This window comes from Scleropages formosus, chromosome 5 (assembly GCF_900964775.1).
Source record: "Scleropages formosus chromosome 5, fSclFor1.1, whole genome shotgun sequence".
Lineage (NCBI taxonomy): Eukaryota > Metazoa > Chordata > Actinopteri > Osteoglossiformes > Osteoglossidae > Scleropages > Scleropages formosus.
This window is the reverse complement of record NC_041810.1, coordinates 24,166,917-24,307,992: the sequence shown is the minus strand read 5'-3', so window position 1 is coordinate 24,307,992 and position 141,076 is coordinate 24,166,917. Positions and strand designations below refer to the sequence as shown.

At 49.9% G+C, this 141,076-nt stretch overlaps 6 protein-coding genes and 2 non-coding genes across 12 annotated transcripts; 4 read left to right on the top strand and 4 right to left on the bottom strand.

The window, feature by feature from the left end:
* Window positions 1-56,081: 56,081 nt before the first annotated feature.
* On the top strand, window positions 56,082-61,267 carry LOC108942244 (uncharacterized). 4 transcript variants are annotated; one of them, XM_018765419.2, is made up of 6 exons: window positions 56,082-56,144; window positions 58,113-58,192; window positions 59,374-59,687; window positions 60,042-60,154; window positions 60,246-60,347; window positions 60,515-61,267. In XM_018765419.2, the coding sequence occupies exons 4-6, from the start codon at window positions 60,054-60,056 to the stop codon at window positions 60,732-60,734; spliced, it is 423 nt and encodes a 140-aa protein (XP_018620935.1). In that variant the 5' UTR covers window positions 56,082-56,144; window positions 58,113-58,192; window positions 59,374-59,687; window positions 60,042-60,053; the 3' UTR covers window positions 60,735-61,267. The 4 variants fall into 4 exon arrangements, with proteins under 4 accessions (XP_018620935.1, XP_018620936.1, XP_018620934.1 ...); XM_018765420.2 differs by having other exon boundaries at window positions 56,088-56,144; window positions 59,427-59,687; XM_018765418.2 differs by lacking the exon at window positions 56,082-56,144 and having other exon boundaries at window positions 57,958-58,192; window positions 59,427-59,687.
* Window positions 61,268-64,471: 3,204 nt separating this feature from the next.
* On the top strand, window positions 64,472-75,847 carry LOC108942444 (AMP deaminase 3-like). Its single transcript, XM_018765839.2, has 15 exons — window positions 64,472-64,800; window positions 67,225-67,417; window positions 67,502-67,673; window positions 67,879-68,044; window positions 68,235-68,454; window positions 68,732-68,861; window positions 69,116-69,310; window positions 69,837-69,968; window positions 70,775-70,938; window positions 71,118-71,244; window positions 71,487-71,650; window positions 71,732-71,852; window positions 72,061-72,234; window positions 72,309-72,419; window positions 73,143-75,847. The coding sequence occupies exons 1-15, from the start codon at window positions 64,743-64,745 to the stop codon at window positions 73,317-73,319; spliced, it is 2,304 nt and encodes a 767-aa protein (XP_018621355.1). The 5' UTR covers window positions 64,472-64,742; the 3' UTR covers window positions 73,320-75,847.
* A 428-nt stretch (window positions 75,848-76,275) lies between these two features.
* lyve1a (lymphatic vessel endothelial hyaluronic receptor 1a) lies at window positions 76,276-80,413 on the bottom strand. The gene is made up of 6 exons (XM_018765330.2): window positions 80,191-80,413; window positions 78,909-79,077; window positions 78,654-78,793; window positions 78,263-78,421; window positions 78,040-78,145; window positions 76,276-77,213 (listed from the first exon to the last, which is right to left on the bottom strand). Exons 1-6 carry the CDS (start codon window positions 80,270-80,272, stop codon window positions 77,051-77,053), a joined length of 819 nt encoding a protein of 272 aa, XP_018620846.2. The 5' UTR covers window positions 80,273-80,413; the 3' UTR covers window positions 76,276-77,050.
* Window positions 80,414-83,032: 2,619 nt separating this feature from the next.
* LOC108942186 (protein MRVI1-like) lies at window positions 83,033-94,981 on the bottom strand (the record flags this gene model as incomplete). Its single annotated transcript, XM_018765331.2, has 19 exons — window positions 94,953-94,981; window positions 89,672-89,807; window positions 88,911-89,008; window positions 88,413-88,480; window positions 88,162-88,335; window positions 87,973-88,074; window positions 87,785-87,849; window positions 86,189-86,626; window positions 85,944-86,022; window positions 85,672-85,780; window positions 85,501-85,531; window positions 85,028-85,168; window positions 84,816-84,947; window positions 84,357-84,507; window positions 84,201-84,250; window positions 83,984-84,130; window positions 83,830-83,897; window positions 83,265-83,390; window positions 83,033-83,159 (listed from the first exon to the last, which is right to left on the bottom strand). Coding segments are annotated over exons 1-19 (2,247 nt in total), but the record flags the coding sequence as incomplete, so codon positions are not given.
* Window positions 94,982-96,829: 1,848 nt separating this feature from the next.
* Window positions 96,830-96,911, top strand: trnal-uag (transfer RNA leucine (anticodon UAG)). The gene has a single exon. It is a non-coding gene; the product is annotated as a tRNA-Leu (tRNA).
* A 994-nt stretch (window positions 96,912-97,905) lies between these two features.
* On the top strand, window positions 97,906-106,416 carry ctr9 (CTR9 homolog, Paf1/RNA polymerase II complex component). Of its 2 annotated transcripts, XM_029252509.1 has the most exons (24): window positions 97,906-98,019; window positions 99,051-99,149; window positions 99,311-99,550; window positions 99,686-99,803; window positions 99,916-100,005; window positions 100,092-100,348; window positions 100,596-100,703; window positions 100,820-101,056; window positions 101,186-101,275; window positions 101,374-101,502; window positions 101,682-101,865; window positions 101,957-102,045; window positions 102,146-102,331; window positions 102,418-102,505; window positions 102,652-102,800; window positions 102,873-102,989; window positions 104,065-104,210; window positions 104,326-104,397; window positions 104,474-104,609; window positions 104,719-104,862; window positions 104,948-105,105; window positions 105,197-105,293; window positions 105,380-105,492; window positions 105,580-106,416. In XM_029252509.1, the coding sequence occupies exons 1-24, from the start codon at window positions 97,975-97,977 to the stop codon at window positions 105,965-105,967; spliced, it is 3,480 nt and encodes a 1,159-aa protein (XP_029108342.1). In that variant the 5' UTR covers window positions 97,906-97,974; the 3' UTR covers window positions 105,968-106,416. The 2 variants fall into 2 exon arrangements, with proteins under 2 accessions (XP_029108342.1, XP_029108343.1); XM_029252510.1 differs by lacking the exon at window positions 101,374-101,502.
* Window positions 106,417-111,740: 5,324 nt separating this feature from the next.
* LOC108942187 (eukaryotic translation initiation factor 4 gamma 2-like) lies at window positions 111,741-122,053 on the bottom strand. Its single transcript, XM_018765332.2, has 22 exons — window positions 121,983-122,053; window positions 121,740-121,887; window positions 119,707-119,816; window positions 118,878-118,943; window positions 118,319-118,444; window positions 117,986-118,088; window positions 117,658-117,789; window positions 117,369-117,435; window positions 117,135-117,286; window positions 116,887-116,997; window positions 116,552-116,734; window positions 116,304-116,445; window positions 116,047-116,210; window positions 115,573-115,680; window positions 115,157-115,285; window positions 114,946-115,050; window positions 114,624-114,839; window positions 114,246-114,504; window positions 113,823-114,027; window positions 113,534-113,742; window positions 113,323-113,444; window positions 111,741-112,492 (listed from the first exon to the last, which is right to left on the bottom strand). The coding sequence occupies exons 1-22, from the start codon at window positions 122,051-122,053 to the stop codon at window positions 112,427-112,429; spliced, it is 2,994 nt and encodes a 997-aa protein (XP_018620848.1). The 3' UTR covers window positions 111,741-112,426.
* LOC114910615 (small nucleolar RNA SNORD97) lies at window positions 115,358-115,531 on the bottom strand. Its single transcript, XR_003797731.1, has one exon. It is a non-coding gene; the product is annotated as a small nucleolar RNA SNORD97 (small nucleolar RNA).
* Window positions 122,054-141,076: the final 19,023 nt, after the last annotated feature.

The window sequence follows — 141,076 nt, the reverse complement described above, 5'->3', positions numbered from 1 at the left end:
ACCTTCTTAGGCTCGACAGCAATGACTTCTAAGCTTTAGTGGCGACTGGTAGCGCAACAGTCCCAGCTGTCGCTTTTGGCTCTCAAGGTTGCTGGCTTGAGCCGACCATACTGCTGTAGTAGCCTAAAGCAAGGTACTTACCTGAATGGGTAAATCGGTGTAAGTCGACGAAGAGCGTAAGTCACTGTAGAGGAATGTGTCCAATGAATGAATGAATGAATGAACAAATACGTGTTGAATGTGACTTACGATTTACAGGACATGGAGCCACATGACCTTCCAGCCACTCGATGAAAATGCTCACATGTTGATCCACCGTGCTCCGGGTGGCCCTGGGCTTTTTCAGGAAAAGCCCCCACCTGTTCGAACAAAGAGAGGATTTGCGGGGATGTGCAGCCAGAGTTGGGCCGCAGGGTACGAAGGTGTGGGAGCGACAGTCAGACAGCCAGCCGGGAGGGGCGCCGATCCAACTGTGGGTGGGAGGCAGGGCTTCGCTCAGCTTCCTGAGCCGCGGGGGGGAGGCGCTCCGTACCGAGCGTTCCCCTTTTTTCCGATCCGCAGACGCTGAGCCGCGTCTCGCATCGGCGTCTGTTTGCGTTTGAAAGCTGCCTTCCTCCCGAAACGTGGGCGGTGGACGGCAACGGGGGATTTAGCCCTTTTAAGGCCAAGTTGCAGAAGTGTGAAGTGCTGCAAAAGTCGCGAGTTTTTGTACTTTAGCGGTTGTGTGCTTTTTAAATCAATATGTTGTATTTAAAGTATGAGTTTAGCACGACTCTGCCTTCAGCTGCCCATCAACCGTCAGCGGCTCATTAGACAAGTGGCTCCAGTAAATTGTGAAGTGTTTGCTGTGGGACACGGAGACGTTCTCCTCCTACACGAAGCCACATTCAAAGGTCACGGTGTGTGTCGGCGCCGCCCGTGCCCTAGAAAGACGCTTCTGGAGAACTGAGCGTACGCGGCCTCCTCGGTGTCCCAACATGCACACTGTCTCTTGTTTGGACTGTTTATTGATTTCTGAGGATGACGTTTGGGAAATGTGGAGCGTTTTGAGGTTATTAGATTGTGTTTATCGTTAACCTTCCTATTGTTGTGTGTGTGTGTGTGTGTGTGTGTGGAAGTGAGGCTCGTGCTGCTATCGACCGTGGAAGATAGACTCCTGCTTCACAGTCGTTCTCACACACACACACACACACACACACACTTGTGCAGCACCCACCTCCATCAGTGAGCTCACAATCAAGGTTTGGCCCTCGGTCTGGTGTTGGAGCAAGCGGCTGCACTTGCAGAATCGCGTGGGCGTGTGTGTCGTGCCTTTTTGAAGAAAAGCGTCTGCCGAGCGAGCGAGCGAGCGGACGAACATAAATGCAAATGAACGGTTTTGCTCGAGGGCCACAGCGATGAAGAACGGCGCGAAGCGGCCCGGCGAGCAGGCCCTGCGGAGCTCTTTGTGACGCCGCGTCTCCCGGAGATCGGCGAGCGCGGAGCTGCCCGTCCGCTCTGTTTGCACGAGGCCCCCTGCGAGGAGCTCTGTGAGGTCCTAATCCATGCCTCGGGACTCGTGCTCCACAGGTGTTTGCTATGGTATAGAGAGAAAGGCGACACCTTGACGCTGCCAGATGAGGAGGCATCTCAGTGCGCACAATTTCATGGGTTTCATGCGTCTCCAGTGCAGATCTGGCCGAGTTAGCGTAGGGATCCCAGAGTGATTCTCTTATTTTCAGTGTCTTCTAAACTGATTTATTCTTTAACCGTTTCAGACGGAGACAAGAGAAAGAAGCAAGGAACCATGAACCAAAGTGGCTGCATCCCGAACATGAATGAGACTCCTGTGGAAATTATGTAAACATGAGAGAGGTGTTATTTTATAGTTATCATTTCAGGATCTGACTGCAGATGAAAATCATTCCTTATCTCTTTCCGTCTCTCTGTCTCTCCGTCTCTCTGTCTGTCTCATCATGTCTCTGTCTGTCTCATCGTCTCTGTCTTTCCCTCCGTCTCTCTGTCTGTCTCATCATCTCTCTGTCTCATCGTCTCTGTCTGTCTCTTTGTGTATCCGTCTGTCTCATTGTCTCTCTGTCTAGTCTCTCTGTCTGTCTCTTCGTCTCTGTCTGTCTCTTCATCTCTTTGTCTGTCTCGTCTCACCGTCTCTCTGTCTGTTTCGTCTCTGTCTCTTCATCTCTCTTTCTGTCTCATTGTCTCTCTGTCTGTCTCTTTGTCTCAGTTTGTCTTATCGTCTCTCTGTCTCATCGTCTCTCTGCCTGTCTCTTCGTGTCTCTGTCTGTCTCATCGTCTCCGTCTGTCTCTTCGTCTCTCTGTCTCATCGTCTCTGTCTGTCTCTTCATCTCTCTGTCTGTCTCTTTGTCTCTCTCTCCATCTCATCGTCTCTCTGTCTGTCTGCCTCTTGACCGAAACCCCCAATGGAAAGGGCTGCCCAGTGGAGGCAATGCTGTTTACTGCCTGCACCCGTTGACTGTTACATTTACATTAACATTAATCCTTTACACCTATTGGCTATTCTTTACAGAGAGCTGACCAAGGTGACCAATGAGGTGTGCAGCAGGACTAGCTCTCTATACCCATTGGCCGCGGCCTGTACAGTGAATGAGCCAATTAGAAGGATGCTGCGTTCATTTGGCTGTCCCCTCTAGAGAGATCACCGGATCATATTAATATGAGTGACTATCACTCTTACTTTATCTGTTTTATCTTCTTATGTACAACTGTATTTAATTTCTTTTTGTTTATTTACTGTTTTTTGGTGGACACGTTTACCTTCCAATGGTGGATCATTGTCCTTTCGGTCATGCCTTATAGCATTTTGATTCGGCGGATTGGAGTCAAAGGCTTCAGTGTCTCCAGGAGTTTTGTCAGTACATTTGTTTCCCCCCTTCTATTTGTAAAATGCATGAAATGTTCTTTCCTTTGGTCACTACTGGTCTGCTGTGGCAAAAGACACAAATGCCTACAGGGCTCCGGGGACGAGACAAGCGGGCTGCAAATGGGCAGGCGGCATATTGAGAGCCCACGAGAGCGGAGGAGGCACAGCGACATCTGGAGGACGAGGAGGAGGACGAGGAGGATGCTGCTGATGCTGCCGCCGCACACGGCCGAGACGCGCGCGGTCAAACGTCGGCGCGTCTTTCCTTTCATGTCGACGACACAAATTCTTGGCACAGCGGCATCGTACGTACGTCAGGGAAAATCTCAGTGGGATCAAATGATTCAGCCTGCGCAGAACAGCATGAATATTCTCTATTGGAGGGTTTCTTAAGCCTTAAATCTTTGAAGCGATGATTGACTTTTCCGGAGGATTAAAATGATTTATAATTATCAGATAGATTAGAAAAGTCAATGATTGGCTTTGAGAGCAAGTTCTCTGCCAACGATGTCGGAACGTGCGGCAAACTCGAACAGGTGTTTCCGTGAAGGCCTTCGGGATGAGCTTCAGTGTTGCACTTGCCATATATATATATATATGGTAATTTAGTGCCTGTGTCATGTTTCCAGTGCGCTAATTGACCCGCGACTGCAGTTTTCAGTGTCACAACTGCGGTTTCGTTTGTGGGATGAAGTGCTGAGTGTTGAGAAGGAAGCGTCATGGAGCTGTAGGTGTTAGGACAGCTTCTGTTCAAGTACGGGGAGGGCAAGAAACGTGTGCTGGGCAGCAGGGTGCACAGCGCTTAGACCTGTGAGGCTGCCCCGTAGAGAGTCAGGTTCGAATCCCACCTCCTGCTGCGGCGCCCCGGGTCGAGCCGTTTTCCCTGCTTATCCCGAGCTGATAAACATTACCTTTGAGTATAAACGACAACGATCGCGAACGAAGGGGTGATGCAAAAACACGCTCGGTCAAGTTCTCAGGGACACAGCGATGCTAAGCTGACGGGCTGCATGAGCAGTGCGGCGAGCCCATGATGTGCCGGTGCGGTGACGCGTCTCAGACACGAGACGAGCAGGACTCCGTTGCTGGGTTTGGAGCTCGAGGTTAATTAGCGGTGCTTTGCGCTGCCAATGAAGCTGTCCCTTCCCTGACAACGCGCTCGCTCGCGGGAGACGGCGGCCTCTCTCTCAAGCTCTTAGCCGCCGTCTGACAGGGAACCTGCTTCTATGGCAACAGCGGGGCTCGTTCCGCTTGACGGATCCCCACCCGCTCTCCACACCGACGTGCTGCAGATCTACTGTGAAAGGCAGCCTCTGGAGTTGCTCAGAGGGGACTCTGGAAATGGGCGCAGTCTTTCATGAATCCGTGGCAGGGTCTCCACGGAGGCCCCGGCGGCCGTCGCCGAAACGTGGCTTTTTGCCGGGCGATAGAGGCATGAAAGAGGCGAGTGACCCTCCACGCCTCACAGCACACGTATGGCCCGGGCTCTTTGTCGTTCCCGTTCACCGGCAGCGCTCGCGTTGGCCGTTTGGGTGTCAACGTTGACCTCGGTGCGAATGAAATGGCGGCGGCACCATCCCGTCCCGTTCATGGACATATCGCTCGGGGTGGGATGGTGCCCACTGGCACTGGTTTTCATGGCCGTTGTGTCATCGAAACGTTGCTTCCTTTCAGAGCTTCTCTCAACAAAACGCCGTTTCAGGTGCAAGTCGGAGCTCGTTCGGGCTGTCGGACACGGTCGGGATGTCCTTGGACGACCTTGAAGGCATTCGGCAAAAAGGAAGTACAGCGTAAGGCTATAAGGATTTGTTGGAGCGTGTTTGCAGCGGCGGGAGAGACAGATGTGGAGTCGCACGAAAACACCAGAGAGCCGTCAATAACGGTGACGTTTTAGCGACGGCAACACAGCGGCGCCGTTTCTCACGTTTTCCTGAGGGCGTTAATGTAATCTCTTGTGTGTCCTGAGGAATCGGGTGCGAGCGCAGCTCCGGCTCCTTGATTCATCAAATTAACAGGATATGATGTCAACATTTTCTCAAGTCCCCCCGCTCCCCACAAAATGCAGTATTGCTGCGAGAAAGCGCTGTCGAGCTGCCGTGGCAGTTAAAGGATGGAAGGATGAAGAAACGTCTTGCTCGTCATCCTGTAGCCGTGGCAGAACAGAAATGCACTAATTTCCCTGCCATTCTTCAGCTTGTTGCTGTCAGGAGAAAACAGAGGTGTGTGTTTTTCCCTCTGTGTGTGTGTGTGCGAGACACCGGTAAGACCAGCGTGTGAGCAGTGAAGCAGGGTTCTCCAACACTGGGCCCTTTAATATTTCATCAGACAGAATGGCTGAGCAGCACCTTGAGCTCGCACAACGGCGACGAGGAAGACGCACGAAGAGGCGTCGCTGCGCTCTGTTCATCCCCTGTAAAACAGCGGCATCGTTTTGAATCATTTATTCACAGCAAAGCTGCTTTTTCTCACTCCATCCGGCATTTGCACGTGACGCAAATTTGCTTTCGCACCGACGTGGCTCGAGAAGCTGCGTGCGGCCGGAAGGGGAGCGGCGCGGCTGGACCGCAGGCGAGGCCCGTGCTTCCCCGCGGGACGCCCAGGGGCGCCGCATCCTTCCGCGAAGGCGGAGGAGGAGGATGCAGGCGCTCGCAAGACAAGAAGAAAGGCAAGAAGAAAGACGGAGAGCGTTTGGAGGCCCAGGAAGAGCAGCGGCCCAGAAAGAAAACTCCTTTATTCGCGGCGCCGGCGGCGGCGCCATCCGCGTTTCGGTCTTCTCTCCGAAAATGTAATTAGCAACTTCTTTTCATGTCTTCACCGTTGTTCTGCGTCCTACCTCATTAGAGCTGCTTCAGAGGAAACCATGGTAACGGAGGGAGCCGTACATGGCTGCGATGCATGGCTGAGATTGATGCGCTGCTTCCGCAGGCAGGGGATGAGTGTGGGGGGGTCGAGGTTCTTGGAGCTCGCGGAGCACCGTGTCACCCGTGGCACAGGCGTGGCGGCGAGCGTCGCCTGTCAGCGCTCAGCTTCGCGTCGTCCACCACTTCAGTGTTCGGCCACTTTCTCCGCAGCAGGACAAACGCAGCATGCAAATATAATGCATAAGTGTGACGACGTTGCGCGTTTCATGGAGATTATTGCCCTTTCGCATGTGATTCCTCCCATGGCGCACGTAGTCATACTGAACCGAGTCTGTAATGGAGCCGGCTTTACCGATATTACAGTAGCGCCTAGCTGTACCTCCATGAAATGCCACATTTCCGCCACGGGAGGACGTGCTCTGCGAGCGGAGCGGATCGGCGATGGTGCCTCCAGTAGTCCATCCGGACTGGGCTGGGCTGGGCTGGGCTGCTGTCCCACAGGCGCCCTGCTCTTGACACCCGGCTCAGAGCGGCTAAGAGGCCCCGACTTTACGGGCCCACCCCCCGCGTCGCAGGTCATCGTCTCGGAAAAGCAAGTGGACAGCAGGTCCCCGTTCAAAGGCGGTACGTTGCAGAGGAACGTGCGGAAGAGGAATTCGAGCACACCTGAAAGACCCGCCATGGTGGGGCTCACGTGCAACACACCTGTTATGCTGCAGATGTACCGCGGTGCACAGGGGTGAAGTTACAGGACAAGAGAACAGAAACGAAAGCGGGGACAGAGCCCGGACAAGCTGAGTTCCATGTAAATTCATACATGTAACGATGGTGATTATACGCGTTCCATTATTATTCCAATATCCATTATTCACAGGTTTAGTTAAGCTGAAACTTCTCTCCTGCTCTAACATGGACATCTTTCTAACAAGCAACTTTTGCTCTCTTTCTCTTTAAGTGCCGTGCGAGAGCTGAGCGTGACATTTTGCAATTGCACCCGAGGCCACAGAAGCCCTGGAGACCCAGGGTTCCGCTCTTCTGCACAGAGGCTCTGCTGGACGGAATGGAGCTCCATGTGGACGTTTCCTCCTCCTTTGCATCCAGGTTTTGTTTGCGGTTCTATGCGGGGACAGTGAAAGCGCTAGTAGGGCCGAGAAGTGGCGTCGGGCTCCGAACCACCGCCTCCTATACGAAGGGACAGGTTCCAGTCCCGGCTCCTGCTGCAGTACCCGCGAACAAGGTACTTGCCCCGAATCGCTGCAGCAGGGTAAAAGCGTAGATTATTGTAAGTCGTGTTGGTGAGAAGCACGGATGAAACACGTGAAGGTGAGCTGTAAGCAGTCCCAGGTTCGAGGGGGGTCGCTGGGTGGAGCGGACGTGTCGACGGCAGGCTGCGGCTCAACGCTTTGTCTCGCTAATAACGCTTGTTCTCCAGCGGGGAGCCGCTCACGAATGGAGGCTGATATGACAGGAAACATCAGGAGGTTGTGGATCCACCTCCCCCCACACCCCTCAAAGTGACAGAAAGGTCTCCAGCTAATCCAAGGCTGTCCGCCCACGGGGCGTGGCGCCTTCTCTTCTCAGGAGAAATGAAGATGGTGGTGAAAGGTACAAATTTAGCAGAGAACTGAATGGGGCCAGAGGTTCACGCTGAGCGCGGGGAAGCTCCGAGAGCTTCGGAGATCCTCAGGCGCCCTGTCTGGGTGCTCTTTCGCTCCAATGAAGGTAACGGGGAGAAATGAAGATGTCGGGTGAATTCTTTTAAAATTCCTTTCCCCCCTCCCCCGTACAACCGGAGGAGCGGATGAGACGTGGCAGCTGACGGGCCGCGGGAAGCGGAGGGTCTCGGTTTCCCGCACACACACGTCCGCTGCTGGCGCCCTCCTGGGGGGCCAGTGATGTTAACGTACAGCTCACGCTGGCTGGCGCACGCAGGGGGGCGCGTTGCGGAGACCGGGGACTCGCCGGGCTCACGGCTCACTTGGCTGCCGTCGTCCCAAGCTGTGAGCTTGGCGTACGGAAGCTTCTCGCACCAACGTTAGGGTAGAAGGACAGGCGAGACCATGAGCAGCACGGCTGTTTGCGGCTCCGCGTTCCCTCTGCGCAGCCAGACATGGACATTTATTTATTTGTCTGTCGCTTTTCTCCAAAGAGACTTAGTTATTTCCCCGTTTGAGTAGCTGCGCAATTTTACCGGAGCAATTTATGGTAAGTACCTTGCTAGAAGGGTACGACATGTGGAGGTGGCATTTCGAGCGGCAGCCTTCACATGTGAAAGCAGAGGCTCTAACCATGGTACTTTTATGTCCACTGAGGTCAGATGTCTTCCAGTCCTCAGAATGACTTTGGTTAAACAGTGAGAAGACGATGAGAAATCGCAATAATTAACTGATTCGGTGTTATTAACGCAGTCGGTCACAATTTTGCCAGCATTCACTGGCGAGTGCATTAATTTTGACAATGTCCTGGAGGACACTATGATTTGTGTAAGTATGGGCTGTCGAAATGTTAACATTTATTGTATCATTTATCGGTGTTTGGAAAATGAAACGCTTGAGATTGTCTACTTTGCATGTAAGCGTTAAGGATGCACCAACTGCTGGCTCTAGCATGCAATCGGTCGCTTCGTTCGTTCGTTCGGAGGCACAGCGGTGGTTCGGATTACGTACGGAGAGCACGCGGCACCCCGGGAACATCCTCGGCCTGTCTCGCCGCTCGGGCCACGACGAGCAAACCCTCATTCGGAGTTGGAGCCGACGTGCCTCCTCTTGACTTTCTGTCCAACTGGCGCAGAGCTCATTCCTCTTGCTGTTTAGTTAGAGGCCGCAGAGCCACGTGCGTCTGCACCGCCCAACCCTCACCGGTCTAATTGCGCTTGATCGCATGGCGCATATTTATTGAGCTTCACGAGTATGTGAGAAGCGTGCTGGGCTCTGCGCCCCGTGCTTTTCGCGCTCATCACTGACGGAGGACTACTGAGGAGACAGGCCGGCTGCTTCTGCTGCGGTCTTCTACTTGGATTGCAGGTGCCTGCTGCACATTGCGGTTTAAAGCCATAAGTTGGACGCGGAAAATAAGCGGAAACACGCAACGACTGCCCCGTTTAACGCACCGATGGACGCCGAAAGCGCGCTGTGTATCTACAGGCTCGGCCACACATGCGACGCGAATGTTAAGATGTGGATTTTGGTCGTGGCCGGCGCTTGGAGTGCGCAGGGGGTTCGCACCTGCTCCCGAGCGAGGTGGAGAGCAGGTGGACGGTCGATGTCGGGGGAATATAGGGGTCATTGGCTTTATACTCGCAAGGGGCTCCTTTAACACTTCTCCAGAAAACGTTCCATTTGTGCAAAACTCACACTTTGCAGCTGCGATCACCAGTGGACGGTGATGGTGTTTTCGATCAAATCCACAGCGTTCTCCAACGCTACAGTTCCACAGGGTAAATGCAAAGCAAGTGTTCCCCATCCCGTGACTGTGCGCTTTCACACTGTGGTGGATACAGTCTTCAGCATCAGCTGTTAAGACTAAGATGTTTTTAAGAAGTGTTTTGTGTAACAAAAGAAAAGAAAAAAAATCTCTGAAGTTCACGCTCATTGCTTCTGAGCCGTACGCTATACATTTGACCACAGGCGATTGAATAAAGGGGGTTTCGAAGAGGCTGGGTGGGCTGCGATCCCGCCTGCACTCATGAGGCAGCTGACGGGCATCACTGATGTCGCCTCCTGATTTATGAAGACACCGCGCACTCGTAATCATATCCAACGAGGCACACGTAGAGTCCGGGCCAAGTGTCTTTTCGATTCTTTTTATTGTTCTTGGCAGGGGAGCCCTTGTTTCTGTCCGTGAGAAACGCGTGACCCCAGCCGGGCCTTTCGCACACAGCCATCGATTGTAATTCCCGCAGCCATGACACAATTATCTGTCGAAGTGCCCGCAGGAGCCGTACGCAGCCTCTTGTCCGAGTTACCGCGGAGCATGCGAGGCTCCCAAACTCCCAAGTGTCTGTTAGAGTGGCTCCCGGCGAACAAAGTAACGTGTCCCGAGTCGAGCCGTAAACACCATTCTAAAGGAGCGAAAGCAGCTCGGAAATATCTAGAAACGCCCCCGACTGGTAGCGATCGCTCGCTGGCCTCCCCAGCACCTTCATGCATGCGTGCGTGGCGAGCGCGAACACGGAAATGAAACACGCAACCCTGAGCTGGGCTCGAACCCCACGCCCGCCGGCTTTATCCGCTGTGCCACAGCATCCTAAAAAGCTGCCTGAGTGCCTTTGAAATACTGAAGTACGAAAGTAAAGTGAAACATTTAGGACGGCAGTATGTCCTTCCTGGAGAGAACTGCAGTTTTTGCAAATGCTGTATCGTTACGGGGAGATTCGAAGAGCTCCTTTTCTGAGCTGCTCCTCACTGCGGCACGACTGCCTCCGGCTGGCAACGGGATCACCCGGCGCCGCTGCCGGAAATCAATGGACAGGGCCAATCTTGGGGCGAAATTGAAATTGTGAACGGCTTCAGATCAATTGCCGGTGCCCTCAGAAGTCACACGGGTCCTGGATCGCTGTCGAATGACCTGTCAGCGAATCGCATCCAGCCAGCCTCTCTTGACATTATTGTCGTGACAGCGAGAAAATAGTCGCTATCAAAGCGCCGGGTGTGTGCATGAGATCTTTTTGAGAGCGATGAGGGAGCCCTGACAGTTTGAGGACACCTGGAGAAATGTCGAGGATATAGGGAGAATATAGGCTAACGTGTGCTGCGATGCTCTCGTGCGACGCCGTCTTGCACGCCTCTGAGAAAAGGGGAGTGCGGCTCTGTTGCAGCGCCCTACTTATTGTTGCAGTTGAGCGAACGCATGCAACGGAAACGTTCTGATAAGGACTCAAAAGTTGTGAGACTCTTGATGAGAAGTAAAAATGGGGGAGCAGTACTGTAGTAGGCCGAGCTACACGGTAGTGGCCGTCTCCCAGTTTACAGCACGGATGGTACCGCGGTCAACATACAGCAGCCTCTCTGCAGGGTCGAGGACCACGCTCGTGGGCCGCGCACGTCGACATGGCGCCACGCCAAGCCGCACGTGGCCTTATTCAGGGGAACGAGGGCAAAAAGGCTGGGTGCAGGTTCAAGGACGTGGGCGGCGTAAGGAGCTGTCCGGATACCAGAGGCAACTGGTCGTCCGCAGCAATAGCAGTGAGAGACGGGACAGTTCGCGGCCACATGGCTGCCTACAGTCGGCCAAAGAAGCGAAAACGACTGGAGAAGAAAAGGAACGTGAAGGAGAGCGAGAGAAGACGTGAGACACAACCTCAAGGGGCAGCAGAGAGGGAAGAGGCCACACTTGAGAAGACGCCCAGCCAGCCTGGGGTGCGGAACGTTAGAAGCAGCGCGAGAAGCCCTCACGTTCCGTACCAGATGCGATGTCTCTAGAATGATCCTTTCTCTCCGTGGAAAAGAAAAAGTCACTTTTCCGCCGTGTTTTGGCAAGAAAATAAAAGTCCGCTCAAAGACATGTCCCTCCAACACATGACTGAGGAGCACAAGAGTGCGGAACGTAGCACGGTTTCAGCCGTTCCCAGTCGACTTGTGCAGCGGAGACCTTTGGCTTGTGGCCTTCGGTCCGTTAAAACGTGCCTGTGCTGAGAAGTTTGCGTAAAAATGCAAGAGTACAAGTGTGCTGTATTTTGTCATCCAGAGAGAGCAGATGTAGTAAAGGGGACCCTGCGGCTTACGTATCACCATTGTACCGTGGTGCTTTGTGATCTTGGACCCCCGTCACCCCTGATGGGCCTCGTGATGCTATCGGACCCGTTCTCCTCGGGTGCGCAAGTGGACAAAGTGCCCATGTTTTCCCTCAAAATTATTTCAGACACGGAAACAATTCTGCAACCGTTTCTGAACCGAGTGACTCGCTTGAACAGCACTTGAGTAAAGGAGGTAATGAATATTTATGAGCGCTGACCACTGACTGATTGTTAGTGTGATATGAAAACACTGGAGGAGGACATTGTCCACGACAGGGTCCACTGCAGCAGGTCCCATTGCGTAGGGATCGAAGGCGCCCTACACGCTCGGCCGGGGTTGCGCGGCTCCTCGGAGCTCCAGACAAAAGCCCGTCGGGACACAAAAAGGCCACGTGTCCCCGGCAGGGACGAATGCAAACCCCCGGCTTCGCATCTGAGGCGTCGCGTCTCGAGGGGCAGCTCCCGAGAACGGTCCGATGGGACAGACGGGAAGGCGAGCAAATGTCGGGTCGCAGCTCAAGCATTGAGCATTTCCACGGCCCCAACGGAGGGCGATGGGAAGAGTGACTCGGCTCGGCGCAGTGCTGAGTGAGGGAGTGAGTAGGATGCCGCCACCGCCACACACTCCTAGAGCGTGTGCGCAGTTCTCGGAGGGGCCCCGTGAATGGCGGCAGGTGCCCGTGGCCAAGAACTTGATGCTTTTGGGAAACCGTGACGTGACAATTAGGAGCCTCAGTTGAGCTCAAAGTCTTATGGTAACTTATTGATGTAAATGCATAAAACAAGAGGTTTTTGTAACTTTTTTGCATTGTCATGTCTTTATTGGGAGTGTAAATGATGGTGCTGGAATCAAATGACGTGGATAGCTTGGGCCTCCCTTTGTGCCCCCGATTTCCCCTCTGGGCTGCTCATGGCTCTGGTACGAACGCCGATTCTGTACTGTCTATGTATGCTGGAGATATGCGGTTTAGAGTGAATTGTGATTCCTACTCATGTTCGTAATCCACGGGGTTACGGTCACTCTTTATTCTTCTCTCATTTTATACACCGAGCGCCTTGTTTGAAACACACTCGTTATTTGCGGCACCTGATGAGGCCGAGGCCCAGGCCCATAGCCGCATATCTCGGCGAGCGTTTGCAATTTCCCCAGTAATTGTTAGTGTAAAAATGTAAAGTCTGCCTCATTCTACGATGAATGGGCTTTAATTATGTGTATAATTAATGTTGTAGACATGAGTCGTTAGTGATCCGAGGTGTTAGAAATTCAATTAGTTGAAGGTGTTTTACTGTTTCTCGCTCAGAGGTTGGTGCAGAGTGTGTGTGTGTCAGTACACAGTGCTTGCCTTTCCGAAAAAGAGTGGGTGGTGATCACATGCCACCATCATTTGCTCACGTCCAAAATGACCACCCCCCCCTTCCTATTTCCATACGGGAACCTGAGCACCGGCGGCGATATTCACTTGTTCTCCACAGTGGCCGCAGCTGAAAGTGGAACATAATGAGCCAGAGTAGCAAGGATTGTGGTAAAACCTTGATCCAGATGCACTTTGGGTGTCTACAGGGAGAGGCAGTAAAAATGATGCAGACTGGAATACGGTCACATTTGAAGACTGCGCTGAGGAGCACTTTGCAGAAGAAAAGAAAGGTTTTTGTCTTGCTCCATATTTCCTGCAGCCCTAGAACAAAGTACGCAGAACAGGTGTGTGTGTGCGTGTGTGGTGGGCTCTGGTTGCGCCTGTCCTCTCTGGTCCCTCTCAGCACTCAGTCTGGTGTTCACAGGTCGCAGATGTTTGCCTCAGTGTGGATGTGATGTGTGCTCTCCACGCTGGAATGGGATGCACACTTGATTTTGGAGGTGCGCAAGGTGGTGGGTGGATTACACTCGGTGCACGTGTGTGTGTGTGTGTGTGCCTGACTGAGAGCGAGTTGAAGTCTTTGTGTCCATTGGTGATATGCGCGAGGGGAGACGATGCCGATGAACACGGTGCATTTTCCAGCACCGTGTTACGTTCCACGTTGCTTCCTTCCTTTTCTTGGCCCTCGTGCTCTTTGGCTTGAGCTCTGCACAACTGAGATACTGCTGAACAGCAGGCCTGCAAAGTACAGCCGCCCCAGTGCTGCTCTTATGGTGTTTGGTGTGTTGCGGTGTTGGAGCTCGGTGTTGGAGGTGGCTCCTTCTCCTTTTTTTCCTGCTCTCGTTGCTCGGAAGTGTGCGAGACCATCCTGCTCACGCTGCTCTCAGGGGCCCTTTGGGACGGTGAGAGGTGAGGCCCACTGGCAGTTTTCAGCCGCTTCTCAATGTTTGCCAAGAAGGCGACTGGTAGGTATGGAAGGGAGACAACAAAGACAACAAACGTTTGAGCTCTCGCACCGCACTGCGTGACTGACAGCTACTGCTGTACCTCAGTCCACCAAGGTCAGTCGGAGCCGTTTGGCTCCGCTTTCACGCTGCAACAGTAGCCCGAAGCTCCAGCTGACACGGTGACCTTGATGCCCAGTGCATCCATGCAGCTCCTCTCAGCAGCGATGGCATCTCCTTCCCGTCACGGTCCAGTAGCCTCGCGCTGCACCGCACCGTCACGTTGTGTTCCCTGTGAATCAGAACCTGGGAGCTATTGCTTCTTGGGCTCTTTGCTGTGAAAGTAGGTTATGGGCAAAGTGTGCTTAAAAGTGGAAATTGCGCTCCTTTCCAGCATCGCCGTTCTACTTGTTTCCCCTGTAGATGGTCACCCTGCTCCGAGCAGCCCGGTGCCGTGCCTCTTCACCCGTATCGGCACATGAACGGTGTCGAAGGCAGTGCACTGATCTTTATAAATCAGGCAGTTGTTCACTCATTGCTTGTTATGAATTTGTCACCGAACTGGAATTGACAGGTGAACAGCACCTCCCCATGGCCAACATGTAGGAAACATCGTTCTCTCCCCGAGCAGCAGCACACGGGTTCCCAACACTGGTACCTACAGGGTCCCACTTCCAGCAGAAGTGCTACTGAGCTTCAGAGCTTCAAACACTTCTCCTGCCCAGACCTTGCTGCAGCACTGGATCCACTGGGCATCAGACACAAAGAGCTTCTACATTTGCTTTGTGGTCTTCACATGACCGACAGACACCAGGAACACGGCACTCTGTTCCAGGCGCTCGCGTCCAAGAAGGCCACACCGCTCCTACGGTTGGGTGCCCTGATGGTGGGCAGGACCAGCAGGACAGGCTCCACCTCCACTAGGTCAATGTACCCCTTGCAGGCTGTGTCCTCATGTGAGGTGGAGTACATGAGCCGCTCACACAGCAGCAGCTTACCTGGTGTTTCGTAACATCCAACGCAAACCATCACCATTTCCAAGCTCTCAGTAAAGCACCTTGGTTGAAATGAACAGTTTGGTGTGTGTACACGATGGGCGCAAGAGCTCATCTAATGCAGGCTCGCGGTGCTAAGGAGCCTATTGTGGAAGCAAAGGGCATAACCCAGCAACGGACTAGGGGCCCTGCCTCATCTACTTCAATTACACAAATTTCAGGGTTTGCGAGCAATGTGCTTTTAAAACTTGCATCCTTCACCTCACCGAAACCATCATATTGGACACGCAAGCGTGTTCATGCACCGCATTTGACATTTATGCCTTTCTCTATAATAAAGCAGTGATCATGTCCACTTTCAAAGGTTTTGCTGAGTGACTGCAGAGGGTCAGCAGTTGCAATGCAATGCGCACAGGCTACACTTTACACTCACAGATGCTTAGGTCTGCTGGGGACTGAGACCGGGAGCACGCCTGGCGTAGTGACCGGGCGCTTGCACCCCTGCAGGAGCAACGTGAGCCCCTTTAGCCCCACAAAGAGCCCCGCCGCACGGACACTGAACACTCCAGCCTAGGGCCTGCATTCCACTACAATTATGTAGTGGATGTACAGCCCAAAGCTTCTGACCTTTTGGACACCGCTCACTTTGCCAACACTTAAGCTGCATTTTGTACTCGTGTTCGAGACAACTATTGCGAAAAGGGTCATTCCAGCCAAGTTCCACAACCACATGGAAGTAATCGGCGTTCGGCACAAAACATCCATGCAGAGTAAAGGAACACAGGAACATGCAAACAGCTTAGTCAATGTTATTTGTAGCAGGAGGTAGCCGATGATGTAGCGGTTAGCGCTGCCACCTTTGGAACCGACAAGCTGCGGATGCAACCTCACCCACTGCCCCTGCAGCCTTGAGCAAGGTACTTACTGTAAAATTAGGCACGTGTGTAAATGGGTACGAAGAACTGCCGATCGCTTAACAAGTCGCCCTGGAGAGAAGCGTGAGTTAAAGGAACGAATCTGAAATGTAGAGCAAGGACACACTTGCAGGGGCATTGCCAGGAGTCTGCCAGTAAGAAACATTTAATGGAAACACTGGTGGCAAGAATGACGACGGGCTCGTGCCAATTGAGTGAATAAAACTTGTCTACGCTGACATTATGTTCTTCATCCACAAAAGTGGGACAAGAGCAGATGGACACCTCATAAATGCAACTGACTACAGCCTATAACAAAGTGCCGCAAGCTGAGCTGCTGCTCGCTCTCACCCTGCACCCACACCTCGCCATCACCGGGGACCGAACCCACACTCACCGAGCTCCAGGGTCAGGCCCAGCGTGCCCTCCAGCCAGTCCACTTCCTAAAAGCGGCGGCACAGGCCAAGAGTGGGCACCACAGCTCGGCACCATGCACTGTGGAGTACGGGGAGCTATGCCACCACAGCGGCTCTTCGGCAAGCGGTTAGCCGACAGCCATCAGCCCCTGGGGGAAATGGCTCGTGAGCCCTACTGCTTAACGGAGGAAGGTACTCACAGCTAGCAGGCGTGTGATGGCATCCGGCTGGGCTTGGGCTACGTGGCAGTAGCAGGGTGAGCCAATCCTCTGCCGCAGGGCACGCCGTTCGCAGCCTAACGTTCCCCCTCCCTGGCTGCCACCATCCTCCGGTCATAGGATGGACCCGTGGAGAGCATCTTGCGCGTGAAGTTGTCCCACGTGCGCATGCTGGAGATTCCCACGCGGGGCCTGAGCACCGGCTGTGGGGGACAGTGGAACAGGTGTGGGCCAGAGTGTGTTGAGCACTACTCCTCTGTTCCCCTTTCCAAGGGCTGCAAACTTTGGCCCTTGAGAAGTCAGCCGGTGGCAATCGATCACTCCCACAGCTCCTGGAGTATGGCTGCTGGCAGCACCCTCCCCGTATAGGAAACAAGCTAGACCCCTGACCTCTGGAAGGAACATACCTCCCCCCCGAAGCAGAACTCTCTGCTCCTAGGCTCCATGTGACCTGCTACATGTTTTCTGGTTCTGTCTGCAGCAGTCAACATATCTTTTGTCAGGTGAGGCAGTGAACCCAGCTAACCCTAACCCTGCCATCGTAGGGTCCCGCTCTCAAACAGGTGACTCGAGGGCCACCGGTGCTCTGCGAGCAACTGATTGCATCTGGCGTGTAAAAAATAGTGCACTTGTAAGTCCTGGCAGGTAGCCGTTTGGTCCATGTGCACCGAAGAGCACCGGGCCTTGAGGGTACATACCTCAGCTTCAGTGGGACTGTACAGGTGGATGAAGAACTGCAGGGATCTCCTGTGTATCCTCGCTATGCAGTCGCAAATGCACGTGCCCCTCCTGCCATGCTTCTCCCCCTTTGTCAAACATTCTTTTGAGACGAGAGGACATTGGAACTCAATGAGCCGAACGAGGACTCCCGGTTCCCTACGAGTCCCAGCGTGGAGCCGTCGCTGGCAGCGAAGGATATGGATCTGAGACAAAGGGCTGAGAAGGGCTTTCGAGCTACAGGGAACTCATTTGTATCTCTTCAACCTCTGAAGCCGATGAGCCAAAGGTGTCCCCGAACCTGAGGAGCGGCCCCGCTCCAGGCACTCGTGATCCGAGTCCAAGAGGAAGTTCTTGAATCGGCTTGAAATTCGGTGGAATGCCAAGAACTTCAGGTACTCCTGACTGAACTCAACTCCCAGGGATACAGCTTGTGATCTGCAACGAGGGATCGCATGAGACGGGGCTGTCGGTGCAGTGGATGTGGCAGCAGAGCGAGTCACTAAGTTAGAGCTACGAGTGAACCGAATGGCCAGGTTCTGACATCATTACTCTAAAAATACACCCAGAAGACTTGTTCAATTTACCATCTGGATTTCCTGGCAAAAACAGCTGCTCTAAGATAAAGTGTGTATTTTTTCACCATTATTTTCATTTCTCACACCGGGCGGGTCGGAATGGGTCACGGGCCAGTTTCCAGAAGACTGCAGAAAACTAAAAAAAAAAAGGCTCGTTGCCCCGTGCAGAAAAAATCCAGTCCGTGGTGAAATAAATTTGTAAATTTGTGTAAGTGCAATTCATCGAGTGCTATGGGAGGGCAGCGGGTGGCACAGTGGTTACAGCTCCCCAGGTTCACATCCCCCTCCTGCAGTGGTACCCTTGAGCGAGATGTTTACCTCGGGCCGATGGAGTGAAAGTGAATTTTTGCCCCACTTTCACCGCCACGCCACCTGCTGCCCGCTCTCTACGTGCGGGAGGGCAACTAAGTGCCGTTAACATGCCGTGATGAAATCGCTTTCGGATTGGGAGAGGAAGACTCAGCCCTGGTTCAGGAGTTCACCGGCTTCAAACAGGAGGCACATACAGTATGTTCATGCCACTACTCCAATGCTTGAGTGTTTGAGCGAGGAAATGGTGAAAATGCAGCACATCCCACATTGTGCTACATGAACTACATATAAAACAATTTCCAGCTAACAAGGTTCATCCAATGGGGAGAAACCGCTGCTACAGTCTGAGGACGCAATGAAAGTGGATGAATGCCGGAGATGTTTGTCACCGACTTACAGGCCTGTTCCTCATTAATGAGCCCACACGGGGGAGCAAAATGACAGAACGAGAGCTGCGACTTCCACTCACAACGTGCACCGGATTAGGACTCCTCGCTGCAGCAGGAATGCAGCGATACCCTAGACCCCCCTCCCGCCCCATGGGGAGCCGCGTGCTCCTAGAGGTGTGCAGCTCGTCTGGTGGACGCAGTCCAGGAACTGAAGGAAGGTGGATGTGAAGCCGCCCCCCCTGCACGTCTGAGGCTAGGTTGCTGCGCTGGCTGAACTTGTGTCCAACGGAGAACCGCTCCTTCTCCGCGAGTACCTGGATGCCCTCCAGGGTGCGGTAGAATGAGTCGCTCAGCAGCTGCATGTGGGACAGCACCTGGCAAATGGGAGCGACGCATTACGGGCGCCTTCGTCAGTGGCACGTGCTGAGATCGCCGATCTGCTGAACTGTCGCCAAGTTGGCGGCGTCGATGCCGGCCTCCTCAAAGCCGCTCTCGGCCGCGCTGCTCGCAATGCTGTAAGGGGCTAAGGAAAGGGGTAACATCTGCAGGAGAGCCTGGAGTTCCGTGGGCTGCATTTACTCCTGGTCGGTAGAACCGAGAGCGAACCGCTCCCCCCGTCGAACCCGGCCCCACCTCTACTGTGGAGCTTAGCGAACTGGCTCAGTGCGGGAAAATCTACTGGCAAAACAAAAGAAGATGAGCCGACAATGTCCAGCAACGAACCGGGAAAAGCTCCATTTCAAAATGCATTGTCGCATGCATAACGGAACACACGTACAAAATGTGTGTGAAATGAAGTACAAAATGTTAAAACGCTTCCTGGCCAAAAGGGTTAGAGGTTACACATCCAGAGGTCGGGTCCCTCCAGGCCACAGATAAGCCATGTTGTAAAGGAAATAGAGAAGAAACCCCTCCTATGCATTATTTCTTACAATAGAACTTTGACCATTTCAGCTGTGTCTTTTTTAGAAGAAACTCTCCTCCACTTGCAATAAATATCTGTTGAACTTGTGTTAGTTCAAAAGGAAGATGGGAACAATACTCAGAGAGAGGAGCCAACAGGAAGCATGTGGACGATAAGAGCCAGGAGAAAGACAAAGTCCTCCCAACACAGCAAAAATTCCCAGGAAGTGCAAACGTCCTTCTCCGGGCACCTAATTTCACATTCCCTCTGTGGCCCCGGCGTTGGACCGTCAGACCCTCACCGGCAGCGCAGCGCTCCGCTCCTCTACGGGCACTTGCCTGCCGGCGATATCGCTGTTGCGGCGGCGGGCGCCAAGCGCACCAATTTGGACTTGCCGGCGTCCAGGGGCACCAGCAGGTACACCATGAGGCTGGAAAAGTGGGTAGCCTGGCTGAAGACTGCTCTCCTCATTCACCAGCTCCTCCTGCCTCCCTAAGGCTGGGCCAAACATGCAGCTGCTCTGCTGCCACATCCATTGCTGTGCGCTCTGAGCCAGGGGCCGCAGGGGGTGCCGAAGAGCTCTGTATAGGTGGGGTGGTGTGGTTTTGGAGGTGGTTTGGTTTTGAGCTTACAGCGTACAGATGTTACCCGTCGAGACGCTCCAAAGAGATCAAAACCACAAACCAAGTCTTCACAGCAAGTGTGGCTGCAGCAGGCCGTTTCTCCGTGGATGTGTTCGTATAAAGACCTCTGATCTGGACTTCGCTGTAGGTCGCTTCCCAGAACTGCAGGCTGCTCTGTATGGGATGCTCCTGTACGCAGGTGTACGCAAACCGGGAGAGAAGGGGCAAGACGTCATACCGACCTAATCACTTTCGTGTCTAATCCAGTAAAAGCAGCACAAGTTTCCGTCGTACAGCGTAACAAAATAGCACCGTTTACAAACCATCCGTTTCGATGTCAACTGAATCAAGAATTTTCAAAAATATATTGGAGAGAAAACCTACCGTTCCGGTATTCAATACTTAACTGCAGCAATTGTACGAACTATAATTGCATGATGTGGGTGATACAAACCCCTTGGAGAAACAAGGGCACTATGCATCTGACGTCCGAGCCTGAGAGCACAAATGATGTAGACCCACGAGGAAAAAAGTCCAAGGTTGACCATTGCAGGATGTTCTCGGGTAACTCACGTTGGGATATTTTCAGTAAATACAGAAATGGCAGGCTGGGACCCAAAGTCAACAAGTGTAACGTGGATTGTTGTGTCAGTGGCACATGTCCAGCATCCAGTTCTCGCACCCAACACTGCACTAAAGGAATGCAGACTCCTTCGAGCGACTCGCACACTACCTTTGGCAGAAAGCCCTCTGGGCGCTACGGTACATTTATTCCGCGGCGGAGGGGCCGAGTAAACGGAGCCCATAACACTTTTGGAACTGGCGACACGGCGCTCAAGCCCCATTAAAGCTCATTGTGGCCTTTCCACAGTTTTGCAATCAAACTGAGATAAGTTTGAAAATCCCCTTTGGCAAAAGAACACAAATACACTCCTTGAATAGTTAAGGATTAAAGGGTGTGAAAAAGCAGTGCGAGTCCTGCAGCACAGCGCCCCCTGTTGGCAACAGGAGCCTGAAGGCACGAGACACAATGGGGCCACTTTGCTCTGCGGTGACACTTGAGGAGAGCAGCATGTTCCCAAAAAACGCAAGTTGAGCTTTTCCAAAACCCCTCCAACTGTGTGTGTGACTGCTTTGCATGGCAGTGTGCTGCTTTTCAAAAACGCAGTGGCACACGAGAAAAGAGCAGTCGTGCTACATTCATGCAGGATTCTTACAGTGCAAAAGCAATAGTGACAAAGCTATGAGCGCAATTCTCAGCGATGGTGCCGGAAAAGGGGTGGATCGCGACCGAACACTAAGGGGCTTCCAGGTGACGCACTGAGGCTCTGGGACGCAGGTGGACACTGTTCCACGGAGCGTTGCGGGGCGGGAGCTTGTGGTCAGCTGCTAAACAAGTCTCCTTCCTACCCTTCCCGACACAGCCGTGTCCAAGCAGCGAGACTTTATTCCAGCTTGACATGTTCCACCTGGGAAGCCTGAGCAGAGGTCAAGTGCTATAACCTCTACCTACTCGAACAATGAACCTCAGTGCAGCAAGTGGTAGGGAACAAACTAGGTTTGCTTGAGACTTTCATGTCTGCAGCTATGTCTCCCTCTCTTAATGTAATGCATAAATTGTACTTTTGCTGAGATGTACGTCACTTCGGACAAAAGCGTCTGCTAAATGAATAAATGTAAATGTAAACTGTTGCATCGCTTCCCACACCAGCACTTTCCTCCTGACACTCCAAACACAACACGGCACGTTTCTGTTTCACTTTGGGTCGCTCCGCCGTCTTCAGCAACTGCAGCGGGAGCCCAAGTGTTCGGCCCGCCCGACAGAAGATCCAGCGGCCCTGGGTGAGTGCAGCAAAAACTTGGCTCACGCTTCCCCTTGCGGACAGGAACGAGGCTGCTTCCTGCTGAGCTGTGGTGCTCCAATAACCGCCTTACTCTGCTACCGATGGGAAGATGCCGTTACATTGATTTCACTGGGACCGCATGGCTGCAGAAATGTCAATCTCTGCTAGTCTGGCACCATAACATTTAACCAAGGCACATTTAAGGTAAGCAAAGCCGTTCCCCCCCATGCAAATGTCTTGAGACTTGATTTGGCAAAAGTGTGTAGCACATGTTTAAACCACTGGAGGAATTACCATGGGTTTACTGTGCTTGTTGCACGAACCTTTGAAAACATCTGAAGTGCACCATTCTCAGCGCCTTACTCCTTGTTTTCTAAGAGCATGGCACACTGGACAATTGCACATCTTGTTATTGTTCCCAGCAGCACATTTCTGGAAAAGCAGGATACTGTGTCTGCAGAGAGCCCAGGGAAGTGCGGCTCACTGCTTTCGATCACAACTCATGAAACACTTGCCTGTGGAGAACCCGAGGCCCCGGGGGCCATTCAGAAACTCTAGGAATGATAGTTTGGTGGTTGGGGGTTGGGGGTTGGCAGTTGGCAGTTCCTTGCAAGCCATCTACAGCTGAAAGCCACCAGAAGCAAAGCTCTCAAACCCAGTGAGAACCTGTTGCTCACACTGGTTGCTCCTCCACCGAGAAGCCTACATGCAATAAAGGAGATGCAGATGCCAACTTCTACGTGAGTCTATTGTGGAATCGTCACTTTTCCAGTCACGTTTGAGCAACTTCCTTACCTAATTCTTAAAGGTGGTAAAAAAAAGCTCAAAGGTGGAGAGCCAGCCAGGAGAACTACATGTTGCGTTCGACTGCAGAGCTACCAACAGTACAGAAAACTAGTGGTGCCACCACCACCACCATCATCCTGCCAGCTCTGCTTTGAGCTCCACAATAGAACTGCGTCTTCTGAAATACGTTGAGCCCTCACATAGCTTGATCCTGTACGTCATTAAAACACAGCACATTTACATCTATTCATTTCATTCACACTGCTCCCCCAGGCAACTTGGTGTTCATGCAGCATTACGCTACTTACACTGACTCACCCCTTTGTACAAGTTATTTTTACAGTATCTACATTTACATTTATTTAGCAAACACTTTTCCAAAGGGACGTCCAATGAACGATGTAGTGTCATCAGCAGTCATGCTTTTGGATACATCAGGTCTTGTTCGTAACATCACTTAGTGTCTGACGTCGTGAAACGCTGAAACGGCATTCCTTTCTGGATTAAGCAGCAAAAAAGTTATGAAAAGTATTGCTACATGTTTACCTACTAAATGAAGACCCCAGTGACCCTGGGAAGCAGTACAAAGTATTTGTAACAGTAACTGAAGTGAGTGGACACTGAATGGGAAGTTCTATCAAAATACTGTTCTATTGCTGCCCCTCGGTCACATGAAGGAGCCCAGGAAAGATGCAAATACACGACGCAGAACACAGATGTACCACCGACGTGTAGATATGTCGCCTGTTACACATGAAGCGCTGCAGCGTTGGCTTTGCTCTGAGAGCAACTGGCGGATCCTCGCTATTCGGCCATTGTTGGCACACGTTTCAAGTAAGAGTGTAACGTCCCCAATGAGCCAGACATTACCTCCTGCAAGATCACAAAGCCAGGGATGTTGGTGGAAGGCAGCAAAAAGGAATTAAAAAAAAAAAACAGGAGCGATATATAGAATTGCACATTAGGTGTGGTAACTGGACCGAAGAGCTGAGTGACAAACACAGCCCAGAAGGAATGAGAGATCCTCTGTTAGAGACAAACCCAAACCCCGAGTGCGATGAGTGTGCGAAGTAGCCAGGGTGAGTGATGTGCCGAACAGTCGGGTGCAGGTGACCGTGCACTCTAACCGGTCAGCAGGGCGTTCATCACGACCATTTCGCCTGCCTGCCTCCTTCCTTCGCTCACAATCAGCGGAATGTCACAAGTCGAACGCCTCGGCAAAAAGTAAGCCTCCCCCACGGACGGCACAACGTTCTGGCCTCACTTTCAGATGTTTGAGCTCCGCTGAACTGCTGCTGAACTTGGACGACACCCAACGCCTTGCTTACTCGCACCATTTGGGGCGAGTCCTGGCAGAGCGCCCCAGCCAAAGTGTTACCGAGGCACATCCTCACCCAGGTGAAAGGCTGTGCGCTGCACGTGCTGTTTATTGCTCATCGTTGGCGCTCTTCGTGTTCCGCTGGACTTGTCAGGCTGACATTCTCCACATTTAATGCCACGGTAAGAACACGGTGCCGAGTCTCCCATGGTCCGAGGCTGCAAACTTCCAGAAGCCCGACACCTTGGACCGCCATAACGATGAGCTGCCAGCGGAAGGGTGGGCCAAAATCATAGCAACACAAGCGATGTTCTTGCACTCCCCTCCTGCTATTTCAGCAATGTCTAACAGCGTCTCCAACACACATGTGCATGTGACCTCAGCGATGTCGCAATTCCATTTGTTTCTCAATCCTGGGGAAAAACGGGTTGTGCTGAGCTCAGTGCGCTGCCGTCCGGAACCGGTCCGGCCTGGTCTGATGGGTGGGATGGGGAGAGCTTTGGGAACACACACACACACACACGCACACACACACACACTTATATAGCAGTGAACAGATCGGGCAAGAAACTGCTGAACTCTAAACTTTGCATCTTGGCCCCCTGTGCCTTTTGCATGTGGCTAAGGAGCTCTACTCTGGCCACAATGCTGATCATTCATCTGGTCCATTAAACAACACCCTGTTGACTAGACAGGGTGCCCAGCGATCACCCCCAGCTCTGACTGACATGCCTGGCATGTTTGCAAGGAAACCATGGGGCCCAGGGTAGTAATAAAGTTCAACTCTTGGGCCCATGGTCCTCTTGACAGGAAATTGTTTAAATGCCAGGCTACGTTATGCCTTTACGCTGTTGCAGGACCCGTCCAAGTCCGAAACCGGTAACAGCTGGGGGTATTAGCAACCCACACGAAGGAACATACCAAAAAACAAACAAACAATCTGGAAAGAATTCCAGAGATGACCAAGCTAACGTGACTAACTGTGTGTGCATGCCTCAAGTCAGACGCCCAGTCAGAAGGCTTACCGTGAATCCACATGTTGCTCCCAGGGAAAACGAGTGCACGCCGCTCTACGCAGGGAAAATTAACTCACTTCAAGTGAGTGGAGCCACTTCTTCAGCTCACTCAGCAACACAATTTCCTATGAGCTTGCATAATTTTATCCACTGAAAAGAAATCGCTTAATATCAACATGAACATTTGTCACCAATCTTACAGGTGATCTTGACAACTCAATATCACCACTGCAGTTCCAACCAAACCCAGTGGCTCCGCAGAGGATTCAACTCTTTACTAGTTGGTTCTTGAGCAAAAGCAGTGTAAACCCGACTCCTGGTCACGGGGAAAAGGACACCACACTCAAGACAGACAGCAATGATTGACCCTGTCTAAACAGTAGAGCCTATGGCACTCAACCAGGCAGCATTTCAACTGGTTCCAAACCCCTTCATCTCCTCCACTGAACCAGGGCGGTTAAGACACCGTAATGGTGGGAATACCACAGTGGCTGGGGCCAAGGCCAGTCCATCCGATGGCGTGATGCTACTTTACAAGCTGAGCTGAACCCAGCAGTCTGGCAGCACAACTCTGAATTCAGACCAAAAATCTGGACCCCAAAGGACTCCTCAACATTTCAATCATGAGTTGTTTTACTACAACGCTCAAGCCAAAGGACACTGCTCCACCACATAAAACCAGTGTGTTAAACTACACTCAGGAGAAGGAAAATCACACACCCAGTTGCTGGAAGACTGAAACATTCCTGCAAGCCTGGAAATGTTTGGCTGTCATTGCACTAGATTTAGGGTGAAGAAGGCAAAAGGAGGAAAACCAAGTCCTATGAGTACAGTGACTGTTGCTGCAAGATATCTGGTTAATCTCAATCTGTCCTTAAATCACAAAATCTCTGAGTAAAAATAGAACCTTGTGGTGTGAGATGTCAAATCGAACCAAAAAACAGAAACCCCAAACTTAAACAGCCTACAGCGGAACGGTTTTTCAAACGAAGCAATGCCGCCGTGTGTCCGTTTGAACGTACACGCACGTCTGCAGTCGTTTACGGCTAGAGATTTTGCTTCAAGTCTACACAAGCATCATCTCACTACCTTCATTTCTGCCCAAAAGCACAGGGGTTTCTAGCATCTTAGCTTAACTTAATTTGGGTAAAACAAGCAGCTGTTTAACTGTGCAAAGGGAGAAACCACAAGTTATTTCAGGTAGAAGTGTCCTTCTGAGAAACTGACTTTCGAGTAGAGGCTCAAAGCATTGTGTCTAAGCTCAGGTTGGCAACAGAACTTGGAACAGAGTCAATGATGCACAGCGAGTTAGACTTCCATCAGCTGGTTGTGGCACTGGTGACGTCACTGGGCCGTCGCTTCTCCGGTCAGGCGGGTCAGCATTGCTCCACCACCTGGCTCAAGGCGTCTTGCACACGGTAGTATGGTGCACCATGCAGAGAAGCCAGTAAAGTGAAGGTGAGGACAAAGTGCTGTGTGGCATGTCAGTTCTGCAATGGCTAAAATGAGAGAAAGTGGAAAAAGTGGCTGCTTTTCCACTCAAATTCGTAGTCTCACAAACGTGACTGTTAGCAATGTGCACTTGACTAAAACGCTCAAAGTTCTTGGACTCTGTACGGTTACCAGTAACTTGCTGGTGATCATGATGAAGCTCTATCTGCTCCTGCCAGTGAGCCGTGCGCCCTTCATGGGTGTTGCTCCAGCGCTCCACTTAACCTTGACAGTATTTTGAGATGTTCTCCACTTGTCTGTCTAATGCGCCTTTTCCCAGACCTCACTGCGCTGCTTCACACTGATGCCTTATAACCTGACCCGCTGACCTGAAACCACAAAGAACCTGCATGCAAGTGGGCAACCATTAGCTAATCTGCAAACACTATAGCAAATGACAGCCCTCAGCCAGGAGCACGGATGGTACCAGCCAGCACTGAACATGTGGGAACCTCTTCAGCACGTATGGCTTCAGAAGTTATAAATCAAATGGCAAAAATATTTACATCAGGAATAGAACCACAAACTCAAAGCTTCCGCTAGGACTGGAGAGACAAAGAGCAAGGGGGTTCAAGTGCTTGGTGTGCAACACGCACTGTAGCGAGATCTCTAAGCACCGCTCTCCTGCAAATATGCGATCACATGCCAGCCTCAGCGCTCTCGTGTGGCTCTCATTATGGTCGGCACGTGCTGTAAACAGCACCGAATGTCAGTCTTCGCAGCTAATCAGAGCCAGTCGCCAAAATACAACAAGAGACTGCAAGTACGGGGGTCCTGCTCTTTCTGTCCTCTTGACAGGTCTACAAGCAATCATTCTGGACCGCCGCTGGTGCCTCAGCAATCTGCTTACGATGCAGAGGATCAATCTTCGCAAACCACAAGCCGGAGATGCTGGAGGAGGGTTTGGAGGAGCTCTGTTACCTGCAGGGTGCAGCTCATCATACGGACGACATGGTCAAACTGCTGGTGGTCCAGGACGACCCGGTTCTGCTGTGTATGACGCACTTCGGTGAGACAGTGGCGTGCTGCCTTTCCTCTCAGGGCACGGACTGCAGCAGGTGACATCTGCACAACACGCATACACAAGTGCATGTTCTTACACACAAAAACCAAGTTTCATGTTATAAGCAACAGAAAATCATCCCAAACAGCAACTAATGTATGAGTGAAATAATGGAAGCAATAACATATACAAATCTCTAATCTGTGAATAACTGACCAGAAGGTTGACCAGTCAATTCAGAACATGGTAGCAATGTAGACGGAGAACAGCCAAGGTCACCTCCCTCTCCACAGTCCTCTTTACAAAGATGGATGCAATGCACCTCCTCAACATCCATCCTCTGGGTACTGTTGAAGATCAGGCTTGCTTTGCCCACGATTGACACTGGGAGACAAGGGGGATCCCGTTAGAAAAGGTGAGCAGCTAACACCAGCTCCCTAGGGCAAAGAGCCAGAGGTACAAAGAGGGAACCTACCAACAGGCTGACCTACAGGCACTACACTCTTTGTGGGGTTGCTGCTGGTAGGTGGAGCACCCTGGTTCCTGGACAGGCCCTGCTGAAGCAACACCTGCACACAGCCCTGGTCCAGCAAGGGGAAGGGCACAACATGCACCTGCAGGTGTGAGTCCTCGGTGGGCCGTGGAACCTTCTGGAAGCCCGTCTGAGGGTTGGTTCTGCTGTAGACCCTGCAGAAGCAATGTGTGGATCTGGGCAGTTTACTTATCTGCACACGTGATCCTCAAGCTGAAGCAAGTGCAGGCAAGTGGACCACAGGCGGCCAGTCGCTCATGTTTTTATACAGCTGCTTGGCAAGCTTGCGCAGATGTTTCTGCAGCCACGATGGGCTGCGCTCCTCTTTGAACGCTCCATGTCAAAGGCCACCAGCTAGAGGCAGAAGGGTGACAGCCAGAATGATCAGTGAGAGCATTCCCAAGAATGATGGTCTTTGCTTTAAGCGTGCGGCAAAAACCTGTCAGCAACTTGCAGCCCAAGATTGTCATGCATAAACCTCATCACAGCTGGGCAAACAGCTGCAGGAAAATGGCATGGAGCTCCTTGTCCTGTGGGGCACAGGACAAGAAGGGACAAGGGAGTGAGGTGTCCAACCACCTTCAGACTTCACCTCAGACCTTAAACTACAAGAAGTGGCAGAGGAAGACCAAGCTGAGCACTGACATCAACCCTCCCCAAGCAGCTCCAGCACAGCAGGTCTTTCAATAAAGCAGCTCTTCCTGCTCGAGCACTTCTGTACGCCACGCCGTTGATCCAACTGACAGAGTGCAACGACTGTGTGGGACCTCACCAACTGCTTCGTGTTGGAGGAGACTGAGGGAGGACACTTGAAAGCCTGATCTACCATCTCCACATGCAGAACCTCAAAGGACAGGAGGAGTTTGAGCACATAAGAGGTTGCGTGCTAGTCTGAATCACCTCTGATAGGTAGCATATCAAATCTATTAAACTGAAATAAAAATGCACAGTACTGAGAGTGCAGAGTTGCTCGACGTTTCAAATTTTCACATAACAGTACGGTCCCAGCGCACCGCACACCTGCACTGGAGAGGGAAGACAAGGGACTCGAGCACCCTGCAGGTGTCGCTCAGGCGCTGGTAGCTCACCAAATGGAAGAGGACCTCGTGCTCCGTGAGGATGGCGGAGAGGAGGCTCAGCATGTTTCGGATATCTGAGGAAGACCGCAGGACAGCGGTGCAGCACAATGTCTGCGAGAACATCCCTGGTGCAAAAAGCACTCCGCTAAAATGAGCACATGGCCACTGAAGAGGACATTTGTTAACCAGGCAGAAAGAGGAGCTTCTCTGCTCCGCTTCAGTACGGACACGGGCGTTCGAAGGAAACCCTGTCCGCCTAGAGAAAAACGCACTTGTGCCAAGTATTGGCGACACTCATGAACCCAAAAGAGCTCATAATCACAGCAGTAACTGTAGCACCATCCAGAGGAATGAGGTGGATGCCGTATCCAACTGCTGTGCAGGACTGATCTCCCACACGGAAGGAAAACACGGTGAAGCAAGGCTGCTTTCCTCACACCGCTGCCCAGGGACCGAAGGGAGAGACCTTCCCAGACCTGGTTCCCCAACCTGCCGACTTCCTGTTCATACCTTATGAACCTCAACGTTAAAGTACATTTGCAGAAAGTGCGGTTGAGGACAGCTGACAGAATGCGGTGCAGATACTTTCTGTGGAAGCAGCAGCAACAGCAGGGAAAGACCTGGCAAGCAGCAGTGAAGAGCTTCCAGAGGGGCCATCCATCCAATATCAATGTGCCTCTTGTTTGCTGACTAAAGAGCGGTGCTGACATCGCTGGGGGCCAAAGGGATGAGAGACCTGTTGAGCTGCTCCTCCCTGTGTTGGCCAAGTCCTCATTTACATAAACACAGGTCCAGAGCAGCTTCTGCAATGACTGTTGGGACCAGAAGACCACTGGAGGGAAACCTGACAATTATAAGGGTCATTATAAACACGCCGTCATTTATCCTACATGCTCACTCACAGGACTCAAGGTGGACAGGCACCTGAACTGGAAGGAAGGCAAAGGGTCAGGAGCACTACAGCTGGATAGTGGTGTTCAAAAGAAGGCTTCATTTGAATCATTTGCTTGCTTATTTAGTTATTCGTTGATCTGGTGTTTTTCTCCAAAGCTTCTCACATGGGTATATTTACACCAACTTACCCATATATACACAGCAGTCTCATTTCAGGAAAAGTAGCTTAAACAAGGGTACCGCAGCAGGAGTTGGGATTCAAACCTTCTGAGTCCAGTGGCTGTGGCTCTAACCACCATGCCACCTACCAACCCTTCTGCACATGGGTGCAATCAGCTTGTTTTACTCCAGCTGCTGAGGTGTAGGTAGTTGCTGGTAGCCCTGGACGGAGACAGACACTTGGACCCTAACCAGTGCGCCACCTGCTGACATCTACCTTTCTGTCCAAATCACATTGGTTGACGACATCCAGTACGTCAGAAAACATGCAGTCGCAACAGAAGAAGTGACACTGATCAAAGATCAGTCCCATGCAAATGTCCCTGGCCATTTTCTAGGAGAGTACATTATTCTACTGGAATCTTCCTCGCTCTCCTGGGCTTCTAACCATCACAGCAAACTGTAAACCTGTCAATTTACCCAGTGCAGCTGAGAGCTCTAAACCAGCAGCCTCCATGGGGCTTTGTGTGCTAAGCACCATCACAACCTGGGCCAAGAAGGAAAGGTGGAGGAACGCTTCCGCTCAGCCACGGAGGGCCCCTGATCAAGGTGTCGTTACTGCACTCTGCGTACCATGCGGCTAATGGTCATTGGTCAAGTTACGATCTTTCAAAGATAAAAATGAATACAGCAGAAAATGTATTTTTTTCACTTTTCTCTTTGGCAAAATTTGCTGTGAGACGATGCAAACCGTTTACCTGTTAAGCTGGTAGATCTCAGACGAACAGGACTGTCCCACCGCCTTAATTCTCCTGGCTGGTGTTCCCAAGTGTCAACGATGAGAAAAAGATAACCCTTATGAAGGATGTTCTACTTGCTGTTGTTGGATGCAGGACTTAGACTCCAACCAGCAAGGAACAGAGGGATGTCAGTACAATTAACCTTTATCAATTGTGTCCTGAAGGGTTTTGGCTCCCAGTGTGCTGAGTGCTAATGCACACTTACTCTACTGCCCGGCTGCTGTCAGTCCGTTGACTTGTTCAGAGGCCAAACGGTGCAAAGGAGGCTCTTACTGGCTGCCAGAAAGGATGACCTGCAGGAGTGGGCAGAGAGCACGTGAAAGCCACGTGGCATCATTCGCTGAGGGTTTCAGAATTCTGCTCCAAACCCCCGTAAACAAAAGCCGTCCTCGGAGGCATTGGTGGCTTGTTTACAGGGAGCACTGCTGACCGGTTGCTCAACCGCGTTTGTCTGGAGCTTCCACTCGAGCGAGATGCCAGGAAGAAAGATGTAGGGAACGGAAACGGCTAATCCAAACACGGTCTCGCTCCCGGCCGCAGTCCAGTTTGCCGACTTCCATTTGTTTTGAACGAGGCTCGTGGAACGTGGTCGCCGTTTATCGTCCGAGTCACTGTTATTTCTGCGCTCAGAGATGTTGTTGCTGAGATGCTGGGAAAACGAGACCAGTAAGGACTAGCGTGTTCTACCAACACAGGGATGTTAAATACTAAATACACGTGTATTTACACAGTCTCCAGCTGTTTGTTACAACTTCTCTTTTTTTGAAGTGAAATCTGGAGCCATAACACAAAACTTCCAGGGAAAATGAGCAACTTGACACTTGACCTCACTGAGGGAGCCACTGATCTGTAGCTAAACACATTCGAATAGTTGGGGAAGAGCCAAGCCAGCGTACAGCCGCTGACACCGATGGAAAGAAAGTAAATTTAACTTTTGTGGTAGTGGTTGAGTTTGGCTTTTCAAAGAAATCTTTAAGCAAATTAAGAGTTAAATTGAATTTCATTAACAAATTCTTCGGCGACATGCCGAAAAGTCTCGCAAACCAGAGCTGAGTCAGCACGGCGGACTCATGGGAATATGTGGGGACCCACAGCAGTGTGGGCATTCTGATGAGTAAAAGTTACTGTTGTGGTGTCATCATTACACCACTGTGGAGTAACCAGGGAGCATAAGAAGGACCAGTTTGCAGAAAGTGTGTCTGCAAGTGTGTTCTTACCAAGCTGCTGGAAAAGGGCCACATTTTGACCGGTGACCAGCAGCTTGGTGTTCAGCAGGGTCTGGATGAGCTGCTGGTCTCCTGCACCAAGTGAGAAGAGTTTCTGCAAGGTACAAACACCATGCCAGCAGTCACCAGCTAATTCTGGGCTCCCTGTGCTTTTCCAGGGTTTCTATTCCTACGTGAGCCCATGGGTGTTGCCTTCTCAGCATCACAGGTTAACAATGCATTTGTCAGCTCTACAGGGAGCACGAAAACTCAACCTGTTCCAGCAGAATAGTTGTCCAGCACACTAGCAGCAGCCAGCGTCTCAATAATCTGCTTCCATCTACCATGCAACCCAAGTGATCCTCAAATGTTCTCTTCTGGACAGCTCCCTCACTGTAATGATGCAGCCTGCCCCACATACACACCCACAGCTGCACTGAGCTGCCATTTGAACCTGTGCCAACAAGGGAGGCCTTGCTTAACAAGTTTACAGTTCTAAAGTATTACTGTAGAGTCTCGAAAGCATCTTGCTTTTCTCACATGTGACCTGTTTGCACACCTGGACCTTCCTGCAGAGCAACCCTTCAGAGACACATGGGCGCTTCAGTCTGCTGCCAGTCCAAGTGAAGAACAATGAGGGAACTTTACTGCCGCAGCACTGGCTCCAGGACCCAAACCAGTATGGTGCCCTCGTGTGACCCATGAACTTTGCAGCAGGACTGCAGCGAGGGCCCCGGTGTGAGGCCGTTTCTCGACGTCCCAGCACCACAGCCCCGTATAAACACCGTATGTCCCATGATTCTCAGGGTACTGTTCCATGGAGCACCCAAACAAGTGACAGCCTTGCTATCCCTAGACTTCTCTCCACAAGGTCAACAGAACAGCGCTTGTCACAGCTGGAAAGAATAATGGCTTGGAGAAGAATCCCAGAAAACGAACCGTAAATTACACCCAAGCTTCGAATCACGATCGTGGGCGAGCGAGTTATTTACAGGGCCTCTAACGAAGCTGCATTCTTTCGTCGTTGACCTGCTTTTCAACCAAAACTGGATCTTTCTCAAAGAATTCCAACTCTGCGGGGGATGTTGGCCTGTGATGAGATGCCGATGTGGTCGTCCCTCTTCAATGATGAACCCCTCTTTTCCATTTTTTACATTCAGCGTTGAGGACTTCTATTAGAGAAGAGGGGAACTGCAAAGAGCATGCAATGTTCGTCCTCCTTTTCCTCAAAACTCCTTGGACTTCAGGGAGGAACATGCTGAGGTGAAAAAGCACGCTGAGTGAGATCGGCACCACGGTTGCCGTTTTTGTCCCTTTTTTCTTCCAATCCGAGAGTCTAGCCTTGGACGACCTCGGTGGCGGGCAGAACACAAGCCGTGTCCGGCAAGCAGACCGCCGGGACTTGAGGAAATTGCGGGGGCACACGCTAGAGGTATCTGAGGAATGAAAGCGTGAGAGCTCACCTGGGAACCACCGGCTAGCAGCATGAGACATGGGAGGAGGCCGGCAACGAGCATCTCCAGGGGCACTGCTAGGCTGTCGACGTGAGCCGTGGAGAGGATACCCAGGTAAACACAAGGGTGGGAGATGTTATCACTACAGAGTTATGTCACACACACAGCTATTCATATATGCTGATGCCACCTTTGATTCACATCAGTCCTTTGTGTTTTCTGCACTACATTCCTGCTATTTTCCATTTTTCCACTCAAATTAAAGTCTGTCTGAGCTCAGCTTGAGTAAGAGTGAAAGAGCAATGTGCCATTCTGCAAACTCCTTCTGGTCCAACTAGGGGCTCCTCAACAAGACAGACATTGAGATAATGAAGGATGTCTTTGGGTCTGTTTTCTACAGCACCTTAGTATGCATAAAGGATAAGCAGCCTTAGCAGTTTGTGGCCATACCGTTAACGGCCAGTGGCTCCGTCAGTCCAGGCTGCCATTCCTACATGGGCCCCGGGAGGCCTCTCATCAGGCCAGACAAACGAGTTCTGTTACCTGGAAGACTTCTGGGCAATTCAGTCTGGACATCAGAACGAGGCTATTGGGCGCAAACACTTGAGCCAGCTGAATCAAAGCAGCATCCTCCTCTTCTCCACCCTTGGCCCCGGTGTGCTGCAACACCTGCGGGACACAGAACACTTTTCACAAAGCAGTTCAGATTACAGAGAATGTGCGAGAATGACGCAGGTGATGATGATCCTGCGGTCCAGCGGCCTGGGATCCGGTTTCTCATGTTCATCACCACTGATTGACAATGGACAGAGGTCAGCAGGATGACTGAGACACATAGGAGCATTTGCTCTGCATCAGTGCAGCACCTCACTCTGCATCGCTGCAAACGCAGCCCCCCAGCAAAGGACTCGTTACATTTTCATTGATGCATTTGGCTGAAGCGCCCCCCCCCCAAAGTGAGAACTAACAAAAGTGCTTTTCACAGACAGTAGGCTACCAAATACAGACAGCACTTCAAATGAGTCGCCGTGTGCAAAACCATGGTGTTTTGCTGGTGCATGTTACATGAGTGGTTGCATGAATTGGCTAGAAGTACAGAAGTGATGCAAGTTTATGGTGCTCTCAGGAGAGAAGTGACTAAGAAATAGGTTTGACACCTTTCTTGAATGCTGGGAGGGATTCAGCAGCTCTGAGGGACATTCCACCACATCTAGTTATGACAACTAAAACTGGCCTCCCAAACAGTGAGACTAGTTAATGGGTATGGAGACCTCCCCCTGTTGGTTCATGGTGGTACTGCACACAGCACAGTGCCCGCAAATGTCCGCTTACATTTAGCAGACACTTTCCTCCAAAGAAACTTCCAATGAATCCTATGTAGTGTTATGAGCCCACACACCGTATTCACCGCGGTGACATACACTGCTAGATACACTACTTACACTGGGTCACCCATCCATACATCAGTGGAACACACTCTCTCTGTGTCACTCACACACTATGGGTGAAGCAGAACTGCATGTCTTTGGACTGTGGGAGGAAACCGGAGCACCCGGAGGAAACCCACACAGACTGGATGCAGACTGAGCGGGGATCAGACCCACGTCCTCTTGCACCACGCAGCTACTGTGAGACAGCAGTGCTACTCATTGAGCCACAGTGCCGCCCCTTGTTACACCAACAGCAAACAATCACTCGGCCCACTAAAGTACCCCTTCAAGCCCCCGAGCAGAGCTGTCAAGCTGCAACTAAAGTCAATACATCAAGAAATACTGTCGTGTCACTGCACTGTTTCATGGTCAAAAGGCTCTGCTATACCCTCTGTCAAATGGTAAATTGTGTGCAGTTTCAGAATATCTGAGTGGAAAAAAAGCTGCACATTCCTCTAGCTGTACACTAGTATCAATTTAAGTGAACTCAAATGTGGAATTCCCGTTCAACTTTGCCTTGCTGCACATTTCCCCGACAGAGCGCCCTCTGCAGGCCAGACACTCGGTGACCCGTCCGTCAATCAAGCGATGCTGACCAGTTGAAGGCGGGCAGCGCATTACCTGCCGCTTATTTTCATTGAGTCCCTGTGGTGAGAAACTGGAGCCATAAAGTAACTTTACCTTGTTATTTCACCGGGTAGCAGGCCTTCGAAACACGAACAGTTGGTCGCTCGAACCGTTCAGCAATTCCCCCCCCAGCCAAATCAGCCAATCGAAATGCAGCCGGCAAATTGCTGCTGACAGCCGATTGGTCGTCCGAGACTGATCGCAGGCTCATGTTCGCAGCGCACGGGCTGCGAAAACAGTCGTCCGTCACCTTCACCATTGCAGGAGTCATCTCGATATTGGTCATCTTTTCCAGCACAAGGAAAAACAAATATTTACTGTGCACGCTCACTCGGGAGGATGTTTAATGTCACTGGTGCGATTCATGCGCTGTGAAATGATCAAGTAAACCAATTTACATTCCAGACTTAACTGGAAACAGCTCACATGTGGCACTGCTGAGAGGAGCCTAAAAATAGAGGCGCATGTGCTCACCACAACAAAATGTGTTGTGTCATTACAGGCCGCCTCCTCGAACCCCATGTTGACTATTTCACGTTAATTGGATGAGCCCCCCAGCCAAGGAATGGCTGGTTCTGCATTGTGCTCCAACGGAGTAATGGTAACCTAAGGACAACGTGGAAGCAGCATGGCGAGGCAAGGATCACCTAAGGAGGGACGCATCTCCAGTTTGCTTTGCGTGCATTCGCGGCAAACGGCCGTCTTGACCGACACTAAGATACCTGTGGCGACGACCTGCGCTTACCCAGTTGAGGTATCGGGGTGGCGGCCACGTGGATCGGAGGATCTCACGCTACACGGCAAACACCGACTGTCTCTTCACAGGGTTCGGTGCACGAAGGGCTCGTCTCCAGCACCTGGACTGGGAGAGGGAAGAGCGAGGAACGACGAGGGCAGCCGAGGAAGGGACCGACTGCGGCGCTACCGGCCTCCGCGACAGGTCCGTTTCTCATTGGCCGAGGTCAGCCAACGTCCAAATTACCGGAATTTCGGCTGCATGGGGAGTGATTCTGACCACGGACATCTCCAGGAGGTATTTTAATAAGGTTTTGAGAAAACCTAAAAGCAGTAACACAAGCAGCTTCGTACATTCAAACACGAGTTTATAGAGCAATGTGACACCAGGGCTGTCGTCACAGTTCCTGCTCTACAAATATTTTCCAAATGATCAAACTTAATTGCAAGGCTTCTGGGAATCTACTTGTCTGCAGACTTGAAAGCAAGTACAGTGTTCAGTGTAACCAAGGTAAGAGCAACAATTGGGGGGGGGGGCGTTTCCTGACAGCGTTGAATGCCGTGTGACTGTGCGGTTGCCGTGGAAGCAACTAGGCGAGGTGATGGACGGACTTCAGGGTGCCCTCTGCTTCAGTGGGCAGACTGGAAACCAGCTTGTGGGCTTTTTTCTTTTTAAATGGTCACAATTACCCTCCAGGTTCCTTTCACAGCCTGAGATGGGGAAATCCAGTGTGGACAGCTATGGAGGGGGTGAACCTGCGGCATCATCCCTGCTACAAATCCGTGTCGTGTCCTTCGAGGCCCATTTGACGTGAAGACTCTTCCCAAATGCCACGTGTCAATGGTTCCTGCACATTTCTGGAATGCAGGTCATACACATTTAACTGATGCCTGTATATGAGCGCCCCTCTCAACGAGAACCTAAGTGTGAGAACGCTGCCATCTACCAGGTTGACCCAGGCCTCGTAGAAGGTGAGGCAGGAGCAGTACAAGACACTTACTACACTCCACCCATGTTGACTACAGACAGTCCTAGAAAGTGTCCACTGTCACCACGGTTGAGTCTGCCAGCTGGTTGCTGCTTGTTCTCTTTTGCATCCTACAGATTTTCCCATCAGTGTCTGAGAGAATCCAACGTTCTCATGAATGTGTGACAATGTCATGTGCTGGAAAATATTTATGGAAACTGAGGACATCACAGCAACATGTAGAAAGTAATCAGACTCCCACTACAAGAAAAATACAAGTGCACGGGATCACATCTCAGTTATGTGCGCAAATGAAGTTTGCACAATTCTGACCTTGGTGTTGGGGAAAAAAACAACATCCCACAACCAGGAAAAATTGGTCAAGGAAATTTCTCAGAAAGGAAGGCAAAATTCAAGAGCACAGCAAACCCTTTGGCCAACTTGAGAAGCTCCCGATGAAGATGCGACCTGCTGATCCCCTTTTCATCTCAGCACTTGAGGAAGAGGACAGCTGGCAACTGTCTCCGTCCCCAGTTGTGTGTACATGCGTGAAGGACAGCCACTTGGGACCAAACCAAGTAAACTCTAGTCCCTCACAATTCTAACGCAAACCCAAAAGCCCAAAATGAAAGCTAAGGCTACATGTCTTTCATATGTAAATTACTGTACATTAGAGGGGACCTGGATGTTCTGAAGCCTCTCTGCTTTCATTCATACTTTACTCTTCTAGGCCATCACTTATCTGTGGTATTTCAGGTGCATTAACCGTAATGAACACTGCAGAGTGGAAACGAACCAGTCTGCTCCGGTGCTGTGGCTCCGCCCACACGGGATGTGACAAGTCAAGACCGATCGAGGGCCACAGGATGTTCGGGAAGGAGCACAACATCTGCATCATCTTCTGTTTACTCACTTAGAAAAGCGGCCCCTTGCAAACTGAAGTGCTGAAATGTTTTGTGAGGCATGGTACAGAATGTCGGAAACACCGAGGATACCGGTGCTCACGCACCTTCCAGCTCCTCTGCTCTTACAAAGAGGGAATCCAACTTCAGGAGTGCCGAACCAGCGCCCGCATGGAGGCGTCATCTCACGCTGCGACATTTGCCAAGAGCTCAATGAGACCTGCCGAGCGCCGCCTGACACACGAACCTGCGTCACCCGCACTTTGGCATGCATCGAGACTCAGAGCTCGAGACCTTTGCCCTCAAGGCAACAAGGGCTAAAGGAGTGATGCTATCCTGCAGTGCAGGTCTAAGTAAGCGGCACAAGCGGTTGCTGTCCAGACTCCGCTCCGAACCCACACCAACTGCATACGCTCAAGGCCGGGGGTTGGGGTCCGGGGATACATTTAACGCCCAGAGCAACATCACACAAATGCAGAAAATCCACAGCAATGGACCCTCAGAGCTCCGCTTGGGAGGCCATGTTCAGGGTTACTGTGAGTGTTGGTGACCGGAGCAAAAGAGCTCATTTGCTCGTGTGCAGAAGGGTCTTTGCCAGTGCCCCCCCAACTGGCGCTCCATAGGACAATGCAGCGGCACCCAACCTCCACTGTCAGGCATCCCCAAGGCTGCCGGTGAAGCAGATGAAGTGTGACTTGCTAGGAATGCTCATATGGGCAAGGCCTCAAGCACAACGCGGGGGGAATGCTGCGGCAACATGCACACAACATTTGCAATTAGCCACAATCAGGCTGTGCTTTGTTATCATTCCACCCAGCAACGGCCCCACTGAGATTTATTAAACATGCGATTCCAGTGAAAGGCCTGAATGGAATGGAATGTGTTTACAGGGTAGAAAAAACGAGGAAGAGCTGCATTCGGTTGGAGTGCATCCTCCTGCCACCTCGGGGGGGGGGTTACAGTTCTGGAGTCCATTGTATGGCAGCAACCAAAACGTTGAGACACTGAAATACCCCTGGTCAAGTGCACGCCATCAACTACAAATGAAACATTTTAAAAACGAGGAACCATCTCTGCAGCATCAGGTTTCCAGTTTTGTGAACTCATCTTTTCCACATCGTCTACCGGGCCTCAGTCATTCTGCCCTAGGAATTTCTTTTGTACTCCCCTCATCTCCTATCTCCAGCCAGAGGTCCCCCCCACACAAGTGCAAACATGCAGCCATAAGAGGGAGCAGGTGAGGCGCCAGGCAGCAGACAAGTGATAACAGTGGCACAAACATCTGCACTCAATGTCAATCTGCTGCATAGCAGTCAAAACTGGAGAAACAGCCACATGACTCTTGCCAGCTTTGATTTGGAAAGGAGTGTAGCTGTGGTCCACGGTGGCTTTGCAAGGTGTGACCTCTGGCCATTGAGGACTGACTGCAATGGTGATGCTGGACTCCCTGCTGGAACTGCAGTAAAGGTGTTTGGTCCATGGCATCCTTGTGTTCTTGAACATGTCAACAGTACAGGAAGTAGTAAGAAGCCTCTTAGGAAGCAGAACCTTTCAGAAAAAAATCCTGGGAGGAGATGAATGGCTCCCTGCTGAGACTTCCCTGCAAGGCCTCTGGTCTTCCTGGTGAAGAATCTGAGATCCTCGTCACTGCGTCCGACCGTCGAAAGGGCAGGCAGATGCACTGCAAGTCCTGGGTGTGTGAAGACTTGAGTGGGAGGGAAAGAGGAAGCCTGGAGAACTGACCAGGAAGGTGAGAGAAGAGGAGGAAAGCTCCGGGAGATTCTGGACCATCTGGGGTAAGGAGGCCTATCTGATATTAGCACCAGTCCACACAAACCACAGCACCCACTCACCTAGACAGGACTGCATTTCTTTGAAGGGTGCACACACACACATACACACACACACACACACACACACACAACAGAACTTGAGTTATGGTTTACCCGAAACACATCTTTGGACTGTGCGAGGACAGCCACACAAACATGGGCAGAACATGCGAACTCCATGCAGACTGAGCCGGATCTGAACCGTGAGACACCAGTACTACCCACTGCGGCAGTGTCCTCCTTCCCCCCCATGAGATCCCAACAGGTTTCAAGAGCTCAGTCTGCGCCATTATGCAATACGCACATGCGGTCTGCGTTATATTTAGCCGTCCTCAGAGGGAGACAAATATGAGATGAATGCAGTAAAGTGACCTGTGGCTGACTGATGATCCCTTGTGTGCGACTAGAATTCCATGAGCAATGAATGCAGCACCAAAGATGTCTGGGTGAGTAAAGACACACCCGGACCCCCCTCCGACACATAACCTTCCCTCGGTCAGTTGCTCGTGGTGTTTTACTCTGGATAAATACTTGGGTTTCTTATATAAAATCCAAACTGAAATCATGTGGCCACTGTCTCCCCATTTAAATACCTCAAACTGGGTTGTATGAAACTGCTAAGGACCAAAAATCAGTCAAGTTAGATTATCGTTTCGTTGTTAATGTGTCCACTGTGGACACGCTCTGCGCAACTGCCGCAACACCTGAGCTCCACTACGGGCCTCAAGCCCGAAGTCCTGCAGCCCTGCTCTCAGAATGTTCTCCAAGATTGAGTCGGCAGATAATCTGCCAAAGTGCTTTAACGCCTTCCACCTCTGTTAAACATTAAGGTGGAAATACAAGTTAGCGGAACCCAAAGTCCTAAGAGACTCCTTAGTCTGTCCTACCGCTTTAGGTAGGCCTTGTCCCACGGGGATGGAGTGCTGACACACCGTAGGCACAATAAAAATGAGAACCCAAAGAAAGCCAGCTGACATTGTGCCATTTCAACCAGTAGACTTGAGAAAACAAGTGACTCAGTGCAGCTTTTAGTCTATGTGTCTGCAAACTGGTATAAGGTATGGGCACACCGCAGTAAAAACTACATTTACACTTAGTGTGGCCACCCTTTAAATGCAGACAGGACTCCGTTCAGGGAGTCTGTGCCTTTCCTCCCAAGTGCGTTTGCAGTGCTGCTGTTCAGTTCAGAAACTTCAGATGAGTGAGTGGGAACCTTTAAAAAGCAGCACTGACATTTAGGATTGCCCCCCCCCACCGTTGGGATTTTGGAAAAGGTAAGCGGGAGCACCGTGTTACTCGGTAATGTTATGCAAGTATGTCAGGCCACAGAGGAGTTTGTACTTTGAAGAGAGCCAGGCCAGCGTGTGGCCGGAGAGAACAAAGGGAAACCGTTGAGGAAAATGCCACAAGCCTTGACCAATGACTTCTTGGATGACTGCCGAGGCCAATAGATGACCTAACGCCAGCCCGCTCGTGTTTATGTCACACTGCTTAGAGCTGTTTTGACTCCGGCACACTGGCAGTGAGTCGCCCCAAAGCAATTTCCCTTTCTCCACAGTGACATTAAATAGCAGGAAATACCACTTGTTGCCACCTGCCTACCCTGCCCCCCAGCATGTGTTTCTGGGTGTTGGGCTCTTCCCTCCCCAAAACCCCCATACAATACCTTCACATTGTGTAACGCATACAAAATTGGATCAGTACATTTGCACATGAGCACTTTGACGAGCTTGAATGTCCTTCACACACATTCAAGAGAACATTAGAGCAGCACAGTAATAAACTATCTGAAGATACAGCATAATATCCAAGGAGTAGAACAGTGCAGTACCGTCACAGGGATGTATATGAAATTTGAGCATAGAGGTGAAAAACGACACCAAGATTAAACAAATGAGTGCAGTTGGTGATGCATTAATGTAAGTGGAATACACTTGCTTGCAGACCGGTAGCAGAGACCCGCCCCCTTCGGTACCTGCATCGTCATCCCCTTGGTCTCCCCTTCAGAGCTCATCCGGCGCTGCTGCTTTAAGACGAAACACTTGACATGAACATCTGAGAAACTGAGCTGTAGAGTTTGAAGGTTGCTTTACTTTTTGCCTACCCTGAGACCCATCAACATGACTGCACCTCTACCTCTTATGTAGGGACAGCAACAAGCTATTCAAACATTTCAAACTCTCCTCAAACATCTCAGGAGCCCCAGCTGCCCCATAAGACCCCCCCCCCCCCCAATACTCTGCATTCCCCATGAAGAACAGTCTCTTAATATGAGACCACATGTCTAACATGCAAAACATCACAAAAAAGACCACAATGGAACTGTGGGTTCTTCATCATGATGAAAACTAACATTCCTCTGCTATTGGAAAGATTTCATTCATAATATTTTATCCAGGCTTCAAATGATATGGGTAATTTAACTTAATACATAAAAATAAACTGGGTTGAGCAATTTGTCACATTTCTACCATAACTGAAAACAAATGTTCAGTTTTAACTAGTGAAAAATGCACTTTAACACATTCCATAGAGTCCTTACACAGATGTTCTGCATATTGGGTGTGGAAGGAGATCAAAAATGCTGTGACCTTTATACCTGTGCAATGGCAGCAGCACCGCTGTCCAGGCCCGGAGACTCGAGCAATAGTCATTGCCTGGCTCGTTTATTCTGGGTTTGACCCACTTCCAACGTTTACTCTACAATCGATGTTCATGGATGATGACACACTACCTTCAAACACCCCAATGCCACTTAAGCAGAGCTGCAGAGGCAATGAGGTCCAAGGCACTTTGCATTTGCAAACCATGAATCATTTGGATCCCAACAGCTGCACGAGTGTGAAAAAGTGGAAGCTGAGGCTCTGAGGACAACAGCAGGACCTGGAGGACAATAAACTAGCGATGATAAACAGCCACATTCTGACAAAGCTGACAGCGTTGAAAGGGCAAACAGAAGAATCCCGACACTGGAAGTACCACCCCTCGAGGGCTTTGGCTCGAGCACACCACCCATTTCCCAAGGCGCCTCTGGACTCACCCAACGTGCCTCTAGGCCAAGTGTGCTTCACGGTCAAATTTGTTGACAACGGGCAAGAAACCATACGTGGTCTGGTCTCCATCTGTTGGAGAACATGTTTTATAATAAAACCTCTGCATTTCTGCTTCTCCATGTGCTCAGATGATGAGTTTGTTCCATCTGTTGGTCGCAGCTCAAGCAGGTCCTCTGGTGCATAAAGCACTGATCTGGGGGCCATTCCACACGAGTTCATGCTAACTTGCAGCTCAGCTGGCATCTGGCACTTTCCGAATTCCCAGTCAAGTGTGAAACAAGGAAAAACAATTAATCAATAGGGGAAGAAAAACTGCCTGTGAAACATTTGGCAAAAAACCTGTTTTTTGAATAAGGAAACAGAACCATCACTTCAGTCTTTCGGATTACAAATTCGAACAGCCTGTTTCCAAACTAACTAATGAACATGAACGCAATGGAAACACGCAATCTGAATGTACGCAATGCCTTCCTTCTTCGCGCACTTGTTAAGGGGGAAGAGTTCAAGTTGCAAAAGTGGACGTGGAGCTGCTGGTTTCACACAGCTTGCAGCCCCTGGAGCTGCAGAGCCCCGAGCCCATTTCCCACTCGGCTAGAGATGCTCCCCTGACTTGTGCTTCTCAACCCAGAAAGGTCAACCTGAGATGTATCCTGACATTTTCTTCGCATGCCATCCCCCATGCTCCAAGCTAGAGGTCTGAAACCTGCAGCAGCTGAGCCGCAACTCCAGCACTGAAGCCAAACTCAGATCTTCATCCCGAAAACCGAGTAGCACGGTGCATTCATATAAGCCTGACCCTGTGACACAAGGACAGCCGAGCTACTTCTCCAAAGTCCGTTGCATGTGACTTGGGGTCTGAAGTCACTGCACGTGTCACTTTATCATTGATATCACTTAACGCGAAAACCTCAGAAGGTTGGCCATCCTGCTAGGCTTTCCGAATGGCCTCTTCCCTGCATCACTGCCAGGGTAATCAATGCATTCTTTAACACCCAGAGGACTCACTTTGCTAGAGGTTGTTTTCGAACACCGAGGGAAGTATTTATAGGACCTAACTTTTTTCCAACCCGATGTTTCCTTGCTGAAGTCTTATTAAAGAGGACCCTGTTAAAGAGGATTTGGCTCTCAAATTGCTTTTGCCATTTATTTTTATGGCCTGCTCTAGTCAGACAAACAAAAATAGCCAAAATATAAATATCCCTGCATACAATTTCAGAAATGTATTGTTTTAAAGTATTTGGGAAACCAGATAAAATCGCAGTGCAGACAGGTTGCCTTCAAGCTAACTGCAGAAAAAAATACCATTGTTCAAAAGAGTAACATTCAAAATAAAGACTCGGTACCAACAAATGAAACTAAGACCACAGAACAAGAGAGTTAGGACCCATCAAAGATGGAAACTGTGAGTCCAATGAGACTTTCATAGGGAGGTGATTGAAAGAGCAATGAATGGTAGATTAATCAAGATGAAGCCCATGTGTCATTTATGTATTTGCTCAACAATAGCTCAGTGCTGAAATTGACAAAATCACAAAGACCTAGCCCCAGAGGAGTGAGCAGAAGACAGTTAGGATACCAGCTGGGCAGAGGATACTGTGCTGAGACTTTTTGGTTGAAGCTGTATGGTTGAGGTTGCCTTGAGGCTGTTGGGTAGCGGTCATTGAGTAAGGACTGTGTCAAAGTCATCGGGTTGAGAGTGTAGGACAGTACTTTCAGTTCTGCGTCTTGAAGCTGGTGGCTTGAGAACAATGTGTTTCAAGGCTGTTCAGTGAAACACGGTTAAGGATGCTCTGTTGATACTTTGGAATGAGGGGACTCTGCATCATCACTAAGACCGCAGAACTGTGCTGCCAACTTCCAGTCCGTAGGAGGCATCTCTAATGCTACCCATTTAACAGCTATTTTACTGAAACAGGCCTATAAAAGTGTAATATCTAATAAAGGCTGCTGAGGAAGAATGTGAGGGATGCAAGAGCAAAGAGCTCCTGGTCTTTTAGAGAAAACACACTGGGAGCATGCATTCAGCGTGTGTGCTCACACAACCAAGGGCTTCTTTCACCCATGTCCTGTGTTAGAACCAGTGTAATGTCAGACATCTGGCACCACAGTGAAAGCTGACACTTCAAGGACCAAGCACCGCACCATCCCCGCATCTGCATGTGACATGAGGCCGTGTGCCCATCAGCAAAGCTGCTACCTCTAGGTGGAGGCAGGAGGTATGAGGTAAACTGGAGGAAGTGTAAAAACACTGGGGTCTGGCACCTCTCTGATCTGTCTCTGCAGCCATTTATGTAAAGGCAATAAAAGTGTGCAGCTTTTCGCCAACGCTGATATTGAGCTACAGCCAGAGAGTCTGTAAAAGTGTTAATGGCAGCAATAGTATTAACAGCATTAATAATAACTCCAGGCAACACTGGAAGAATGTCAAGATCTGCAAGAATGACTCAGTACATACATTGTGAAAAAGGAATATTACTGCATTTTACAAGTTTCGGGGGGGGTGTCCACTATTAAAATATACATTTCTGAATGCTTTTGGCTTCACGATGGCTGGGATGTTCCAGCAGCAGGAACGACCTCTCCATACAGCGGCAGTAAGATGCAAAGAGTGACGATGGATACGGCCAAAGGGGAGAAGGAAGCGTGCAGACTGGGGGCTTCCTGCTTTCTCTCGTCAGTACTCCTTCCACACCGAATTAGAACAAACAATTAAGAGCCCCTGCTAGACCTCAGAGCAGGGAGGAAGTTCAGGGGTCAAGTAGTTTTACAGCTATTGTTGTACTGCCTGTTTTGAGGCAGCCAAACATATTTAGAGCCTCGTTTCGTACCGACATGATTTGCGAGGAGCAGGAAACTACGAGCTCCTCCAGCCGGCAGAGAGGAAATGAATTCCAAGGTGAAGATGGACCAGTAGCATCTTGCACGGCTAAACCAATAGAATGAAAGAAACGGGAGGGGGTGGGAACGGTTCTGAACAAGGAGGATCAGTGCTGTCCCCGCAACGTCACAGGAGGTGCCAAAGACACTGCGGAGGAGAAACATCCCTGGACACATGGGAATGCGTGTTATTGCCACAGGAACCCCACCCCTTTGTCACTCTCCACCACGGAGGAAAACAAGGGTACTTTTGCACCTCATCCTCCTGACTGCATTCCGCTGACGCACTGACGTGGGACCGAAGTCACTTCTGATGTTGACGTGCGTGGGGTCTGGAAGGGTGTGTGAAGGAGTCTGCTCTGAAACACCCCATGGGTTATTCCAACATTCACATGGAAATTTTTATTTACATGTATTTGTTTAGCAGACACTTCTCCAAAGTGATGTACATCTTATGGAAAATACAATGTGTACATTACATGAGCAGGAAGAGATGCTTAGATGCAGATGTGTGATCAAGTAGTTTTTCCACCATATGAACCAATGTTCACTGTATAAAACTCTGAATACTGATGCTCCTAATCACTCATTTACATTACAGCAGTAACAGTGTGACTTTGTTCAACAGCTATGCTCAGTTACAGAACATGAACTTAGATCAGTGGAGAAGGGAGTCTGGAAGAGGCAAGTTAAGACCTTTTTAAATGTGAACAGATTCAACAGTTCTGAGTGAGACAGGGATGTCGTTCCACCAGAATGGAGCCAGAATTGAGAACCTTTGTGTTTTTGGACCTTTACAGGCTTTGTATGCTTACAGCACAGGCATCTTGACTGACAAGCTGTCTTTAGTCGAAATTTCAGTATAACAGCTCTTAGCTTTTGTTATTCTACTTACTGTGCAAAAAAATTTTCAGGTGCATAGCTTTACTATGGGGGGCACGGTGGCACAGTGGGTTGGACCGGGTCCTGCTCTCCGGTGGGTCTGGGGTTCGAGTCCCGCTTGGGGTGCCTTGCAATGGACTGGCGTCCAGTCCTGGGTGTGTCTCCTCCCCCTCCAGCCTTACGCCCTGTGTTGCCGGGTTAGGCTCTGGCTCCCCGCGACCCCCATATGGGACAAGCGGTTTAGACGATGTGTGTGTGTAGCTTTACTATGCTGCATATCTCTACCTAGAACTACGTGTGTGGTGAACCCCGACCCACTCAGGCCAGAGATCAGGTCGGTCGCTGCTGCATCTGCGTCCACGGGCTTGTGCTGCACGGCGATGTCGGGTGTGTGAGAAGTCGATGGTTGTGGCTCCGAGGCCGTCTGAGGCGATTTTGCAGCCCCCCGCGCCGCCTTCTCCTGGGTACCTTGCTCATGCTTTCACTGAGCAGGTGTCTTGGCCGGTGTCTTTCGAATGAACCCAGAAGCCTCGGCTTGCTCCCTAAGTGCAGCTCATCGGTCGCGATAGTACTTTGCGTCGTGTTTGTTGGGCATCTTTGAAATGTTTAATTCGATGATCCGCCTTATAGCCCCCTACCTCGGTCTAAATGTAGGTTTCCCTGCCGGCGCGATACGTGTCCAATAGCACAGCTCTCTAGCTACGAACTGAGGTGCTGACGTCAACGCTATGACATGTGGTTCGAACGTGGTGACAACTCCATAACGAGCCAAATGTGGGACATTTTCGCAACGGTGCCAGCTCGCTCAGACTCAACCGGCAGCGGCCGTTCATATCTCGTTTGATGCGGTGTTCCTCCCTCTGTCCAACAGTATATGCACTATCTCTGTGTGTCTTTTCATTTGTGAGCAGTAGAGGCAAGAAGGGGTTGCATTTTCACGTGATGGGTCAATTCCCAAGTTACCCCCCCACCAAGTGAGGAGAAAGACGTAGTTCTGCGTCAAAACAGAATAATGAATCAGGTATGTATGTATTCGTCCAGAAAGACATAAACACAAAACCTCATACAAACACATGAACTATCTTCCAGGCCACTGGTCGCCATGTGTCTATGGCCATCTCAGAGGAGGAGATGACATCCATGATGTCAAACAAGGTAACCCAGCATACTTCAGTTACCTGTACACAGTCCATTCAGTCACTGAGGAAAGGAAGCAAGAGTATCAGGGCTGCAGCCTAGAAAGAAAAACGCAAGTCTGGACTGAACGAACACGGGAATGTGAGCAGACCAGGGGAGCACCATGTGGGAGGTTGCTCTCAGGAAGGCTGTCAATCACTGCGACAAAGAGCCTCCCCTCCTGTGTCCCTTCCTGCACTGAAGGAAAACAGGTCAATGTGTTTCTCAAAGACAATCAAATCAATAAATAAAACTTCCTCCAATTCAGAAATTAACACCTCATTCCATCCAAGTAAAAACATGTTTTATGTGAGGTACATGGGACCAAAAGAACAAATCTCAGAAAAAGGCCATCCAAGTTTTATATCAAATCCACGTTTAATCAGTGAACAGGAAACCAAATACGTGGGGGGCGGGGGGGGGACCTAAATAAAAATTCCCTTTGCAAAACACCAACAGCAACACTGACCAGGCTGTGGATGTACACATAGCTGAGGCTGGATGAAATTGTATTCAAACATCCTTGAGTCACGCACACAGGCTCCATGAGGTCATTGCTCCAGGGGATGCTAGATAGATAATGAAGTAGGATTGTCTGAGGCTGGAGGAATGAAGCTGAACATGCAGGACGGGGTGGTAAGAGACCACGAGAAGACTTGGTGATCTTCACTTAAAAGTCGGTCATGTATTCTACCGCATCATGCAGCATAACTCTGGGAGGGAACCTCATGGAGGACATGTCTTCCTGCACACAATCTTAATGTAGCATGACTTAGTGTGATGTGACTAAACCCATGCTGAGGTGAGCATCTGCATAGTAACCATGCATAATCCTACAGTAAGACTCAGCTGTGTCAGTTCAGTTCATTTTATAGAGCACATTTTTATAGAGTGCTGAACAAAACCAAATGTGGTCCAGGTGAACAAGTGACTTCTAATTGCCTATAGAACATACATTTAGCAGATGCTTTTCTCCAAAGCGACTGCCAGTGAACTCGGGTTACCAGCCCACACACCTTATTCACCACGGTGACTTACACTGCTAGATGCACTACTTACACTGGGTCACTCATCCATACATCAGTGGAACACACTCTCTCTGTCACTCACACACTATGGGGGAACCTGAACAACATGTCTTTGGACTGTGGATGGAAACCAGAGCACCCAGAGGAAACCCATACAGACACAGGGAGAACATGCAAACTCCACACAGTAAGAACCCTACAGTGTTTGCAACACATATGCACCAGTGTTGGAGTGACCCTGCGACGGACTGGCACCCTGTTCAGGGTATCCTTTCTCACCTTGTGTTTCCAACCACTATGTCCCGATGGACTGGACAAGCAGTTATTGGTAATAACCATCTTCAAAATTTCACTGGTCAACCAGTTCAAAGGGGATCCTGTTTTGCTCTCTGGTGCTGTGTTGGAAATGCAGCTCATCTTAGAGAGGAGCTGCGTGGGTCCTCAGTGTTGCCGACCCCTTGGACAGGAATAACTCGAGTTGTCGACCTCCATCCTTTGCATGTCTGTATGAAGGGCAGGTTCCCAACAAAATTGCACTTGCCAACCCTAAGGATGTGTCCCGCTACAGTGCAATGACTGTTTTCCTGCTGTTTTCCCAACCAGAAAGAGAAGTGAGAAAATGTTGATTGTTTTTATAGTAATGTTTTTAATGGGAATTGAGGAAGTGAGTGAGTAGTCTTCCTAGCAGGATCGTTTCTGAATGGGAATTTAAGCCACAGCCTCCTTCCCTGCACTTTTCCTGTTGACCACATTCTGCTTATCCTGCTGTTCAGGTGACTTCAGCCGCGGTCATCAGTGAAGCTGCACTTTCATCTCTAGGAATGCAGGATTTCACGAGAACATCAGAAGCTGTAGAGGAAATGTTTACATGTTCGATGCCAAGGGAAAGTGGAAAAGGAGAGCTGGCAAGGGACATGGGCGCGTTCAACAGCAACCACACTTCATCTGTTAGCCCCAGCCTACAGTTACACGGAGAATGTTCTGCGGCATTGAAGTCCTTGCTTTTATGTTCCTGCAGCTGCCAATTTATTGGCTTGGGAGCCTTCGATGTAAATTGAACCAGTCGTGTGCTGTTGGACTAAAGCATAGTAAGTTATTTGCACAGATTTGGTGAGGAGCATGGCCTGTCTTGGTGCCAATCTTGCCATCGCTGAACCATGTCTGGAAGAGACGTGGGCTGCTATGGAGTTGCCGACTTCCTCTTCCTGTGAATGCCAGTACCAGTGACAGCCCAGTGTCCAGCCATGGTCTCCCAGGAATCAGGCCTCCTGTCCACATTTGCTCAGCTGTCTTGCTGCCTTTGAGTCATCTGCAGTACTTCCCACAATACTCAATTTGCAGAAGTCCTTGATCTGTTTAAGAAGGTACAGCAAACATCTGCGTTTGGTAGAACTGCCTTCTTTCTGGACTGCAGTGTGTGAGTGAGATGTACCGTGTCATGCAATCCAAGAGCTGGGCACCCCTGCTGCAGGTCCAAGCAGACGGTCACTGTCCCCAAACTCCAAAGCAGCAATCAGGCCCATGAGGTCGCGTGAGCGAAGAGCAACTGTCACTCACTCTGAGTGTCAGCGTCGCCGCGCCAAGCGGTCCACACATCTGATTAATGCGAACGCAAGGAAACAAAGTCATACGGCTCCATAAAGGCTCTGCGTGTTTGTTCAGCATCAGTCTAATCAGTTTTACGGCTGTGGAATGGAACAGATTTCCAGCCAGGAAAAGGCGGAAAATCCTGCTCGTTTGCAAGGACCCCTCAGCTTGTTATTGCAGAGAGGATCTTCCAAACTGCCAGCTCCAGCTTTGATGTGGTGGTCGGTGCCACGTAATTGTTATCTGGAGGGCAATAACTGAGGACGAGCTATTTAATTGTTCGGGCTCCAACCTTCCGGAATTCTACCCTTTATGGTTGTCAGTAGCTGAAACAGGAGCGCAGCTCTGCAATTCCGAGCACGTAACTTTAATTAGCGGGAGGTGCCAACACCGATTCCCTGAAAACATGCTGCCAGGGCTAGAATCCCACAGACAGACAGACAGCAGCCACTGCACACCATTGCTCACCCACCGATTTAATACCTGCCAGGGCTCAGCCAGCCATGGGCTTGCTGACAGCCAGCCTGAACCCACGGTTTGAGCGGCCGTGAACCAGCACCTTTGAATGCCTTCATCACAGCTACCGCAGGACCTGAACACAGCCCCTTTTAATTGCAAGGTGACACCTCTAGCCACCATGGCATCTCGCCATGAGTGTGGCAGTGACCCAGCTGCTCTCCAGGCCATACCGCAACTGTCGCTAGCAAGATTCTTTCCTAGCGGTGCAGTTCTCCTGGGAGACGACGCTGGTTTCCTGACACCCCCACAGTGCCAGCCAACATGTTTTTCCTGCTCTGCGGGAATGTTGTACAATTTATTTTTCCCCACACTTGTTCCCGTGTCTGAGCTTCACAGCCACCAATGGGAAGCGGCACAGACGTCACTGACACGACCGAGGGTGTCAAAACACAAGATGAGCGTTTCTCAGCAAATAGCTCAGGGGGGTTGTGAAGGTGGAGGAAACGATCACTGCTGCAAATGTTTGTTGTGGCAGCACATACATCCATCTCCCTGCTGTGCTTCTGCAGCTCTCCAGCTTACTGAAGAAAAACCTCTGTGCTGGTTGAGGACTGTACCAAGTACACTGGCTCCTCACTTTAACAATGGTGATGTGAAGAATTTTCTGGAAGATTCTCCAGTTTGAACTGGACTTTCTTCGCTTTTCCCTTTCCAACAATTCCTGTGTGGGTCAAAGATGCATGACCTGTGTTGACCCTCCAAGACAAAACATGGCAGTAAAGAGCACCCATACAGAATAGAAAAATGACTGCATTAATTCAACTTGAGTGTTTACAGCTTGTCTGCTGTTGCTCAGTGTCAGTGATCAACACAAGTTGCACATATGTGAGATGAATCAGTGATCAGTCAGCACTGAACAGCAGTTTGAGAATTGATTTATATGGTGACATTTAAAGTTTTGTAGCTCAAACTCTAATAGAAACATTCAAGTAAAAAGTCAATATCATTATTATGCACAAGCAAAGCTTCTTAAAACGCATCACAACATGTTTCAGAGCACAAGAAACCCCACAAGGGAGAACAACACAAAGAAACCAAGTGCCCTCAAAGCACACACACACACACACTGTCAGAAACTGTTTGTCCCAAGTTGCTGGGTTGCAGTGAATTGGAGCCTACCTAACCCAGCAACACAGGGCGCAAGGCTGGAGGGGACACACCCAGGACGGGACGCCAGTCCATCACAAGGCACCCCCAGCAGGACTCGAACCCCAGACCCATCGGAGAGCAGGACCCGGTCAAACCCACTGCACCACTGCATCCCCTCGCCCTCAAAGCAGAAGGCATAAAATAAGGCCAAGAGCACTTAACGCAGACGGGCAGACAATCGTTCCCTTACAAACACGAGCCATGAAAATACCTCACAGAGCACCCCCAGCGACGAATCGGCTTCAAAGTGGTTCCAGACCAGAGTGCCGTCAAAACCGAAACGCATGTGGACAAGCGGCCTGCGCTCGTGTCAGGGGAGTGACATCTGGAGCCATGGAGGAAACCACGATGTGATGTTCGTTCAAACGAGACTTTGTAGCCGCAGCCTCTTCAGTCAGTGCTTTCGGGAAATGCCAAACATTAGACTGGACGATAGAGGAAAAACGAGCACTCTGCTACGTGACTGACTGCATATTCTGTACCTCTTTCAAATGCTTTTGCAACAACACTCAGCATGGGGGGGGGGGCAGTAATGCGATTAATTTTGAAGCAGCATTAGCACAATCAGAATAATCACGCAATGGCCACGCGCTCTTCCCACTGCCGCACGGGCTGCATTTGCAAAGCCTCACCTGTACAGTCCGCTGGAGACGTTTAAACCCATTTGATGCAACGATGCTGCTGCCGCCGCCGCCTCCCTCAAACCGTGACCTCTGGAGAGCTGCCGCGACAAAGACGCCAACCAATAGCAAGCGCAGCAGGATGGGTGGGGGTCTTGGAGGGGGGTATTGCTATGAATATCAGCTGTTTGATGGATGGAGGCACTTGAGCATGTGGAATCATTTGCTTTCTCAGTCTGGAATGTGAGGCTCTTGCTTTTCTGCCCCCCATGGGATTCTCAGCTCTGTTGCACAATTTCTGCACGCCTGCACTCTCACAAGGTACAGGACAAGTAGGTCTGCGTTCGGGCCGCTTGACCGCACTACCAAACGAATGCAAAACTTCAAGACTGAGGCAGGTTGGAGTCATGTGCTTTGCACCCAGAACAAAGCCGGTAGAACGCCAGTTTGCCCAGTTACACACTACACAAGGGCTCAGGAGAGCACTCCTACATATCCGGCCAAGAAAAGAGTTTCGATGTTGTATCATCCACATGTAGACCACAAGCGTTCAGTACATCTCTTCCACTCAAAGAACTGACATTTGATTTGCATGGCAACTCAAAGTTCTGGAATATCTGGACCCCCTTCAGAACCCTATTTGAAAGTGCCGCTCCAGCATAGGTCTGATCAGCTGTAACCTTTTGACTCTGAGCCCTCACACTATGTATGCGGAAATAATTGCTTTTCCTGGTTTACTGTCTGTGCGCTGTTTTCACCCTGTACTGTGCATGAAAACAAAAATACAAACACGTAACCCTTGCTTACTGACCACAACAGTCATGAAATGGACTCGCGGCTTCATCAAAACATCCACAGGTATGAAGACGCTCCTCTACAAGAGACCTTGAACCCCTGTCAGCAGATGAGAAAGCACTGCAACAAAGAGTTATGAAATTCCACAGACAGGTCAAGGAATGCGTCTGAAATGAGTCATTCGGCCCCAAAAGCCAAAGTGAACTTGCAGCAACCTTCACACTTGTTTATGATGCTGAGAACAGAATGCATCATAAAGCTGGACGGAGGACAAACTCAAACTTCTTGTGCCTTTAATAGGACTGTGCGCAATATTCAGCTGATCTGCTTTTCATTTATCTTCGCACACAAGCTCACGCTTCGAACCCAGCTCACTGATACGCAAGGCGGCGAACGATACTTGCTTTCAATCTGACCCACATCGCCCTTCCTGCAGCCTTCTTATGTAAGCATCCCTCCCCAGTTAAGTTTTTCCCTGATCACGCCATACATGAGCTGAATAAGTACCATGTGCTTCTAAAGCTTTCCAATAAAGCCGTTCGATTGACGAGCTCCTGGCACAAGTCCGAGCGCTGCGAGGAACAGCATCTGTGCCGTTACAGAGCTGTCATGGGGGACACTGCGGTAAAGCACAGTTTGCGTTGCTGCGACCAGAGTTGAGGCTGCAGAGCACAACTTGGAACCCAGGCAGAAGCCAAGTGCCCCGACCTCTGAGCAGAGGAGCCCAGATGAACTACGGGTTTCGGTGGCCCCGTGTGAGATGCCCCAACAGATAGTCCCAAGGCAGAAACAACCAGGAACAGTTGTTGCACATCAGTAAGTAAAGCAATCAAAAACTGCAAAGGGGTCCAGAGAAAGTATGCAAGGTGACAGTGTGGAACAAAAACACACTGCACGTATTTTTAGCATCTTGTGAAATTGCCATGGCTGCGTAGTGCAACGGTGCAATGCAGTGGGGCTCTGGTGGGCTGGACAGCTAAATTGAATTGAAGTCTGTCCTTGCACTGCTGTGCAATACAATTAAATTGTAGTGGTATTCCCTGAGTTCTTTAGACAATATAAAACAAACAAGTATAAAAATAGAAAATTAAACAGATAAAGTAATAATACAGTATAATACAACACAAGGTCTCTGCATGAATGCTGTCCAAACCATGGTCCAAGGCATCGGGAGTCACAGCACAGCTGTTTGTGTTCCTTACGATCAGCACCAAGTGTGGATATCCTTGTAAAACATGTAGGTCGCATCTCAGACACACTGGCTGAAAGTGTTTGTCCCAAGCAGGGTCACAGCAAGCCAGAGCCTAACCCGGCAACACAGGGCATAAGGCCGGAGGGGGAGGGGACACACCCAGGACGGGACACCAGTCCGCCGCAAGGCACCCCCAGCAGGACTTGAACCCCAGACCCACCACAGAGCGGGATCCAGCCAAGCCAACTGCGCCACCGCACCCCTATAGGTCACCTGCTAACCCTAAACCACATAAAATACCCTAACCCCAAACTCAGGAGGAAACACATCTTAGTCTGACAAGGTGCATTTCCATCAGCAAAGTGAAAAAGGACCATTTCCAACTTAGTTTACTCTTCCTCTACCACACCAGGGTACCTAATCATTGCAGGGTATTCACGCTTACAATTTCATTACCTTCATTTTGCAGGAGAGACTGCAAACTTATGTGGCCACTCTAAATGTGAGCTTTTGCTGTCACTGGCAGGATTTTTTAATAGGACTTTTAGTGAAGTGTACAGATTCCACATCACTGTCCACTGCGCGTGCACACACACACACACACACACACAAAGAGGATCCTGCAGGTGTTCCAAAGTACCTGGGTGCTCAGGTGTGTCGCTCAGTGACCTTCCTCCCTATGAGGGACACGCTTACACTATAGGTGCACTTAAATTCACTCCGAATGTGTGTAAGAGAAAGTGGTTTATAAGCACGGTTGACGCTCTTTCTGTCCCGGCTTCTACTCCCCATGAAAAGGGAACACCGACCACAGCCACTGTCAGTCAGTGTCAGCGCAGAGCGCGGGAACACGCACAAGTGGAGCCAGGCTGTTGCAAAATGCAGCAAAAACCAAGTGACCATCCACCAACCTCCGGCCCTTCCATCACCGAGCCCAGCAAGGACTTTAGTTTAGCCAGTTAGTAACGTACGTAGCTAGTTTAGGAAGTTAGTTAGTTGAACTTGGGTGCTGAAAAGGCAGCAGCGCGCGCGGGAAGCCGTGTGTGACGCCACGGATGGAGCTCGCGCGCTGCGCTCTCCAGAACTCATCCCCCCTTGACCTTGTCGCGGTCGGAGCCCACGGTTAGTAAAATAGTCCGCCAGCTTCGACACGTCCCCCAACCCACCCTCGGACCCGCGGCCGTTCAGCGCCTCGCTGCCCCGCGGACGCACGGAGCGACCGCGTCCGTCGGGCACCGAGGGGCACGCTGTGTGCGTGCGCGAGACGTCCGCGCGCCCCCGGCTGCAAACACGGTGGCGCGCGCGCGCGCACGGGCCGGAGCGGGGAAGGCGCAGCAGTAGTAGGAGGAAAGTGTGAGTGTAACTGTAGTGAGGAGGACGATAAAAACACGCTTAAAAGGGTACATTTCACAGGTTGGCACGCGCACTGCTACTAACTAGCAAGCAGACAATTAGAGGGACGGAGGCTACGCTCATCGCTTTAGTAAATGTGTTTTCATCGTCACACGACGACGTCGCCTCAGTGTGAACGCCGTAACAGCGGTCACTAAGTCAGTGTCAGACTCAGAGGGCAATCCCGTCTCTCTCGCACACACACACAGAAGTGTCGTCTAAGTAAATTTACAAAACTGTGTAAACATGTACATTTAAACACAACACGAATGAAGAAAGTAGCGCATCATCGAGCGGGTTTCGCCACTCTGATGTTCGCGCACCGCAGAACGGCCTCGCGCCCAAGAGAAGCTGAGCGCGGTTTTTCGGAGCCCCGACTCACGCGCTGCTGTAGTGGGTGTGAGTGTGTGTTACAGTTAACGCAAAAAAAACCACAAGTATGTACTTCCTAACGCGGCCTAAGCCTTAGCAAGGTGGCTGAAAATGCTTCAGAGTAGAGCGCGTGCGTCCTCATATATACATATATATTCACATTTACATTTATTTAGCAGATGCTTTTCTCCGAAGCAACTTCCAATAAATTCTTAGTGTTATTAGCTCACACACCTTATTCACTGTGGTGACTTACACTGCTAGATATGCTTACAATGGATCACTCATCCATATATAAGTGGAACACACTCTCTGTCACTCACACACTATATAATACTGTGTGTGTGTGTGTGTGTGTATATATATATATATATATATATATAATAATTAATAGATAGATATATTGTAGATGCGCACCAATCAGCCACAAGATTAAAAGCACTGACAGATTATCTCGTCACAACGGCACCTGTCCAGGGCTCGGATGTATTGGGCAGCAAGTCAACAGTCACTGGTTGGATTTCATGTGTTGGAAGCAGGAAAAATGGGCCCAGTGTGAGGATGTGGGTGATTTTGCCAAGGGCCAAATTGCCATTTTTATGGACCATATTTCACTCATTTTGTGCATTTATTCTAAAAAAGCACAGAATTCTCTGTACTTGAGTGTTGCGAAACCTGACATCATTCCTTGTACAGGAATGAACTCATTGAATATTAAAATAACCTCTTTCATTTGCAGATTGTTTACATTTATTTATTTATCAGATGCTTTTGTCCTAAGCAACTTCCAATGAACTCTATGTAGTGTTATGAGCCCACACAACTTATTCACCATGGTGACTTACACTGCTAGATACACTACTTACACTGGGTCACTCATCCAGGCATAAGTGGAACACACACACTCTCTCTCTCTCTCTCTCTCTCTCACACACTATGGGTGAACCTGAACAGCATGTCTTTAGAGTGTGGGAGGAAACCAGAGAAAACCCACACAGACCCAAGGAGAACATGCAAACTCCACACCCACTGAGCAGGGAATCAAACCCGTGTTCTCTCAATGCCACTCAAGTGCTGTGAGACAGCAGCACTACTGGCTGTGTCATCATGGCACCCAAGTTGTGAGTCTTACAGTTACTCATTTAGCTGGTGCTTTTCTCCAAAGCAACTTACAATGTTAAGGTTACAATTATTTACCCATTTTTATAGTTGGGTAATCTTACTGGAGCATTTTGCTCAAGGGTACTTTAGCCAGAGTTGGAGATGGAACCTGCAACCTTTGGATACAAAAGGGCAGTGGTTGTTACTGCTATGCCACCATCTTAACTATATATAATAGTAAATATAATATATACTTCTGCTTGCAATCACTTTTATATTTGTTCCAGTATTTCTGGGGGCATGTAGAGCAACTTTCATCCTGGGATGGAGATTTTCATGTTTTTAACATCAATGAATTTCTCTGTTTCTTCACATCCCTCATGTCACACTCTAAGATGCAGATGGTGCCTACAGAGAATCAAGTTATACTGAACTGTAATATTCCCCCTCTCATAGCATCACGTCTCCATGGAAATGCACCGCGAGACCCACAGGACAGGGAGACTCTCTGGGCTGATCTGAACAACCGGGACCAGGTAAGCAGTGGTCAGGCTGACCGTTAATGGGCAGTTAAGATGAAGAAAGGTTTAGTCCGGTATAGACAACAGATTTAGTTTAATGAAAGTCAAAATTTTGACCTTCATGAGGCAATGTAGTGACATTCTTAATAACCAGAGAGACTCGTCTTCCGCCAACACAGGTATCGCAGCAAGCAGAAGCGGCTGAAGTAGCCTGGCCTAAATTTGACCACAGTTGGATCCTGTATGCCGAGGACGCATGCTCCCAGTGCAGCCATCACGGCTCCAGCCAGGAGACAGCAGGCAAAACACACAGCAAGTCAATAAGGGCCACATTAGGGTGCCGTTGCGCAAGCAAAACGTCGCACCAAATAAGGATAAAATCGCGGAAATATGTGAAATTACCGCTTCGCTCGGGGATCTCGGAAAATGATAGAATCGCCATCAAATTATTACTCCGTTACACTACGGGTGCTTGACAACTTTCTGTGCTCTGTGACAGTGGGAGAAGAACATGTAACACATGGAGTTCAAATCGGAGCAACACCGCGCAAACATGGAGTGCGAACACACCACCAGCGGATATCACAGGCCCACGAGCAGTCCTGCTATCAGCACTACAAACTACAAAGGCAGTGGTCACCCCCAAAATTCTTCTTCTTCTTATTATTATTATTACTATTATTCCTATAATAGTAAATCTTTATTTAACCCACATTTTTGGCCAAAGCAGCTTACAGGACTGCGGCGTGACAACGCTAAGCACTGCGCCACCTGCTGGCCCTGCAGAGATTGTCCAGATTGCTTTCTTTCCGCTTGCACAAGAACACCAAACCGCTGCTCTTTGTTTGTTCATTGGTTATATATCAGTTTGTTGGGCTGCAGAAGGAACGTGCCTTAGATGGGAGTCCAGGGTTTGAGCCTCACAGAAACAGGCTGTGGTTTCAGTACCAGCACCTCTCCTTCTATCTTTAGAAAACTCTCGGAAAACACAGTAAACGTAAGAATTCATAAGTGCAGAAAGGATTTTTAAACGTATAAAATTCTACTAAACTGAACTGTGTGTAATTGGGTCTAATAAGCTTCCTTCCCTACCGCTCTTTGGGTCTCTAACCCCACCACTCTTCAGGTCCCTACCCTACCGCTCTTCGGATCTCTAACCCACCATTTTTTTGGGTCCCTACCACACCGCTCCTCAGGTCCCTACCTCAGGACTCTGAGGCTTTGACCCCACGCCTATCTGCACCCACAGCATCAGCTCCAGACGAGCACTTTCCCGCTGCGCTGCACGGTGCAGTTCGTCTCCCCGGCTCTCGGACGTCTCAGCATTCCTGTGGGGCTGAGTGAGTGTGTGTGTGTGTGTGTGTGTGTGTGTGTGTGTGTGTGTGTGTGTGCGCGTGTGCGTGCGCGCGCAAGCCCCGCCCACTGCTGCTATAAAGGGCCCTGCGCTGCTCTTCAGCCTCAGACCACTAGCAGAGCTGCCCGAGAGCTCCGGCTGACGGGGACAACGCAGGTATGTCAACACAGGATGTGCTGAGCGGCTCTTATCATGTGAGGCACAAATGTGTGTGTGTGTGTGTGTGCGTGCGTGCACTGAGAAGTCTAACTCGCTTTGTGTGTTTGCCCTTGTTGTCATGGGGGGGAGGCATAGCGATCGCTGATGCTTCACACACCACAGCAGTGTGTAATGCCATTGCAACACGTGGAAAAACACATGGTGTTCGGAACCTCAGTCATGTCAGCAAGTTGAGGGTGACCTGAGGGGAGATGCGAGCAGAGCGTGGGGGCAGTTGTGTGGGGATGGGGGGTGCGCTATGCTAATTGAACAGGGCCCCTGGTGAACAGAGCCTGTTTATCTTCTCCTCAGGATCCGGTCGCAATGAACATCCTCCCTCAGATGCTGCTGTGCTGCTGCCTCCTGGCCGCTGCTGTGTCCATCGTGGACGCCGCCAAGCTCACCTGGAGCTCGGAGAAAGACAGGTGAGCAGCACCCCGCTGACCCCCCCCCAAGCAGGCCCGTGTGCATCTGGTACCTGTATTCCTATTAAACCCGTTGCCGTGTCACGTACAGGTTCACAGCCTGGCTGGTGAGCAGGACGCGGAGAACCGGGAGCGACGGTGCTCAGCTGGACCGCGGCGTGGACACGGAACACACCTCAGTGCCCCAGCCCAGGTGAGACTGTGGCTCCTCTCAGGTCTTACGCACTGTTCACCACGGACTTGCCGTTTCATGCCGGGGCAGAGCGCGAGGCCACGGGATGTGGGTCAAACATGACTGAGCAGCAGAGCGAGCACCGCAGCAGGATCGTGACGTGCACTGACTTTCCTGTCCCCCTCCAGCGTGCGCTTCCGAAGGTCCGGCAACAGCGTGAGTCCGGCTCTCCGGCCAGCCTGCTTCCTGGCGACGTGTTCCGTGCACATCCTGTCGCACACCCTCAATGACCGCCAGACCAAGAGGAGCAACGCGCCCCCGGAGAAGATCGAGGCAGGCGGCTACGGTCGGAGGCGCCGCTCGCTACCTGGGTCACGCCACCATGGGGTCCAGTTGCGGCAGACATGAGCCGGAGCGGCAGCAGGGGAAGGACCACCATGGACAGGGCTGCCGGCCGGCCGCTGCACATGTTTCGCGGAGAGACTGCTGTGGGGGGAGGGGCGCCAGGACAAGAGCGCCCCCTAGAGGGCAGGGGGGCCATCCTACAGCAGGACTGCAGAGACACAAGGACAGGCGTCAGGACGCTGAATGTGGACCAAAAGGCTCCCAAGATGTAGATTTTAGTGGCAACGTGACGCTTTTATACTTGAACTGGGTTTTCCTGCAGAACAGTGTGCAATCGATGTGTATTTGTGTATAGAAATATATTTTATTGCTTTTGTACATAGAAGATGGAGTGTGTTAAAGCACTATTTAAAGGTTTTATACGTTGCCTGTACTTGTACTTGTGGAGATTAACTATTTTTATACAGCAGGAGTCTGAGGGCATTTTGATCTTTTTCATGCGTTTGTGTCCAGAGAAAGTGTGGAAAACTGGGCTCCTCCGAAATACACGTCTTTTTGTCGCTTTCCTACACGATCTTTGTGTTTCCTCTCTGTCACACAATAAACTTGTGCGTAAATCATGAGCTCTGGCCACATGCCTATGTTGGGGGGGTGTCAGCTGTGCCCTCCCGGGTGCCTGCATTCCTTTTCTGCACGCCACCTATCCGCCCCCCCACCTTCGGCCCATCTCTCGCTCACGGGGCTGCTGCACATGTCAGCCGCACCTGTGGCTCCACAAACGCCACCACAGATTCACGGCACAGAGGTGCCAGAGAGAAACCCCACCCCACCCTACCCCACCCCCAAGCCTGTGGAGCAAGACACTTGTCTCTCTCATACCTCGCTTACGCTGCAGACGATGGCACCTGGCTGTTTGCTCGTCGGTCTCACACTCCTCTTGCCACCGGGGCCGTTTGCGGCCGCACTCTTATTACCCCTCTGATTGCTACCTTGAGCTCCTTCGCTTACAGGTCGTTGCTGGACCGTTGCTGAGACCATGTTGGTGTTCGAACCCCAGGAGGATGTCTTGGGCTTCCATTCCTGCACTGGGCCACATGTTAAGGATGTGGAGCGCATCCGAGCGGGAGAGGATGGGTACCAAAGCAATGCCGGGCAACACTTACCGCTGTACAGCGCCCCCTGCGGGTCACCATTAAATAGGTCACACCGAGCTGCCATGTGCTCAGTTTCTTTTTTTTTTCTTTTTTTTTTCCTTTTTTATGGACTCGGATTAAAAAAAGCGCTTGGCAAATATGCAACTCAACATTTGTAAATAAAATAACCATAATACCAACACGTAACTCAGTGTACTCAAATAACTCAAAACACAAAACCACGTGAACAAAATCCAATAAATAAAAACAACCCTTACAGAGCAGTTGGAACAAGAGGTAGCAATCAAGAGCACTTTGTTGCACAGCTTTGCTTTAACACAAGTAGTCACCATATGATCTTCTTGGCCTTTTTCTGCTATGTCCATCAAACCCGGCACCCCCAGCATAGTACAGGTGACTCCAGCCACCCTACTTCATCCTGGTCAGCTTTGAGAAGTCCAAGCTAATGTCCTCATGACCAGGAGAGCAAGATACCTCTTTGGCCAGAGGCACTACGGTAGCGCCGGCCGAGCGGGACCCGACAGCTCTGGCCGCTGCTAAAGCGTCCGTAACCTCAGGCTCCGCCTCCGCTGCCGTCTGACCCCCAGTCCCCGTCGACAACGGCGCTGCCTTCAGGCCGTCCTGCACATAGAACCTGCAAGCTCCACACGGACTAACCTAGATTCAAACCTTGGCCGAAACAGCTCAGACCCCCTTCTCTGTATTTCAGTCGTTGTCCTGTTAAGAAGAATCGGTGCAAGTCGGGAAGTGACAGCTGTGCCAAGTAGCCTCCTGGACACGTGGCGACTCTGGGACTCCCGGGGGACTTGTGGACGCTTTGAGTCACTTTGGGTCACTCACACACCAACTTTCTTCAGGCCTGAGTAGGAGGACCACAATAGTGGCCTCTTGTCATCTTGTGCCTTTTACACAACTATTTTAACGCATATATTTTTAAAGGAATATATTTCAAATAGAGGGGGCGTGGTGGCACAGTGGGTTGGACCGCAGTCCTGCTCTCCGGTGGGTCTGGGGTTCGAGTCCCGCTTGGGGTGCCTTGCGATGGACTGGCGTCCAGTCCTGGGTGTGTCCCCTCCCCCTCCGGCCTTACGCCCTGTGTTACCGGGTAGGATCCGGTTCCCCGCAACCCCGTATGGGACAAGCAGTTCCGAAAATGTTTGTGTGTGTATATTTCAAAAATTTTAGCTGCTCCATTATAAGAGCAGGTGAAGGTGCGTGGAGTGTGTGGACAGGTGGAGAAGAGACGCTGGTGGTGACTGGCTGCTGTAAGTACACTTGACCAGCAGGAGGCACTGCATTCACTCGCAATGAGGCCTCTGGGATCATTCTGTTCATCATGAGTCCACGTGATTATCTCTGTACTCTACTGCAAATTCTCTGTTCACATCTGGATTTTCACAAGTGCTTTTTAGAAAATCTCTGCTCTACAGCTGCTCCCCAGCTCAGTGTTTTCAAATGTTTTCTGTTCCTCGTTTTTGTGTGGAACGTAATGAACAGAGAGAACAAAACACAGCACGTATATTAAAGTATGTATTGAAATAGCTGCATTAATTTATACCTGTGCTCATCCAGTGTCAGTCAGTGCACCTCCTCACCAGAGTCACAGTGGTTCAGAGGTGGCTGGAAGGTCCCACACCGAAGCATCACAGGACAGCCACACACACACACACACACACACACACACACACACACACACACACACACACACACACACACACACACACACACAATTTATCAGTCCACCAGAGAGTGGGAGGAACATCACGCGAAAGTGGGGAGGACATGCAAACCCCACACAGACGGCGCCACATTTGAACCTACACCTGAACAGCCCACACACTGTGAGGCTACTCACTCCACCACCCACAACTGATAGAGCTTTGCACGATTCCACTAAAATGGATACAGAGAATTTGTGCTGAAACACAGAAACCTACTTGAATTGCTGTAAATAAAAACAAATGACTAATTGTTGTAATAATAATTAATCATTTAAAAACATCTGTTTTTGGTAGAGAATTGAAAGGTTATACACTGCAATGCCCCTGGAATTGTGTGATCATTAACCATAGCAGTTTGTCCTGTCTTGTTGTGAGGAACATGAAGGTTCACACACACACACACACACACACACACAGAGTCTGAAACTGCTTGCCCTGGCAAAGCGGTGCCTAATCTGGTGACATACGGCTGAAGGGGGAGGGGACACACCCAGGGCGGGACACCAATCCATTGCATAGCACCCCAAGCAGGACTCGAACCCAAGACCCAACACAGAGCAGGACCCAGACAAGCCTGCTGTGCCACCACACCCCCCAGGAACAGTCACAGGAGATATAACAGGAGATCATACAGAATCATGGAAAACTCTCAAGAATATTTGGGTCAATGTGGTAAAACAACAGGACCTTCGTTACTGCTGAAGCCCTGAGCCAAGAGAGCCGTAGCGAATGGCAGAAGAGGGCTGGAGGAACATTCTGGAAGGTTTGTTCTCCCAGAGAGTCCTCGCTGCGAGGAAACAACTGCTGTAGATGCTCACATTTACCCTGCTCTGCGCTGGCAAGTTGCGGTAACCTGAGCTGTTGAGATGACGCTTAAGTTTCAAGGCTTCGGTCTGAGGTTTTCTTCTTCCTGTTCTGCATCAAATTGCCTCCAGTTTCCCATGATGCAGAAAACAACACTCCGGGGGAACAGCTGGCAGACTTGCCCCAACACACCACCCTGAGCCAGGGGAACCGGTTTCAGATCCGCCCCCAACACGCCCACCAGCGGCACGCACCACGAGGCACCCCTTCAGTGTCCTCCTAGCGCTCCGTGCTCCATCGACGAGCCTCCATCAGCCAGCATCCGTCCGCGAGCGTCCATCGGCCTGTCTGTCTGTCTCTCGCGTGCACAGCCGCTCCACATTCCCCGAAAGATGAAGAGGAGAAACCCACCTTTAAGCAAGCAGAAGTCCACCCCCTCCCTGGGGAAGGGTAAGGCGCCCCGGTGGCTTCCTCACACTCTCCTCTGAGACCCACCTGTCGCCCCCCGCTGCGGCTCCCCGGTGGGTCTCAGCGAGAACCTCGGGTCGGCCCTACATCGGAAGGTCGCTCGCGCGCTTTCCGTGCAAAGATAATCTGAGGGAAGGAACATGCAGCTTGGAGGGTGAATGTGGAGTAGGACTGGGCGGGGGGGCAGCACAGTTTTACTTTACCCTGTCTGACCGTGAACAGCGCGGCGGAAAACTGTCACTCACACGTCTTCGTTTGCCGCGTCACGCCTGAGCTCTACTTGGAGCCACAGAGACGCTGTTTTCCGCCACTCTTTCTCTGCGAACGCAGCACGGCAAGCGGGGACACGTCATCGTCACGCGGACACGGACAGACAGAAACCCTCGGTGGGCGCTCGGTCAGGGGAACCAGCAGCGTCGTGTGTTTGCGTTGTTATGAGACCCGCTTCCTCACTATCGTGCCCCCGCTCACATATTGGCAAGAAGGCAATAAGAAACAGGGCAAACAAGGCTGAACACTGAGCGAGTGTTTGTCCTCACGCTGCTCACCCAGGAAATGGGAACAAAGCGCAGACACACACACACACACACACACACACACACACAATTCTGGGGCCGTAGGACCACGCGAAGGAAACCGTGCCATGGCGCTGAGCGCTTCACCCTTATCTGGACCTCGAATAGCGCCGGGCGCTTCTCTTCCTCCCACCAAGGCGCCCTTCCTGTGCTGCGCTGCAGCTGGAGGCGTGGGTGTTCCGCTTGAGTGCCAGTGTCTGACAAGGCGGAGACGCCAGCGAAGCCAATTTTCTCAGCGCCGTTTTTCGGCGGAGACCTGAAGCACTGGGTGATAAGCGCGCGTTTAACGTTAGGAGCCATGCAGAGCAGGAACGGAGAGGCAGGGAAGGGCAGCGTGACGAAGTGCGACAGGAGGCAAAGCTTAAACTCTCATGTTGGGCCAGTGGAGAGGTCACTAAAGCTGGTGTGGCACTAACGCCGGGGGACAAACTGGCCCATCCATGCCATGGCAGGTGGGGCTTTGACTTGGGGGTTCGGCGTCAATAACACCGGGACATGTTTTTGAGGTTCCTCCCCGAAGCCCCGGTACATCTAGAGCTGTCAAATACATCGTACCCTCACTGCAGCTATTCGGTGCTCATTGTTGACGCCACGCTGTTGCCATGACAACTAGGCGAGGACCGATCACGTCTTACTATGTCCGTCTCACGCGGGAGCAGAGCTGCAGGTGCACGTTACAAGCAGCAACTTTACTCAACAAATATTTGACAAACCAGTCATTTTCACCACTGCTACTCAACGACGGAAGGAGAACAATCCAAGTTTGCTGCCGAACAGAACTCCTGCTGAAATGGAAACGCTCATGAACAAGTGACACAACCTCAGGTGAGACAAGGCTTTGGACATCCTGCAGCAGCGCTCCTTTCCTTCACACATTTTCTATTTCCACGTCATTTTCTGGAACGGCAGGGGAGTTGGGTTTCAATCCAGCCAGCCAATCCCATGGCAACTTTTTCGCCTGGTGGGCCTTGGTGACCCAACGGGGCCGTTTGCCCACGTGAAGCACGTGAAGCATATGGTGCAGAGCCAACGGGTTCATTCATGAGCCTGGAAGTGTCTGCGGACCGAAAGCCATCACTGTCAACGCAGCACATTGTCGGGTACCAGAGAAGCAGCGCCGTCATGCTCCACTTGGTTCTTCTGTAAATGTAAATGTACTTCTGCCAAGGTCTCAAAGTACAGGGCGCTCTACAGAAGACTGCTTGCCTGTAAATAAACACCTGGCCTGGCAATGTCACAGCACCCTTTGTATTTCGAGACATACCTTGCATTCCAGCAAAGATCAACATCGCAATTAATCTGGGTTTCTGGGTGGAACCCAGTGCCTACAGGACCGCAGCCAACTGCAACCAACCGCAGGCCCAGGTACCCATGATTCCACGTGTCATGGCGCTCCAGGCACTGCGGCAGGGCTGACTCATACAGGCGACACCCGTGTTCTAATGCTCACCTGGCAATGGGACGCAGCTGGCGCTGAGCGAGCAGCAAAGTCAACCTGTCCTTCTGCAAACAACGTTTGAGCTGGAAGGAGTGTGAGCGCCCGTGTTGCGTTCAGTCTCCCGCATCCACTCATTACCTGTGTATGCGCACGTCAACCAAAGCTCTGTCTGACAGCCAGAGTAAGAGGTCAGAGGTCAGAGAGTGTGTCCACTCCTACTGGCTATGCACCTTGCTTTGACTCACACACCACTGCGTATGCTTTGAAACGCATTCAGTCTTTCACCATCTCACCCCGTGGCACTTTGTTTTCCAAAGCCCGGTGCCTTCAGCAGGGCTCTGGCCAATGCAGGACAGGGATTTGTGTGGCCCTGACTGGGAGCTGTCTCCCCAGACGTGCAACGGCTGTTTCCCAAGATGTCCCTGTGCGAGGTGGATGAGGACGTGCGGCAGAAGGTGGAGAAGGTCTTTCACATGATGTCGAATCTCGCCATCGCCGAAGAGCTGCCCATCAGTGTGAACCAGGCGAAGGAGCACGAGCTGCTCAAGGAGCTGGCGGAGCAGCGCTCGGAGGATTGTGTCAGGAGGTGGGTCCCAGGCCTGTGTGCCACCCGTCCCGCTCGGCACGCCTCGCCACGTTCTCCTCGATAACCTCCCGATTTGTTTTCCAGGAGGAAAAGCTTCAGGATGATGCGCTCCATGTCCATGCAGGCACCTCCTGAGGGAGAGGGTCCCCCGTCCGCAAGGACACTGATGGATTCCTCCTGCGCTGGCCCCACTTCCCAGTGGGAAATTACCCCAGAATACCAGAGGGTGACTATCAGCGGAGACTACTGTGCTGGGGTAAGGGTCCCCCAGGCGCCCCATCACCAGGGCCAGTGCTGCTACTCACTCACATCCTGCCACCGTTTCGGGCAAAAACGAGAAAAGAGACGAACGGGGTTGAGTCAGGAGACAAAAAGGATGAGCACAGTTCTTGGCAGGAAGGGCCACAGGGTAGCTCCTGAGTGCGCTGCGCACCCACTTCGACGCTTTCTCCCCGTGCCAGATAACGGTGGACGACTATGAACAGGCTGCCAAGGCCCTGCTGAAGGCCCTCGTCATCCGGGAGAAGTACTCCAAGCTGGTGTACCACCGCTTCCCCCGGACCACCGCCCAGTTCCTGCGCAGGGCGGAAAACAAGAAGTGGAGCGTGGAGGACGAGGTCCTGCCAGGTAAATGTCCGGATGAATCGTGCATGAGCCAGGCTGAGCACACCTGACCTGCTCGTGCTGCCTGGGTCATACCATCCACAGCACTGCACTTGTACCTCATTTCTGCCCTGCACTGAGATCTTACACTCACAGCTGGACGCTTTCTGTAGCTGCATCACACGGGCTGACGTGGTCACATATCTCCTGGCAGAGATGTACCCCAGCCCCAATAAAGGGGTGGACCCCTACAGCACAGAGGGCATCCCCGAGGACCTCCACTACAAGCTGAGTCTGAAGGATGGGGTGGTGCACGTGTACAAGGACGACGAAGCACTGCAGCAAGAGCAACCGCACAGCCTGCCCTACCCCGACCTGGAGACCTTCGCCATCGATCTCAGCCACATCCTTGCCATGATCGCTGATGGGCCTACGTGAGTCACAAGAGCACATCTAAGGAAGTGCCGAAAAGATTAAAAAAATAGTATAATTTTAAGCAATTTCACTAGGTTGTAGACGTTGTCGCAGAGCTACCAGTTATAATTCATGCTTGATGGCCCAGAAACCGAATTCAGGTTTGTGAATCTCAATGATACCTTCGTGTTTCACGACGACGCCTTGTAGCTGAAGCTGTTTAAAAGAGTCTGCCGTAGTTGAGAGAGGAAGTGAGCTCGCGGTGGTCACTTGCGGTGCCTTATCATGTCTTGACAGGAAGACGTACTGCCACCGACGTCTGAGCTTCCTAGGATCGAAGTTCAGCCTGCATGAGATGCTCAACGAGATGGCTGAGCTCAAGGAGCTCAAGTCTGTGTCACACCGAGACTTCTACAATGTCAGGAAGGTCAGCCGTGGGGTATTAAACCCTGACAAATTCTGCACTGTGCTTTGGGCTCAAACGTAAGCTCATCTGAACAAATGGTTCCAATTATTCATGACTGGTGATTCTGCGCAGCCCTCAAGGACAGTGACTACCCAGCATCACCAAATGGGACGCGGTCTTCTCTAGGATCACACCTCATCCCGCCTGTTTCCGGCAGCCCAGCTCCTTCTCGTACAGGCCCTTGCGTGCTAACATGCGTGCTAACTTCCGAACAGGTGGACACCCACATCCATGCCGCCGCCTGCATGAACCAGAAGCACCTGCTGAGCTTCATCCAGAGCACCTACCACAACGACGCGGAGCGTGTGGTGCTGGAAAAAGACAACAAGAAGCTGACCCTCAAGGAGGTGTTTGCCAAACTGAAGAAGGACCCCTATGACCTGACCGTTGACTCGTTGGACGTACACGCTGTAAGGAGATCGCATTACACTCACATTTATTTCTTCTTCTCTTCTTTCTTTTTCCAAAGCGACTTAGTTTTGAGCTCCTTGCGCTCATGCACCCATTTATAGAGTAGGGTCATTTTTACTGTATCCATTCAGGGTAAGCACAGAGTAGGACAGCTGTTGCGTTTGGATCCAAAGGTCCAGGTTTGATCCTCACCTCCAACTGTGATACCCTGAGCAAGGTACTTACCCTAAAATTGCCCCAGTAACATTACCCAACTGTATCAATGGGTAGATAATCGCAGGTGGACTAACATTGTACGTCGTTTTGGAGAAAAGCATCATCTGAATGAATACATGTAAATGAACAGTACCTTCATCAAGGGTACTACAGCAGGAGGTGAGATTCAAACCTGCTCCCCAGCGGCAGCTAGAACCACTGGATCGTCTAGTGGCCCGGTTGGCCTCGGAATGGCTGCTGTTTCACGCAACGATGCGGCGGAGCGTTCGCTCACGCGACCGTCACTCGCCGGGTTTTCTCCCGTTACAGGGACGACAAACGTTTCATCGCTTCGACAAGTTCAATGCCAAGTACAACCCAGTGGGGGCCAGTGAGCTCAGGGAGATCTACTTGAAGACTGACAACTACATCAACGGGGAGTACTTTGCATCTCTCATCAAGGTATTGCTCTCAATGACTTTGCGTGATGTATTTCCAGAAAATTCATAAGTGTATCACGGTTTTGGTCTGTTTGCTGTTGGATGTGTTTTCTGAAGCCGTTCAGCCAACCGTTCACTCGTGACTTCAGTTTCTCAAGCAAACCAGCTGCGGCAGCTCATTAAAGTCACAGTTTGGGGAATTTGGAGAATAAGCTTTGTGTGCCCCTCAGCACTGCTGAATCTCGTTCGACATTCAAGGCGGTTCTCAAAACATACCCCAGTCAGGGCCACTTGTTTCTCCATCTCTTAACTGTTCTGTAGAGTCGCATATCATTACCTGTAGGTGTGTGAAGGTTGAAATGGTGGTTCCGGACAAACTGATTGCGCATTGCACGTCGTGTCACCCTTACTTTTTCGTGCGCTTCTGTTTACCCGGAGTTGTACTTCACTTTGGAGTAAAGTGTCTGCCAACTGACTGAATGTCAGCATAAATGCGGCAACTTCCCCTGTTGCTCTTGGGGGGCCGAAGAGAAAGTGTGAAGTTGCGCACTGAAAGGGCAACCAGGATGCAGAAAAGCAGAACTTGAGTCACCAAAGCAGTGAGGAAGCTCTGATCCAAAGAGTAAAAATGTTTCATGCCAGGGTCTTGGCTTTGTGTTCACTTTGAATCCGAATCAGAATCAGATCTGAAGCACACGTACGGACTCTTTCCTTCCGCTCATTCGTCTAGCAGAACGCTGCACAGGCTCATTCGTTGCTCAGAGACACGGTTTAGAACACGCAACGTCTGCTGACAAGAGCAGCTACCTAAACCGCCACTCCTCACAGGAGGTGGCCTGTGACCTGGAGGAGAGCAAGTACCAGTTTGCCGAACCACGCCTGTCCATCTACGGCAGGTCTATGAGCGAGTGGAAGAACCTGGCCAATTGGTTCATCAAGCAGAGGATGTGCTCGCCCAACATGCGCTGGATGATCCAAGTTCCCAGGATTTAGTAAGTGCTGCGGCTGTGAAGCGCAGGTGCATCATGGGGAAAGGTTGGCCGTCTCGTTGGGCTTATGCTTCTGAAGGAGCTCTGAATTTGTGGGAGCTCAGCGTCACGGGGCAGGAGGGGACCCTGGGTTCAGCTTCTAGCGTAAAGTATCCAAAGCCATGAACATCTGTCTCCTCCAGCGACATTTTCAGAGTGAAGAACCTGATCCCAAACTACGCGAAGCTGCTGGAGAACATCTTCCTGCCGCTGTTCCTGGCCACCGTGAACCCGCAGCAGCACAAAGAGCTGCACGTCTTTCTCAAATACGTGAGTAATGCACAGCGAACGGAAGCCGGCTCTCGGCGACCGTACAGATGGGCTGCAAAAGGAAGAAGAAGAGCGAGGAAAGGGAAGCTTGAATATTGTCAGAGCCAGAATGACTTCTTCACGTGTTTAAAGTATGAGGAATGAAGCTGAATTTGCCTTTTGCAGCTTCCTTTGTTCCGCAAGTCTTCTCGTCCGCTCCATGAGCTCAGCTCCGCTCTCCACGTGTCCCTCTCCTGATGCAGGTCACCGGGTTCGACAGCGTGGACGACGAGTCCAAGCACAGTGACCACGTGTTCTCCTACAAGAGCCCCAGACCCGAGAGCTGGACCACGGAGGAAAACCCGCCCTACAGCTACTACCTGTACCACATGTACGCCAACATCATGGTGCTCAACAACCTGCGCAAGTGAGTGGCTGCCTTGCACAGGGGAGAGCAGGAGACGCACACACACACTTTCGCTCTGAACGAGCCCTTCGTCCCTCGCAGGCAACGAGGCTTGAACACCTTCCAGTTCCGTCCGCACTGCGGGGAGGCCGGCTCCATCACCCACCTGGCCTGCGCCTTCCTTACTGCCGACAACATCTCCCACGGCCTCAAGCTGAAGGAGGTGCGGATTTTTCTCTTATTCGTATTTTCCGGAAAACTTGTTCACCTTGCTCACCTGTTTTCTAAAACATATTTGTAGCTGAGCACTCGCAACCCGCGATGACTCAGCAAGCCCACAAATGGCAGGAAAGACTCTACGCCGGCGTGGGACCGCCTCCGTTCGACTCGCTCGCACCCCACTTCCGGTTCTCTGCTCTCTCGCCTCCCAGAGTCCCGTGCTGCAGTACCTGTACTACCTGGCCCAGGTGCCCATTGCCATGTCGCCGCTCAGCAACAACAGCCTCTTCCTGGAGTACTCCAAGAACCCGCTGCGCGAGTTCCTGCGCAAGGGGCTCTGCATATCGCTGTCCACGGACGACCCCATGCAGTTCCACTACACCAAGGTGAGGCGTTGTGTGCGGGCGGGGTATCGGCGGGGCTTCGTGCACGAGGCCTCACCCCACCGTGTGTCCTGCAGGAAGCCCTCATGGAGGAGTACGCCATCGCAGCGCAGCTCTGGAAGCTGAGCACCTGCGACTTGTGCGAGATCGCCCGCAACAGTGTGCTGCAGAGCGGCCTCTCGCACCAGGTACCGAGAGCCGGCGCCACGCTACACGTAGTCCGCTTCCTTCACCGCTTTCACCACTGCACTCACGCTCTATGGCTTGGCTGTGCTCAGAACTCCTGGAGCAAAGGAGTCCTCCCTATGTCAACAGACATGGTGTTCCGATTCATCTACAGTGTGTGACTGACAGCGAGAGTGTGTTCCGCTGATGTATTGATGAGTGACTCATCGTAAGTAGTGTATCTAGCAGTGTAAGTCTTTGGGTGCTCTGGTTTCCTCCCACACTCCAAAGACATGCTGTTCAGGTTCACCCCTAGTGTGTGAGTGACAGAGAGAGTGTGTTCCAGTGATATATAGATGAGTGACCCCTTGTAAGTAGTGTATCTAGCAGTGTAAGTCACCACGGTGAATAAGGTGTGTGGGCTGATAACACTACATAGAGTTCACTGGAAGTCGCTTTGGAGAAAAGCATCTGCTAAATAAATAAATGTAAATGTAAAGGGACAGCTGGCTGTGTAATAGCAGTGGAGATACAATCCGTGGTTGTCAGCTCCATCCCTCTGCTTCCCCAGGGAAATACTGACTCACTCTGAGAAATGCTTGGGGGGCTTCTATGCAGCAGAGACTCCGGTGAAACCGAGCCGCGTTTGTTCGTCCTGCTGCGCTCAGGCGTCCGGGGTGGTGCGCGGGAAGGGTGGGGCCAGGATGTTTGCTCACGACTGCATTGCACCCTCTGTCCCGCCCCAGGAGAAGAAGCTCTTCCTGGGCGAGCGCTACCTGTGGGACGGGCCGGACGGCAACGACATTCGGCTCACCAACGTGGCCCAGATCCGCATGGCCTACCGACTCGAGACACTGTACAATGAGCTCAGCTTCCTGCTGGACGCCATCAACAGCGTCCCTAGTGCCGCAACGACCGAGTAGGCTTGACTCTAGAGAGGAGCACCGAGCCATGTGTGTTTGGGATCAAAACCCGCACCTGTAACACCTCTGGAGAAGGTCATGCACGCACACATACACACACACACACACACACACACCACTCTCTGGGTTTGTCTGCTTCACTTATCCAAATGCAGAACAACTTTATTATGTCAATTATTACTTTGCTTTCCTTCCACAAAGGTAACGTGGCCATTGTAGTACCACATGGGTTCCACTAGGCAGCAGGTGCTCGGACTGAGGAAATGGGAGCCCCCGTTGGGCCCTCGGGGTCCGAACTCTCTGCCTGTCTTTGTTAGACACGGCAAAGGCTGTGCAAATCACTGGCTGTCCTGTGCTGCTCGGCAGGAGGAAATAACTCCATAAGTTATTAAGTTAACTTCTTAATAAAAGGGAGCTTTTCAGCCCAATGCAGAGGAAATGGTGAGAAGCGCCGACCATACCTACGGACCGCGTCGATGTAGTATCCCTGAGCAAGGTACTTACCCTGAATTGCTCCAGTAAAATTACCCAGCTGTATAAATGGGTAAATAATTGTAGGCAGACTAACACCGTAAGTCGCTTTGGAGAAAATTGTCAGATACATGTACATGCGGGCATTTTCCGTGATGTGTAACGCAAAGCAGATCACAGTGTCAAAAATCATGAGTGTGCAATTTTTGCAAGTTCATGATCAAGGTGCAACAGTTGCGCTGGAGAAATCTTGTGAAAATGAAAGGCACACACGAAAGAAGTTAAAAAGATTCCGCACACACAAAACAAATGTGTAGAGAGGCACAAATAAGCTGTTTAAAATTGACCCCATACAAAAACAAGAATGAAAAATAACTGATCCAGGGTTTAATTGATGCACTTTCATGTAGAGTGTAGAGAAAGAAAAATGCAAAGAAGCACTTCCTTGTCTCCACCACGACCCCGTCACCAGGGTCGGTGCTGCACCAAGAAGGCCTGCGATGATGTGTGTCTTCTGCCCGGTCAGGGCTTCTCCATCTCTCGTGAGCTTCACGTGAGGAACTGAGGCTCTGTTCACCCGGCCTCCTCTGAGCACCACACCGTTATCGCCCCTCACCCGGCCAGTGCCTGGAACCCAGACATTTGAGGAACTCCTGAAGGCCAGCGCATGACTATTAACCTCATGAAAGAACGGCATTTCAGCCAAGAAGTTCTTCCTTCCTGATTGCAAGTTAATTGCTGAGAACAAACTGAGGTCCTCATTCACTAGATAGTCTCCAGAACACATCCTGTCCAAATTACATCCTGATATCCTAGAAAAGTGCGGAGTCCCCGGTTACACAAAACCTTAAATCGGGGATTGTTGGAAGACCTTGCCGACAACAAGTTCACCTCTTACAAGAACGCTGGCTTCCTAATTGGAAAAACAGAAACGTTATAAAAATTAAAGATTTAATCACATGCTAAACCCACAGAAGCTGGTCTAGGAATTCTATTTCACTGCAATTATTCCATAATGGTGACTAAAAAAGGCAACTCCTTCACCTGAGAAATCATGTCACTTCAGATATGCACATCTTGGCCAGTACAGTGTAGAAAGCCTGGGCAGAATAAATCTCAGTTTTTGAATGGTGAATGGCTGAGGTCAGACACAAGAATGTCAGTGGTATGATTACATAAGTACAGAGGTATTACTGGGGCACGTCTTCCCAGGTGGACAATTGGCACCGTGTCTCTCACCGTCCTCGGTCCCGTTCGCGGTCCATACAGCCAGTCCACCTCTTCGGCACGGCGTGTCTTTCGGCATAGCTGCCGTGATCCGGGACTCGCTCTCCGCTGCCTCCTGTAGGTCGACCAGATGGCGAGTCGCCGAGACCTGAGGAACAGCCTCTAAAGGCTCGACAGCTGCATGATGGGAAAAGTCATCCCTCTCTTCCCTTAGAGGTGATGTCAGAGAACGGTGTCAGTTATCCTTCCCGTAGAGCTGTTCGTGACGTGTGTGTCGCCACTGCAGGAGCTCCCAGCAGTAACACAGCGAGAAACTCCCTGCCCTTCCTCCAGACCCACCATCCATCAAACACGCAACAGGCAGAAGCCGTAGGCGGAGGGCAAGCACACACTTGTCCTCACGTGTCAGCTGCCTGCTGCACCATGCTGCAGAAAACACACACACCCACATAACCAGTACTGTAAGTAATGCAAATACCGTACTGTCAGTGCCCACACACACACACACACACACACACACACACACACACACACGCACACACAGTACTGTGAAGAGACCAATGCAAATCTTCTCATGTACGTGTGTTGCATTTAATAATGTTTAGTAACAATTTGCTTAATAATGGAAAGGCTTTTATGTATCTACTCGTGTGACGAACGCTGATTCATATGGTGGAATGTGACAAACTGACTGGACGCTACAATCAAGCGTCTGCATCCAAGTGTCTCTTTCCGTTGATTTCCATAATGAACTCTTTGCATTGTTCTCCCAAGATGTACGTCGCTTTGAGAAAAGTATCTGCTAAATGAGTAAAAGAAAATGTATTCGGTGCGTGATTATTAGTAGCACTTGTGTTTAATCCATCTGGAGAGCCATGTATATGATCTGCCACATCCGGTACAGGCCGTGACATTCAGGCTGGCGCAACAAAGGGAGACGTCATTTGAAAATTGTGCCAAGTGCCCGTGTGAGAGAGACTGTGAGGTGAAGTGCATTGTGGGAAATGTGTACCCTCGCTCTCAGCCTTACGGAAAATCACACACACTGTCTGAAACCGCTTGTCTTGAGTGGGGTTGCGGTGAACCGGAGCCAAACCCGGCAACAGAGAGCGCAAGGCTGGAGGGGGAGGGGACACACCCAGGACGGGACGCCAGTCTGCCGCAAGGCACCCCAAGCGGGACTCGAACCCCCGACCCACTAGAGAGCAGGACCCAGCCAAACCCGCTGCGCCTCCTCTACAGAATATCAATAGCAAATAAATCGAGGGACATTTGACTTACAAGGTTTTATTGATTATAACTTTGCAACAAAAGTGTACAAGTGACAAAGAAAAAAAAGGTGCCGCGAACAGATTTCCAGTCCCGACTGTGATGGTGAGCGCAGAGATCAGTGTACTAAAAATACCAGGGCGTGTGACTCCTTCAGCTATTGAGCTGTCATCTGACTGCCATCGAGGCCTTTTTACAATTAATTTCCGCAGCTCTCACTCGAGCGCAAGACATCCATCACACGTACTGGCCTGTGTAAACAGGCCGTGGAAGCAGCACGCAGCGCGAGTTCCCCGTCTGGTCTTAACACAGAGCAGAGTCGCGTTTCCAGGGACGTTTCCTACCCTCGAGAGCAGCGATACATCTTGGATTCGTGTTTTCGCCGGCAACCCAGCGGGACAGGACCGAACCGGACTCTGTCATGACGGGAAGCAGACGCACGGACGCGCGTCTTCCCAAGGGGCCTCTCGTCTTGGCGGAGGGCACAGGGAGCGCGGCTCACGTGCGCCCAGAGAGGTGAAGCCGTTATTATTCACGAACGGAGACCCCGGGGAGGTTTAATGAGCAGCATTCCATGTGAGTCACTATTTACAGTCCAGATGGCAGCATTTAGTCAGAGAGCAGTTTTGTAACATTGTACATTTAGAACTACAATAAATATGTACTTTGGGTCACTGCTGCTGTGAAAGCTCAGCAGTCCTGCCATTACGAAGCACTGATAGGAATACATGTGAGCCGACGAGGGCTCGGCCGCCGCGGCGCCGCTACGGGGACCCCGGCTGCGTCTCGGGGACGGCGGCGAGGCCGATGTCGTTGGAATTTCCGTCGGCTTCACCGAGGTGGCCTCCGGCGTCCTTCTCGTTGGCTTGCTTCCTATCCCCCGTCTCCGCTTTCCGATGGTCGCCGTTACAGACTCGGAGCCTTTTCCTTTTTCGGTGGAGTTAAAACGAAGACAAAGCATCACTAGAACAAAAATCTGAGATGTGGTTCTAAAGAAAATAAATTTACATTTATTCATGTAGCAGACGCTTTTCTCCAAAGCGACGTACATCTCAGAGAAAATACAATTTGCACATCACATTAGGAGAAAGACAGATAGTTGCAGGCATGTGATTCTTAAGTAGTTGGTTTCTTTCCACTTTACGCACTGATCTTCATCGCTTGAGTAGGTGCATAAAACTTAGAATATCGACGAATCCTGATCGCCTTCCTACAATTTTTTTGTTTTTCAAAGAAATAGTACACTGCAGTGGGGGGCGCGGTGGCGCAGTGGGTTGGACCACAGTCCTGCTCTCCGGTGGGTCTGGGGTTCGAGTCCCGCTTGGGGTGCCTTGCGGCGGACTGGCGTCCTGTCCTGGGTGTGTCCCCTCCCCCTCTGGCCTTACGCCCTGTGTTGCCGGGTTAGGCTCCGTGACCCCATATGAGACAAGCGGTTCTGAAAATGTGTGTGTGTAATACACTGCACAAGTTTTTAATATTTTTAACTTGACGCTACATTAAAACAAAACTAAATCAAAAAGAGCGAAAGTGAAAAGAGATTGTCGCTAAACTCCCGTTCAGTGAGGTTCCTCATCTTGTTATTGACCAACGACAGTCAAAAAGCCCGGACACTAAATGAGTTGGTCCCACATTCCAGGGCTCTCAGCCTCAACGCAGGTTTGCTCCAGTACAGAGAGAAATCCGGTAAAATAGGAAAGATGAAAAGATGCAATTAAAAACGGAGCTGAACGGCGGTGTCGGGACGAACACTTACATTCTGCGATGCCGGAGCGAGATGACGGCAGCGAGCAGGAGCAGCACGGCGGCGAAGGCAACGAGGACGGCGGAGACAGCAGGGAGCAGCATCCTCTCGGAAACATCTGAACACACACACACACACACACACACACACACACACACACGTGAGCGCCGTGGCCCTGCCAGCCACAGTTAAGCACACTGTGCTTGAGAAGACAGGTGACACAAGGCGCAGGTACCCTGCGAGGCCAAGGTAGGCTCGGCCGTTGAGGTGGACGGACGAGCGGCGGGAGAGCCGGACGGTGACGGACGCGAGGAAGGGAAGAGCCGCGGAGTCGACCAGAGCTCCGTGGCCGTCGGGGAGCCCGCAGCTACAGGTTCTGACAACATCTCCAAATCTGGAGAGAGGAACAAAAGCAAAGTAACGCACAAAACACAGGAGCGTTTTCACTTTTGCTGCTGGCCCCGGGAGGCAGCGGGAAGCCGGGCAGGAAGCTTCTTCTCTCAAAGTTTCCTCTTCCCGCATGCGGAACATTCAGTTCGGCTCTGTGACGGCATTGCAGCTGTCACGTCGAGAGGAAATTGCCCTCAAGCGGACCGTGAAGAAGGCGAGCGGACGGCAGGATGGACCTGTCGCGTTGAAGCAGAACGCGTCAAAGAGGCTGTCGACCCCTTTTTTCCACTGGAGGACTCCGACGGCTCCTTGGCCGCAGGCCCGCGCTGCCGTGATCCGAGGAAGCACAGCGGTCAGCTCCCGCACCCATCCGTACCTGCCAGGCCAAGCAAGCAGGACAGCTCTGGAGTCATCGCACAGGACCAGGAGTGGTCGTTAGCAGCGTGACCTATGACCCCTGACCGCCCCCACCCGCCCCCCCAGCAACGCACCTGCATGTCTCCAGGCCGTGCGTATGGGCCTCCTCTACCTGGGCCTTCGTGGCGAAGGCGACGCCCAGGTGCTCGCACACGGCCTTGGCGACGGAGGCATTGAAGGCGTACGGCAGCGGAGCGGCGGTCACCTCGAAGACGCCGCGCACGCGCCCTTTTTCCGGGAGGACTGCAGGTGGGACGAACGTGAAAACGTACGTGAAAAATGTAGACTTTTGAACGTTTCTGCGAAATCAACGAATGAAGCGTCAGCTCTCGGTCAGCGTGACTGCAGCAAGAGGAGGAAGAGAAGCAGCGCAGAAGTGCTACGCAATCGATGACGAGAGAAGTGAAACGGCGAAACCCGAAGCAGCGCGCAGTCTCTCGGCTCAAAGGATAACGCGACACGTGTGGAGGGTGCGGGAAACGCGCAGCTCTGCGATCGCGCCTTGTGCTCTCGAGGTTCGCCACACAAAACGCCCAAGAGGGGCGGGGTGGGGTTGGGCGTCAGCTCTTACACGTCACTCAACCACGTGCTCCGTGTCCCTCCAGGGTGAAGAGCAGTATGTCAAACGCACCTCAGCTGAGGTTGATTGAACTGAAAAGGTCACTTCCCTTTATTTGGATCGAAGGACGCTTTGAAAGCGAGGTGGAGCCTGCGGTCGCGGTCACGGTCACGGTCACGTCCCCCCCCCCCCCAGCAAAACATAACAAGAAACAGTTGTCCTCCAGACGGACATTTGCCGGTCGTCCATGTATTTCCCAAAGATGCGGAGACGTAGCGCCCAGACCTGGAACGTGTTTCACACGAAAACGTGCCTCACAGGTGCCCTGACTGGATGTCACGACTCTTCCCATCTGTCTTTGTCTTCTATCATTCATTGCGGGATTGGAGGCACCTTTAACAGACATACTGTACGTCCTCACCAGATGCCCTACGGCTGTGTTACACACCTGGTCTACCGTGGTCTCCGAGGCCCTTTGATGGACAGTGCGATACCCTGCATGCGCTAACACTCATTCGTTTTAGCGGACGCTTCACTCCCAAGCGACTGACAATTATTTACCCGCTTATAGAGCCGGGTCATTTTTAATTGGAGCAATTTAGGGTAAGTACCTTGCTCCAGGGTACCACAGCTGGAACCTGCGACCTTTGGGTCCAAAGGCAGCGGCCCTAAGCATGTCCCCACGGAATTTATTGGCAGCATTCAAGCACCGACCAATAACAATACGGTCTTGACTCCCGTGTAACTGCTACGGGCCCAAGAACAGGAGTGAAGACCAGTGAGAACGACTCCCTCACCTGTGAAGTTGTGGCGTTGGAGAAGCTGCCCGCAGACGGCTGAGCCGAGGAGCAGAGAGCAGAGGAGTCGAGCGATCGCCATGGTGATCGCCGAGTTGAGAGAGCGGCTCTCCGTGCCTCTGCTGGGGGTCCAGTGAAGGCACGAGAGGGTGGTCCTCGGACTTCTGTGGAGAAAACCCGATGCGAATGACGCTGGCGGGAGGGGATGGGAGGACAAAGCCACTAGTGTGAGAAACAGGAAAGGGACGGCATTCTGGCTGGAGGTCCAACACAAGGGTCCATGCAAATTGGCGGCAGATGGGAGGTGCCCTTCGGGGAATCATGAGTAGATTGAGCGCAATGCACATGACCTTATATTTGCAGCACTGTTTGTTGCCAACTGGAATTGCTCTCCAAAATGTTGTGACCTTCTCTGCGTTCCTGTGGCCTCTTCCCAATGGGTTCCTCTTCGTGCTCTCAGCCCCAAAGCCTCGACTGCACACCGTTCTCGGTCATTTGTGCGCATCCGCATTCACAGGGCCAGTTATTCTTTTAGCGGATGCACATCTCCGAGAACAACACGAGAAGTTCATCACATCAGCAGAAGGAGAGATTTGGATGCAGACACGTTATTCTAGAGTACAGACCATTTGACAGATACCATGGTAAGAACCAGTATCTGTTACACAAGGAACTTTTTCAGTTGTTAAATTGTTGTTTAAAATGATTAAACAGATAACAAACACACACACATTTATTGGGCACATGGGATATCAGGGGAGAAGTGAATCAGAAAGAGGTGACTTTTGAGATCCTTCTCAAATCTAGAGAAGGATTCAGCAGTTCTGAGTGAGAAAGGGAGGTCATTCCACAACATCGTGGAAGCAAAAACTTCTGTGCTTTCCATTTTTGACCTTTCCTGTGTGGGATCACCAAGAGAGCTGAGGTGGAGGAGCGTGACAGTCAGTTGGGGTATAGCAAATGATCAAGTCCTGCAGATATCGGGGAGCAGATCCATTGATGGTTTCGTGGACCGCGACCAGAGTGAGAATACACGAGAACGCTTGATGCGCACACACGCACATGCAGACACACACACATTCATACAGGCTGATCTGTGAGATGGAAAGCAGTGTGTGGATCTGCTGCTGCAGGAACAGTTTCCTCCTGAGCTCCATCAGCAAGCGACCTGGAAAACCCTGTTTCCTTCAGCTCCAGCAGATTCTTTGTCATTGTAGGACAAGCTGAGCTGTCCCCCCCGTCCCCCGCAGGAGGAAACGGAGGGTAAGATGGAGCACAAGAGGAGCCAGCAAAGTCACATCGAATCCCCTGACATGTCAACATTCAGACCATATCATAGTATTTGTGTCATTTGTTGCATGTGCTCCTTTTGGCCCTTACTTGCATCTGTCTGGATATTCATCCCTTCGGTGGAAAAGTGGTGCATTGGTCCAGCTCTTTGGTAGAGCACAAAGCACTTTTATTAAATGTAAGTCAGATGGCAAGACAACCCCTGTTGAAATTTCACCCATTTATGGTGAGCGTTGAATGGATTATCCATAAAGAGTTTCGATGAATTCGTACAACAAACAACTGCGCTCCAAGAAAACTGGCATTATTAGTAGTATTTATTGACAAGTTAGTGACTCGGTCCAAATACAAACACACCCACAGATTTACACAGATCGCTGCGTGAAAGTTTATTGTTCATTACTGGGGTCACTGTGATACAGAGGTGCACAGGGTAAAGAGGCCAGAGACTTAAAGCGACAAAAAAATCGCAACGCGATCCTTCAGGTAAAACAGAATAGTGGTATTTGTGAAGAGCCAACAGCCAGAAGACACAAAAAACACATACTCCACAAATATGAAACTCAGGAGTTAGACACACTCTCAACAAAATCCTGTCCTTAAACAAGGTGCACTAACCCAAGAGAACAATAAAACATGTCTCGGTGAAAGTGAAATCTATTCGTACCTTTGGCTGAATGTCAGTGAAGCAAAGGCTCAGTGGCCTGGAAAGGTGTGGTGTTGCTGCCCTAGGTGTGCCGCTGGGCTCGGGCGGCGGTATGGGCTCCGCTAGTGTGTGATGTTCGAGCGGCAAAACCACGGGGCCGTTCGTGTCCTTCGCTCACGCACTCTCTCACGCACTTGTCCCTGTGTTATTCTCTCGTGGTCCAGGTGCAGCTACATTCAAGTCTCAACACACAGTAAGTGTCACTTGGGGTTGGTTTTTTTGTTCTGAAGACCCATGCCCCACCCAAAAAACCTCTTCTTGGCTGGACCCAGCCCTGCTCCGCTGGACATGTCTCCCAGTCCATTTCGGTCATCTCCAAAGCAGTGGAAAATACAAACTGCAAAGAGCATGATCGTGAAGAAGGAGAGGATCACGCAGAGCAGCCGCTTCGTCCTGAAGACCTTTGGACAGAGCCAGTCGAACACCTCCAAGGTCCTCTCAAACCTGCTGCTCCATAAAAGAAAAGATTCTGTTGAAGGCACCAGGTGAGTGACTAATCTGAGGTGAAGGCCTCACACTGGAGATAAAATGACCTGACATTGTTTGAGGGGTTGGGGCAACAGAAACTGGGGTCAACTTTGGAGAAAGAAGCGGGGACATTAGAGCCATTAACTTTCCCTGCGGACTGTCTTATGAGCCAGGGGACAAAAGCCTTAAAATGTCCCAGTAAAAACATGAACCGGCTCCACTCCCCATGGATGCTAAGGACAAGGGAAGAAGACCACCTAAAGAAAAGGGGCCACGAAATGAAAACTCAGCCTTGCTGTGCGATGCAAAGGACTCTTGTTGACATCATCATCACCTGCTGCTCTTGATGTCCTGAAGCTTCTCCCCTTCCCTGCAGTCCTCAGCCTTCTCTTCCTCCTCCTCCTCCTCCTGCTGCTCCTTTTCCTCCTCCTCGTCTTCCTCCTCCTCCTCCTTAAGCTCTTTCAACTCCTGTAGCTCTTTGCTGCGTCTCAGTCCTTCCTGGTACCTAAACAAAAACATGCACAAACACACCACAAACTGTGTTCCAAAGAGAAAATGACAAACTATTTGACCCATCATTAACGTTTTGAACGCGAGAACAAGTCCGAACCCCTTCTTGTAGGCCTCCTCTTCGATCTTGGCCTTGGTATCCGGGCAAAGCTCGGCCGGTGGGACGGGACGGTTCAGATCGGCCGTGACCGCTGCCCTCCCTTCCGGTTCAGGCACGGTCTTTCCACTACATTGTTTCACAGAGGAAAGCACAATTAACAGTGAGTGCTTCGCTGAGAAGGAAGTCATACCAAAGGCGACTATAACACTCGCTTCGCTCATTCGGCCATCGGACCTAATATGACGCTGAGTTTGTGTAAATGGACACGATGGACTGTGCTTGGCAGTGCCCCCCCCACAGGTGCGCTGTCTCGGCAACCTGCGTCATACTCCAAGCAAACCCAAACAAGTGGGCAGGAAGAGGCAAAAATCCTCCCCGTGGACTGAGAGTGAGGACATGGACATGGCTGCAGGTCACACAAACAGGCAGCACAGTGTCCTCTGATACGGGACCTGCATGGACACAGGCTGCTTATCCAGGGAGCACCAGGAGGACAGTGTGAGTGTTTGTGTGTCAGTGTGTGTAGGTGTCGGCGAGCCCTATCTGAGGGCTGGGAATCACTCACCAGGGGGGGTTGACCTGTGTTGGCTGCTCCATCACAGGAGGGTGTGTCTTCACACCGCCGGCCTCACACTGAAACACACAAAGACAATGGGTTTAGTCCAGCGAGGGTCGCACAATGGGGCGTTCGTTGCAGGGGCGGGGCAGATGATATGTACCGCAGTGGAGTTGACATTAGTGGGGTGGAGGGCAGGGTGGACCAGAACAGGAAGCACGGGTCTGGTGGTGACCGCTGCCTGCCCCGGAATGCTGACCAGGTTGAATTTGGGTACAACAGCGACGCTGACTCTCCGCCGGGGCAGGGTCTGTGAGGGAGAGCGCAGGTGAGGCCTCGTACTGCGGAGTGAGACCCGTCCCCAACATGGGATACCTTACCTTTCCCATGGTCAGGGACATGGACCGTGATGAGCGAGGAACACCATCCTCTGGGAGAAAAGAGCACAGTGAACACACACATACGTGAGAGAGGAAGCTGAGCAGTGTTTCCAAGAGGTGTCCCAGCTAACCGGACGGGAACGCATTCCCTCTCACCCGTCTCTAGGGAGGCGGCGAAGCCTCGACTCGAGTTCTGATTCGCCAGCTTTTTGAACTCCATGAGCTCTGCGTGGTCTTTCTCGTAGGTCCTCTTCAAGTTCTCTACGTACTGCATCATCACCTCAGTTGCCTTGTTCATGCGTCTCTCCTGGGACACGGGAACACGTCTTCATTAGCACGCTGTCGAGGGACAGAGACACCACGCACGGGGAAGAAGGGCTCCTGACTCTGAATCGCACTGAGACACAGCAAGGCTCTGAGTGTAGAAATGAAGCCCAACTCGACCCGGATCCAAAGGCTGAGCTCAGGTCCAGTTCACACAACTCGCAGACAAATGACAAATGGAAACAAAGCAAAAACACATTTTCTCATGGAAGCCCAAAATGTTTTTTCCTTAGCGGGACCCTGACTTGATTTATTTTCCTCTTCCCGGGTCCCATCCTCGAAGTCCGGTACCTGCCGCACGGCTCCCACCATCTCGGCGCGGCTGGACAGGCGCGTTGCCAGCCGGTGCAGCACTGCCACAGTCTCCAGGAGGTGCTGGTAGGACTCGCGGTGCTCCTGGTTCTGCCACAGAGCTGCGGTGCCCTGCAGACATACAGCCGGTCAGCACCAGCGCTTCATGGACTCAGAACCTACGCTGTCACCTCAGGCACCCAGGAGCTCACCTGCAGTGTGCTGCGGAACCCGAGCAACTCCACTTCGGTGTTCTCCTCAGCTAGGTCCCTCTCGCGCTCGGCCTGTCGCAGCCGTGTCTCCAGCGTGTAGCTGTCGTTGCGGAATGCCAGGGAGAGCTGTATAAACGCGTTCTGCGGAGGCGGCACACGGGACGGTGACTGACGGAACACTTTGACCTGCCTGGTGCCGTGTACTGGGTGCGCGTGTGCACTGTGCACCTCTGCATGCTGCTGCTTGGACACAGTAATATTTGTGACCAGGAGGAGTTCGTGAGAGCCATGAGCTGTGACCTCACACCTCCCCCTTTACTGCCAATTTTACAAACATCCTATGCCTTGAAGAGGAGAGATCAGGGGTCAAGGCTCACCCTTGGCCACACCTCTATTAGGCAGGGCTGAGCTGGAGCAAGGAGCTGTAGGAAAGTGCAGAGGAAAGCACAGACACACGGGGTGGCGACACAAACCTCAACCTCCTTCTCTGTGAGTGGAGGGGCACTGCAACAGAGGAAGAAAGCAAACATGTTGAAGGCAGCATCCTGAGCCCTTTACGCTGTTTACACACTCTTTACACACTGAGTAGCGCTGGTTTCACCCTGATTACCCTCCACTTACAGAGTCACACAGGCCCCACCCACCTGCCCATCTGAGCCCGGTGCAGCTTCAGCTTGCGCAGCATGATGTCGGAGATGTTGGGCAGGGCGTCCAACTTCTCATGGGTGTCTTCCTCTACAAAGGGACAAAGGTCTGGAGACCCCAAAGAGGAACGGGGGGGGAAGGGGGGTCAGAGCGGAGAAGGGTCACCGTGTCACTACAAACTCAGAGCTTAATTTGGTCACACACAGGCTGTGCAAAGCGCCACCTCTCTGTAGCCTCGTGGCACCTGTAGGCCAGACAGCAGGACAATCACCTGCGTCCTGTTCGGCCGCTTCGCTCAGATTGGGCAGCTTTGATCCCACAACGCTCTGGTTCCGCTGCAGCTTGTGCTCCTACATAAGAAAGAAGCAGCTGATATGTTGTCTGTTACATAAATATGCCATCAAGAATATGATGTGATGATGTCTCTTTGTTTTTTTGCCAAAAGCAGCACATCGGCAGGCACACAAACTTCAAATAAAATGTGCTGGCACCCTGTTGGCCCCCGGATGGCCCCACCTCCCGTAGCTTTGCCAGCTTCTGCATCTTTGTGCTCAAGGGAGGGAAGTCCTGGCATCCCGCTGTCTCACTGATGAAGGGCAGAGCCTCCTCATCCTCGGGGGAGGAGCCTGTCTGGTCCCAGGAGGTGGCACGCATAAGTGGGGGGAAAGCGTCGATGGTTTTGATCACGGCCGTGCAGGGAGCACGCTGGGCGGAGCCGCGGGACGACGGCCTCGTACTGGGCGACTGGCTGTCTGGGGGAGTCCTGCTGTCAGGGCCCTTCTCCTCGGGGTCCTTTCTACCTGCCCCTGTTGGCAGATCCTTCCTCTCCGGCTGCGCACCAGCCTGTAGGTCACGACCCAACCCTGACTCCATGCTGCCCTCAGAAATGGAAGCTGGAATTGCGGGCTTCCCTGGTTTCTCCTTGAGCTTCTGGTCCACCGATGCCCTGGAGCCCTGAGGACCCGACAAAGAACTCAGTCCTGAGACACGACAGGATATTTTCACAGTAGCAGGTTCATTTTGGTCCGACATGTGTTGCCTGACTGTGAGTAAGAACACAGAACAGCTGGGAATAAGCTGGAGGCTCTTGCACAACACAGTTACCACATTTGCCCTTCTGTGTTCCAGTCTGTGGCAATAGCAGGATCATATATCCTTTAGCACTTTTCCACAAGTGTTTTTACATGTACATTTACTAATTTACTGGAAACCTGAGCGAAACCAAAGTGAAAGTACAACTGATACTTCACACAAGCGCATCCCCAACACACAAAGAGTTTCAGACACACAGGGTTACGGAGACACGGTTTGTGTGTCTGACAACAGGCTGCCGGTTCACATTCCTCCAGAAGATCCTACGGAAGTGACATTCAAATAGCAAATACATAGATGGTGTAGGAGTCATTGAAGAAATTGTCAGGAGTTAAGGGGAGAAGTGGCTCTCAAAGAGATGGCCTTGATGTGGGAGGGATTCAGCAGCTCTGAGAGGACGCATGGAGCTCATTGAGCCGCATCAAGGCCAAAACTAAAAACCACTGGGCTTTATTTTAGACTTTCTGTAGCGGGAGCACAAGCACAGTAGAGCACAGTGCTGTCAGAGGGCTCTAGGGACTGATCAGGTTCTGCTCCCACAGTCTACAATAAGCAGTGCACTTGTCAGGTTTGTTCCCAGAGTCAGAACGAGGAAGCGGCAGTAAAGGAGCAGTAAAGGTGAATTCCTTCAATAGGGTTCAAGAAAAGGAGAGCGGAAAGATACCCTCGTTCCAGAAGCTTTGAAGCCCAGGTAATATGGTAAGTTGGGGTAATAATACAGTGTGAGAATGTAATAGTGATGCTCATGGGGTGTAGGTGGGGGTCTCTAAGGGTCTCAGGCCATGTAGGGGTGAGAACAGGTACAACTCACAGTGAAGCACAGCAGTGACTGTGCAAACAATAACAGAGCTCTTTGAGAACTTCCTCTCTGAGTGCTTCCTGCAGGCCTTTCAAACGCTCTACGAACTGATTCCCTCACTGATGATTCCAGAGGACTTCAGTGAACCTGACAGCAGATGCGCTCTGAGAATAACAGGAAGTCCCCAGGAGCCCAGGAGGCCAAGGGAACAAGGTCATCACCTGATGGCCAGGAAGACTGACGCAGTTCGCCTCCGGCATGTCCACCGCTGAAAGTGCTGAGAGAGCTGGAAAAGACAGTGCTCTGATAAGGGCTCAGGCGTGTGCACAACAACACTTTTCCTGTTTTTTCGACAAAACAGCGACTCTATAGTGATAACCAGGGCATTTCAGGGGTCAAAAGCTCATACCAGCTTGAGGGTGTGAAGCCTGAGAGCTGCTTCTGGATGCAGCAGAAGAAGAGTGGGGAGCGAAGGTGGAGGAAGCACCGACACCTGTGACTGACACGGCACCTAGTAAACGTCAGACAGAGCACCTGTTGAAGGTTCGACACACCACCCCTGTGGGACTCTCGACCGAGGGGAGGTTCAGGGGCCTACCTGTGGACAGCTCTGAGGGGCTGCAGGCGGACCTCCTCCCTCTACGTGTGAGGAAACGTTCGCTGGCTTTCTTGGCCTCCTCCAGAAGTTCCATGTTCTTCCTCTTGTCCTCCTCAGTGAGCTGCAGTTCAGGCAGCTGGTCCTTCACCAAGTCTATGACATGGCCTTCACTGTCTGGAGGCAACACTTCACACTCACCACGGAGAACAGATGAGGAGCCACTTCCACCGGCAGATCTGCGTCAAACATACCCACTGCAGTGATGGCATTTCCCCCAGGGAGGGACTTCCGAGTCACCCGCGGCCTGAGGCTGTGTGGTCTGCGGGGCAGACGAGCAAAACCGTAGTCGTTTGTGGCCTTCGACCCAGTGGGAAACTCTTTACCTGCACTTTCTTATCAAAGAACAACCCAAACCCCTAACCTTAACCCCTAAACTCTAACCCTAATCCTGAAACCTAAACTCTAAACCCTAACCCCAACCTTAACCCCAATCCTAAGTGACTCAGAGCTACAGGTCACTTCTCAGGACCAAGGAGATCAGTCAGTCCCATCTGTAGTCTGCTGTTCTTCAAGGAAATTACCGTCATGTGGAGTGTCTCCTGTAGTAAAAACTGGTATGAATAAAGGTGGTTTTATTACTACTTTAATATTCAGCCATTCCAGGTAACATTTACCATTAGTGACCTTTAATATCGTGTGTAGAGCAAGCTCAGTGAATGTGTTAAAGAGTGTGTGAACGGGAGCCTCACCTGGGCTGTTCTGTGCACACAGCAGCCTGTCTCGGCACGGTGGCGGCGGCGGGCATTGACAGGTTTATAGTCACCACTTTGCTTTCTATAGGGCTGCACTAAATACAAAAAAAAACAATCAGGCATAACTTACAAGTAGTATATGTGGAGCAACACACAAATTTCAGTCAGTCAGGTTAATATTTGTAAGGAGTGTTGAAATGATGTGGCCACTAGTTCTTTCTGGGACCAGAAATGTCATGACAGAAGAGAGCAGGCTGCTGTTGCCATAAGCAGGCCCATCCCAGGAGATCTTTCTTGTCGTTTCTTCTAGGTCCCCTGAGGAAGGCTGGCCATGAGGGGTCTTCTGGGAAACCAGTAGCAGTCTCTGCGCTGAGTTTAGGTTGTCAGCGCAGCAACGTCATCATCAACTTGTCAAAGGGCCTAGACCCCAACCCCTGGGCCCAGTAAGGCCGTCTGGTATCACCCCACGGTATGGAAAAGAACCCATATGAAGCAGTCGCTCCTGCCTCTGGCTGTAAAACATGCTTTTCAAATGTTGGGTTTTCATGCAAGGCCCATGTTGTGTCCTATTCAAACTCCAGCAAAGCTCAAAAGTCTGCTCTGTTTGTTTTATCCCTCATTTTTAGGCGACATCTATTTATTATTATACTTCGGAGAGAATTTGTGTGCTTCGTGCCCCTGACAGATTCCTTTAGTGTGAGAATGAGCCATGAGTCACCAAGAGCTGTGTGTGTGTGTGTGCGCGTTTAAACACTCACGGTGATCGGAGAGCTGTCGTGCTCCCTTGGAGGGTCGCCCTCGTCCCTGGGCTGGGTGGGCATAGCAGCGGAGGGGTCGGGGATCAAGGTCTCTGACAGCAGGGCAGTGTTATGTCTATTCTTGTGCCACCTGGATCTTCACACACACACAGACAAACACAAAACAGGCTCTTTCTGTCGTAGAAAATAAAAGGCAGGAGGAGTAGTGGTTAGAGCCCGGACTGTACGCAGATGTCCTGTACAATCACTTCCCTAATGAATGACTCTGTCAACGTTCCTGGTGTGAACTGACCTTCAGAGAACTAGCAGAAGCACAGCCTGTGTTGGTGGTAGGCTCCCTCCCATGTTCCCTGGTGGACACATGGCCAGCACTTTCTACTGCCGGAAGGGTGAGGAGTGACAGCAGCGCGCAGCAGTGCGCAGCAAAATGGTGCTGATGCCACAGCGAGAAGCAAGAGCAGAAAAGGCACGAAGCAGTAGTTTCTAGGAGGAAGTGTCCACTTTCCGGGTGTTACCATCCATGTCCACACTGTCTCCCTGGGATAGATGGGGCACCTTTGCTCAGCATCCAGCCCTGGCATGAAAATGTAAACATAGACATTGCTGCACACTCTCAGCCAGGGTAAGTACTTATCTCTCTCACACACACACGCACACAAAGGAAATGGTGTGGCGTACAGACCCTTCGTACTGGCACTGTGGTGCCGGTCTACTGGTACCGCCTTAGCCAGTCCTCAAGGGCCCAGAACCCCCTGGGCAGAGAAGCACAAACAGTCACATTTACCCACATCAGCCAAACACAGATCCGCAAGTCCCTGTAATATTTAGGGTTACTTAAAAGTCACATGTCTGCAGCCATGTCTCTTTCTCTTAACGTAATGTACGAATCGTATTTTTGCTGAGATGCATGTTGCTTCGGACAAAAGCGTCTGCCAAATGAATAAATGTAAATGAATAGATGTAATACACGAACACAACTTGGAGACCTGGAGGAAGTACCATGAGGGGTGACGCGGAGACGACAAAGAACTCATTGGTTTGACCGCGGTCCTGGTTTTACCACAATTCGGAGTTCAGAAAGCAAACGGCACATGTACGGTTGAGGTGCCAATGAAAGGACAACTAAACACAATAGAGTGGTCCAGAACTTCAATTAGGTTTTCAACAATTACCACACATGTTCTGATAAATAAAATGCAGGTCTGTTAGTGTAATGCACTTATTTATAATATGTATTTATTCAGCAAAAACAACACTGGCTAATAGTATGCAGAGAGCTGGGGTCACGCCTCTTCTGTCCTGAGCATACCAGAGGCCCCGTGTCGAATGCGTCACTGTGACACCCATGTTGTCTCGCCAGTGGCCTGGTGATCGCCCGCGCCTGCCGGGATTCCCTCACCCGACGTACATAACACTGTCCTCGCTCATCCCCGACCTCCACCCCATCTGCCCAATAGAAACTCCAATTAAAGCCCTGTTTCTCACAGGCCAGAACCCCACATGGCCAACTGCAAGGAACACATCATATCAGAGTGTCCAACAACCCTCGAAAGCCCATGGCTTCAGAGGGTTCAGCATCGCCATCGCCGCCGCTGATGTTCATAGAGCTTAGAGAGATTTAAGGAGTCATTATTGAGACCCATGGGGGCGAGTTTCCAGAGTGGGAAAAAGTCAGCTGAATCACTGGGGAATTGAGACCGTAAATCTGAGCATTTTCTTGGTTCAGAGGTTTCAACATGCATCATGGTGTAAAACTTCGACTGAAAGCAAAACAACTGAATTAAATTTACGATACTCATGTCGATGACACATTCATTCAGAGCTGCAAAAAGCCAGCAGTGGCCCAATGCAAACACAGTGCAGTGAAATAAGAAAGGTAAGGAGGGTGCCTAGCAGAACGGACAGCGAAACAACACAACTGCTTCTGCTCTCTAAAGTGTGTATCGTGTTTAGCTGTCCAGCTCATGCGAGATCTGCTTCCAGTGTGAAGGGAACCTGTTATTTCTAGCCAAGATATTTCTGAAGGGCTGTCACTGGGTAAAGCCTTAGCTGTTCTGGGCTGAGGGCAGTCAGACTGTTGAACGGGGTCTGGTCCTTTCATGAAACCTAATAAATAGGATAGAAATGATGGAAGGAGATGTGGTCAGGAAGTCAATTCACCCCTCAAGATTCTTCTTCGAGAACCTTCAGAGCTAACGGTGCTGCACATGACCAACTCCTCAATGAGGCCTTATCTTCAGACAGATACAGCATCCCACTCCCACACTTAAATATTTAGTTAAGAATTCAAGTGAAGTCTCTGCTTAAGGGCACAATGTCTATTTTGGGACAAGAACATACAAAATTATCATTACAAGTTGACTGTTGAGGACTAAAAGTATAGAACTCCACTGCAGAAAGGCCAGCAGGTAGATTGATGGTGACAAGAAGCTGTGGACTTGTAAAAAGTAGCTGGGTCATATCCCGACAGGCGAGCAGAGAAAGCCAGGATTTCCTCAGCGAAACATCCAGCTGTATAAAGTTTCAAAAAGTGTAAGCTGTGAAAGTGACCGAAAGCTCTGCTAAGTGACGAGGAGCAGGTTTCCCTGCAGCGATCACCATCTTCTCGACATCCCTCGGGGCTCCTCCAAGATCTGCAAGCCCTTCCTGAGCACGGTACCACCAGAGCCCAGAGTGAGAGACAGCAGGATCTGCGGCAGAAAAGCAAGAACAATGCTGGACTCCTCTGAAGGAGCACCGCTCTACTAGCCTGTGTTACGTTTATTCAGCTTACGCTTTTCTCCAAAGTGACTTGGAGGACCATGTTAAGCTGCTTACGCTGATTTTCCCACTTACACACAGTGTGTAACTTTTACTGCATCGATTATCAAGTACCTTGATCAAGGGTACTGCAGCAGAAGATGAGATTCTAACCCTAGGACCTCTAAGTCCATAGGACGCAGCTCCACCCGCTATGCCCCCTGCCGTGTCCTCGCCACTCTGTTTTCTTTGAACATGCAGAAAGGCACCTCCCGGCACGCTTGATGCTGTTCTTTCTGGGGAATAATTTGTGAACTGCCTAATACACATAAACTGTAATTATGTTTAACACAGCGTGTCACTAGCATGGCTCTTTCCTGATGGAATTACATGTCCTTCTTCAGCGCTGTCCACGGGACTCCTTCCTGACCGCTGCTATATTTGTGGGGGTTTTGTCTTTCTCGGTGCACAGGGGTCAGCTCTCCGAGGAAAACAAGTGAGGGGGGGACACCGAGGCCTCCATGCGCTGCTGTGTCCCAATGGGCCGTGCTTGGGGAGGGGGAGGGTCAGTCACCTCGCCGCAAGGCTTCTCTGCAGCTCCATGAGAACCGGCGCACACATGTAAGGAAGCCTCTGCCAGCCAGATTTGTTTAAAATTTGCACAGCGAAAGTCGGTCGATGTGAGGAAGTTGCGGTCGTGCAGCTCCAGCACAAGATAATAGGGTGGCAGCGAGCACGAGAAGAGGAGAGATGGAGCCGCACAGATAGAGAAGCTGAAAGAGAAGCCTTTACAAAGTCATTGTGCAACATCGTGTCATAAAGGCATTGAGAAAGTCTATCTAAAGACTCTCGCTGGAGAGAGGCCTTCGTCAAGCATAAAGCACGGGCATCCCCGCTGACGCTCCGGGTCACGTTGCACATCGGGATGCCTCCGAACACCACAGATACGCGCAGGACTAAACACAGTTGTCCAACTCTGTCTGGTGTCCTGTCAACATGTCTACAGCATCTCCTGTTCAGATACACTTGGACACACGTATACGCAACTTCACAGACACGGCAACCTTGTTAAAGACACCGTGGTCCGCTGTCACTTAACTCAACCAGACAGCTGCAGACATGAAGCCAACCCTCGTCCCTCGACCTGCCCCAGCGCCTTTGTGATGGCACTGCAGCGAGAAGCGGAGACTCCCACCGACCTGAGCCTCCCGGTCTCTGACACGCAGTCCGCCACCGGGCACCGCCGTCCGGCACCGCAGTCCTCTGGATCTCCTACTCAATTTGCTGACTTTTCATGTAAAGCCAAACAACCCAGACTCCCCTTTTTCCTCCTGCTGCCTTCATCCGCCAGCCCCTCTCTGTTCCCAGGAGCTTTTACCATTTAAGGGAAATGCTTCACAGGCCCCCTCCGGCTGCTGCTGGCCCTCCAACTCTCGCACAAGACACGCTGGATCCTGGGAAAGGCTCCGCACCCAAGGAGACCGTTCTTTTCCCTCCTTCCCATTCGCAGCTTGCACTCGGCCCCCTTGCTGCATCTCCATCGGAATTGGGACGGAGTCAGAGGCGAAGGCCGGAGCTGCCCGAGCGAAGGGTGGGCATGGAGAGGAAAGTGGAGGAACGCAGACCCCTGAGCTGAGCCTTCAGTGAGCCTGGACCCCCCCCCAATGAGAAACACAACCAGGCTGCTGATTCGTCCAGCACTACTTTTTGCAGGTGTCTGTGCATCAGGTGCAAGTTCTACCCCTTGCCCTCCAGATGGACGTGTCTTTGGTGTCACTGTTAGCAGACTTGTCACTGTGGCTCCACCACACACATACATTTGGACACAGGCTCCAAAGTGTGAAAGGGAAGGAAGAGACACAGAGAGGCGCTGCTGCTATGAACACGATAAACTGCCGGAGTACGAGAGCATTGATGTATTTCCCTGTGGAGTTTGTGAATGAGATGAACGCTAAGAAAAGATAGTGTGCACAGTTAACACATTTACATTTATTAATTTAGCTGACGCTTCTCTCCAAAGTGACTAATAATGATTTACCTATTTAACAGCATGTCAGTTTTTACTGAAGCAATTTTAGGTTAAGTATCTTGCTCAAAGGAAGTATAGCAGGTGGTCTGACTCAAGCCTGGACTTTTTGAGTCCAAAGGCAGCAGCTCTAACATCTACTCCACTTGGCCCACCCCCAGTCCATTGCAACCTTGGGTGGCGAAACTGTCAACTTGAGCAGAACTGAAGGCACAGAGTACAGGTTGCCACGAAGCATCCATGCAGGAAGATGGCACACAGAGTGGAGCCACACAGACCGAACCCCCGATGCTACACCTGCGCACCTCCACTGAGGATAAGTCTAGAGACACAGGCTGACAACTGTACGGCAATGTGGTCTGGAGAAGTGTCAACAAAACGTGACAAAACAAAACTCCGTTTTCAAGAATTCAGTTTCATCATTCTGTTCATACAACACAATCACACTGCATTAACGGCATTTCACTTCTTCACGCTTTCTTAAACAATTAGATTCTTTCAGTTTTCTTAGCTCACCTCATGCACCCAACAGGCTGTTTCCTCCTTCTGTGCTCAAAGAAATGTAGAAATGAAAGCTAAATGCAAAAATAACAAAGGGATCATTTGCATATCCCTCAGAGGGCAGGAGAAATGACGCCGTCGAAACTGATAAACTTGGGCTGGCACAGTGGCACGCAGGCAGGACTCAGCACTGCAGTCCTCCACGCATCTCCAAAGGGTGGCGCCGTCCCCTGCTCCTCCTCTTCATATCTCAGGGCATCTATTACGTGGCCACCATTTGCATGCAGGCTGATCGTTCATCAGAAAGCATTAGGCACTTTGCTCAGGAACAGCTAACAGACCAGGCAGCAACTCAACAATATCAAGCTGGTAAAAGACACAATTGTGATTATAATAATTAAAAATTATGCCAGGTGATTTAAACAAAGAGCACCTGACTGATAATTCAGGGTGAGGCTACTGGAAGCACGTGGACGTTTTCTTCCCTTTGAACACATGCATGTACGTACACAGTGCTGAGACATCTCTGAGCAGGAATTCATTTTGGAATATAATTTATTCAGAGGTGACCCTACGCTGCCCTAGGGCGAACAAAGCCCTGGCCTCTCTGCATCCGACCACTGACCTGTAGCGCACAAGCAGGTTGCTCTACGCTCGCTGGACCACATATCAATTATGCATATTCTTAATCCTGGACCTCTTCTGACGCTCAGCAGAACTGGGTCGCGATGAGGGTTCGCTCACAGTGTGAAACGGGTGTTTTATCATACCTCCATGTACTCGACCTGTGAATTACCCGTGTCCTGAAAACACTAAACGTCTCTCGCTTGGGAGGGGGGATAAGGACTGTCACAGTCACACCTCAAGTGTGAACAATGACACTGCACTGCAGAACAGTGCGCGAACTGCGTGGACTAAGTGGGTATTATTACTTTTTATTTGCACAGCAGATGCCCATGCAAACCAGCATCCTGTGCCCGCAAGAGGAGCCATCCGGCCACCCACCAACCAGCCATTTGTTAGCCAAATGTGACTCTTGGCCTACAGTCAGCCAGCATGTTTATACAGTGGAGGAGCAGAGAGGGCAGGCGAGTTGCACACACGCTCTGCTCTGCTACTTTCATTAGCTGAGAGTGTTTTAAACAGCATTCTTTGACACGCGTGCCGGAGCCCTAAATAACCCAGGCTCGGGTTCGGCCAAAGCGTGAAGAGACACAGGAAACAGGCTTTGGCTCGTCCTTGATTGTGGTAGAGGCGCGAAGCTCAGTGAAGGTGTCAAAATGTTCAGTGTTCATTCAAATTTGAGCGAAAAGATTTTTTTTAAAACGTCAGAGATATACTTCGGCCACGTTCTAGTTGTGTGTTGCTGGAGCTGAGAGGAAAACAAGTGTGTGCAGGGGAACCTTTGCAGATTACAGTGTTTGCTTTTTTTATTAGAGGCTCTCATATTTATATTCATCTGTCATGAGGGACTGAAGAAAATCTGAGTTTTGGGTGATGCGGCGAAAACACTGCTCAACAATGCCACTGAATCTCAGCGGAAAGGTGCCTCCGGGGGTGCTCTTGGGGCCTAGCGCTCTCTGGGTATCTATTCTAGAGGTCCTTGTGTCCAGGGCTTCAGGGGTCCATCATCATCAACAGTCAACAGGCATCTGTGACAAAAACCAGATGATCCTCATCAGAAAGCAGTGAAAAAGTCAAGTGTCTCTAAAGTGGGAGATACCTTGTGATTCCTGAAGTCAGTTTCTTTGGAGTTTTTTTTTAATTATTTAGCAATACTTAATTTGAAATTCTGATGATGTTTTATATATCTGAAATGTTCTAATTTTTTTTTTTTAATTAAGCTACTGTATAAAACAAGTCACACTGCTAGAAGTTTACCTAACCTGAATGGTAGTGTGGCCGAGTGGTCTAAGGCGCTGGATTTAGGCTCCAGTCATTTCGATGGCGTGGGTTCGAATCCCGCTGCTGCCAACCAAGTATTTTCTCATGCTCAAAACAGTGGAGATGATTGTAGACTTCAGGAGAAACACCTCAGCATTATCCTCAGTCACCATCATGAACAGCACTGTGGCAACAGTGGAGTCATTTAGGTTCCTGGGCACCACCATCTCACAGGACCTGAAGTGGGAGTTCCACATAGACTCCATTGTGAAGAAGGCCCAGCAGAGGTTGTACTTCCTTTGCCAGCTAAGGAAGTTCAACCTGCCACAGGAGCTACTGATGCAATTCTACTCCGCAGTCATCGAGTCCGTCCTCTGCACCTCTATAACTGTCTGGTTCGGCTCAGCTACGAAGTCAGACATCAGAAGACTGCAGCGGATAGTTCGGACTGCTGGAAGAATCATCGGCACATCCCCCCCAGCTCTCCAAGAACTGCACTTGTCCAGAGTCAGTAAAAGGGCTGGCAAAATCATTCTAGACCCCTCACATCCAGGCCACTTCCTCTTCGAACTTTTGCCATCTGGCCGGCGCTACAGGGCACCGAGCACCAGGACAGCCAGGCACAGGAAAAGTTTCTTTCCTCAGGCCATCTGCCTCATGAACAGCTAAATCCCCCCCCAGAGAATAAACCAGTGCAATACAGCTATTTATATTTATATTTATAACTATTTATCACATCATATCTCTTACTCACACTCCCTTGCATTTGTCTCTAGTGACTATTTTTGTATATTAGGTACTTTATATTTTTATATATTTTCTATCCCTTATTCACATATTCTATCTTCTCATCTGTGTCTTGTCACTGTCATTCTGTCTGTGCTGTGGAAGTTTCTGTTACCAAGACAAATTCCTTGTATGTGTGAACATACTTGGCAATAAAGCTCGTTCTGATTCTGATTCTGATTCTGTAAGCGCGCGTCTGCTGAGGTTGCCGTCACGTGAGTCGCTGTTGCGCTGGTCGCGCTCCCGCCCTCCGATCTGACCCGGAAGTTCTCTTTGGGGGCGGGTGGGTCACGCGCCAGTGCTTGGTACAGAGCGGAAGTGGCGCTTCGGGGCTCAGAGCGCTGAACGGAGCGGGCAAAGCAGCAACATGTCTCGGGGTTCTATCGAAATCCCCCTTCGGGACACGGACGAGGTGAGGCCGAGCTCCGAGGGGTCTTCGGATGCTCCACGAAGCGGGTTTTGCCTGGTTGCTTGCCGCTTTACGTGGGTTGTTGTTGTGTGTGTTGTTCGATTTTCTGCTTTAGTTGGGCTAGGCTAGGCTAGGCTAGGCTAGGCTAACTAAGCTAACACACCCCATAATAATATAAATGGCGCTGCGTCCTGCACTTGTTGTGCTACTTAGGCAAAGTGTGTATTTTAATTAAATGGAAGAGGCTTCCAGGGTGTTGCCCATTCTCCCCACACATAAGGAGGGCAGCTGATTTCCCGTGTTCGTGTACACTGACTGACTGAGTTGGCCCGGAGGTATTGTGTTACTAAGTAAGTTAGAAAACGTCGCACCAGCACTAGGATTGACGTTCCAGACAGATGATGTGAACCTGGACTTTCGGAGCCTCTGGGAAACTAAACTCGTGTTTTGGCCAGCAGGTGGCGCAGTGATGAAAGAGACTGACTAATAATATGTCTCAAAAGGGCTCGGGTCGGGGGTTGTGTGCAGGAATCTTGCTGCTCGAGCTGATTATTATATGTAGAGTTGGGCAGCTGCTCGTGCAGTGGTTAGAGCAGCTGCCTTGGCTTTGGAGCCAGGGGTCGCAGGTTCGATTCCCACCTCTGGCTGTAGTACGGCTTGAGTAAGATGCTTACCCTAAATTGCTTCTGTAAAAAAAATTTCCCAGCTGTATAAATGGGTGAATAGTTGTAAGTAGATTAATATTGAAAGTCACTGTGGAGAAAAGCATCAGCTATGTGAATAAATGTAATGTAGTTACTGAAATGATGTGTGAAGGTCTGTGGGGGAAACCTTCTCCTTTTCTCTGTGTGATGTTAAAACTGTCCAGTTTAAATATACATGTACAAATATACAACAGCCTGGGCAGCCAGTAGGGTAGTAGTTAGAGCTGCTGCTTTTGAACCCAAAGGTCAAAAGTTCAAATTCGAATATGAGATGAAGGTGTAAACATCCAGGACTGTGGTTTCCTGATAGCGTCACTCATTCTACTGCAGGTCATCGAACTCGACTTCGACCAGCTTCCCGAAGGTGATGAAGTCATCAGCATCCTGAAGCAGGAGCACACACAGCTACACATATGGATTGCCCTGGCGGTGAGTTTGTGTGGAGCCATATTTTGACAGCAGCAATGGGGAGGAGGGGGGGTGACTCTGAACATAGAGCTGCTCCCTCACAGGCACTATAGTGTTCAGCTCAGGAGAGCCTACTCACCATTGTGCACAACATTTGACCTGCTTGTTTCCTCTCCTTTCAGTTGGAGTACTACAAGCAGGGGAAGACGGAGGACTTTGTGAAGCTGCTGGAGGCGGCACGTATTGACGGGAACCTGGACTACAGGGATCATGAGAAGGACCAGATGACTTGTTTGGACACTCTTGCAGCCTACTATGTGCAGCAGGCCCGCAAGGAGAAGAACAAGGATGCCAAGAAGGAGCTCATCACCCAGGCCACCCTGCTCTACACCATGGCTGACAAAATCATCATGTATGACCAGGTGAGCAGCTCCAAAAGAAGGCAGATAATTTCTCTGTGGTTTTGTATTCCATCCATCCATCCATCCGTTCATCAGTCCATGACAGGAGTTGGAGCAGATCTCAGTGCCTTAATTGGAGGGAATTGATTCCAACAGAACCACCTGCTGGGTCGAGCCTGCTTCTGTCTTCTTGAGGGGGATAAAATGGACCAGGCTGATGCGCAGTTTCACTTTGTCCTTAACCAGTCTACCAACAACATTCCTGCACTTCTTGGCAAGTGAAGTTATTTTTCAAACGTAAATTGGAGTTCATTTACGTGAAAAGATGCTGAGAATGCATTCTTGTGGACTTGCACATGAAACTAGCAGTGCTCATTTGTTCACAGGTAAGGCTTGCATTTCTTTTAACAAGAAGGACTACAGAGGGGCCTTGGCCTACTATAAAAAGGCCCTTCGCACAAATCCAGGCTGTCCCGGTAGGTGCTTCTACCTTTTTCACTTCCTGGTAGAGTGCAGTCAGTCACAGGCACTGCTAACACACTTCTCCTCATGTGATTCTCAGCTGAGGTGCGTCTGGGTATGGGTCACTGCTTTGTGAAGCTCAACAAGTTAGAGAAGGCCCGTCTGGCTTTCAGTCGTGCTCTTGAGCTCAACTCCACCTGTGTGGGAGCCCTAGTGGGCCTCGCCGTGTTGGAGCTCAACAATAAGGAGGCAGATTCCATCAAGAATGGTGTGCAGCTCCTCTCCAGGGCCTACACCATTGACCCCAGCAACCCCATGGTGTTGAACCACCTGGCCAATCACTTCTTCTTCAAAAAGGTGCGGGAGAGGGGTTTTTGTGCTCCGGTCATTGCTGAGGAATGGCTGCTTTCGGCTATGCCTAAGCATATTTTCACATATTAATATCAAGCACTTCCATGATGCCATTAATTATTTGATGTTTTTGACTTTTTTCTCCAGTTCCCTCTGGGAAATATCTCCTATTTTCCAGGCCACTTGTAAAATGAAAGTTTAAGTGTGAGATGATCACTTGCCAGACTGGGTGTGTCATTCTCTTTTGTCTCAGGACTACAGCAAAGTGCAGCATCTGGCTCTACATGCTTTCCACAACACAGAAGTGGAGGCCATGCAAGCAGAGAGCTGTTACCAGCTGGCTCGTTCCTTTCACGTGCAGGTCTGAGCCCCGTGTACTCTGGTGACCCTGCCTGCTAAGTGATCCACAGGTGTGGAGTTGTGGAAGAGTCCTTTGCCCATGGTCTTTTGGCCATGGTTCTTGGTGTGTTGTTTTAGGAAGACTACGATCAAGCCTTCCAGTACTACTACCAGGCCACCCAGTTTGCCTCCTCCACCTTTGTGCTGCCATTCTTTGGTTTGGGCCAGATGTATGTGTACCGCAGAGACAAGGAGAATGCAGCGCAATGCTTTGAGAAGGTCCTTAAGGCCTACCCCAACAACTACGAAACCATGAAGATCCTCGGCTCCCTGTACGCCACCTTAGATGATCAGGAGAAGAGGGACATTGCTAAGGTCTGAGATGAAAATACGCGACTTGCTATGTGAAATACTTACTTGTAATTGGACTCAACTGTCAGCAGATGGTATGACCATTTGTCCATGGTATGGTCAGACCCCCTGACCTCTGTTCATTATCTACAGGGACACCTCAAGAAGGTAACAGAGCAGTACCCTGATGATGTGGAGGCCTGGATTGAGTTGGCTCAGATCCTGGAACAAACTGACATTCAGGTAGGCTTGAGCAGTTTACCCAGAATTTATGGGAGATGCCTGTACCAACCCTTGACTGCTGGACGTTTGCCTCGCACCGACACATTGGTTTTCTGCAGGGGGCGCTCTCAGCATACGGTACTGCCACTCGTATTCTTCAGGAGAAGGTGCAGGCTGATGTTCCCCCAGAGATCCTCAACAACTTGGGGGCTCTGCACTTCAGATTAGGCAACCTGGGTGAAGCAAAGGTAGCGAACATGGTTTGGCTAAGGTCCAGATTGTGTGCGCACCACTGCGCTTGATGAAGCCGCGAGGTGTAATCTGTAATTTGCTTTTGGCCAAGAACTTTCGTTGAGTGCTTTCAAGTGGTTTTTTTTTTTTTTTTTTTTTTTTTTTTTTTTAAGGTTTGTTGCTTGTGCTCTTGCAGAAATACTTCCTGGCATCCCTGGAACGTGCCAAAGCTGAAGGGGAACATGATGAGCACTACTACAACGCCATCTCAGTCACCACCTCCTACAACCTGGCCAGACTCTATGAGGCCATGTGCGAGTTTCACCAGGCTGAGAAGCTCTACAAGAACATTCTGCGGGAGCATCCCAACTATGTAGACTGTGTGTATCATTCTGTTTCCATGAACACACTCCCCTGTGGCCCTGTGTTACCACAGAGTCCACAGATGGCTCTGCTTCTCTCTCCTGATAGGTTACTTGCGTCTAGGAGCCATGGCTCGTGACAAGGGCAACTTCTATGAGGCTTCTGATTGGTTCAAAGAAGCCCTACAGATTAATCAGGTATTGCCTGATAGGTAAACCATTAACAGGTCTTCCTTCATTTTTGCTGTATCTTCACCCCGGTTCACTTTCTGTGTGTTATGCACTGATCCCTTGGCAGGATCACCCGGACGCCTGGTCCCTCATCGGGAACCTCCACCTGGCCAAACAGGAGTGGGGTCCTGGGCAGAAGAAATTTGAGCGTATCCTGAAGCAGCCGTCCACACAGAACGACACCTACTCCATGTTGGCACTGGGCAATGTGTGGCTGCAGACACTGCATCAGCCCACCAGAGACCGAGAAAAGGTGTGCTGCTCTGCCAGGCGGGTCGGTCCAGCCCAGCTAGGCTCTTCACCGCTATGGGGCTGAAGAACTTCTTCTCTTTCCCTCAGGAAAAGCGACACCAGGACCGAGCACTGGCCATTTACAAACAGGTTTTGCGAAATGATTCGAAGAACCTCTACGCTGCCAATGGCATAGGTGTGTGAGTGTGTGTGAGAGTGAGTGATAGGGAGTTAAGAGCTTTATACTTCATTCTCAGAAATACTGTAGCATCTATTTGACAGTGAAAAGAAACACACCCCTTTTTTTGAACCCGTGTCACTAGTTGCCACTGCTCTGCCCAGGTGCTGTTCTGGCCCACAAGGGCTACTTCCGCGAGGCCCGCGATGTGTTCGCCCAGGTGAGAGAGGCCACAGCGGACATCAGTGACGTGTGGCTCAATCTGGCACACATCTACGTGGAACAGAAGCAGTACATCAGCGCGGTGCAGATGGTGAGGGGCGCGGATAGTTTATGGGGGGTTCAGAAATGGGACAGTCCTCTGACCCATGTGTTGCGTCTGCAGTACGAGAACTGTCTGAAGAAGTTCTTCAAACACCAGAACACGGAGGTGCTCCTCTACCTGGCCAGAGCTCTTTTCAAGTGCGGGAAGCTGCAGGAGTGCAAGCAGACTCTGCTGAAGGTAATATGGGTAGCTGCTTATTAAAATTCTATAATGTAAAGGTAGATATACTTTTATAGCATAAAAATACTTTTATTAAAATCAATTTCTGAAGGTATGCTGTATTGTTTGTAACTCAAGTCACAGTAAAAAGTCATTTGGATGCCTCTCGATTTAATCGCTGATTGTTTGTCTAAAAGAAAATGGAGATGCACCTAGAAAAATTATTGCAGCTGCCTATTTTTTCCAGAACTTAATATAGCTATAATAAATTAAATTGCTACATGACTAAAGAAACACATTGTCTCCACACTAATTGACAGATTTGCCCCTTATACACGTGCAACGTTCATCCAGTTATTGATCGACAACATTCAGGAACATCAGACACGATCCATAAACAGGGTAGAAGACAGTTGGATTAATGTGGTCTCGTTTTGTTACTAGGGTAAACAAATAGAAAATATTTAAGTAAATAAACTGGGAAATGTTTGTATTTGGACAATCATAACTATACCACTGTTATGATTGGCGCAGCAAGTAGTGCTGCTGTCTCTCAGTGCCTGTGTGGTGCAAGAGAATTTACACTTGATCCCTGCTCGGTCTGTGTGGACTTTGCATGTTCTCCCTGTGTCCGCGTGGCTTCCATCTGGCTTCTCTGGTTTCCCCTCGCTGTCCAGAGCCATGTTTTTCAGGTGAAATGGTGACATTAAATTGCCCGTAGCATCAGCCACTGGTTAGACGGTGCCAGTGTAAATGGTGAGGGTTGATGCCAGGATGGGCATCCAGTTGTTAAATCTCTGCTGCATCCACAAACGCCAAATGCTACAGCAACATGGCCAGTCTGGGTTCTCCTGGAAAGCATGCCAAAAAGCTGAGAAGCAGCAGTGGTAGAAGAATGTTTTTGTTTCCTTCCAGTCTCATCTTGCTATGGGGGGGGAACGATTCACATTGCCTTCAGACAAGTAGTACTTAAATGATTAATGGAGACCAAAGGAAACATCCAACTTCAGGTGCTTTTAGCTCGGAGAGCTGTGGCTGAGTTGTGTCTCTGCAGTCCGAATCTCAGCACTCATAAGCCCCCTGTCCCCTGCAGGCCCGGCACGTGGCCCCCAGTGACACAGTGCTCATGTTCAACGTGGCACTGGTTCTCCAGCGGCTGGCCACACTGGTCCTGAAGGATGAGAAGAGTAACCTGAAGGCTGTGCTGAGCGCCGTCAAAGAGCTGGAGCTAGCACACAGGTGCGTGGATGTGATCTGTTCCAGGTGCCCTTGTGACATCCTGACCTCTGACCCTTGGCCTTTTGTTCTGACTGCAGACATCTCTGTCTGACTGGCTCTTCTCCTGAAAATGCAGGTACTTCAGCTATCTGAGCAAAGCTGGAGACAAGATGAGGTTCGATCTTGGTATGGCTGCCACTGAGGCCAGGTAAGGTTCTTGGATGTTCTCCCGTGTGGTGCTCTGCATCGTGGGGAGGAGCTCAGCTTTGTAACGCTCACTGTAGGCAGTGCTCGGACCTGCTGAGCCAGGCGCAGTATCACGTGGCCCGTGCCCGCAAGCAGGACGAAGAGGAGAAGGAGCTGCGCGCCAAGCAGGAGCAAGAGAGGGACCTCCTTAGGCAGCAGATGCTGAAGGAGCAGGTTGGTGCCTTTAGTCATGTGGGAATCCCTATGTGATTTTGGCTATCGGGCACATTTGCATGTTTGTTGTTCTGCTCACTGTTGTGCTCTGTCAACCTTCCAACACCAGGAGGAGAAGCGCAACAGGGAGGCTGAGGAGCAGAAGAAGCTCCTGGAGCAGAGGGCCTTGTATGTGGAGAAGACCAAGAATCTCCTGTCCTTCTCCGAGACCAACAAAGAGAAGAAGAAAAGTGGTGCTGGAGGTGGCAGCAGGGTGAGAGCAGGATGATGGCGAGAGAGAGCGAAAGAGTCAGGACTCCTGCCGGTGGAGGTCAACATAGTTGTGTGTCTCCCCTCAGCGCAAGAAAGCAGGCGAATTTGACGAGTTTGTCAACGATGACTCGGATGAGGAGCTGCCCATCAAAAAGAAGAGGAGGAGGAGAAAGGGTGGCAGTGGCAGTGACCAAGAAGGAGATGAGGTGGATAAGGAGAAGAAGTTGCGCAAGAAGAGGAGGAGGTGAGAGTAGAGGGCCAAGTGGTTTTTGTACCGACTTGTCTGTGCCAACAGCCTAGACCTTCTGCTCTTTGTGCATCTTTTTGTTCTGCAGATCCTCAAAGGGAGCTGACGAAGGCACAGATGATGAGGCAGGAAGCTCACGACCCAAGAAACAGCGGAAGCCCAGGGAACGAAAGAGGACTGAGAAGGTAAGGTGGGCTGGTCCCTGGTGACTCCTGCCTTGCTTTCATTGCTGTGTTCTCCTGTAAACTGTTTGGCTTCTCTGGTGCAACAGACAAAACCGGAGCGCTTGCCTCAGTCTCTCAAAGGGAAGATCAAGTCCAAGGCCATCATCTCCTCGTCCGATTCATCCTCCGATGAGGACGGCTTGAAGATTGCCGAAGACAGGTGAGAGGTCTTCTGTCAGCCCCTCGGCTGTTCCCAGGGGGCTTTTAGGGGGCCTCACTGCTGAACACCTGTGTCTTGGCTTGGCAGAAACCCCAAGGACAGCGGCTCCGGCTCAGAGGACGAGTCTGCGCCCAGGAAGCGCATTGCCTCGGACAGTGAGTCGGACGAGGGGCCGAACCGCGGGAGCGATGTCGGTAGTCCCCGGCACTCGGCCAACTCTGAGGAGGACGACGAGGAGGAGGAGGAATCAGGCAGCGAGCGGCCAGTGAAGAGGAGGAGGCCGCAGTCGGACTCGGAACAGTCAGACGACGGGAGCAAGAAGAGCCGATCCGAGGGCTCGGAAGATGATTCGCGGCCCGTCTCTCCTGTTGCGGACTCGGAGAACGAGGGCTCTCCCCGGCGCTCAGATGACTCGGAAGTGGAGCACTCCAACAATGAGGGGTCCCGCCACGGGACGGACGACGACAGTGACTGAGGTTTGGGCGCTTCACACCATTCCCAGAGAGCGTCCCCTCCTTCTCTTCAAATGAATACCTGTTTTTATAATCTGAAAGGTTGGTGATGCAGTAGGATGACGTCACCGTGATATCTCAGTGGTTTCTTGTTCACCAGTAAGACAGACTCCCCAGTCGGACTGTTTCTGCACCTGTACCAGTTTTCCCTTTCTCCTTTATTTCAGAGCCGTCTGAGCAGGAGCCATTGTTATGTATACAAAGCTCTTCATTGCCACAAAGTGCATTTTTGTATGACCTTTTGTGTGTGTGTGTGTGTGTGTGTGTGTGTGTGTGTGTGTGTGTGCGCGCGCGTGTGCGTGCGCGCTTCCAAGTTGTTTTCAGAAGGATACTTTTTATTGCGCAGTATGATGTAGGCATGGCTGCCCTAAGTTATGTGTAGAGAATAAAATGAGTTTGGCATTTGTGGCAAGAAATTGTGTGGATGTTTCTGCATTTACATTTACATTCATTTAGCTGACTCTTTTCTCAAAAGCGACTTACAATGTTAAGGTCACAATTATTACATCCTTACAATCATTTACCCATTTATACAGCTGGGTATTTGTGTGTTACAACTACAAACATCAACTAAATGGTCCTTCACCTGTGTCTCTCAGCTGATGAATTCCTCCCACACTGAAGAAGGGTCTCGAACCCATCTCTTTGAGAGCCACTTCTTTCTTGACGGCTCCATAAATGACTGCAACACCATCTGCTACGATCATCTGTGTATTTGCTGTTTGAATGTCACTTCTGTAGGAGCTACTGCAGGGATGTGAACCAGCAACCTGGTGGTGTCAGGCACACGTGTCCAGAGTCCTGTGTCTGTCAAAAGCTCATCTGATGCTGTTGATGCTCTCTAGTGTACTTGCAGTTGCACATTACTTTGGAGGTAAATGCAGTTGCTCATTCTTCAACCCATCAGTATCATGTTAACCAAGTGAATCTGCCAACTCATTGAGTTTGGGCTCAGAATGAGGGGTAATTCTCAGCCTGCTGGGGGGGGGGACCAAACAAACTGAAATTGCAGAGCACTGTGCGCTCTCGTCTCCTGACAACTGTGTGTGTAGCGAAACTGGCAGCAAAGCTCTGCGGGGCAGGAACTAAAAGGGGTGCAGGTCGACCCCCGTCCTCCTCAGGTTTCTCCCGGCAACCTGAGGTGTTGGATTTCGACGACTCTCACCTGTGAATAATTCATTGGCGTTGCCAGCGAGTCAGGGAGCCACGCGGTGCAGTGCCACAGTTCTAGAGGCTTTTGATGGCGCCATGTCGCAGAAGAACGCGCCGCACGTTGAGCTCCAGACCAGCTCCTCCCCCACGGGGCCCTGGAAGCCGCTGTCGCCGAGCAGCGGCAGCATCGTGGCCGGCGGTCGTCCGTCCCGCTGCAGGGAGGCCCCCGACGAGGTGCCGGGGGTCCCGCGACCGTGCCGGAGACCCGTGAGAGCCGTACGGCCCATCAGCGCGCTTGCGCCCAGCGCCCCCTTCTTTCAGATTAGCCGCTTGCAGGGGGAGCTGGTGAGGAAGAGGAAGGTAAGAGCAGCCGATCTTCATTGCTCATCGTCGCACAGCTGCAGTTAGACGTGTTTCAGAAAGCCCCAGAAGCGAAGAAGGGGTGATGGCAAGCGGGGGATTGTAACTCAAAAGCAGGTGACGGGTTCGACCCCTGCGGCTCTTGCGCCCTGCAACACAACGTCTCAGCGGTGTATTATATACACGGAGTCCTTAAAAAGTCTTCATCTTATTTTGATGACCTTCGTAAACGAAATATGAACCAGGGCTGTCGCCTCATTGTTCGTACGCAGTGTTTCACCGCAACGGTGAGTCCCAGCGAGTGGCGCACAAGGTCATAGAACGTCGTTCACCGCGGTGAGGCTGCTAAGGCGAGCTCTCCTTCGTGTTCCCGCAGGAATGCGAGGACCTCAAGCAGGAGAACAAATACCTCTCCAACGAGATCCACGTGGAGCGCATCGTCATGCGGACGCAGAGCGAGCTCACCATGCGCAACCTGAGGTCCCTCAACCAGGAGCTCCAGGCGCAGGTCAAGGAGGTGCAGTCCCACTGGCGCCCCCTGCAGGCTCTTGTCAGCAACACAGTTTTTTGTGTGAATCAGAATCAGATATTTACCAGTAACTGCACGCACATTTGCATTTATTAATTTCCCTGATGCTTTTTTACTATGTTTCTTTACTACTACCTGTTTGTGCAGCTGAGTAATTTCTTACCGACACCGTGCTCTAGTCGCTGTACAGCCACCTTCAGTTTGCCTTTATTTCCATCTTGCAATCATGGAAACATTATTACTAAAACATTTTTTTTTTTCTCTTGTAATTATCTTTGAAATCCTACATTTAAACTGCAGTTTTACAGCATGACAAAACTCATTTCTGTCACAAGGCCATTTACCTTCAGACAGGTGCAGTTCTCGAGGCGAACACTAGGGGGCATTTCATAGTAACTTCATTTGTCAGGTGCTGCGTACCTGGGGGACATAGCGGGTCGGAGCGGCTGCGAAACAGCTTCTCGCTCGTGTGTGTTCACCTGAGTGTGTCGCCACTTCCTCTCCCTTTCTCAGCTGAAGCAGAAGCTGCAGAGCAGTCAGCAGAGGGCGACACTGTGCTCACAGGCAGCCGAGGAGGCGAACGCCGCAAGGGCCGAGGCGGAGGCCAGAGCGTCGGACAGCCAGAGGGAGCGCGAGCAGACTCTGAACGAGAAGGTCCAGCTGGACCAGGAGCTGCAGCAGCTGAAGAGCCGGGTACTAGGGAGTCCCAGGCTGCTTTCGGGGATCACAACGCCGGTGACCTTTGACCTTTCTCCGCCGCGTGCTGATGTACGTGCTGCTCTGTTGTGTCTGTACAGCACGCAGACGTGCAACTGCTGCTGGCCCAGAGCGAGAAGAACCTCTTTGAGTCCAAGCTGAAGGCAGACAGGGCGTCCGCTGAGAGGCAGGTTCTGCTGGAGGAGAACCATGCTCTGGAGATGGACCGGGACCAGCTGAGGAAGAGCCTGAAGCAGCTGAGCGAAGAAAATGCAAACCTGCTGGAGAAGTATGGAGAGTCAAACGCTGTTCTTCTATGTACATCACAAGACCGTTTCTAGATGATCTTCCTGCTGCCTCTTGTCTCGGGCGTCACACTTGTGAAGCTCTCAGTGTGCAAAGAGCACGACTTCCACATGAGCATGTTTACAGGTGCAGTAAAGCAGAGTAAGCTCTGCTTTGGATTCTGAGTTTGTCATCTTCAGAAATTAAGCTCTGCAAAAGACGTGACCTCTCTTGATCTGCTGGCATCGAGGTGTCAGAAGTGGTGGTCAGCAACAAAGCACCACTTACATTCTTCATAGGCACGAACAAGTGGATGGATTTCATCGCCCTCTGATAAGCTGCAGAGCTCAAATGTATCACCGTGGGGGCAGTAGATGATGTAGATGTCAGACTGTAGGCCTGCATGGCACAAAGGTTTGTTGGAGCCAGGTCTGTTCGGGTTTTCAGCCCAGTAGGAGCACTGAGCTCCTCCACTTCTGGCTGCTTGGTGGTCCAGGGTCCAAAATCGAAGTCCGTAGCTTCAGTTTTGTCCCCAGTGTGGTGGAATGAGCTCCCTGTGTCCTTCGGAGCTGCTGAATCCCTCCAACACTGAAGAAAGGTCTCGAGCCCATCTCTTTGAGAGCTACTTCTCTCCTGATCCCCTGACAGCTCTGTTAATGAGTCTAACACCATCTGCTATGATCGTCTGTGTATTTGCTGTTAGAATATCATGTTTGTAGGAGCTACTGGAGGGATGTGAGCCAGCAACATGGTGGCGTCGGACGCACAAGCTGTCTGTCCGCAGTCCTGTGTCTGTGTCTAAAGCTCTTCGTCTGCCCTCGATGACTTCTGTTCAATCTGAGTTGTATGCGTATCGCTGCCCTGCAGGGAGGAGAGCTCTCGGCATCGGGCCCTGGCAGCTGAGGACCAGCGTGATCGGGCAACTCGGGGGCAACGAGATGCGGAGCGGGAGCGGAAGTTGGCTGACGAGGAGCGCTTGGTCTGGAAGGAGAAGCATCAGGCCCTTTGGGCGGCACTACGAGCCGAGGAGGAGCTGCGATCTTTGAGGCAGAACAAGGCGGTAAGCCACCCGATCGCTCCCTGTTGGATGAACGCCCTCAGACGGCACTCGTTTATGGGGCATTTCCTGTTAGTGTCAGGCGAACATCAGGAGCTACTTCCTGTGCGTGGCAGAGAGCGACCAGCGCATCAAGGTGTTGAAGAACCCAGACGGGTCGCCCAGGAACTTCACGGTAGGAAACGGCATGTGCAGCTCTCCGATGTGTCCCGTAGTGTATCCCACAAGCTGTGGGCGAGGACATTTCTCAGCAGCACTGGGTGGAGCTCCAACACACCACTGGTTCAGCGATTTGTGGGCAGGGTGGGGGAGGAATGGTTTAGTTGATTTTGAATCATGATGACCCCCATGTGGTTTTCACGATCAGTGATGGTATGGAAATCGTTTACTCTCACCATCTTTGTACTGTAGGTTTAAAGCTCTAGTCCCATATTTATAGAACTTTGTACAACACTTTCACGTCCGACACAGAGATGGTCTTGCAGGTGGCAGAGTGGTGCAGTGGGTAGCACTGCTGTCTCGACACTTGGGCTGTTCAGGTGTAGGTCTGATCCTTGCTTAGTCTGTTTGGGCTTCCTCTGCGCCTAAACATGTTTCAGGTGACCTGGTAGCTCTCTGTGTGTATGATTGCCCTCTGATGGACTGGCGTCTCGGCCAGACTATATGCTGCTTCACGTCTGAAGCTGTTAATATGAAAAAAATATCGATTGCCTTTTCGAGTCCCAGGAGGGACTTGCTGTTGTACCCTTGAGCAGCCATTGCCATAACACCCTGCAGCACTGTGGGTAATGGTTGAACCCCTGTCTGGCAGGAGGGCGACCCTGTGTACATTTCCACCTTCGATGTTGGGAGTACAGATGCCAGCGGGGCTCTGGACAGGTAACGCTCAGTGACACTTGTTCACAGCAGCAGTATTGACCACAGCATCGGAGTTGTAGCTACTGCTCTTGCTACTGTTAAGTTTACCATGGCAACCAACCATAGAACATGCTTGAAGCTGCCGGAGCAATTTTGGGTAAATACCTTGCTCCAGAGTACTGCAGCAGTAGATAGAATTCAAGGCTCTAACCCTTACGCTGCCAGAATAGATGTACATGTATGTTTAAGGACCGTGTACCGAGTGAGTGCTCCCAGCAAGAGCTCTGGCTCCACCCCCACCCACTTCACCGAGCTGTCACCAAAGGGCTTGGAGGTGTTGGACCCAGCCCTGGCCCGAAGGGGGAAGAGAATCGTGGAGTTCTTCTGGCTCCCCACTGATGACTAAGGAGGCAGTCTCAATCTCTTTTTGTCCTGTATGCAAAGTAGTGTGATCCCCTTGTGTGTAGATTCATGACTAGAATATCAGTAGCAAAATATTTCAAGAAACTTTGTCAAACTTTTCTTTTTACTGTCATGTTTCTTTAAATGATAAATACAGCAATGTTAAGCAAATGACTATGACTGTTTATTGGGATGTAAACATGTGGTGAAGCAACCAACCCAGAAGATCCTGAAACTTGAACCATCTTGGCAATCTATCCACGATAATTACTGAAGACAGACAGGTGTTGGTAACAGTGCTGCATTTGAGCCCACACAAAAGCTGTGAGGGGACAGCTCACCCTGAGTAAATGCTGCAGTTATACCACAGTCACAAGTTGACAAGGGGAAAATAAAATCCAGTTTCTCATGTTAATTTTATTCACCCATTAAAAGACAGGCTTAAAAATCCACTTGTTACACTCAATCTAAATCCCACCGTGCTTTGAGAAAATAAAGGAAAAAATTCAAGTATCAATGTCTGATACACGTAAGTGGGGAGGGAGAGGTGTAATTTGACTTCTGTCCATACACTACAATAAGAAGGGTATTTCCTTTAAACCTTGAAGTATCACCTTCTAGTCAAGTTGAACAGGTAAACCAGGGTGTTAAGACTCATGCTCTTGCACCCAGGATACTGTAGTTGTCAGGTTAAATAATTTTAAAACCCAGTGCTCAGAGGTAGAAATGCATGTATGATTTATAGTTACTGCAGCGAACCAATGATTACAGTCTCAAGTTGCGATCAGTGATGGGTAAGTATTGCAACAAGCTCAGGGTCACACTCAAAGTGCATCTCTAAGAGGACAGCCATTGGGTGAAAAGAAGCATGTGAGGACAAGGCCAAGCAATGCACCGTTTCATGCAGCAAACACCATTCTTTAAGGAGATGGTACCACTTGTGTGCTCTTGAACTTAGAACCAAGGGGGGGGGGGGGGGGGGACTCAAAAGAAAAACCAACAATGGTGTAACAAATGTATGCAGTGGTTGGGTACACACATAGGGGAGGTGCACAGGAGCAATAGCAGAGTTCCCACAGTTCCTCATTCGGCCTCTTCCTCAGACTCCTCCTCTTCAGCCGTTTCCAGCCAGGTAAGCCACTGGTTTACCTGTGCACACATCAAGGTATAAAACAGTGTCAGGCTGAGGTATGAGAGCTCAGATTCACAAGCTGTAGGCAGCAAAATGTGAAAAACCAGGAAGTAAAATAGTTAATAGCTAATCTACAGTCCCATTATGGGCAAGTGGAGAGCTCACCTTCTATATTACAGTGAGAACCCTCTTTAGTTTGGTCCTATCTCTGCACACTTAAGTAACACACCATGTCACTTTAGTTTAATCCTCACAAGACCCCAGGAAATAAGAGCTCAGTAGAGATGGTTGTAACGTGCAAAGTTTACAGGGATTAATCAATCCACTGAAAGACAGATGCACCACAAACTGAAAATTTAAGACCCCAATAATTCCTGCTAACTGTGGACATAGTTCAAGATTATCCCTGAGTAAACACACAAAATCCAAGCATCCCAAAGAACCTAGGACCTGATCTAAGGCCCTACAGTTGCTTCTTATTGTGGCTGCAATGTCCACGTTCACACCTCGACCATACAAGACTGAGCAGCAATACCAATCTGTAGAGGTTGACTGGGAGGAAAGCTCTGCCATCGTTGGTATTCTTTAAATTCTTAAATGCTTGTATACTTCTTCCACAGTGCCACCCTGTTTTTTTTTTTTTTTAAATCCTTGGAGAATGGGGAGATTTAAAAGCAGGAAGCATCTTAACTTGCACCACTTGCATATTTTCCTCTTAATACATAAAAAACATAATACATTCATCATGGGATTTCTCAAATAATGGTCTCCCAATTCATTTCAGGCATTGTCTGTAACACAAAAAAGGTTCACATTCTTAGACATTTGTACTACAGTGCACACCTACCTGAAACAGGGCTTTTCCTTTTCCAGGGAACTCTTGGGTAATGTCTTCTTTCCAGGCAAGGAAGGCTTCTTCTTCAATTATTTCCATGTCATACAAGTTGACAAAGTAGCGCAGCAACATCCCTACAAGAAAGGTGTGCTACATTATTGGTTTTGTCAGCCACCAGAACCCACCCAGGCCACTTGGTCTTCCTCTGCACTGAGCCCCTTACCTTTGGGGAAGCCACTGGCATTGCAGTGCACCTGTAGAGCATACAGGGCACTGACCTGCAAGTCCACATGGTCATGCAGGAACTTCTGTAGCACAGGCTTGAAGGACAAGAGCAGCTGTTTCTCTTGGTCTAGCTGATCCTTTGTGGGGGCAGAAAGTTGTTCGTCTGCTTCAGACAGACACATCTCATGGGAGATGTAGTGCAGGAAGCTGGAAGGAAGGAAATAAGCCACTGTAGGGCTAATGCCATTTGACCATGTAGTTCAGCAGCTGACAGGTGAAACTCATACCTGGTCATCAGTATGTTGATGAAGCCCCTGTCAGTGTGGAGCTTGGGCGAGATGTTGTCTTTAATCCACTTGTAGATGGCCTGGGGAGAGGGGTCTACTTTGATCTGCTTCAGCAGCTCCTTCTCTAGCTTCAGCAGTGGGAACAGGAAGCTCAAGCCCTTGTCCTCCAGGATCTCCAGCATGCGGTCTTTGTTCTGGTCGATCTCTGCATAGAGCCAAAACATGGGGTCAGGTGACTATTATAACCCAGTTTCCAATCATTTCTATTTTATCCCTTAGACTTACAGTAGATTTAATATATTAAGTTTTACTCTAAGCAGCTTTACTCAACTACAACATTACTGTCCCACTTGACTGAGCTGTAAAGCTGATGTTCCAGGTCCCAAGGGCAGCAAGAAATGGTCTGTACAGGAAGGACCCTACCTGGCAGCATCTTCTGCATGTTGACCTTGCTCTGCTGGAAAAGGTCTGTAAGCCACTCTCGGTCTTTCAGCTTGGCCATCTGCTGCAGGCACAGCAGAAAAAGAGGGAAGTGGGTGCCATTCTCCAGAGGATGGGCCAGCTCTGTAATGCTCACAAGCTCTGCGATGACGGCCCGGGCAGCAAACTGCGCTAGGTATGACTTCACCAAAGGGATGTCCACCTCGATCTTGGGACACTGATCTAACACACTGAGGTAAGCCTACAAACAAATGAAGTAGATGTTTGGGGAAAAATGTGAGAAGGCTGTCTGGACACAAACCAAAGAAAACAGACAATGCTCAACTCATTTTTAGAGTAATAAAACATTTTTTTTCTGACCTGCATGAAGTTCTCCCCGGTGATAAGGCCCTCAGCCCGCAGCATGTGAACGAGTGTGCTGGCGTGTTCCTTGTCCTCGTCCAACCGCTCCAAGGTGCACAGCAGCATCTTGCTCAGCATCTCGGGAAGGAAGTGCTTGGGCGCCTTCATGTCTCGTACAGCACTCACTGCTTCTTCGACGTTCTTACTGTTCAGGTACTCAGTCATGATAGTCTCCTAGAGCAATGAAGACTTGTAAATGGCAGGAAGACAAAAGCCCACTGTGGTAAGGTGGCTGAACTTGCCGAGACTGGAGTTTTACAGAGGAAAGGGGTCCACGTACAGTCATTTTGAGCAGTTCCTCCTTGGCAGGTGCTGGCTTCTTACTTGTCTTTGGAGGTTTCTCCTGGATAGGAGGTGGATTAGTTTTCAGCCCCAGCTGAGGTGGCTGAACAGCAGAATACCAAAGGGGGAACAAAAAAAGGTTAGCCACCTGCACACAGGTACAATCCCTTTTACCAGTCACTAAATCAAGGACACTGTCCCACTCTTACCAGTACCAGAGGTGGTGTCTGTGTGCGAGGAGGCTGAGCACTCGGGGGAATCATGGTTGGTATCTGCGGCTGCAGTTTTGACACTTGGTTCTTATTCAGCAGGAAGGACTGAGCAGGCCTCAGGCTGATCTGGAAAGGTGGGAGTTGAGACAATTTTAAGAAGCTGGGTGGAGTGGGGAGACTCTACCCAAGTTAGGATTTATGCCCTCATATCAACATAATGACTTTCACTGGATTGCCAACCAGGTACAGAGGTGAGATGGAAGGAGAGTTTTTTAAAAAAAAAAAAATAAAAAAAAAGGTAGACAAGAAGAGAAAGAGCACTGGCAGCCGTTTCCCCTCAGAATAACGCGTCTTTTCATAATCAGCGGGCATTTTGTGGAGAATCATACCCACTGAGAGTTAAGAGTTCTTACCTCATCGGCATTGAGCTGGCCTTTCTTTATGAACCGGGGAGGCATGTCCTTGGGCTGAGCTGCTTGCTGGGTCAAATGGCTCTGGTTCTGGAAATGCTGATTTTGTCCCTGAAAATGTCACAATACCCCAAATGAAGACATGATGCGTCACATTCGTTTCACTTGTTAAAAGGATATTTAAGCAAACTTATCAAATTAGCCACTAAGACCTGAACCAGCAATCTTCTGGCAGTATGTATAGTTCCTTCAAATAAGTCATTGAATTTCCTATAATGGAAAATAAGTTTACACGATTGGAGCCGTTTGTCAGCCCAACCAGCTTATTTGTAAAAACCACCTAATACTTTCATCCTAAACAATGCACCAAATTAGGAAAAACAAAAGCCTCTGAACCACTCTCACCAACTTTTGAACCTCCAAACCATCTACAGCTTCTCAGACTGTCTATGATGATTACAGTCCACTGAAACTCACTTGGATTGACTTGATGAAAGACTTGCTCCCAATCTCAAACTGAGACTGGGGAACTGAAGCCATGTGTCCACCGTGTCCATTGAAGAGTGGACTGGATCGGTGGCGTCCCATGGTGGGCGAGAAACGGTCCTGAATGACTCCAGGACCGGTGCCAATTCCACTGCCTGCAAAATGATACCAGGCAGCAGTGACTTGAGTAACTATGCAACCAGTTCATAAAGTCACAAGATCCTACAGAAGCTGGAACCCAGACACACCTGGCATCTGTCCAAACATGTCAGCCAATCCCCCAAGACCTTCCCTGTCAAGCTTCATCCTGCTAGGCATGAAGGACCCATCCATGAAGAAATCGGGTCTCATTCCTTGTGTCATCATTTGTGGAATAAAAACACCCAAATCCTGGAGAGGACAAACAATTGGAAAATGACCCTGGCAGTCCAACAAGATCCTTAAATTCTTTGCTTTAACTGCAGGAATGAAGCTGTTTAAAGTGAAATATAATCACTTTTACTGCCTCTTGACGAATCTGGTTAATCGTCTTTGGTCCATTGTCAATGAAAGCTTTGCGAGGAACCCAGCCATTTTCTCGCAGCTCCACAGTATCCTGCAGCAGGAAACGAATCCTTGCTGGCAAGTCCTTGTTGCCCATTAAGGATCTCATACGGCCAAAGTACTGATCCATTAAAGACTAGAGAAAGAAAGCAGCAAGGTGAGAACAAAAGCAAAATTTCATATATTATATTGTTTGTATATGATAGAAAGCTGTAAGGTGAACCCAGAAGACTCAAATGGGCATCAAGTTCAGGCTACAACTGAGCAAGGCAGGCACATCTGACACACCTTGGCTTTTTCATGGTCTAATCTAGGTCCCACTGTTCTCATTATCTGACAGAGGCACTCCAGGTCTTCTCCCATATCCTTGAGCTGGACTCTCTTCTTCTTTTCCAAAAGCTATAAAGACAAGTAATTTCAGAAGCCTTTGGGTCCTGTACACTTGCATCAATAACAAAAGCAAATCAGCCAGATCAGTTAATGCTGTGAAAAGTGAAACATGCAATCAAAATCCCATCAGAGATTTTGGAACTCACTGTTTTGATGCACTTATGAAGGATAGATTCATGGATAAGGTCAAGTTTTCCAAGTTCCCCAATGAATTTGATGTTGCCCAGCATCTTGATCTTAGCAATGGCACGTTGCTCCTCCTCTTCAGAAGTGAGAGGGTTGTCGTGTTTTTCATAGACTGGGAGAGGGAGCAAATAAGTTATTAATCTTTAATTACATCTGACTTTGCTGAAAACAAAGGGCAATGTGCCTTTACTAACCTTCAACATTTCTAGTACGGTTCTCAAATTCATCTTGAAGCTTGGATATCAGAAGTCTCCTGAAGGTCTGAGAGAAAAAGTCTGGAGTTGGAATCATGTCAGCAAATGAAGGAGACAGGGAGTGTAGGAGGCAGGACCAGAAGCACTGCTCCATATTTGACTGCAAACATCAGACTGATCTATAGGATTAAGAGTCCCAGTAGGATGCAACAGAATTCCCAACTGATTCAATCTGTTTTTCAAAAGCAGATATCTTGTGTTGACTAGCTTTGGGTTGAAGGGAAATTACCGTGCTCTGCTTTTGTGGTGCTTGGATCTCTGGTGAAGGGCCATCAAAGTTTGGTGCATCTTCTGCCAAACGCAGACATAGCTGAGCATATAGACAGCTATATTTGGGCTCTTCTAGTGCCTTGTCTACAATCTGATTGGAGAAATAAAAGGTTGCCAATTAATGGGATCATAAAGCAGTTGGATGCATTTGCAGCAGACAAAAACAATGCTTTAATGGCTATTATCCCAGAAAACACAAACGTTTGCCATGAATTCACAGATGTGCTTCGTTTGTTTTACTTAATATTTTAAAAACCTGATAAAGTAGAAATAAAACTAAGAGTTACCAGCAAGATGACTCCTTTTAGGATGAGTTTAGAATCTACGCCCACATTCAGGAGCTCAAGGCATAGCTTGTCAAACTTTTCAGGAGTGAGCTTATTAAGTATGCTGGGGAAGATGGGGGGGGGGGGGGGAAGAGAGGAAAAAAAAAAAAAAAAAAGTCTTATTTACAGGTTCAATTTCACAGGAAGACCAAGGTGAAATACCTTATAAAAAGACCTTCCTTTTATCTGGACTCAGGCCTGCTGAAATGATACAGCACTGTGAAACAGGCTAATCTGTGTCACTCCAGTGTTCAACACAACCAAGAAATACAGCCAAGTTAAAGAGATACATACCCTCTTACTTTCCTAAAGATTGCATCATGTTGTTCTTTTTCATTGGAGGAGTTGACATCTCGTCTAGTGCTTCGTGAAGGAACCCATCTCTGAACGCTAGGCCCTGGGGCAGTCCCCAGGAACTCGCTAAAGAGGGAACAAGTGACATGTGAACATAAAGATTCACACCTAAACAAATATAAATAGGCTGTAACCACATCCTCCTTATACTTGACCATTCATTTACTTTAGAGGATGCATTTAATCATGCTAAACCTAAATGCACTTTATAGATGACATTCTATCCTTTAAAACAAATACCTAGGGGTTGGGCTTAGCTAGTTTTTTGGAAATACTAGAAGCCAATAACCTTTTTACTGGGTTTCAGGAAAATGCATCTGCATCTGTTACACAGAATTAAATGACCACCTAGCCATACAGTTTTGTATCCCATCAATTATTTTTGTTAAATGAGGTCTTGACAACTGCTGCTGTGATTATAGCAGGTCCAAGGAGAGGTCTTGGATGCACTGCTGCACTTAAGCATAAGCAAAACAACCGAAGCAGCATCATGACCTACCTGTTGCCGACAGTCTTGGGATAGTGCTGAGGTGCACCCCTACCTCCTCCTCCGCCCGAAGAAGCACTGCACGCAAAACAGGGAGGGGGGAGGAAAAAGGTGAGACTGTAAGAGGAAGAAAATCAACTTCAAATTCCCTGGGGGGGGTCAGACACTGTTGCCTTTTAGGGAGCGAGAGCTTCACCCACTTAAGCAGTGAATTCTTTATAACTCCACAATTAACAGTGATTCCCGGTCCATGCTGAGGTTAATGCAGATTAGCAGAACAATGCATCTGAAGAATACAAGCAGAGTGAGGTCCTCCTGTGTTTTGGAATCAATTGTTTGCCTCCAACATGTTCCTATGAAGTGTGAAGCATGTTTTGAAGACCACCTGAACAGAACTGTACAGCCATATCAATTAATACAGGAACTGGGGCAGCAGGAGCACACACTATGAGGAAACTTCTTCCACACTGGGAACCTTGAGCACACAGGGTCCTTACACATCACCTTGCATAATCAGTCAGTCAATTATCTTGAACACTTCAACTTACAACAGTGTTTTCTTCATTTCGAGAGGTGTTATGGAATCAAAGACCATGCCTTTCCTAAACAAAGGGGCTATAGAAACACTCTGCCATGGAATAGGCAAAGCAACAGTAGAGTGTTGTAATCACGCACACTGGATTTACAAAGCACCAGAGAGCAAATACTGTACATGACACACACAGCTAGATACATTGATGGGTTGTCAGGAGACCCTCTGATGAGGAAGGCATGGCAGGATTCAAGTGTCACCACTGTAGTAACACAGGCAGCTGCTAGCAAGCCTATGCAGAACACACACCTGAAACGAGAAGCACCCCCTTCTGCAATCACACTCTCCACTTTGGCGGCTTGACAACGAAGAATCCTCAAAAAGAATAAAATCCAAAGGGCAGGGTTGGGAAAACTGAGCTGCAGAAGCAAAAAAAAATGTTTTAATATGTCAGACAATGTTTACGGATAGTCATTGTAAAAACCATCTGTATATCACCACCTAGCTGATATCTGACATGTAGCTATCTTTTCTGGCAGCCACTACACTTATAGTTGAAAACAGTAAACAGACTGAATGAAGTGTTTACATTACATTTATTCATTTAGCTGACACTTTTAAAGTACTCACAATTATTTACCCATTTATACAGCTCTGTAATTTTACTGGAGCAATTTAAGGCAAGTACCCTACTCAAGAGTACTACAGCCAGAGGTGTGAATAAAAGCCGTGACCTTCGGGTCCAAAGGCAGTAGCTCTAACCAAATGAGAAATGAACAAAACAGTAGCTCTACATCAGACAAGCAAGACAGGACTAGACACACACTTTCAAAATGGAACTCTCCTCTCGTTCCACTGGAAGCCCAATTCCTGTTACAGGCAAAATGTGTCTGTAGTTATAGCTGCTGGCTTTCACTCAAAGATCTCAAGTTCAAATCTCCTGCTGTTGTATTCAAGCAAAGCACTTACACTAAATAGCTAATATTTTTTAGTGTGATGAATACTTAAAATTGTGTTACAGAATAGCCATCAGTCTCAATTTCAACAAATGAGACAACACACACAGGTTTCCATTAAAGAACGTGTGTCCAAAGAGAACATAGTCTCTACAGAATACGGTTGCATTTATTTAGGAGATGCTCACCCCCCCCCCCCCAGACCAACTTACAATTTTACCCATTTACATACACAGACTAATTTTTTAAATTTACCAATTCAAGGACCTATTGTAATGGTACTACAGAGGAGGGATTCAAATTTGGGTACTTCAAGTGTAAACACCTGCTACCCTCTTTGGGCACAGCTCCAGGCAACCCGACATCAAACTGAGGACGACTAGAAAACACGGACAATAGAAAACAGAGGGACAAATCCAACTGTGGAGACTTAGTCTAAGGGTCAATAGAATCGACGATCGACGGGGGTAGAAGAGCCGAAAAGCATGGCACAGGTAAACAGAAAAGGACACTTAATGGTACTCGGCCCCACCCCACCACTTTCCAACGTGCTCCAGGTAGGAAACGTTTACAAGTACTCCCACTTCCGCCCAGGAGCGCCGCAACAGCGAGTCACGTGATACATCGACGTCGATTCGTGGACCCCGCACAGACAACTGGGCGAGGATTCCTCTGAACACACACAGTCAAAACGGTTCCCATCGCCAATCGAAAAAACTGTTTGTATATTTTAAGAGAACATAACGAAGGAAGAGCCACCGTACTAGTTTGCGCGACGCAGATGGCAGAGAAACGTCGGGGTTTACTTACAAACCGTCTCGCGAAGAAGAAAAGTGAAGAATTATTGAGACGTTTTTCTCAATCGATCCACGTCGTATTGAATACGGTGTTCCACTAAATCACGTCACAGTTCAACGAAAAAATGGAAATCGTGTGGACGTCGAAAACAGACATATCGATAGATACACGGACGGAAAACGGGTACGGGTCTCGAGATGACGTCCGATTGATTGTGAGGAAAACATCCAGCTGAGCCCGGTCGGACACAACCACTAACATTTTGAGTTTGAATCGTCCTTCCTTTAATAAGTTATTCTGATTTCCCTCCACCACCACCACCACCACCACCCCCTCGTCTGATCGCGTTAGATTATTGATCGACGACACCAACCCGGCGTAAACCCTCACGCTATATAATATTCTCTACCACAGAAAAGTCGGTTCGATGCCCCAAACAGCTTGTGATTCGGCACGAGAGGATCCGCGCGCCTCGTCGCTGCGCCGCCATTTGCTGGGTCGCAGCCGAACATAAAGGAAAACCCCGGCCATTTTAGGCAGCTGAGCTTGCACGACGGAGCCGAGTCCCGATGATCGTAAAAACCGTACCTTCACCCGGACTACTTCAGCTTTCCGGCTTCTTTTGTCTCCATACAAGAAAAATGAAAATTTAAAATAAAAATAAAATAAAAAAAAACAAACAAACAAACTTCCAACGTTTCCTCCGAAATTCAGAAACTGGACCAAATGCGCCCAACTACTTCACAGCTACAGAGAAGAATCTATTTGCTGTGGCCTACGTCACTTCTCAACCTAACATTTATTTGCCGCATCACCCAAACTGTTGCTTACGTCACATTCATACGTGCCTCGTGACGAATTGGAGAAGAGAAAGGTCCTTTAAGGCGTGTCCTGAAAACCATGCTATCCAATGACAATAAGTAATGTAGCGACTAAAGCCAACGTCCAGGCAAGGTTGGTTGGCGTGTAGCACAGCCGCAGTGCAGGTTTTACCGGGATGGGGGGAGTCGTTGAGAACGCGCACCCTGGTGTGCGATACTGTACGTACTGTACTTCAGTACACTGTACTGTGCTTCCGCGGTATCATGTAGACGGCACACCTTAACTACGTTCCATAACCAAATTGCACTGTTTAATTTGTTTTGTACCATTACCATGAATAAACTGCGCTCAGGCCTCAGCTCTCGTTTAGCTCCCTCAAACAACTTCTGTGTCCGTGTTTACAAAGATTCTTTTTAATATATATATTGTACAAATACACTGGTTATTTTACTACACTAATAAAGATGGACTCTAAGGCCAGCGGACTGCAGTCTCCTTGCAGTGTATCACCCAGCTGTTTAAGTGTGTAGAGTGTAAGGAGCTCGGTGTGCAAATGAAAAGGCGAGCAGTTTGTTCTGGGGGCGGGTCTGCGAATTGTCCACGTGACCAATTTACTTCACTGACCGGACAGGTGTCTCTGTTGTACAGAATTTCGGTCGACCCCGGAGATATGGGTGAGATCAGCCGGGGAGTAAAACTGACGTCCATCGCTTCCCGTCCGCTGTCGCCGCCACCGGGCCTTGTCCCCGCAGCCCTTATGTCCTTGGTTCTCCATCTGCATGCCGTGACCTTCAGGGAAACTTCCAGCAGAGAAGCAGCTCAGCTCAGAAGGCGGGAAGAGATGCTCCGGTGTACTGGGCTCATAGCCACAGCTTCGGGAAATACACCTCTTGGTGTGTTTGTGTGACAGAGAGAAAGAGTGGTGGATGTCATAAGTATGACCCAGTTGAACGGACTGACGGTGGAGGTACCCCCCAGGCCTCACATAGTCTGTGGCACGCAGCTCTCTGGGTTCAGATTGGGCAAGGAAGGACACACATGCAGCATTCATAATGAACATTTTATTAGAACACCCACACAGGGAAAAATAACACTCTTGAGTCAAGGACCCCTTTTCTTTAGGAGCCTGTATTTTGAGCTTAGCCAAACCAAAAGACCAAGAAGCTCCTCCTGAACCTACACCTTTAACCAGCCTGCTTAGCACCCGCAGGTTTTCTCCAAACACAGCCACCCCGTTATATACCCCAGAATTCCCCCAGTGGTTGAACACGTTATTTACCATTTATCCAGAATCTAACTGTTTACCATAGACCCGTTTCCCACCCAAACTCTCGGTAACGCTGGTCGTTACAAGTCTCTTCGTGCACAGGTGCGCTCACCTGAACTTTGGGGGAACTTGTCGTTTAGCCAGTCAGAAACTGGGCAGAAACAGGGCTTCAAACTTTTCATGACTGAAGGTTGTTTTAGGTGTATGTCTGCCAGCAAAGGTTGGCAAATACAACTTTGTCCAGGAGGTGGTGCTAATGCCTGTCTTGTAATCCATTTACAGTAATCTCCACAATCCTTGAGCTGCATGCTGCAATCACATCATGTTGTTAAAGTCTTATGATTGTTACAAAGAGCTGTTATTAAAAAAAATTACTCCCAGCAAACTGATTTTTTGGTGGTGGATCAGAGAAGGCCGTAGAAAGAGGACTGAGCACTTTGCGCAAGAGCTGGGATTTTGTCCTGAATAACCACAGGCAGTGATGGGGACCACATCAGATGTGTGACAGATGCTGCCTATGAAGCCAGGAAGTGCTCAGATCACACAACCTACTGCATACACCTCGGCAGAGTAGTACTTGCGGCTTCGTTCAGAGTCAGATGTGCTCCTGACATATGAAGGTGTGCGCAAGTTCTCTGATTGCTGCTTCACTGTAGCCCGAACTACCTCACCTGAAGCCTGAGTCACTGTAGTTTCTGCTACCCATTGGCATCAGTTCCCTTAAACTCATCTTTGGGCTGTGGGAGGAAATTATCAACAAGCATGACAACATACAACCCATGTTCTGAACACGCAGCCTAAGAGGCACCAGTACTGACTGCTAAACCGCTGGGATGTCCTATGGTGCAGGCAAAGCTTTACATAAAAATGTGGAGTCATATATATTCAGTCATACAGTGTGTGTGTGTGTGTGTGTGTGTATATATAATATATATATGTGTAGAGAAGCAGCTAGTTTGGGGTGCTGTTTGCTGATTGTTCTCTTGCAATGCTGAAGGCAGTTCGTAATCTTTGCTGCTCTGGTATGAAATACTGACACTGCTGTGTTCAGGTCTCTTCGGTGAAAATGTGACTTCATATGGTATGTTGCTGATTTGTTGGCACTTGGCACTGGCAGTGTCTACGTGCTATAATTGCTTTTCTTTACCTCCTGTATACATCTGAGTGAGAAGAATGATAACGCGTATATATTTACATCAGCATGTTTTTAAAGCTTGAAAGTGGAATAAATCATTGGACAGATGTAATGACGATTGAGGGAACTCATGCCTGTTAAGTTTTGCAGGTGTGTGTTTCTGTTACGATGCTATGTTTGTGCTTCTCAGAGGATCTGGAAAAAGCTTAGCCAACTCTTCCTTGGAGGAACTCTCTATTTGGGGGTGAGGCATTTCAATTATTGCACTTTTTCTCTTGCTTCAGCTTCTCTGAAGATGGAGGCTGTATTCATCAACACCTACTCTGCGAAGGACAAAGGAATGGTTTCATAAGTACCTCCTGACACTTTCCATCAGGTAACTGAAGCTGGAAAGTCGGTCCGAGTTCCAGAGAACGCCTTGATGGGCCGACTACGCCACAGAGATTCCCCTCAGACCGGCGGTATCTAAGCCATTCTTTGACCTGCCTTGCCTCGTGTTACCGGTACAGTGCGTAAGGCAACAGCCAAGGGAATGTTGGCAGGTCTACGTATTAATGCACCTTTCACATTCGCTGTGGACTCTACGCAATCTCGCCTTCCTGATAGACAGGTGCGATGCTCATCCGCGTCACTCGGCGCATCAAGATCTGCCGCACTCCAAACCCTGAAGTCTCACAGGAAGCCAGGATAATAAGGGCACATGTGAACATCTCAGCACCTGCGTGTCACCGACAAGCGTCATGCAGCTTCGTTCACAGAGAAGTTCTTCATCCTGCGGCGTTACAGAACAAAGCCTCGCTGTGCACAACGCTCTGCTAATGCTGTATCAGTGCTGCTGGTGGCTGGAAAGCCCTCTAGAGACAGGGATCTCATTTGAACTGTGTGACAGCTTGATGTGAATCTGCTCTGGGTTTAGGGAAAAAAGCCAGTTGCAGAGGAATTTGTTGCCTAGACAACACTGGGGTTCTGTGAGCACAGGGGAACTGAGGCTGCTGGAAGCGGAGATCAGTGGATCAAGGCATTTTCAGTGTTTACAAAATGCTTCCGTACAGTTTTTAAGGACAGTTTTCTGGGGGACTGAATGTACACACTTTGTTTCTCTATTGGACTCCGTTGGGGGTATTGCGCTTGGCTTCTACGACAAAGCTGTCAGTTGTGTTCGGTTGAAAAGTAGACAGATGTGTAAGAACGAGAGGAGAGAGAGAAATGAGCTGAAATCCATTGCTCACTCACACACACACACACACATTTTCAGAACCGCTTGTCCCATACGGGGTCACGGGGAACCGGAGCCTACCCGATAACACAGGGCGTAAGGCCGAAGGGGGAGGGGGACACACCCAGGACGGGACGCCAGTCCATCACAAGGTACCCCAAGCGGGACTCGAACCCCAGACCCACCGGAGAGCAGGACTGTGGGCTAACCCACTGCACCACCGCGCCCCCTACATTGCTCACTCACACACTCCTAAAACCAGGACTCGGACTAACAGTATACTGAAGCAAAGATGCCAGGTTGGTCATGTCTGCAGACCCTCACTTTACCCCACACGTAAGTAAGCCCACAAATTCCTGCTGCTGATGGGCACAGCAAGTAGATCCAGGTGTGTCAATGAGGCAGTCTCTATTTATTTTCACCTTCGGCACTTTCATAAACAGAAAAAAATGCACACACTTTGAATAAAGGTTTAAAGATCTGTTCTTCAAGTGTGGAAGAGCTTTAAAGCTGCACCGCATGTCTGCAGCGCTGAGCACCAGAGGGGGACCTCAAAGCTGGAACTCTTCTGTTAGAGCCACCATTAAAAGCCAAACTAAGTTGGAAGCTCATCAAAAAGTCTGGATGTTTCAGGTTCTCTGTGAGACCATAATTGAGAGACACGAAGTTTTAAAATTTAATCTTCCCTCTTGGGAATGACTGTAACACACATGGCTGCCAGGAATGACACTCAGGGATGCTGACCTGGATTTTTTGTTTCATCTCCCATCTTTGCACCTGTTTTATCTCCAGGTTTTTCTCACATCCAGCACTTACGGTATTTCACCATCCCAAGCACCTCAATAGACTAAAACATTAAGAAAATGTTAGAACAGTGTTATCTCTGTGTGTTGAGGGAGCACTACTGAAAAACTGTCACACGAGAGCTTGGTGAATTACTTGGGATGTGAAAAAGCAGGTTCTGTGCCTAGGAAAAGCATCTTAAGCGGCTTTGCATCTTGAACAGCCTGAGCTGCTTATGTATTTTCTGCAATCCCACGTAACTCAACACCGCCGCAGCAGTGATAGTCGTAATTGTGTTTCGTAATCTGTGATTAGTCAGAGATGTCAAAGAATTGGATTTATATGGACTGCGAGAATACAAGCTGTAAACTGTGGGAGAGAGCTGCGTTTAGGTCGATGGTGTTATGGAGAACGGCAGACAGTTGGGTTTGGGCTGATGGTGTTGTAGAGTATAATGGACAGCTAGGTTTGGGTCGATAGTGTTTTAGAGTATAACGGACAGCTGAGTTCGGCCTGATGGTGTTGCACATTGTGGGAGACTATTGAATCAACGTACACATCGGTAGACTTGGGAGCCATGTTAACCACCTCCACAAATAAATGCCAACACAGACAGGATCCAGTGATGAAACACTTAATCACACATTTTCTTTTAATTACAGTCCTTCCTCCCTGCTGTCATCTCCACAATGATCTCTTCGAGTGGGTGCCGAGGTGTCTGTATAGATGGCTGAATAAATGGAAGGAAGGACCACCGACAGCCTCGCTGACAAAGCTGAAGACAATACTGCGCGGTGGGAGACTGCTCCTGGGTATCAGAGAGCAAGGCATTGTGCAGCTGCTTCCCTGTAGATCACTGGTCTTTAGCCATGGTCCTGTACCTGGTGGATCAGAGAGAAAAGGCTTGGACATCTGCTAAATAAATAAATGTAAATATGAGAATAGGCTGGTTGTGTCTCTCTGTTGTTGCATTGTAAGAATTTGTAAACAGCACCAGTTCGTTCATCAGGGCAAATTGCATATGTTTTGTTTATTGCTCATAGTTGATAACTCTGAGCTTCAGCCTGAAACCTCAGCTTTGAGAAGAGAGGCACTTCAGCTAGAGGAAGGAGAGAAGCTGGGAAGAATTGCAGATTCTGGGATGGGACACCAGTCTGTCGCAAGGCGCCCCAAGCAGGGTTTGAACCACACAACCGCCACCTACCAGGCACCAGTCAAACCTGCTGCACCACCATGCCCCCCGAGCTATAAGCTTCTTCAGACATTTATATTTAGTTCCTATTTGAATAAGAATTCACACAAAACCAGTTTATTACTTTGCAAGAGAGGAGGCGGAACAGGTCAGGTGCTCGCCTATTGGCGATGTTTATTTAGGACAGTGCACGGGAAGAGAAAAGGGGAAAAAAGGGGAACCGGGAACGGGTATACCAGGGTGGTGTTTCGAGGTCGACCACGTCGTCCACGGGCTCAGGGGCGAGGGCGGGGTCGTGGTCGGGATCGGGTTCGTGGTCGTGGCTGTCTCGGGTCGCTCTCTGTCTCTCTCTGCTCCTCCGTGTCTCTCCCTCCTCCGTCTCTCTCTCTCTCTCTCTCTCTCTCACTGGTGGGTCCGGGGGAAGAAATAGAGGCTGTAATTAGTCCCAGCTGCGGCTGGCTCACCCCGGACTCCGCCCCCCTTCCTGGCCGCCTCGGCATGTTACATACTTATTCATTCTTTGCTGATGAAGAAAAAAGGATATGTATTTCTCCACCCTTTGGCTGTAGAGTGAACAGCACAGTCGCTGATGCAGTAACGCTACTTTAAGGCTCTAGAGAAGTTTTGTTGTTTCTAGCATGACCCGTGGAATGCCCTTAGAAAAGCCCGGTGGGGTGGATGAGGTTCACGGTCGATTTCTCCCGTTAACAGGTTCATTTTGTACATCACTCTTCAGGTGCAGTAAGCTTTTGTTGTACCGCAACACGAATGCTGGGAACGAAGAGGGGCTGAACATAGCTGTCACATCCACGCCCGCATCACACTCGACAACACCTGACACCATTCAAGCACCAGACACCAATCGGTACATGCACCCTTAAAAGACCCTCCTCAGCTCCTGTACAATCGTGGAATCTCATTGAGACAACCATTCCTCCTGCGCTATGTCTAGTTCTTCCTCCTTCTTGCTTCCTGTCTCCGTTTCCCGGCTTTCGACCCTTCCCTTCGTCCCCTGACCTCGTCTTTGGATCCTCGCTCTCACCCTTACCGCCGATCGACTGACTCTTCGTCCGTCCCCAACAACGAAAACTCGCTTGATCCCTTGGTTCCTGACAACCGATCCTGCACTTTGGTCCAGCCGCCCCCCCCGTCCTCAGTTCCGCGTCACAATACCCCCCCTTCCCTCTCATTACTGAGAGTCGGGAATGTGGGCCTTGGCCAAGGGCTCAGAGGCTACCGGCCGTGTCTGCGTCCATCAGACAGAAACCCCGAGGTTATGGCCACAGAACGACAGAGACGGGCGTGTGGGTTTCCAGCCTCCTTCGGCACCACAACCACCTGATTCATTCCTGTTCTTCACAGGAGGACAATTTATGGTTATTGATTTTTCTTTCTATAAAGAAACGCTGCTGAACTCAGTGTAATTTGTCAGAGGTGCAGCTTGTCATTGCCGTGAATATGGCTTCATCATGGCTTTGGGAGAGAAGATTGATGTAACTGTGAGGCCCGACCCCTGTGCATTGGCCCTTGTGGCAAACGGAGCGACAACTAATACACACATTGCAGCTTCTGCTTCCTGAATGGGAGAGATTGTTGCCAATATCATCACTATCACTGGTAAAAAGCTGAAAAGTGATGTGAGATTTGCGCTTGTTTGGATCCTAACTGCATCCATCCATTCCCCCAGAGAAAGTGCCGATGTGGCTCATGTGCACTGACTAACTGGGCCAGATCAGTGGCTTTTAAGCCAATTTCTGCTGTTGTCAGATAAGGATAGAAATCGCAACTGTTGAACGACTATGTCGAGGTCTCTTGACTTCTGCTGAGAACTGGGCTTAGAATATTTTGTTTGTGTTTATTGACTCTGTCACTTATACAACACTAAATAGCACCGTTATTATACAATTAGTGTCTGGTGGGTTGTCTCTTGCACCTATACATTCACTCCCTCAGCCAGCTGTGGGCATCCAGAGCTTTGCCTCAGTCCCTAATCCCTGCCATTTCTGCCCGCAAAAACAGTTCCTGCGATATGTTTGCATCGGCACCCGTCTGGACAGACCGGTCACAGAGGTCGGGGACGGATGTGGAACAATATGAATGACAATGCTTTAAGGTTGTCATCTGACATCTCTGTGGGAGCTGGCGGTGTTCCTCATAACGCTGGTGGATATGTCACAAGGGGGACTTTGACGATCCAACTTTTTGGATGGCATTTCCCAAATGTCAGAATCTAGCCATCCGTTCATCCATTGTCAACAACCGCTTGTCCCGAGAGGGGTCGAGGTGAGCCAGAGCCTTACCTGGCAACATAGGGCACGAGGCCGAAGGGGGAGGGTACACACCCAAGACGGGACGCCGGTCAAATGTCAGAATGCAGAAGCATATTTAAACCCTTGACTTGTGGAAGCCAAGGTTGTTTTTTCATACCTGTTTTGCAGCTAGATGGCTGTGAACAGTGCAAACAACATTCATATGGCAGGTTGTGTTTTGTTCTTTTATTTTGCTGTCAGATGATCAGGAGAGAAGTGGCTCTGAAAGAGGTGAGTTTAAGATTCTTCTTGAATATTGGGAGGGACTCAGCAGCTCTGAGGGATGAAGGGCACTTGTTGTACCACACTGGGGCTAAAAGTGTAAACTTTTCTCTTAAGTTCATGTAAGGTGTAAATGTTTTTGCACTATAACTTTAAGATCATCCCGGATAAACCTTTACGCAGCTACTCCTCTAACGTAACATAAATGCTTATATGTGTCTTTTAAAAAAAAAAATTACTAGGAAGATGATCAGGAATCGTTGCTATTCTGATAAAGTTTTATGCAGCTACTCGTGTGATGAACATTGGTTCATATGGTGGAAAGTAACAAACTAAGCGTCTCTTTCTGCTAATGCAATGAACACATTATATTTTCTATGAGATCTACGTCGCTCTGGAGAAAAGCATCTGCTAAATGAATACATGGAAACGTAAATGTAAACAGACGGGCTATTTAGTTTGGAGCCCTTGTGAGTGGGTCCACTAAAGAGCTGGAGTCGTTCAGGATATTGCTGATGACAGCTGAGCGCAGCCAGGGGTTTAGTCTAAAACTTCCCTCCAGAAATTTAGTTTTTACAAACTTCCATTTTGTTGTCACGCAACATAAATGTCCTGTTTTCAGAGGGTCGGAAGAGGTGCCATACCTGTCTTGAGGACTTTTTCTTAGTTTCCGTTTCTAATAGGGTGGCATTCTTGTCCTGAAGGGATTCTTTTATCCTCAGGGAGCTCTTGGATGTTTCAGTGATGTGAAAACCTCCCTTTTTTAAGCGTGCACATGTGCAGAATTACAGATGGACTGGAATACATCTAAAACTAGGTGTAGAAAAAAATGAATAAGAGCAAGGTTTACGTTTTGAAATGAAAATGGGTGTTGCTCTAGACTGGGTGTTTTTCCACTTGTTCCCTACCAGCGAAACACACTGACCGACACCGCTTGTCCCGAGCGGGGTTGCGGCAAGCCGGAGCCTCATCCGGCGAAACGGGGCGTAAGGCTGGAGGGGGAGGGGACGCACCCAGGACGAGACGCCAGTCCGTGGCGAGGCACCCCAAGCGGGACTTCAACCCCAGACCCTCCAGAGAGCAGGCACGGGCCAAACCCGCTGCTCCACCGCACCCCCCACATCCTGGTGAAACACACGAGCTCCAATTCTCCGCATGAGGAACGGCTGCAGTTTTAATTTAAGAAAACATCCGCAGCGCTTATCGATGCTGCACAGATGCAGCCGAAAGGTGCGCAACAGCAGAGATCACGTCAGCCTGGTTTTCTCGCTGCCTCAGGCTGCAGGAAGAAGGTCGTCACGCTTCCCTCTCTCCGCTGTCACCTGCCGTGGACCGGGTGCGAGCAGCCTGGCTTCGGGGACCCTTCTGAAGGGCATCTACATTAGTCGCTGCCGAGGGCAATCTTTTGCAGAAGCCCACAGTCTCATGTGAAGGTCTGCACAAGCAGCGCAACGTTTGTGTTCAGAGATTCTGTGCCACTCTTTTGGAAGCTCGTGTGGGAGAAGTGTGGCGTTCCTGCAAACTCCGGACGAGGACTGCACCGGGTTTAAAGGCGGCTGAGTCGTTCTCATTAGTGAAGCTCCTCATAAAAAATAGTGGCGGAGAAAGGGCTTTAATAATAAACTCTCCCCATACATGGTGCATGAGGCAAAGTTAAATATTACATATATGTTTTTTTTTGTTTGGCAGACTCTTTTCTCAAGAGCAACATACAACTCATTATGCATTTACTTGTCTGACTTTCCTCTAACCCAACCGAATTACTTTTTACACTCAGCTACTGACGCCGATTTACCCATCTGTACACCAGGGTAATTTCTGCTGTTTCATTTCAGAGTGAGTCCCTTGATGAAGGGTAACACTACAGTGAGAGCAAAATGCCTGTTTTCTAACTAAGAAATTGCAATAAGAGCCTAACTATATGATTATTTTCTTTCAAATTGGCGTTTGACTTCAACGCCAGCCGTAGAAACTCTGCCATGCTGCCATGCGCAAGGACTGTACTGTTGACCTTGATGACTACACGTCAGCAGCAACCAGCTACATTAGCACCTGCGTCGAGAACACTGTGCCCACCAAACAGATCCGGACGTACCCCAACCAAAAGCCGTGGATAAACTGTGAAGTTCGATCCATGCCGCGTGCCCGCTCTACTGCATTCGCCTCAGGCAATGCCAGTGACTACAAGAAGGCCAGGTGTGATCTTCGAAGAGCCATTAGGGCTACCAAGAGGGAATACAGACTGAGACTGGAGCGTCATTACACTACTGCTGACACCCGGTGCATGTGGCAGGAATTACAGAATATCACAGACTATCGGGGCAGAAGCAGGTGTGAGATCATTGACAGCCGCATCACACCTAACAAACTCAACGAATTCTTTGCCCGTTTCGAGGTTCTCAACAACGAACCACTGGGTATTAAACCGACCGGTGGGAGCACACAGAGCCCCCCATTCATTCACGGTCACATTTGCAGTTGTGGCAAAGACTTTTGGGAAAACAAACCCACGGAAATCAGCCGGCCCAGATAACATCCCTGGACGCGTACTTAGAACCTGTTCATCGGTGCTAGCTGATGTCTTTACGGATATATTCAATTTGTCCCTTGCACAAGCCTCAATTCCCACCTGCTTAAAGAGGACCACTATTCTGCCGCTGCCAAAAAACAACAAAGCATCCTGCCTCAATGACTACCGACCCATTGCACTGACTCCAGTAGTGATGAAGTGCTTCGAGAGAATCGTCATGAGGTACCTCCAGACCATCACTCCGGACACTCTGGACCCTCTCCAGTTTGCATACATACAGACGGAACAGATCCACAGAGGACGCCATCAGCACAACAATACACACTGCCCTCGCCCACCTGGAAAACAAGGACAGCTATGTTCGAATGCTGTTTATCGATTACAGCTCAGCATTCAACACAGCGATACCTTCGAAGCTCATCAACAAGCTTCACAATCTTGGTGTGCCACCCACCCTCTGCAACTGGATTCTGGACTTTCTAACGGGCAGACCCCAGTCCAGGTCAATAACCATAAACACTGGAACTCCACAGGGCTGCGTGCTGAGCCCCATGCTCTACGCACTCTTCACCCATGATTATGTGGCCTCTCAGAACAACACCAGCATCATCAAATTTGCTGATGACATGACAGTCGTTGGACTGATAAAGGGAGGCGATGAGTCGGCATACAGGAGGGAAGTGGCTGACCTAGTGAAGCGGTGCCACGACAACAATCTCTCCCTCAATGTCAACAAAACAAAGGAGTTGATAGTCGATCCACGGAGAAGGAGGGAGCAACACTCATCACTGCTTATTGGTGAGACAGTGGTGGAGAGAGTGAGCAGCTTCAGATTCCTGGGTGTTCACATTACTGAAGATCTCACCTGGTCTCACAACACTACACATCTGGTCAAGAAATCACGTCAGCGTCTGCACTTCTTGAGAAGGCTGAGAAAATTTGGCATGCCAAGCCGAATCCTCAGAAGCTTCTATAAGTGTGCAATTGAGAGCGTCCTCACTAGTTCTGTCACAGTGTGGTTTGGAAACTGCACGGTACAAGATTGTAAGGCGCTAAAGTGAGTGGTGAAAGCAGCTCACACCATCTCTGGAACATCATTACCATCACCTATACCAGGCCAGAACCATCAGGAGAGCCATTAACATCATCAAGGACAATAGTCATCCCCAGCACAGCCTTTTCACACTCCTACCATCAGGCAGACGCTACAGGAGTGTTAAAGCCAGAACCTCAAGGTTGAAAAACAGTTTTTACCCACAGACCATCAGGCTTGTGAACAATACCCATCCACTGCCTCTCCACCCATCACAGCAGACACAGTTCACCCTCTGAGCCTGAGAGGTGTCAACTACCCCCCATCTCTCCTACACACACATACACATCCACAACGCCAATAACATCAGAGGCCACAGACTACCTCTGCATACCTTGCGCACACAAATACACACCCCCTTTAAAGTGCGAATAGACCCAATCTAACTCTGCAGGACTTTGCACATGTACGACTTCCATGTTTCCATTGCGCACTGCACACTTTATATACATATACAACCTCGTTTCTTGGATTTTTGCATTAATAGTAATTTTTGTAAATTTGTGATTTACACTTTGTGTTTTTCTTTCCTTGTGTCTTTCTTTCCTTATGTCCTTACAGTTTATGTCATAGGCTGCTGAGAAGATCACAGAGTAAGAATTTCATTGTATGGTGTAACGAAATGTTTACTGTACACATGACAATAAACTCTTGTATCCTGAATCCTGAATCTTTTTTGCACCATTTCAGCAACTTTAATGTCGCTGACACGGGAGTGCATTGTATCGTTTTAATTGTCTTTAACGTGTGGCTTAATGTTAAAAAGAGGAAAATGAAACACTTGTCAGAGCAACCCTGATGTTATCCATGAGCTTCACACACGCTGCGGAGCTAGAACGCTCACACAACTATCAGTCTGCATGAAAATGATGTAAAAATGTACGGATGTGCTGAAGCAGGACAGGTGTCTCTGCAGTCCGACAATAAGGAACATGAATGTTCCCAGCGTAGCCCGTGTCTGAATGACTGCAGCATATTGGTTCTAGCTCATGACCCATCGTAAGAGGTCACTGCCAACTCAGAAGACAAGTTCATGACGTGTGAGTGACACCGGTAGTGGGACCCGGTGCTGAAATCCTCAGCTGGTCTTTACTGAGCTGTTGCTGATTGATGAGCTCTGGGTGGATGTGGGCAGGTCAGCGCAGGAAGGGCATTGCATGATTCCTTTGGTCAGCACCTCGGCACTGGAACTCAAATGACCGCTCTAATGACTTTGTGAATGCTCCATAAGGCTGTTACCCTGCATCCCTCTCTTATAACTCCACATCCCACCCATGGATTGGTCCACGATGAGATGAAGGGCCTTGACCCTAGTGTGATGGTTCTTCTGCATATTGTACCTGGAGGGAGAAGTGCTCCTTCTGGAGATGGCAGAGCAATGGAGAAAGCATACTTCAAGGGAATCAGAGAGAGGTGGCCCATCATAGACACGTGCTTTCCCACAGGGGACTGCGTAGACAACCAGCTGGTTCCCTGTTATCTTTGGGGAGTTACAACCTTGAAATCCAAATGTGTTAGACACATCCTTGCACCGTGGAGCAGATCAGTGGGTTTCAGCTTCAATTAGAAGGGAAAAGCAGTCCCAGAGGTGTTCCACATGGGGCTAAGCTCACCCTGAGTGGGGGGTGGCACTTGGGAGTGCCTTGGCTATACTTAAGAGCCATCTATTGACATTCTCTGTCACTCTTTGGACTAAGATTTTTTTGCACGGCATTATGTTGATGGTTCTTCTAACTGAAGCATATCTCTGAAAGGATTTTATTAGATTTGTTAATAATTTAGTGCCACAAAACATCATTTGAAAGGACTGAATAATTCATACAATAAAAAATGGCAGATGTCTGAAATATCCTGCAACTGACATTCAGAACTTTACTGCTTCTCCTTTGCAAGCCATTTTGTGGTTACAGCATGGAGGCCAAGGTGCAGTATGAGAACAGCAGACGTTCCTGAAAGGAACACGCCTAAGAATGAAAAGTATTATGGGTTTTTTATTAAACTGTTTCCCATCTACGGGAAATATCAGTAATAAAACAATTAAAGGTAACACATCCTGTAGAGCTTGTGTTTCTGAAATAGTGCAATGAAAATTGTACCAGTTCCTTCATGTTTTACTTTTGGAACATCCTATTAGTATGTTTTGATGCCATGTCAGTGTTAATTATGAAGAAATTTTTAAAATATACCCTGGTGAGAGAAAAGATAAGTGGTGTTCCAGAAAAGTTAAGCTCTTAGTTAATTCCTTTAAATAACAAACGTATCTAATTATCATCATTAATTCATTATCTTATGAAGTGCCCTACTTCCAGTGTATTTGTTGTAGACGTAAGACCTTTGACCTCTGACACTCTTTAATAGAGCTAGGAAAAAATATATCACGCTGAACACAAGAAGCACAAACTCATGAAACCATCACATGTGCAGTCAGCCTTTTTTCACACTCTGATATTTCCGTTTATCAATTTAAGGGATGCATTTCTCCAGAGGGACTTGCAGTGTTAAGCTGACCACCATGACTTACACATTTAGACAGGTGGGCAATTTCTAATGGAGTAGTCTGGGGTGACTACTTTACTACAGCTGAAGTTGGGACTTCAACCTATGACCCCCAAGTCCAAAGGTTGCAGGAAAACATGCAAATTCCACACACTGGGCAGGACTCAAACCTAGACCTGACCACTCCAAGCACTGTGAGACAAGAGGGCTACTTACTGTGCCACCCCACTGTTAAACAGGGTATAATACTACTCTAAAGACATTATAATATCTAGCTCAAGCACGCACACTGCTTGCCCCGAGCAGGGCTGTGGCAAACTGGGGCCTAACCAGGCAACACAAGGCACAAGGCTGGAGGGGGAGGGGACACACTCAGGACAGGATGCCAGTCTATCACAAGGCACCCCAAGCTGGACTCAAACCCCAGACCCACCAGAGAGCAGGACCTGACCAAACCTGCCATGCCATGTCCCTGCACTCCCCTAGCACTAAGCGTTCTTGGGATAATTAGTGCTCCGTGAGCCTCTTTTCCTTGAAAGTACAGAGTGTTGTAGCCGGGCTTCAAATGTAGACTCCATCAGAGACACACACACACACACACACACACTTGGTTGTACTGTGCACTGAAGGATGGTACAGGTGTGTAGAACTTAATTCGAAAGATAAGTTCATCTCAGGAAAAAAGTTCCGAACTCCATCTGGTAACGGTACTGTCACAGGGGCTGAGGGCGGGAGACCGAGGAGTTGGTGTAGACCCAATCGCAGGTTTGTTTATCGTGGCACTGATGAGGAGCAAACTGGAATCGTAGTCAGGGACAGGCGTGGGTCGATCGAGGCGCAGACGTTCTTGGGACGAGATAGGAATCTAAGTCGATCAGGCAAGGCAGGAGCTCTGAAAGCAGGGAGGCAGCAAACAGGGACCAGAGGATAAAGGACGAGGATGTAAGTTGGGTTATTTGCTATCGCAGCAGAAGCGGTTTGACTCAATGAGGTTCCACAACCTGGTGAGCTGGGATGGGGTCTTTAGTGCTCTGTGGCTCTGATTCAGAGCAGGTGCAGTCGTCTGGCTCGAGGGTGTAGGCGTTGACAGGTACAATACCGAGTTGGCATTAAAATCAGAGCGGTAACACTCGGGAACAAACACACTGCATCCAGATATCGTTTGTGCAGCAAACTGTGTGTAATTTCACTGGCCTCCGTTTTCCCTTATTCCTTCTCACATGTTTGCAAGTTCAAGAGGAAAAACAGCATCTGTGAATTCACCCATGGGAAAAAGAGCCCATTAAAAGTCAGATCAAAGGCAACTTGTACTCTCCCTCTCATTCGAAATCTTTCTCACGAAGCCCTTGCTTCCTTTCTGGCTCTGCCAGGAGCTCCTCTGCAGCCACGTCTTTACCTGGAGAAGGAGCGCAGCAACTTTTTCAGCTCATTTCCCTGTCCACGTGAGTCCTGCAGTCCTGCCTGCTGATGTCCTGGAGCCACAGAACTCAGACCGTGTGCAGTGTGTGACCCAACGTTACACTGACGTTATTGAGGCCCTGCAGCTTATAACAGAGTTTTCTCACTTTGGATCCGTTTTGTAATTGTTATAGTTTGTCTGCACAGATGAACCTTACCTAGATCATGACGGCTGTTTTGAAACCTGCCTACTCAGTTCACGGTTATGCTGTTTTTTAACATCCATGGTGTTGGATGCAGTCTTCATCAGTTAATCTTGACGACATTCATTTGGATTTTTACACCAGCTATCATTCAAGGATTTGAACAGAGTGGACCATTTTTTATCTGTCATGCTGTGAGAGTTCCCTGCAAGGAAGAAGAAGAGTATGCTGTGGTCGCAAGCAAAACAGTAGTTGAAGAAAAGGGCCATGTCATGTTCCGTGTTCGGATGTGATAGGACGGACCCAAGTGCAGGACGAACAGGAAGTTTATTAGGGAAATCCACAAACCGTGGTCACAGACAGGCAAGGGTCGCCGAGGGACAATCGTCGTTCAAGGGGGCGAAGTCGAGAAAGAGGCGAGGGTCCAGGAACACAGGAAAGCCAACCAGGTAGGAGGATTCAGGGATTGGGGAGCAAGGAGTAGAGATCATAGGGCGATGAGCGAGGTGCAGGAGGGCGGGGGCAAGGGACAAGGAATGATGAACAACGAGTCGCAGAGCAAGGTGTGCCCTGGGAAGCTTGGGTGCGAGGCGAACAAGGTTTCGTGTTAGACTTGGTCCTGTCGCCACCTTTTATGCTCCCGTCCTGACTGGTTCCCAGGTGTAGCTCGTTGCGCCGGTAGCGTGGGTGTGGCAGGCCAGAAGTTGGTGGTTAAAGTTTAAGGAATTCCCTGATGTTGTTCAATTGAGTCAGGAACTTTTCCCTACCTGCTCCAGGAAGAAATCTAGCTGTAAAAAAAGGAAAGGTTATTTACTCTATAACAGTTATTAAAGGGTTAAACAATTCGGAGCACTGCCCGGCGATGGACAAAGGCTTACCATGCCTCACGCTGATGAGGGGGACAGGAGGGGTACCTGGGTGGGGTGAGAAAGCTTTGTGAAGAGTCTAGGTGGGCAGAAAGAACGGTGAACGAAAGGGATGGTTGTTCATTTGTATTGCAGCTCATGCCCTCCTTCCTTAATGAAAGTGTCTGCATTGGCTGTATGTTCCTAACTAGTCCAATGCCACACTGTAACAAGCGTTTACCTCAATTAGCTGGCTACATTACCCATAGAGCTTTGTGAGACGTTCTGTTTTAGGTGTTTCCTTTGCAGTGATTCCTCCATCCCTCCACCCCACCGCATGCAGCAACAAGGACACTTCTCCAATCTCTCCACCTGCAGGGCTGTTGGAGAAGCTTCTGCACTGGGCAGGAAAAACCTCTTGGCCCCCTGAATCTTCTGCAAGCTGTTAAATGAGGCCAGAAATGCTTCTTTGCTGCAGAGCTTCCTAGTACTTTTGGTGAGTGATTTGGCTCTTACTGTGCATCCCCAGTCTTGGCTACAACACGCTGCACACCCCTGGAGACCATATGCTGTTTATTTAAAGCCAGTCCAGAAATCCAGAACTCTAAGCTTTAGTGCAGAGATGAGTTGTGTTTTAAGCAGCTTTCACTTATATTCAGACACCAGCATGGCTGTTGCCTAGTGACAACTGAGGAACATTACAGCAGGTGACTCAAGGGTCACCTTATTTCTCATAGTTCTATTTTTTAGACCCGGTAGAGGGTGCGATGCCACGCTCTTGGAGAGAGATGTTCTTGGGATTCCGTTTCCATGATTTACATCCATTTAACATTCATGTAACTTGCAGAACAGTTGCAGTGAGACACAGAGGTGCAGAGACCACCTACATGGCAGATGGAATCAGTGTCAGTTGCGTTTCTTGCATTTTGCTTACCTTCCTCACAGTCCCTTGAAAGACACCCACACAAAGTCACTTTTACATCCTCTACACAGTAGAGCGGTCTGATTATTTAGACTCATTTCACATGTGGGCAGAATTGGAGAAGATTGGCAGGTCCTGAGTCAACTGTGTAAGGTGTAATGGGCAGGTACATAATGGAACAGGAGAAGAAAAACATAAGCCCACCCAATCAGGCCTGGGGCAGACAGTTTGCATCTTCTCTCTGTGTTCTTGTGAGTTTCCTCCCATAGTCCAAGGCCGTGTTGAAAAGAATAATAGTAGACCACTTCCATACCCTCCCTTACCATGGAAAGCATGTAATTGCTCACCAAGAGACAATTTTTGATGACACTTACCCTACCCTTAGTAAAAAGTGACAAATATTGAGTTGTCCATTAGGTGTGAACCACATGAAACATGATTCTTGCACCTGGATGTCAGTAACCATATTTGATTATTGTCACTGATGTTGCTGTTTTTTTCAGAAGCATTAGAATGACAGCTGCAGATACTAAAAGAACTTTTCTCTTTAACACTGATGTTCCCCATGGGCATTATGCACAACAGCTAAATGGAGTAATGAAACTTTAGTGTCATAATTCCTGTGAGTGCTCAAATGCAAGAGCAGAGGTAGATGGGCCCCGGAAAGGGAACGGAGAGTGATCGGAGACAGGATTTGGGATGAGTGATCCAGGAATGACACTCAAGAGGTAAGGGTGGGTTCGAGGTCCGGGGGGCTTGGTTGGGTTCAAGGCGTGACCCGAAGAGTTGTGGTCGTGGCTCTAAGAGTGAGGGTTGAGATCCTAAAGGTGAAGAAGAAGGATCAAACTCAGCAGAAAGAGAGACAAAGTTTTTTAAGGAGATTCCCCGATTATTGTAGGATGGCTGCTCTCTTTTAAACAGTCTTTTTAATGAGGTACAGGTCTATGGCATGTATTTGGGATTAGATACGATGACCGCTCCCCATGGCATTTTCCCCTGAAGATGTGACAGTCAGTTTACTGGAAAGATTAGAGCAGAAAAAATATACACTACACAATCACATAAATGTTCAACAGGAAATGTAACTTTGGAATATGAAAGAGGCTTTTCTTAAGCATTTGAGCTGTTTTCATCCAAAGATACTTACAGGTCCTCCATTTTTGACTTGATGTCCTCCTGATATCCTATCTTAATTCTGTTTAATTTTTTTTTATATAGTGCTATTGTCACTGGGGTGACACGAATAGCTGAACAGAGATCCAAATGATGCAACACAGAGATCAGTAATAGTATAGCAAGATATAACAACTGTTGAGTAAGCCAACTGGCTATGGAAAGGTAAATGAAAGTTTCCTCCCAAAGGTAAAAGTGGGAGAAAAATACCTCTGGGTGTCTAAGTACCAGTGACTGCCCGCCTCTCCTGGGCATTCTATGTGGGAGCAGAGGACCAGTGTGTGTGTATATATATATATCCAATATGATGGGACGCAAA

Coding starts and splice junctions, on each gene's coding strand:
- LOC108942244 (XM_018765418.2), top strand. CDS start 58,037: ATGTCACACTCTAAGATGCAGATGGTGCCTACAGAGAATCAAGTTATA. Junction 58,193..59,426: donor ATCTGAACAACCGGGACCAG/GTAAGCAGTGGT, acceptor CTGCACCCACAG/CATCAGCTCCAGACGAGCAC. Junction 60,155..60,245: donor TGGAGCTCGGAGAAAGACAG/GTGAGCAGCACC, acceptor TGTCACGTACAG/GTTCACAGCCTGGCTGGTGA.
- LOC108942444 (XM_018765839.2), top strand. CDS start 64,743: ATGAAGAGGAGAAACCCACCTTTAAGCAAGCAGAAGTCCACCCCCTCC. Junction 68,862..69,115: donor ACTTCTACAATGTCAGGAAG/GTCAGCCGTGGG, acceptor ACTTCCGAACAG/GTGGACACCCACATCCATGC. Junction 69,311..69,836: donor ACTCGTTGGACGTACACGCT/GTAAGGAGATCG, acceptor CTCCCGTTACAG/GGACGACAAACGTTTCATCG.
- lyve1a (XM_018765330.2), bottom strand. CDS start 80,272: ATGGCGATCGCTCGACTCCTCTGCTCTCTGCTCCTCGGCTCAGCCGTC. Junction 78,422..78,653: donor GTTCTGCTTCAACGCGACAG/GTCCATCCTGCC, acceptor TCCTCTCTCCAG/ATTTGGAGATGTTGTCAGAA. Junction 78,146..78,262: donor GCCTACCTTGGCCTCGCAGG/GTACCTGCGCCT, acceptor GTGTGTGTTCAG/ATGTTTCCGAGAGGATGCTG.
- ctr9 (XM_029252509.1), top strand. CDS start 97,975: ATGTCTCGGGGTTCTATCGAAATCCCCCTTCGGGACACGGACGAG. Junction 105,106..105,196: donor TTGCGCAAGAAGAGGAGGAG/GTGAGAGTAGAG, acceptor TTTGTTCTGCAG/ATCCTCAAAGGGAGCTGACG. Junction 105,294..105,379: donor AACGAAAGAGGACTGAGAAG/GTAAGGTGGGCT, acceptor CTGGTGCAACAG/ACAAAACCGGAGCGCTTGCC.
- LOC108942187 (XM_018765332.2), bottom strand. CDS start 122,053: ATGGTTTTCAGGACACGCCTTAAAGGACCTTTCTCTTCTCCAATTCGT. Junction 118,089..118,318: donor ATCTTTAGGAAAGTAAGAGG/GTATGTATCTCT, acceptor CATCTTCCCCAG/CATACTTAATAAGCTCACTC. Junction 117,287..117,368: donor CCGTACTAGAAATGTTGAAG/GTTAGTAAAGGC, acceptor TCCCTCTCCCAG/TCTATGAAAAACACGACAAC.